Consider the following 144179-nt stretch of genomic DNA (forward strand, 5'->3'; position numbering starts at 1 on the left):
TCCCTGGGCATCTAAGGGAGGCTTGCTTAGTCTTCTATATAACTAAGGTGCCTTCAAAAATTTGCAGGAATTGTTTTTGCTCTGACGTGGTTTGAAAGTAAATGGAAATTCACTATACACTGATGTTAAACTAACAGAAAGGTAAGCAGCAACGTCCAGGGAAGGGGTGTTGTAAGTGTTTGCAAAAGTCTTCAGTGTATGTGCAGAACAGTCACTGGTAGACTAAGGGTTAAAACAGAAACTGGTGTATAAAAATCACAGAGCCAGATGAGGAAGCATTTGAAAAATAGACACAAAAATAAAGCTTGCACCAGAGCTCAGACTGAATTAAAGCAGACTCACAGAACATCTGGTCTGGAGATGGTGTGCTAGCAGCTGAGTGGCAGCATGTCTCACAGCCTGACAGGCAGTCAGGAGCAGATATGTTTCAGGCTGGCTTGGAGGCTCTCCTGCTCAGCCTGGCTAGCTGGGGATACCTGCTCTGCCTGCAGCCTGCAGTGGGGCCGTGCTGCATGCCCAGGATCTCAGACAAGGCTGCCCACAAACAGGAGGCAGGAAAGGCTGTGACAAAGGCTGCAGGGAGGTAGGGAGTCAGGTCTGCAGCAGCAGAGCACACAAAGGTGTAGGGTAGGGGACATGGGGCAGGGAGCAGCAGAGAAGGAGGTGGGTAACACAGGAAACACAGGAGGTGTGCAAAGGAGCGGAAAAGTGAGGTCCGAAGCTGGTATGCAAAGTTTCTCCTGCCACTGAGCTGGGCAGCCACAAGTAAACCAGAGCATTGTCCTAATTGCTTACACACCTCCAGGCCAAAAAAAGGAAGATGTGCCCACCCTTCACACTCAGGACAAGCTGCACCACATCCCAAGAGAGGACAGCAGCTGTTTGGAGAAAATGGTCAACAGAACGGATTGATGAACAAGAACACAGCCAGGGCCTGTGGCAAGGTTAATGGGGTGGTGAACTGCACAATGTGTTTGCCAGGGAGGATTAGATCCCCCCAAATGATGGAGTCATAGTCAGCCATGCAGACCTGATTCTTCAGTGCTGAAGGCAGCAGTAACTTCACCACTGAGGCAGGGACAGTCCCGGCACCCAGCTCCACTTTCCTCAAGCCCAAGGAGCTGAGACAGCCAGCCACCCTTTCTCAAACTTACCCCGGATCAACAGGAAGCAAATTACTATTATTTACTTGTTTTCCTTTTTTCAACTACCAAGATTGCTGAAAAGTCTTCCCTTTTGAAATGTCACAAATGTATAAGAAAGAAAAATGCATTTATTTCTTCTTTTTTTTTTTTTTCTCTGTTGCAGAGATCTGACTGTCCTGAATGTCAGTTCCAAAATCCTCAGTGGCTTATGAGAAATTGAGCTTGCTCTTCTCTGAGTGCCTTATAATGCTGAAAGGGGACAAGCTTACTTTGGACCATGGAAAAAAGGGAAAATAAACAGCAACATAAGTACAGACTGCATGAACTAATTTGTCAAATCACTTTATCCAATGTCCCAGCTTTATGCTGGACTTCTTCCATGTGGTCTTGCATTATTTCCCTTTCTTCTCACCTTGTAAAGGTTCCAGTCCTGCACAGATCTCCACGTATTTCTGTGAAATATGCAGCAACTGCTTTGGTCTGTCAATGTGATTTAAGTTGTAGTCTTCTTATGTTGGGGTTCTGCTGTTGCTAACGCTCCCATGCTTAACTACCTCACACTGCAGAGTTTAGCCATGTGCAAGAGTTGGCAAGACCAACTATTTGCTTGAGACACATTATATGAGAGCTATAAATATTTGAAACATGGCCAAGAACAAGTTTTGAAACTATAAAAGTAACATTGGGGGTGAAATGACAACTTTCATTGTCAAAAGGGAAGTGTTTTATTACAATTTACTGGATTTTTATTTCCTCCCTAAAAATTAGTGAAATATTGAAAGCAAAATATTGCAGAAAGTTTTCTTTAACATAGCTTCTACATTTTCCTGGAAACAATCATTGTCTTCTTTGTGTCAGACACTGAAAGAACCAAGATACAGCAGAACACTCAGAGAGTCTTAGCTGTGCTTGAACATAATCTGGAAGTATTATGCTCGTGGATTAAAAGAGCATTATTTTTAAATGCTTCTGTTTCAGCCAGTGTACAAAAATATCAGGAAAATCAGAATGATCCTGGCAAATCAGCTTTGTGATGCCTTCTCCATTAAGGTTACTGTCTCGGTTTTTGAGACAAAACTTCAGGAGGAAACACTCTGGAATGAGTGTTCCTCCCCTTTTCCTCCATCAATGAGACAAAGGGGTCACAATGAGTGAAAATGGGAAAAAGAAGCCAAACTATTTATTAACTCACAAACAAAACAGGGTAGAATAGGATAAAAAAAACCCTCAAAATACAACAAATTCCCGGAGAGGGAACAGACACATGGGCTTGGACCAGCCGGGGCCACCCTGTGGGCCCACCCCCGCAGGCTCCCCAGATGAGTGAGGAGGGAAGGGAGGCAGTGAGGCAAGGGAAGGGAAAAAGAACAAGAAAGACCACCAGAACCTTTTTCCCGCTAGCTGGAACACAAAGGAAACCCCAAAAAGCAGCAGAGCGCTCCCGGTGCAGCCCCTCCCGAGCCCCGCCGAGCCCCAGAGCCCCCGAGCCGTTGGGCTGAGCCGTTCAACCGCCCCGCACTCGGTCCTGTGGCTCCGGCCCCGCCCCCGGGTCCATCTTAAACTGACAGTGTCCTTGGGCATTGAGCGGATGGTTAAGGAATAAATAACATCATAGGCTTCATAACTTCAGCCCAGGACAGTTACTTATCCAAAATCATGCAAAAATTGATGCAACACAGAACATTCTCCGACTCATCCAACATCCCTGCTTGTCTAGATGCAGCAAATCACAGCTTCTGACAAAAAGGACATAATGGGACTCACAAAAGAGATTGTAGGAAGGAGTGATTCACAGAAAACATCATATGCAAATGACAGTAGAAGAGCAAACAAAGCGTCTAACACTATAGAAAGGGGAGGAAGGAAAATTATTGAAAGAAAGAAGCCCACAACTTAGCTGTAAATGCATGAAAGAAAACAAGAAGATGAGCCAGCAGCCAGTGAGGATTTGCTAGGGAGAAACCATACCAAACAACTCATTCATTTCAGGAAGACGATAGCATATTTTTCCTTTGTGTTTAGGGAAAAGTATACACATCATATAATTTAATTATAACGCATTTTTTTGTGGGGTATCACAGGAAGACCACATGAACAAGCTAGGGGAGTGCAGAATGGATGAATGTATCACAGGAGAGTAATAAAGCTGGTAGGAAAGCTGTATTTGGAGAGAAAAGATGAGTGTTTTTTGGACAAGTTACGCTGTGATTCTGGAGTTTTTCAAATGTTTGTCTCTGATGCAGTGATACTTAATATTTTCATCAATGACTACTAGGATGGAAAAAAAGAGGATGATTATTAAAAACTGGAGATGATAAAATCCAAACTAAGTGGGCCTGCAAGTGTGTCAGAAGACAGGATAAATCTGGAATGCCCTAGATGGGTGATGGAACTGGAGTTATAAAAAGAGACTGTAATTCAGTAGGGACAAGCAGAAAGTACATGGACAAGAATCATCACCATGAATAAACTCAGGCTCAAAAATAACGCTGTAGGTAGCATTTCTACCGAACAGGTCTGGGGATCTTAGTGCTCAACAAAAGTCAGTATTTTCATGCTATTTTGTAAAAGTATCAGAAGGTATAAATAGGAATAAGTGAAATAGACTTTGACCTCTATTCAGAATTCCATAAAGCTTCAGCTGAATATTAAAACATCTGTCCAGTTTTGGGCAGAACACCTCAAGAAACGCAGGGATCAATAAAAAGGAATGCAGTGGAGTTCATGAAAAAAATACAGAAAAGCACAGTCGCTGGCAGCAGATTGAATGAGTTCTGATCGTAGCAGAGAGCAAAGGCATGGCTGACTCTTCAAAGCCCCCAGCAAGGCAGAAAAGCAGCAACAGGCTTACATTATGACCAGAAATATTCAGGTTAGCTGTAATTTAGAAAACTTTTTAAAATTGAGAGTACTAAAATGACAGAATAGATTTCCTGGAGATGAGTTTTGTTGGAGGTCTTCAGGGACACATTAAAAAATACCTGTGATGAAGGAAAAAAAATACCACTGGTCTTTCATTCAGGACAAGAAGCGGAATTCTTAAGGGGATATAGAGGCAATGATATTAATTCATTCTCTAAAGTGCCTTTATAAAGCTTATATAAAGAATTGAGTTTGAAATTGTTACTGGTGTTTTACTCCTGGAAGAGTGTTCCAAATGTCCATTCAGGAACTGGATCCTCATTCTAACTGGGACAGTGAAGTGAAATATTCCCTCGTGTATCAGAAACTCCAGACAAAGTCATAGAGTCTGGATGAGCTTGCAAGATCAGGTCACAACTGGCTCTGCTAATACTTACCAGAAACTGCTGTCTTTGTAAGAGCTTTTGTTGGAATTGCATATAAACAGATCTGTTACCTTGCTCAGTCCAAAATTATGACCTTGGCTGAAGTGATGTTTGCTTGAATCCATTACTGGAAAAGTACATTACAAGAAAAATTGCATGCTGCAACGGCTTGAAAGCAGAGAAGGAGCCAATATCAGGATCACTTTCCTATTCTGGAAATTCTGCCCCCAAAATGAGAGCTTTCAATCATGCGGCTAAAGTATTGAAACCCAAGAAAGACTGAGACAAGATCAGCAGAGCTGTATCAGGAAGGGCTTATTATGGAACAAATTCAGTACCAGACTTGATGTATTATGATTTAGTGACATGCCCTCTATACTGAGCTGCGGCCAGGAGTGACTGTCCTGAAGGAGGAACCCAAGCACAGCATACTCAGCATTTCAATGGTGTGGGCCCAGAAGCTGGGCTAACCTCAAATAATCTAACTTGCAGAGGAGAGTGTGGATGGCAAGAGGTGGATCTGACTCTAGGCACTCTTCCCAGAGACTTGGTATAACTCTTCATGACCAAAGGAGTGCTGTGACAGATAACTGGCATGCAGATAGGCCATTTATATGTAGGAGATGTGAAGCCATTTGCTGAATAATGTGTGAAATCATTGTAACTATTGGCTGAGTGGCACGTGATAGTGCAAAAAAGAAAATGTCTGAAAAAGCAAAAGAAAAGGATAATTGCAACAGCAGAAAGGATGAACTGAGGTGCTGAGTCACTGAAATAAGAAAGAGAAAACATTATTAAATCTCTCTCGCTGATTTTGTAGGGCTTTTCCCTCATGGTACAGCCCCCAGTGTATTGCCAAAGCTTGTTTAAAATAATTCAGTAGCTTCTCATGGGATGCAATTCTGCTAACTAATCATTTGTATTTCTTTATTTCTTTCTGATTCTTCTACCCAAGACTTTACATCCTACTACCTTAGCCCTTGGATGACCTGCATACAAATTCCTTTCCATAAATGAAACCTGCACCTTTCAAAAACCCCATGTGTTGTTGTCACATCAGCCTCCCATTTCATTCCGGGTTGGTCAAAGCTTCAATATAATGTTCATTTTTATTTCTGGCAATTTCCTTCCATAAATCAGTCCCTCCAGTGCCTTAAACACATCTGTTACTTTTCTCTGAACATCTTCCAACCTATCAATATCTTTCTGGAATAGAAGGACCTGGGATTATATCCAGTATTTTAGAATTGTTACTTCAGAAGGATTTTGCATTAAGTCCTGTAAGTAATTGCAAAAAATTTAAAAAAGCTACATTCCAGTAACCCTGAGCCATAAGATGTTGGTGGTCTCTTCTCTATGGCGTACATAACAACACTGTGTGCCTCACATGGGATATAGCTAGGGAAAAAAACCCTGATGCTCAAAGCAAACTGGACCTGCTTCATGGTCATCTGCAGCCTTTTTGACCTGTGAAAATTATAAACACTTCATTGATATTTTCTAGTCCAGTTTTTAAACCAGGTACTGAATAGATATGATGGTGAGATTCACTTCTGTGCAGATAATCTGCATAATGCTTAAATTTAATTTTGAGATCTGTTTTGAGGTGGAAGATGTTATGAGAATGAATTGCATGCTTTACACTTGACAGTATGTTTACCCCTAATAGTTACAAAAGTTAGTCACCTCTGTGTGAGCATACCACAGCATATATTAAAGTTGATGTTTTAAGTTCAATTTTATGGTTCTTTTCTTTCCTACTTTGTAGCATGTTTCCTTTGGGGTATGGTTTACATCAGGCACCAGGAAGGAGCAAGACAGGATGTTGTAATGGGAAGAGTATAACACAAGCATCGCTCAAGGCCCCTTCTTTTCTATATCACCTTGAGCTCATCCTGACCTGATTCTGGGACCTGTGTTTGGCAGAGCACTTCTGTTTAGATGCTTCCTTTGGTTAGTCAGTTTCATCTGCCAGTGATTCTGCCTGAGGTTCTTATTGAACATAGGCAGATACAGAGCATCAGCATACAGAAGTTCTGCTTTTGGGTGCACAGACCATGCCATGACTTCAGCTAACACTGCTCCCTCCTTTCTCAACCTGACCAAGGATGAAGCAGTGCCCTACTCTGCACCCAATTCTAAAAGTAAGTGGCTGATACTCCAGGAACACTGCCAAGGGTGTTATCTCCTTGTAGGATTTTACTTTCAAGGAAGCTGTGATCAAGCTACTTTTATACAGCTGCTTTGCATGTTGCTATTCCTTCCCGAAAGTCAAATTTTGAATTCCTGGAGAGAGGGAACTCCACATACCACCACATGAACATACACTATCAAATAAATGGTAATTTTAAATGTGCCCATTCCCCTCTCTTGATGTTCTTTGTTCTTAGCATGCTGCTTGTAGTTTTTCCCTTTCTTCCTAGGAAAAAGAATTAGGGTAAGGCACAAGCCTAATAACTCTTTTATGATAAATGGCCGAGTCAAAACCAATGACAAAGCCTGGGGATGTGGAGAACTCTTGTATGGAACTGTAAGCACAGACCTTCTGCTGCCTAAGAATCTGCAAAGCAGATTTAGTTGCTTTAAGAAGACAGCTGGACTCTTATCACCTGCTGTGCTTGCGTTCTTCCCATCACTGTTGATATAACTTAGATTGGAATCTGAGTCTCTAATAAAACATTTGAGTGTTTTATTTTGCATTTTATTTTGCTGTGTTTTTTTAATGCACATCAAAGTCATTCATAATTCCCAGAATTTTCTACACTGGACTGTTTGGTTAAGCAAAGACTCTAGTGATGGTGTGAATTATTTATTTATACTGTCTACTTTTAAGTTAGGGCCAACATTAATTTGGTTGGGTCACTGGCATTGTGGATTTAATTGCCATGTAAATATCTATGGAGTCTATGTCTTTAATTAGTGTGCTAAATTCTACACAATTTATGAATAAAATATACTCATTTTGACATTTTAAAACAGTTATTTTATTAATGAAGAATTTATCAGTGTTATGCCAATTCCCTTGCCTTTTGTTAATTATATGCCTCTCTTGCATTTTCTGGTACGTTAATTTTGTTTGGTATAAATATTTGTCCTCATTAAGATGAATACATTGTCAATGTTGCCTCACTCTTTTCCTCCCAACAGATAACTTAAATGGGACTTCATTTTTTTCATCTTGTTACTCTTACTGATTTGTAAGAATCATCTAGCTTTGTTCCATAAAATCCTCTTCACCCAAGGAGTGGCCTAGCTTTCTCTATGTAGTATGTATTCCATGTTGAAAAGGATATTGGATAGGATTTAGCTAGCTATGTTTCTTACACGAGGGAATACGGAGAGAAGTTTTGTTAAGATACACTGTCCCTTCTGTGAACCTCTGCTGCTAGATTGATAATTCACACATGACGCGTGCTGAAAGGCTTGAAGTATGCAGATGTGGAACAAGGGACATGAACAGGAGAAGGCTGTGGTGCCAGAGTGCTTCTAGAGCAATGGCAAAGCCATAGACTATACAGGAATAGCTATGTCCCTCTGAAAAGCAAGTGCTTTTTTAACCTCGCATTCCTGGCTACAGTAATTCTGACTCCCTTTCCCCGTTAAAGAATAGGAAAGCAAACAACAAAATAAAATTGACATACAGCCATGAGTCTCTTCTGTCACACAGCTTGCTTATTTTCACTTGCCCATGAACTGATATTATGCCAAGACCACCAGGGAGATACAAGGGATGTACTGATGGGGGAAGGAGAGAGCAGGGGCGGCAGGTGTGAAATGTTCAGAGAAGGCAACAGCAAGTCTGCCTCTGAAAAACGGGAGGGGTGGGAATGGCACCTACAAAGAGTTGTTTTAAGAACCAGTTTCACTTCAAAAACATTAAGTCCCCTGGTTTTATCAGGCATCTACAGAGCTGTTTGAGATGAAAGCTGATAATGGAGGCTGGGCTGAATGCTAAAGATAAATGCTTGTTGATGAGAAGGAGACAAAACATTGACCCCTGGCATGATTTGGGATAAAAGTTCAAGAAAATAGACAGGGCATCATAGAATAGAATCATAGAATCATTAAGGTTTGAAAAGACCTCCAAGATCATTGAGTCCAGCTTTTGACTGAATACTGTGTTGTCAACAAAACTGTAGCACTTTTTGCTCTTTTTCAGTCATTTCTCGAATGCTTCCATGGATGGTGACTCCATCACTTCTCTAGACAGTCTGTTTCAATGCTTGCCTTTCAGTGAAGAAATTCTTCCTGAAAGAAAGAAGCAAAGTACTTTTGAAAGCAAATTTAAAAGAAATAATAACTATGTAATGATTTACTCAATTAATGTAGCAAAAAGATGAAAAAGAACCATGCACTTGCATAATTTTTACAGACAACAGAAAACCCTGAAATTGTGTGACTTTTAAGATGCTCGGAAACACCGACAGTTGGATGAGCACTTATAAAAAAATATTGCTTAAGTTCCAAATACTACATTGCAAAGGAGTCAGGCTCTTGTTGTATCAGGGGGTAGAAAAGCTGGCATGTGCATCAGCTCAATGCTGAACAAACAACAACTTAGAGGAGAACCTTTTTTCTATGAGCAAGTAACATATAAAACCCACATTAATAGTGACAATAAAAAGCAGATGTTCTGAGTTTATTACACTGCTCTGAATAGACTCTATCAAATATTAAGCCAAATTCAGCTGAGGTTACATGATCTTGTACCTCTTGGCCTCGTATAGCTGTTATGAAGGATTCAGTACTTCCACCACTCCTTGTCAGTACACGTAAGGTTTCTGTTTAATTATGCCTTTCCTGTTACAGCTTCTAACCTATGCTAGGTCACAGAAAAATGTCAGGAGAAGACAAATCAAAAGAAGCAGTCACAGCTGAGGGCCAGAACACAATAGCCACACTGCTAAGGATGCAAACAAGTCTGTGGATGCAAAACTTGACATGGTTCCAGGGACACCTATGAGAAAAGCCACTGGTGATTAGATCTACTGGGAGTTACAGGCAAACAGCATCAGGGTCAGGAAATCCCCTGAGGCAAACATATTTGGAGGCCTGTACAATGCTCAGGGAGTATTATGCTTACTTGTCCAGAAGCAGGGAAGGGAGGAAGGAGTGGCCTGAGTCTGGCTCATGGAGGCTCTGCTCAGGCCAGAAGTGGTGTGCAGGACATGTACCACAGGAGCTACCAAGCCAACAGCCCAGCAGTTGTCCTGTGGACTTCATGGCTCATGCACCACAGCACTTGCAGCAACTCTGTCACTTGGGTAAGTCAAGATAATGCACCCAGAAAATGGTAGCATCTCCCTGGAAGAGGGTGAGCCTCATCCTGAGGAAATGGTGTGGTGAAATGGAAATACATTGTGTTGGAAGAGAGGTATCACTTCTTGGAATGAGCTGTAAACTGTAAGGTACATCTGCCTGTGAGCAGTGTGGATGACGGTGTGGTTCAGATGGGAATGGCCCCCGGGCTGGAATGAGAGGCATCCCATAACACGGACTGGGCCTCCCATGTGTGATCACTGCCTATCCACAGCAGCAGCTCAACTTGGCAGGCTGGATGTGCATTCATTCCAGAGATGAGGAGCTCTTAATCCACAGTTGCACTGAAAGTCTGGAGACTGTGTAGCCATGGATATGTGTGCGTATGCATTCGCTTCGTGCTTCACTGATACAGTGGCCATTTTGACCTGGGGAAGTGCACATAAATATCACATCTTGGATCACCCTTTAAATCTGAAATTCAACATCCTCACAGACTCTGTACTACTGTCCAGATTATGCGAAAATATTTTTCAGCTCCTACATTTTTTTCCTCCCACGGATATGCTGTAAGTAAATAAAAATGGTCAGGTTTGCCTATCCACTGAGATGAGATGATATATCAAAAGACAGATGGAGAATCTGGGCCTGTACATGGATGTAGATTTTGACTGCTGTAAGTCACCTAGAAACATAAAGAACCTCTTCTGACTCTTGAAGTCTTTAGCACATGGATTACTTTCCACTGCAGACAAATTTCATGTCATCAGTTGCTTATTTCAGTTGCAGTAAAAATGAGGATTTGAAAATAGATTTAAAAGTAATCTGAGAATAATCCACTGAGCTCCTTGTTGAGCCATTTCCACCTGTTCATACTATTTGAATTTTGCCATTTTTGGACTGTGACTATTTGACTGTTCACATTTTCCTTTCCACTTTCATTGTATATTTTTATATTATGCTGCTAATTTAGCATGTTTTGTGGTGCTTGCAGGCTTCCTCTGAAATTATTTGATCACATACATTTGTGGAGTGCTTTAATGTCATCTGCTACTTACTTTTGTAGCATGCATTTTAGACAACACCGTGATTTGTTTGAACATTAATTTCTTTTGTGGATGGAAGCCAGCATACTGTTTTCACATAACAGATCTGCACTCAATTGTGTAACATTTGGATCAGGAACATTTAGGATTAAATATGTTTTCTAAATGTCTTGAGAAAGCTTAACTCAACATAAGCTCTGCCGCAGCGTTCACACTTTTCAGATAACTGATCTCAATGCTCTGAACAGCAGGACTTTGAAGACTTCAGGTGACATGATTAGTTAATCTTCCTTCTTTTCTGTCTTCCTTTTCATCTACTCTATTTTATTACATTTGAAAATTAAAACAAATTCTGCCAAGAGCAAGTTTGTTTGCGTGTTGCCCTGTGTTTGCACTGACATTTATATATTTGCATATGATTGCCGTTCCTTCTTACGCTGAAATCCACTCTGCTTTATTGTGACACTACAGTTTAAGTAAGGGATATCCTACTGTGACTTCGGCACAATAAAGACTGATTGAAGTGTCAACGATTTCAGCTGTGTTTTGTACTGCAGAGTTATACATGCTTTACTCCATTTAAGCAAAACAATCCCTAGAAACAGAGATGACAGGATAAAGGTCAATAGCCAACAATGTGAGCTCTTTAGTGAAGTTTATTGCAATAGAAAAAAGTTACTGATTATATTTCTGTGCGTCTCTTTCATTTGTTTATTTTTTTAAATGAAGTGAATGATATCCTGGTACAAAGAAATTTCTTTAAAACATTGTATTCTGTTTCCCAAATGTTTCTGCAGTTGGTCATGAGACTTGATTTATGAGGACAGAGATGAACCACACACAGGTATACGGAGAAGGATGCTCTAGGAAATTATAAAAACCCACATTATAGGAAGTCCATTAGCTTTCACTTCCTAAATAATTAAACAGTACACTCATTCACCTTACCTCAAGAAGTGAAAATGGATCTTTTGCAAAGGGCATCCCCTTTTGCTGGACAAAATATGTTGTTTCTCCACACAAAAACAGAATACAGTTTGAAATGTGCAGCAGAAATTCTAAAGAAGCTGTAGAAATCAATCAAATATCATTACAAATGCAGATTAATAACTAGAATTTTTCATTACACTGACAGTCAATATTTATGCAAGTCAACACAAAGTGATATCTCTATAGTTATTTATGGATCAACATCACTCATTAGACTTTATCAGATATTTTTCAATACAACATGTTTCCTTTAAAGAATAAAATGTCACTTGAAAGTAAAATGTTTGCAGAAATAGCTCAGATTCCCTGAGCTGATGAGTGATTAGAAAGCCAGTTATCTCAGGGCTATGCCAAATCACACCAAGCTACACCATTGCAAAGAAATGTCTTTGTACCAGGACATTTTACTTAGCTTAAAAAATAAATAAATGAAAGAGAAGCACAGAAATATAATCAGTAATTTTTCCAGTTGCAGTAAATTTCACTAAAGAGCTCACATCTTTGACCATTGACCTTTATCCTGTCATCTCAGTTTCTTGGGACTGTTTTCCTAAAATGGAACACAGCGTGTGTAACTTTGTAATACAAAACACAGCTGAAATCGTTGACACTTCAATCAGTCTTTACTCAGAAAGCTTTCAGGAACTCTGATTTTTTGACTTTGTGCAAGGAATTTGGGAAGCCTGAAAAACTGCAGTCATGTCTCAGATTTCCAGATCACTTTTCCACTTCACTTCCACTAAATTGTGGTGCTTTTCAGGCTGTTTTTTACTCTTTCAGCATGGCCAAGGTTACAACACAAGTAAAGAAGAGCTGATTATTCGTTTTCATAATTAACAATTCTGAGATGAGATATTTTGTGTTAGCTCTTCATTTAGCAGTTATAAATATTTTGATTTTCATTCCAAAATAAGAACAAACCTTTCACTCTTTCAGAACTTCCTACAGCATTGATTCAGAATTTTGAGCTGCTATAATCACAGTACTTTAGAGTTTCTAAGTCTCTAATATTTTTCTGGAAATGTTTGTAAAACATTTTAAATGTGCATAATTATGCTGATTAGCCTGAAAATTTAGACCAAACCCACAAAGTTTTATATATTTTTAGGTGTCCAATAAGGACGCAAAAAGAGTAGGATGTGATTTTGATGCCTGTACTGTGTAAAAAAATATTAGCAAGTAGTGAGTAATCAAAATCATATTGCACAGAATGATACTTCTTTGCATAAATTATTTTTAAATATGTATTATACTGGTGGAGTACGAGATATAAATTACAAGATATTGGGTCATTTCCTGCCTGGGTAACTGATAGAGACTACTAATCTGACCAGCTCTAGGAAGATCGATCAGCTACAAATTCTGATCTTTATGCATAGGACTACACATTCTGAGCATTTAAAGACACAAGGCAACTCAGCTTCAGAAAGGTCCGCCCCAAGCCGTAAAAGCACAGTGCTGAGTCAGCCTGAGTCAGGATACTTAATGGGTTTGTGTCCCTTTCTCAAGTATGAATGACTCCTGCCAGAGGATGTGTACAAAACTGAAGGGGCAATCATTTCCTCAGTCATTGCTAGAAAAAGGTTGATGGGAAGGGTATACAGCAAACAACATTGGTAATGTTTAGTTATAAGCAATTGTACAAACATTGGCTCTATTGGGTGTTCCTGACCACCTTTTGCTGACAACTGAGATCAGCAGAGTCCTCCTGCAGCACCATCTCAGCTGTTCAACACAAAGAATGAATTACAAAGCTCAGTACCAAACAATTCAATGTACCAAACAGTTCTCTCCCAAGAGTCAAGGTCTCCCTATCCTACCTGCTAACCTGCTTCACCACCACATCACTATTTTTGGTTGTTTTGCTTTCTTTTTCACTGCTCTCCTTGTGATTTAGCAGCTGCAAAAAAAACCCGAGTACTCAATGCCTACTAAACTTAGGACTGAAAAAAAGAGCTTCATGAAAGCATGGTGTCTCTTTTTGATCATTCCTGGTACATTTGTAAATGGCAATTTCTTTATTCAAGTGGTTTAATCCAGACAAAAAACGGTCTTAAAGGTTCTAGGACCAGGAAAATTTTAAGATGGCAAGGAAGTCTCTGAAGATAAATATAGCAGTAAATTGTTCTGTCTATAGGTGTCTCTCATCTGTTTCAATTTGTGGCTCTAGCTATAGTGGAAAAAGCCCTGATGCTTCACAGCGTCCGTTTGGAGACTCCCTAAAATCCCTACTGATGGAGCTCCAGTTTTGGAAAGTGTTAAGAAGCTACCAGCTGTCTGAAAATCAGTCTGCTCACAGATATCATTAGACTGACAAAACCTGTGTGACACAAACACATGACAAAACCAAAGCCACTTATCAGCTATCCACATTAATGGTGGCCTACAATCTTCAGACTGTTCCAATTGCAAATCATTGTGTTGCAAAGACTGAACAAATAGAGAAATCAGTTTATACTGTTACAGCTTTGTTTCTGCACTGAGATGTAGAGGGTGAAGAAACTGTCTATGCATTTACCATACTGTGACCATGAAACATTATCAATCCCCTTTAAAAATACATCTCAATACGATAATAATTTAGTTTTTGTTGTTGTTGTTTTTCTTAAATGGATGGTGGGGTTTTTTTGTTGTTTGTTTTTTTTTTGTTAACAGGGAAAGAAAAGTTTGATAATTAGCAGTCAGAATTTCACAGGTCAGATTTCACAGATTTCTGGGCCAGATTCTGTAATGAAATTCATCTCAATGCTTCATTTAAAGAATTCTGTACTTCCACTGAACTCAGTAAGACTGCTCATGTGCATAAAATCAAGCATGTCCTGAAAATGAGCTGGGACAAGGTTTCACTATCTTACTAGATTTTGTTCAAAATAGACACCCAGAGAGATTTGCAATGTGCACAAGCAGGGTTTGGTGATAATTTTTGTAAACCTGTCTCTTATTGAATTCTGGAGGGAAAAAAAAAGCGAGTAATGTACTCCAGATGAACATTGTGTGACACTAATACGCCTAGGTGTCATTAATACACCTTGCTTCCCCTGGAGCACAGAGGGAGAAGCACAGGACCTCTGGCATGGGTAGGCAGCCTTTACGACTTCTGGAAGTCAGGTGTTCCATTCTGCCACTTCTTGTAGGGCTGAACAAAACCCAGACCCCATCTCTGATGACAGCTGAAGGTGCCACTTTCTAAGCTGCTGCATCTGCAGCTGCCTGTTGCATCTCAGACTACACAGGCACTTTCCTTTATTACATTTTTATTGCACTTTCACCACCAGAGAAAAAAAACCCCTGTGATAGGCTGAGAAAGTTGAGGGTGTTCAGCCTGGCAAGGAGAAGGTTGCATGGAGACCTTGTAGCAACCTTTCAGTGTTTGAAGGGGGCCTACAAGGAAGATGGAGAGGGACTCCTATCACAACAGTGATAGGACAAGAAGTAATGTGTTCAAGCTAAAAGAGGGGAAATTTAGGTTTATATGGAAGAAATTCTTTACAGTGAGAGTGGTAAGGCACTGGAAGTAGTTGCCCAAAAAAAGTTGTGGATGTCCCATCCTTGGATGTTCAAGGCCAGATTGGATGGGGCTCTGAGCAACCTGGGGTAGTGAAAGGTGTCCCAGCCCATGGCAGGATATTGGAATTGATTTTTTAAGGTCCTTTCCAAATCAAACCATTCTATGATCCCATGACTCTATGAAACTAAAAAATGCTGCCTGTTTTACCTGGATCCCAGACCAGAACACTTCCAGGACAAAGTCAGCTAGATATCTTCAAACATAAGCCACTGTGACCTTTTTTGTGGCCTCTCAGGGAAACTGGTATGTAGAAAAGCTTTAGAGAGCAATTGTAGGAGGCCTATGAAGAACCACATACAATATGTGTAATTTTTTCCTTGTAAATGAGTGGGGCAGAGCCTTTTCAAGGACCACACCTTTCAATTTCTGCATCATTTCAAAGAAGAATGTTAGAGAACAAATTCTGAACAAGATTTGCAGACTCCCCTTTTTTAATACCAAAATTTCCTATAAAAGCTTTCTCTAGATAATACATCCAAAGGCAGACCTGAAAATCCCCTGCTACAGGAGTATATCAATAAGAACCAAAAACATGCCAGTTAAAAACCAGCCTCACAGTGGGAAAGCAATTCAAATACCTGTGCTTTTAAGTAATAATTACAAGACTCTATTTCTAGTAATAGGGTTATGTAGGCAAGACAAGTACTGATTGATGGTGCCAGCAGATCACTTTCATAACAAAGAGCAGAATGAAAATGCTGTGTGGAAAACAGTAATTGTTTCAGTACCCAGTTGGTCATGTGCATATTGATATCTAGGTTGCCTGAGTAACCTTAAGGCTAAGTACAACACAGAAGGTAATTCATTATCACAACTTCTTCAAATACATTGCCTCATTCACATATGTATTTTGAGACTCGACACTGAACTGTGATATCCAAAATGTCTATCAGGTCCTGAAACAAGCAACAGACTGGAGGCTCTAGGAGAGTCTGAGAGCTTAGCAGAGAGGGAATGTGTGTAGCATGCCTCCCTCCACTGCTCTCCCCTTCTTTTCAGTTCTCTTGGGACCTGGTGGCACGAGGGAGCTCCAGCATTATCTGAGGAGAGGCATCCGTTCTGACAGATGCAAGGACACACTGCATGGTGGGAAGCAATTTGTATGCAGTTGTATTTACTGACTACAGCTCTCAGGTTTGAGGTGGTGGCTGCTTTTTTGCTGGATTGCTTTCATGAGAAAGCTGTGGGTTAACTGAGAGCAACACAATGATGCCCCCTTGGAGATCAGTGAGGAAGTTGAGCCTAAGCCCTTGAAGCTGTGAGCTTCTGGAGAACAGGCTGAGATCGGAACCTCGTGCCTGCTTGGCAGGCAGTTGTTTCCCTGTATTCTGCCCCCATCCCGTTAAATTCCAAAAGACCCACACCAAAAGCCTGAAGTGATTTTGCAAGCCAAGTTCAGCTTGAGGTATATGATATATAATCTTCATAGCTCAAGATTACCCCTGATTTTTACCACATTTGTCCTGAAGAGAAAATGCAATTCCCAAGGCCTTCATTGTACAAAGCAGAAAGATGCTTACTCCAGTTTCAGGGTATAAATTGATTAGGAATCTCTTAAAATCAAGTGCTTGACCTGAAACAGCCAAACCTTCTTTATACTGTGCTCTCAAAAGCATTCTCCCATCTAATGCCTTCCACTGTAGCATTGCTGTTCACAGCAATCAGTATTCTGGGGCACAGACTCATTCCTTTCTTAATGCAAAGCCTTACTTACACTCCATTTAGTAGGCTGCATGCTAATGAGAACTGTTTGCAACCTTCACTGTCAGTGAGAAGTCCCAGGATAACTCTCCCTAATTCCTGGCTGGTTGGGTGCACTGCACATGGCACTCTTTAATTGGGGAAAAAACCCAAATGATGCTTTCCCGATGTGCAGTTAAACTGAGCTAAATTAGCACAATGGGTGTTTCATTTTTCACATGAAGTTGGCATTCCTCAGGGATCTTTTCTGCTGGTTTTTAAAAAAGATTCAATGTAGTCATCAACTCTGCTGTACTTCAGAATCTGGAGGTTGAAAAGCTGAAGCAGCACATACATGGGTACACAGCGCCCAGAGTTATACACGGCAGCAGTTTGATGTGTAGCAGTGCCATATGGCTCAACATGGTCTTTTAATTAAGAGATGTGGCTGCTGTTACTTAGATTATAGCATCACTGTGGTGTGACAGGGGAGATCAGAGTGCCCCTGAATTAGTCACAGTTTCTCCAAGGATTTAACCTCTGAGGAGATCAAAATGTCCAGTGCCCTCTGCAAAGTGACACAGAATGGCAAGAAAGAGTCGGGAACAGAAACTAACTGTTTTCAGGAACCTGTCTGATATGACCAAAGGAGTATACTCTGGTTTGTACATGATGCTCTGAGCATTTATACACAGCTGAGTACACATTCTTTGACAAAACTTGGTCAGGAAATAGTTAATATTTTCAAAGAATATTATGGAAATAAGTTAGTGTTCTTCCAGAACTTCACCTGTACATACATTTCCTCCTGAGAAATGCTGAAGCTTCAGGCTATGTGGATGTGAAACATAACTTAGTATGCACTAGGGAGAGAAATCCTGCATTAGGTTCAGCTCCTGTCTCAACTACATCTGATTATGTTCCCCAGTTTAAGGCTTGTTACTTGATTTGAAAGCCTGTTATGTCTCAGGAAACTTATACATATAACTTGTAGCAGCTTTCATAGTTTAAAAGCTGTCATTTCACCTTCTTTACAAAGAAATGCTTTTCCTGTCTATGTCAAAGCGATCCACACAGCTCTCCCACGGAGTTTTGAAAGCGTCTTTTGGTACAGCAACACAGCTTTTATTCTGTGAGAGCAATTTGCTCTGCCATTATATTGTCTGCAGGTATGTAGCTGTATTGTTTTACCTTGTTGATCTTGGAAGGAGCTGGAAAGCTCATAAACTGGAAAGCAATTGGTTTCCAGCTGAGGCTTTACTTCTTCCTAGCCCACTGTGCTCTCCAGGTGAATACTTGTGGGATTTTGTTAAAGAGGAGAAGGAAAATGCAGTTGTGTCCAGACAGGGGAAAGTCCAATATCACTCCAAATAAAGGGTTACATCCTTCTCTGTTTCTTACTTGTTCCTTCTTACTGGCTCACATGGTTTATAAGCACACCTCATCCTCTGTCCACATCAGCTGCCCACAACTCCCACCACCACATTTCTCTCGATTACCTGTGTTCCCAGAGATACTTCAAAGGCAAACATTGGCTACCCTTGAAACACGCATGATGAACACGTGCTGGACAGAAAAAACACCACCTGCAGAAGGCAGAGAGTCACATAAGTGATGCCAACTCACAGCTCCAACATCTGAAGCACTTCCTCTTAGAGGTACCACCATTGGTAATGTCACCTCAGTCTATACTCAAGGCTTCCCAGTAACATCCATAAATGGGAAGGAGCACAGGAGACCGAGGCCACAGGCTCCAAGAGAAAGGTGAGGGGAAAACTCCTTGCCCAAGACATGGTGCAGAGCTGCCCAGCAAACAGAGTTGGCACATCTGCGAGCTGCTCATAGCTTGCAAACACTGAATGAAATGTGTGGAGTTCTGAGGGAATTTCTATGGAGTTCCATGCAGTTACAGAGGCATTCCTCCTTAAATCTAAGGGAGTTAATTAGAATAATATATGTGCCACTTCAGCATGATATCTGATGATCATGCTGTGGAGAAAGGAAAGCTTGCGTGAGAGAAAATGCCATTATCTACCCAAAGCAAATACAAATGTGAACTTGGTGTATACTTTTTCAGAGATGCTACAATCATCAGTCACAAAGAGTGTGGATCTGATCCACAATACAGTGCACACAGGCAGCTGTTCAGCATGTTGCTCAGTTGCTAATTATGAAGTCAGAAAATAAGTAGGCAGGTCAGTTCCCCCCTCATTAACACAGTGGGAGGGGGAAAGTCTGAAAAATAAGATTGTAAAAACAGCCATGAAAGCTTGTTGGAAGCTAAACAATACCCAAGACCCAGCTATGAGTCCCTTCTTATTTCTTTTTGTCTCTTTCAATGGCTTTATTTTCAGTTGTTCCTAACTGCTGGTGATTTCTACTTCTCCTAACCTTTAAGAATCCCAAAGCACAGAAACAATTTTCTCATTTACTTGAGCTACAGGAGCTTTTTTTTTCATCCTCTTATGGAAAAGTAGGAATTATCTCAGGGTGACTACCTTTTGTATCACTGGAAAAACTTACCTGTGTGAAAGTGGGTGTGCTGCGGATTCAGGTGGGGCAGGAGGATGCAGTTGGAGCACTGCCAGCACTCAACCAAAGCTATTTTACTTTTATCACGCTGCAGAGATTTTCACCCTTGCAGCCACCATGTCTCTTGGGATTGATGTCTTAGGAGACATTCTTCAAGGATTTTCATAAAACCACCATCCTTCAGCCCCAATGAAGTGTGACTAAATGTGGTTATGTTAAGGTGGGGGTTTTTGTTGTTTTCTTTGCCTTTCTCTAATGCATTAATTTTTTTTAAACCTTCAGTAACAAAAGCTTTAAACAGAAGGCTAAATATGTGAAAGGAAGGGTAGTCAAAATGTTTGATAAAAGAGAGAAAAAAGAAAATGGCAATGAAAAATGAAAAAAGTCTCTGTTTCATTCAGAATTTGAGCAGAATTATTGTCTCCTAGAGATTCATCTATAGCTGGTTTTTGTTGTTGGGTTGGGGACAGAATTTAGTATGTGTTGCTTACATTTTTTTACTTTTCTAATTCAAAAGCAAAAGAAAAGGATTCTGCTCCTCCCTTATGCTCACACCATGACTTCTAAATGAAAAGTATTGTGTTGGAAGTCAAAGGCCTTTCAGGAGGACACCCCATTCACACTGCAAACCTTACATAACCTGCTATGCCATGGTTAACAATTGTACAACAACAAATGAGACAGCAGGTATAAGGTTGCTTGCCGGGGGATGCATCAAAAAACACACACTGCAAAGGTCTTGCAAAAAATCCACTTGTAAAATCCAGGTTCAACCATAAAAGGCAGGCCTGGGTTAGAAGACAGAGGTAGCCTGGTCTCACTCAAGTAGTCCCTTAAAATCTATGGAAACCTTCCTGAAGGGATGCTGACTGGTCTGACAGGCCTGCTTGATACGGCTTGAGCAGGTTTCCTTCCACCTGTTTCCAAATGAACCTTCTGAAATGACATATTTCAACTTCTCACTAGTATTTCAACTTGAAGTAAAGTTTTGCTCAGACAAAACACAATTTATATTTTTCGAGGGCACCGCCTATACAGCCACCTTTGTGCCACATGGCGTTGGCAAGGGGCTGGGGGCCAGTAAAGGACTGCAAGGGCAGAAGGGGTCTGTATGTCAGAGTATGAAAAAAGACAGACACAATTAGGTGTCACTCCACTGATCTTAAAAGGAAGGACAGGCTTTTAATTTATTAACAGAATTATGTTGATAGCTGAAAGAATTTAGTATTTGGGCTTGGAAGCTGTGCTGCATACATCTCCAGGAAATTAAATGCCAGTAAAGACATCTAAACATCTCTACAGGCAGAGTACTCTAAACAGTTCTGCCATGTTTCCCACAAAGACCTAGAGGGTTTCTTACAAATCACCCTGAAGATAAAAGAGCAGCTGTGTCTTCCTTGTACGTGCCTGGAAGGCTCAGCTGCACCACCACCCATCAAGGAGCCGGTTCTGCTGATACTGCTTTTTGTGTGCACAAGGGAGGGACCTTGACACCCACCCAAAGACAAACTGCTCTACCCAGCCCCGGGGTCCTGCCCCACTTGTGCCCAGCCTGGCCATTCTTTCCCTCCCTCTGGGGCAATGCTGGCAGCTGGATTTGCTGCCCTCCTTGCCCACGTGTCTGTGTGGGACCTTCACTTCGCCGCAGCGCGATGGCAGCCCACCACAAGGCTTGCAGCATGCGGCGAGGTAAAAATAGCTTTCCAGGAGGTGAACACAGCAAAGCCTCAGCCTTCCTGTGCTGTAGCCTCTTTTGATTATTCACCTTCCTCTCCTATAGAACTATATTATATATAGTTATAATGACAGCCTGTCACATGCCTTTTTTTTTGTTTGGTTTTGGCAGGGAGTGGTTTAAAGAAAGGTTTTTCACTGTAGTTTCAGGTGAGAAAAAATGCCATTTTTTCTCAATACTTTAATCACAACAAGCAGAACGATTCTGTAATAATTTCAAATCCCACTGTGATTAAAACAGTGATAAAATGGTACAAATGATGCTTTTTGCTTTTATTATTTTAAAACCTGAGACTGTTCTTTACAAAGGAAGATGGAAACAGCACCAAAAATTTCCTAAGAAAGGATATTCCCCTTCTTTAAACAGTGTTTATTTGCACCTGGTAGTGTAAAACTCATTTCAGACAAGCACTACCCTTCAACAGATGACCCTCTGAGGGGCTGGTACAGCATAGAGTGTAACAAGGCGCTGCTTTTCAGGTAGGAACTTTAGATTCCTACCTCTTGAAAGTAACTGTTAATAAACCTACTAATACCAATTTTGGCAATTTTCAGTCACCACCCACTTTTGCACATGGTGTACTAAACACTATGGCAAATTGTGTAATCTTATAAAACCTTTATCTCCAGTAATCAGCCCCCATGTTTTTGTCAGTGGGACCTGTCCGAGGGGTCTGAAAGGCTTTCTCTTTTCACCAAGGGAAAGAATTACAGCTGTTTGTGTAAATCAGTGGTGTTTGGTTGAAAAAAAAACCCACGTGTAACTCACCTGTTTGCTGAATATGAGACATTGTTAAGCTCTGTAAATTAACAGGGGCAAATTGCCTTTGCCTAAATTAATTCTCAGCTACACTAATAGGTTAAATAATTTAACAAGGTCCTAAGTCTGCATGACAGCTTTAATTTAGTGCGTAACTTTCCCTCTGTGCTGAAGTAGTTTCGAGGTCAGTTGTATTAAACAAATGCTAGCCTAAAGACAGAGTTAAGCTGTGCAAATAGTTCCCTGAACTGGGAAGCACGTAACCAGCAGATAACTCAGTTATGCTTAAACTTTTTATAGATGTTATTTCTTTCATCTTCTGGGCTTTGGAAATTATACTCCCCACTGTAGCATTCACAATGACACATGTGCAACCCCCATTAGGAGAAAATATTTTCTAAGCTGGGATCTGAGATTGAACTCGCATAAATCAAGGCTTAGACGTTTTTTATCACCGGCTAATACATGTGCAGGAACACTGCTTTTGAGATTTTTTCCCCCCCTTTTCTTCCAAATATATTATTTCTAAGGGAAAGTTGAATTAAGTTTCTTGTCTTTGACTTTTCTGTTTTCCCTTCATCTCTATATTGTCATACCTTGCCAGCTAATCTCACTTTCCTTGTGAATAGCATACCCTACCATTTAGGTAAAAATGGTTTTCAGAAAAAATATGTCCTATGAGGTGTTATGACATTTTGTGAAACAACATAATGCAATGTGACTGATGCAGATGGATATGCCCCATAAAGCTGAGAGATTTAGATATGTAGTTTCCCCCCCAAAAAATCACTTTGTAAAGCATTTTTATTTAAAACATCACTTTGAAATCCTATTTAAACTCCTTCAAATAGGTAGAAAATTTATTTAAACTTTTATATGAAAGGGTTTTTACCTGAATGCTTAGAGATGTTCTACGTTCAATGCTTTTTACACCTCAGTATGAAGGGAAAAATAATACATAACATATTAGAAAGCACCTAGTTAATGTTTCCTTCTTTACTCCCATCCCTGAAGGAAGAGAAATGCTTTAGTGGGATCAATAGTTATAAATCATTACAAGTTATTTGAGGTTTTATTTCATCTACTTTTATTATAATGTCCATGCCATCTGCTGTACATATTGAGCTTATTACACTAATTCATTTTGCAAGTGCCAGCCTCTGAGTGAGAGGTGTCAGAGGGCAATTGATTAAGGGATATTTGTTCTGTTACAGCTTTTTCTTTAATTTCTCTCCGTAAGGATTTCAGTTTGAGCAAGTGAGCTGACATGATAATGGGACCTTATGTCTGGGGATAAATGAGACATGTGACTTTGTGCATTCATAAATATCAGAACATCTTTTAACCTGGTGGTGCTGGGAGGGGCAGTGGGTGTCAGCTGTGGCTTAGTACAAGGCTAAATGCATGAAGTTGTTTCTCTTCTTAAAAGCTGAAAGAGAATGGATGCTTGGCATAAAGATGATAGCTCAATCTAGGAATCTACCTCCCATGCACCCTTATTACCTCTAGTTAAATGGATTTTGTTGATGGCCTAGGACAAAGAGGAAAAGTGGAGCAAAGAAAAATTCAAAAGTTTCTGTATTACAGCATGAGATACCAGTTCTGTAGCGAGCGAGCACTCGCACTGTGTGGAGTACGTGTACCTTTTCCTCTAATTAAGTGTTGTTTGGTTCCAAACATTTTAGCCCTAAAGTGTATGTCCTCAGGTTCTTGCTTTCCACGTTTGCAATATACCCATGTTAAGATACAAGGGTTATAGGTGCTTGGAAAAAATCCATGACATTTTCTCCATCAGTTCATCTCCACAGTGTCAAGAAGAAGTGAACAGACATGTCATCAATATTAGACTTGCTTTGTTACCTTAGAGCAATTAGCCCAAGTATGAGAGTAGTCTGAATATTTAAAAACTAATGCAAAATTTACAAATGCAACTTGAACTTCATCGTATTTTGATCTATTCATAATGAACTTGTCCATCATGTCTGAGGTCCTGACACTATACATACAGCTGTGTAGCATTTATGCACTTGAGCAGTTCCACTGAACACAATGGTAAACCATGAAAAATCTTATTTGGTGGATACTGGTGCTGTACCCTTTATGTGCAGACAGCCATGCATGAATATGTCAGAGATCCTCTCTAAAGGTCAGGACAGCATTTTAGCACAAGCTTCCTCATCCTCACCAAACTGGACAATGCAATACAGCTGAGTTCAATCACTTTGAGCTGTGGCCCTGCATTTTCTGCATGTGTTTTGGAAGGCTTGGATCTCTGCCACATGCTATTAGTAGCTCTCATGTACAACTTACATCTAGCTTGTGGCCCCTTTAGGTTTCAGCTATTGCAGGCTTCAAATGCAACCCTAGTCGCTGTCAAATTGCCCTCTCTGCATTCTCTCACATCGTTTCCTTTGTGCCAGCAAAGTGCCCAGACTGACATATTTCACTGGGAGAACATTTCCATTTATTTAGGTAAAAAAGTTCTTGGACAGTCTTTGTTTTATGCAAAGATTTTTTTTTAGCCAAAGACTACTTCAAACACCAATTCTACTGATTCTCAAGCACATTACACTGAAGTCAAAAGGCACACCCTGAAAAGTCTAATTTAAACTTACTATCAGTGGTACTTCCCAGCTTCTTACAGAATCTGAGGCTGAGACCTTTACTATTATAGTACCTCCAAATACCTTGAAGCTGCAATGAGTATATTCTGCTTTTGCTCATGAAGAAAATGCAACATGACACCACCCAGCTTGATTGTGCATCTAGCTTCCTCAGTTCACAGGCTCCTGTTTTCCCTGTTATTAGGCACTTTACAGCTCCAGTGCTAATTGCACAAATCGATTCATTTACAGCAGCACAACAGAAAACAGGGTGACAATGGAGACAATAAGATTGCAGTAAGGCATTGCAACTGGTGTACTGATGGATGCTGAATAGAAGTGCCAGCTGTGTCTTGTAAAGAGGTCACTGAAAAAGAAAATCCCAACAAGGACTTTGTGAGTTCAGCTACATTTTGGTGTCTGCAGGGAAGAAAACAGCTGAAAGGATTACTGAGAGCTTCCCACCTATTAGATCATGCCACCGTCCTGTGTAGAGATACGGGGTGCTGTTATTGCTACTGCAGTTTGTACAATGTGGGATTTACTACTGCATTAAGAACAAAAGACTTTCTTTCCTGTCTTCCACAGAGCCTCAGTTTGTCTTTCTGTACCCATATCTCTCCAGTGAGATTTCTCTGCAGCTTACTAAACTTGCAGCACCGAATCGGCAGCACTAAGAGAACAACTGAGTCAGGAGTCTTGACTGCTGTGTAACTCTTCTGCTGGAGAGTAAACAAACTCCTTTATAAAATGCAGTCTCAGGAGAGTTCTTCTCCCATTGGCACAAACTGTGAAACATATCCTTTTCTTGCAACACAGGGAGAAAAAGTAATACCCTTTTGCTCTAATCTCCCCTGCAGCAATATTAATATATTCTTACTGGCACAGGCAAGGCCACTGGCTACCAGTTGGATCCATGTTGAAGGTTCACAGAACTTGTGCAGAGATTATGAATGCAGGGCACATGGGAGACAAACCATTTCTACTCTGGCAGTCTCCACAAAGGAGGTCCCACAAAGAGTTTAAAGCCTTCTTCCTCTGGTTGGAGCTAGGGATGTGTGTAACTTTGTCACCACCATATTCCCTGCCACTTGTGCAGCTGCCCTCTGCAGAGCCCTTGTCTCTTGTGTAGCCTCCTGGACAGGCCTATGGTGTTCACCTTGACTGACACAGATAAATCTTTCTCAGTATCTAAAACTCTGATCTAAAGCTTCATCCCATGGGTCAGCTCCTAGAACTAAAGAGGATTGTGTAGGACAGAGGCAAATATTCAAAAGTCTCAGCACAGGGGTTTCAGTAATTTGATAAGGACAAATAAAGCATAGAAAAAATGATTATGAGGAGCATTTTAGCAGATTAGCACCTCACATATTGAAAGAATTACAGAGTCTAAATATTGCAGCATGAACATCTTGCTTGTCTATGAGCATGGGCGATACTGCAAACCACATAGGAGTTAGATTTTAGATGGCTGGGATGCACAGTTAGCTTAAAGAGCCACGGTCATTATTTTTAGACACGGCTGATTAATTTGCTTTACCAAGACTGAAATGTAACATAATGTATATAATGCAATTAGAAAGCTGTGTCTCTATTAATGCTGTTGGCAAAATGCAGAGATAAGCTTCTGAGAAGCAGTAGGAGTCTAATAATTATTTACACCTTTATGCTGTGCTGGGAGTTAGTGGACTACAACCTGGAAGTTTGAGCATTTGAGAGGCTTGTGCACTAATCATGGCGTTATTGATTTTTCCTCAAATTCCACACCTGAATGTCTTGCTCGGTTTACATGACAGCCTAGAGTGGAACAGGACACGACTGTATGCTAAGCAGCTCAAAAAAAGAGGAGAAACATCCAGCAATTGGGTGCCACATCTGGAAAGCAAATGAAAATTAGATTTTCTTCCATATGAGTTTATCTTCTCCCAGAGGAATGGCATGCAAGGCATCCAAGAAGCGCAATGCAAAGGAAGCCGTTTCTGCTCTGAGTTCATCCAAAACAGGATAATTATATCGTATGTAGCTCTTTCAGCACCCCTCTACCAAGACCACAAGGTTAACTTCTCATCTTGGCTATGGGCTCTAGCAACAGACACAATATTTATTTTTCTGCAGACTAATAGCTAGATGTTGTCAGTTCCACATTAGGGTTAAAATTTTGGCTTAATTCTAGTCCTGTACATTGCATAGAAGTAATGTTAAAAAATACAACAACAAAAAACCTCAACTCAACCTTCCCAAAAAGCCACCCCAACAAAAAAACTCCTCCAGACAGAGCTTGTTCATAGCTCTCTTTAATAAATTGCATGAGTCTTGTTTTCTTCCTTCAGCAGTTTAATTTTCCTTGCTTGTTTCTCATTCACCAAGGGGCAAGCATGAAGCAACCATATTGGGAGGTGGGATGTCAAAGCATGCCAGCTTGCCAATGGATATGTTAAACAGGAACTAAGAGTATAAGGATTAAAAAAGGTCAGATTTGGAAAACACCCTACAGACAAATGAAGTAAATCAGCTGAAGAGGCCTAACTATTGTCTAATTGCAGCAGCTATTTATAGAATTGAATATAAGGTTTTCTTTCCCATGCTTGGCAAATTACAACTAATGGGTCTCTAAAACTTAAGCTCTATTTTATTTTTTGGAACAGTGCTGGGGAACTGATTAGTGTGTGCCTACACAGAAATGCATAAAATAATCTCATTATAGTAATGCATGTGCTGTGACTGAGGGGTGATTTCTGCCCAGACTGTGTCCTGTGTTTCATTGTAACTGATCATTTAATAAACAAACAGGAAATAGTGCAAACAAGCAGCAGTGGAGCAGGCATTCATTCATCTACTAAGAACTTATAAATGGGTATGTGAACACTCTTATTCTAGAGGGATTTTCTAAAAGAGAAATAGAGAACCTCAGTCTCCATGATCCATGTTATCCTTGACTCCTTTCTGTATCAAAACCCAGAAATATCTGGTATCATGATAAAGTTTTCAATAATTGACACAGATGTGTTTGCATCCTGCACCATTTCAGTTAATGGAGAGCTCCAGGGAGCCAGGATTTTGCTTGTTGTGTATTCATTTATTATTCATTTAAAGAACATGGCCATTTGCCAGTAAGAACTGAAATGAAATCACCACCTTCACGCAGGCAATCCAACAACCCTCCAGTTGCAGTGACATTCAGTTACTAATGGGTTAGTTCAGTTTTAATCCGCTGCCTAGAGATGAATAACATTAATTATTGCAATTGGTAGTGACAGTAATGGGTGCAACATTTCCAGGGCTAATTTACTCTACTTTTGTATCATGCTAATGTGGCCATTCTGCTTCAGTACCCGAGATAACTAAAACCAGTCCAAATGCCTGTCTACTGTACAACGTGGTGTAGTGCCTGCACGTCCTGAGACTTGCAATGCGTGGGATGGCATAGAGCTGCTGTGCTTAGGCAATCGATGGGACAAAATGGTACTGCAGCATCATGAAATATTCCATGTGAACCTATCACACATTGGCAGGAAATGTTCGGTCTGGCAGCTGAGCTGAGAAAAAATTATTGGTTTGATTAAATAATAATTATAAAGAATCCATTTACAACACGTGAAAATAGGAACCAGATTAAAGTAGGTAATTTTATTATTATTTTGCACTTTACAGATTCAGAGCAATGATTTGACCCAAGGTTTCTTACCTCTCAAGTAAGTTTCTCAACTGCTCAGTTATTAGTGCACACTGAAGCTGCCCTCCCTCAGGCTGGTTTGCTCAGACTGCTCCACTTTGAATAGCATACTTAAATATTTGGTGGGGGAACACAAACGATTCTGCAGCCGCTGGTCAGAATGCTAAAATATAAGGGACCCAGTTATTTATCCAAAATGGAATAACACCAACAGGAAGGACCTGAGAACAGCTCTCCATCCCCAGCCTTTCAAACAGGGTGTAAATCTAAGCCTTGGGATACATTATTGGAAAAAGAGGTGCTGGGGCATTAAGACGACCTCAGGCAGAGAGTGACTTAATCTGTGCCTACACCCTACAAGGTAAATGTCCTAAACAGAGGGTTACTGAATAAAACTGGGACTTGATGATTTTAGGAAAGTGCTGAAATCTGAACTGGTTTTTGGTATCTTTTGCTGATAGTTGAAAATTTAAAACACATTGAGAACAAATTTGTGTCTCCTTGAAAGAGTTCAGAAAAAAACTAATGCATAAAATAAAATCTAACTAAATGTATGGACCCACATCTATGTACACATATGCAATTAGAAACTTGCAGGTATGAGTAGCAAAGACTATCAAAGAAGCAAAACAGAGTAAAAAATTCCCATCTATTTTGCCCAAGTAGTATATGCCATCTCAAATATTAGAAGATGCTTCCATACACAAAAATTGAATTTAAGTCTGTTCTCATGAGGTACATTAAATCAGATTATGTTTTTATATACTGACTGGAAAGAAAAAATGCAAGGTCATGAAACAAACAATCAAAAATATTTTTATAGTTAGTCTGACTGCTTCCAAAAAGGCTTTATGAAAACAAATCAGCGTAAGAATTACATCAAATTCTTCATCAGTTTTTCAAACTTCTGACTTTTTTTACCGCTTTTTTACTTCAATTTGAGGAAAATTGATATCATTTAAAAAGGCATCCTATTTGAAAATACATATATTCATTCACAGGGTAAGTTGAATTTCTGACTTACAGAGAATATATAAAAGACAGCACAGTTCCTACACAAACCAAGCATGCCTCACACCTGAAGACTATTGACGTTCCCAGTGAAAGAGCAGTGCATGGGACAGGAGTCTGAGCAGACAAAGTGGTTAAGCTGAGGGGCAGATGCCTCCACCTGCTGATGACTCAGAAGGGGCAGGCAGAGGATGGGAAGTGACGATTTGGGTTACCAGGCCCAGCTCACAGCTGGCACATGTCTCTGTGCCACATCAGTACGCTATCTCAAAAGGAGTTAAGCTCCAACTAGTCCCCTCTGGCTGCTCCAGAGTCTCCCTCTTCTCAAGCTCAGAAACTTTGCTCTCTTACACAAACAAAAATTATTCATTGCCTGTTTAGACCCATTTGTTCCTGTGCCAACATTGTCCTTTGGTTTAAATTGCTCTCCTCCCTCCCTGGTGTTTACCCTCGTAATGTATTTATAGACAGCAATCAGATCCCATCTCAGTTTTCATTTTGCTAGGCTAAGCACGCCAAGCTTTTCCCAGTTTGCTCCCATAAGACAGGGACTATTCCCCCTGTTCTCCTCACAGTCCCCCTCCCCACCTGTTCCTGTATCAGTTGTCTTACGGTAAGAAAAGACACCCACTTGATGGCTGAGGTCCCCTCTCCTTTAGGTACCATGCTTACAAGAGGTTGGGATGAAGGTCCTCATCCCAGGGAGTAGTGGGGGTCCTTGCTGGCTGGGAGAAAGGTGCAATCCAGGAGCTGTGCTCAGCAGGTTCAGGTGTTGCTACCTGCCCCAGACCTGCTGCCCATTGACCCACTTGTGCGTGTTTGTGGGTTAGCCTGTGGGTTAGCCTGCAGCTGCACTTCACAGGACACTCATTATGGGATGCGCCTGGGACATCCATCATGGGATAAAATGACCCGCACTACTTCAGCCCCAGGGCAATGAGATGTATGTTCCTTGGGAATAACTAAATTAAAAGGATGCATTAATAGGGCTACTGCTCACATTTTCTGACAACATATTTCCTTTGTACTATTTATAAATCTTACATGAAGAATTATTTTTCAGATTCTCATCTGGCATACATTGATGAAGCTTCATTAGCTACAATGAAGCCTATCACTGCACCAGCCAATCAGCAGACTATTTATTAATTAAGTTGTAGAACATGCCTTTGAAGGGGACTTTTTTTCCCCTCTATATAATCCATCCAACTATATTTCTTCCTTCACTTTCCTATGGAAAAAATATACTCTTCAGATTGTTGCCAAAATCTTCATGATTCACTATATTGAAATAAATCTAACTTCCTGGAATTTATAGGCAGGGATGCTAAGCTGAGTCTGATTAATCTAAGATTTGAAGGGCTGCAGCCCAGCTATAACTTTCAGTAAGGAGCTGTAATTACAGGTTAAGTATGGCAAATCCAGACTGCTCAACACTGCTGTATTGATTCCTTTAAACCATTAAATATGGAAGTTCAAATCCATGCACAAAGGCAACATTTTTGAAATCCCAGCAATTTAGAAGGATTATGTTTCTGAATGTGGCGTGGATGGGAGAACACTTGTCTAACTAATGGCTTCTTTCTCCTGGAGAAACTCAAGATCAGGATGCACAACCAGGACTTTAATTTTATTTTTAGAATGATAATGTTTTTTGAACTTCCTCCACTGTTTTTTAGTCATATTCTGACAAAGGCAGAGAAATGTGAGGGAAAGATAGGGTAAATACCCTCTCACCACAGTCATGAGCCTGGTGACATTCCCAGTTGCCATTCTGCTCATTATCATTGCACTGTCAAAAAATCAAGGACTCAAGTACTCAAAAAATCAATTCAATAGTTCTCCTTTCTGTGCTTCTCCAGGAGCAGGGAACCTCTGCTTCCTACCACAGAAGCTGAGTAACAGGTAGTTGAGGGATTGTGATGTGCTGCTGATTAGCTGGGATCCCAATCACATTGAAGTATGTAATACAAAAACCTGTTAGTGGTGAGACCTAGAAGTGCTGCTCCTCAAGCTAAATTAGACCACCCTCAGGATGCTTTCATCTGCTTTGGCTACTCCCTTCTGTCCCATCTCATGCTGGCAGGGCCACGGCTTGCATTAGCTGTACATGACCTCCCATCCTGAGGAGGAGGATGGCACAGTCTTGAGTTTTCTACCTTAAGGTATAAGGGGAGGCATGTTGGGGAAGGTGGGGTTGTTTTCTGTGCCCATCTGAGCAAAAATGTGACAAAAAATGTCCCAGAGAACTGGGTCAAAGGAGCTGATTTCAGACATTTTTTCTTCTTTAATTCAATGACAGTTTTGATGTTTGTTTAAAAAGATTCTCTAAGATCAGGGTTGTTGTCTCTTTGTGCCTGTAATTGTATTAAAAGTGCCATGCAGCCTTTTCTATAAGCTAGGATGTTGGTATTATGTGTCATCTGTGCAAAACACTTATGAGAGCTGGTCCATAATTACAGCTTTCTAACATCACAGGAGAGCATTTCTCAGACCTACTGTCTCGGTTTTCAGAGACAAAATTTTTGGAGGAAGCGCTCTGGGATGAGCGCCTCCTCCGAAGGCAAAAGGGCCTCCCCTTTTCCTCCACCAATAAGACAAATGGGTCACAAGAACTGAAAGTGGAAAAAACCCAAATTGTTTATTAACACAAAATTAAACAGGGTAGAACAGGAAAAAAAACCAAACCAAAACAAAACTTCAAAATCCAACAAATTCCCTGAGAGGGAACAGACACGCAGGCTTGGACCAGCCAGGGCCACCCCAAAGGGCCCCTGGACCAGCGAGGAAGGAAGGGAGGCAGTGAGGCAAGGCGAAGGGAAAGGAAAAGGAACAAAAAAACAAACAGAACATTTTTCCCACTAGCTGGAACAAAAAAAAAAAAAAAACCAAAAAGCAGCAGAGCGCTCCCGGTGCAGCCCCTCCCGAGCCCCGCCGAGCCCCAGAGCCCCCGAGCCGTTGGGCTGAGCCGTTCAACCGCCCCGCACTCGGTCCTGTGGCTCCGGCCCCGCCCCCGGGTCCATCTTAAACTGACAGTGTCCTTGGGCACTGAGCGGATGGTTAAGGAATAAAATGGCTTCATAACATCAGCCCAGGACACCTACTAATTGTGCTGCCCTTTATGGTCCATCTTATTGATTAAACATCTGTTAGTGTTTTGGTGAAATGAGAATTCACTTGCCATGCAATGTGTCTGGTATATTAAATTCTGTTTAAGTCAGCCCTCACTGCAAGTTTGAAACACATGTATTGTATCTCCTTAATTGTGTCTCAGTATTTCTTGCCTCTGTTTGTTGTTTGTACTGTTTGCCAGAGAACAGGAGAGTGTTCTAATGTTTTCTTTTCAGCAAAGTCAAATTATATTCCCTTAATTCTTTTGCCACTCTTGAATCATTTCAGGTGGACAATTGCTTGGGAACATTGTAAAATAATAAGTTAATATAGACCGTTACCTTTTTTTCCTATACCACAATCCAATTACACAGTAAATTTTATCTTTTGTGGCAATGTCAGAGAAACTGATGTATGAAGTGAATAAGGGAAAGAAAAAAACCACACACACAAAAAAAAACCCCACAAAAAAAAGGACTTTTTAATTAGACATTCTTAATTGTGAAGAATTTCCTTTTCAAGGAACAAAATAAAAGGATTTTTGAACAAGATCCCTCTGCTCCTACTCCTCATAATTCAAATTAAAATACTGAAAAAAACCTCATGCTAGTATGCTGGTAGCCTCTGGGAAATTAAAAGAGCAGCTCTTGAAAAGGGATTGCAAAGAAGCAATGCAGAGTCCTTCTCTCTTTCCATGTGCTTACTAAAATACTAAAATACTTCTTCACAAAAGAAATCCAAAAGCTGACACAAATTGAGAGGAGGAGAGAGTCTGTTTCACTGCTGTCCAATGCAATTTCATATTGACTTATCCTTTCTTTATCTCATTTGCTGACTGATAAAATCTTGACAGTATTAAAAAATAATCTGAGTCCTATTGCATGACTTGTTTTCCTTCTGCATATTTTATGTATATTGATTGGAGAAACGAAAAAATGCTAATACCCATATGTTGTCACATCTAGAAAATGTGGACCAATTATTTTCCCAAATCACATTATGTCTGGATGATTTTGCAAAGATCTGTGAGCTGAGCTTGTATTCAGTTTCAAGATGAAATGAACTGACCCAACAAAGAAGGAAAATTAAATTACTTCTACTCAAATTTTATCCCTTTGACATTTACTTTCAGTACCCCTCCTTCCATCATCTCCTTCAGTCTGACAGTTACAGTATCAACACTGAAATGCCACCTAGCAAGAAAAATACCCCCTTCATTTGTCTTTGATCCAGAGCTGGGTGAAGCCAAAGAGAGTCTTTCCGCTGAATTAAGGAGGCTTGGTCAGGTCCTTTGCTGTTTATGTATGAGAATAGAAACCCTACTGCAGTGTTTTAGAGTCTGACTTGGAGGGTAAGAACAGCATCTTCAGCTTCAGACAGAAACCCCATTTGGATCAAGGCACAAAAATGATCAGGGTCTTGAAACTTTATCTAAACCCAAACTCAAGAAAACTGCTGGGAAGATGTGCATAGCTGTTATTGACTGCCAAAAAGCAAAATGAACAAGGGAAGGGAAGACAATAAGAATAACGAGAACAAAAAGTCACTCTTGGATTCCTGTAACCAAAACAATTGAAAAATAAACGATAGAAAAATTAAGCTACCTGACCCTGACACTGAAAACCAAAGCCTTCTTAGACATGATACTGTTCACAGTATTTTCCATTCCCAAAAAAATAAAGAAAATTAATTCTTCCATTAACCCCTATGCCTTTATACCTATGCCCCTGCCATAACTTTACTACACAAAAAGTATTGGAGCAGCAAACCAGCTCTAGAAGTCGTTATTTTGACTCAATGGAGAGTAGATAGCACATTATTATCAACATTGGAAGCTTCATCTTTCTTCGGCTGCAAAGCCTTAATCTCACGGTCACTAAGTCAATGATTAAGCATCAGGGACTTCAAAACTGAAGGGTCAGAGTCATGTAGAGTCATTTCTACATCTAAAAATTAAATCAGACACTTAGATATCTTTAAAATTACGTTCTGCAAATGCCTTAAGCCCAGTCTATGAAGATCATCGCCCCAGGACAAGAAAGAAATTCTGTCTCAACTGAACTGATGACCATACTTCCATCAATGAGGATTTCATCCTAGGCCATTGATCATCACCTTCATTGCTTGAGAGTGCCAGCTTGGTGTTCCTCAGAGGTTTCTCTTGCCATTCAGGTTTGTGAAGACTCCCACTTCTGCCTTGTTTTGCTTTCAAACAGTACAATCCTCTGAGGAAAAAAAATGTGGTCTTCTAATTATCTGTTTCACTGGGTGTCTTATATTGCACCCAGTGAGGACTGAATGTAGAGGGTCTTCTCCAGGGGCAGAAACTGGCTCCTTGCTCAGGCAACAGTCAGAGGCAGCTCCCTGTAGCTTCTACTGTGTTATTGATCCCCTGCTTTATGCAATAATGCATCTAGGCACTGACCTGGGGATCTGGGCTGTATTCTGTAGAAATCTAAGGGAATGTTTCCAAATAGCTGGGAGCAAAGACTTAGAAAAGAACCCAACCACATATATATATGCATGTATATATACACACATGCATACATATAATGTAACATGATGAGCAGCAGGCAGAAAAGCATGGAAATACATAAGTGTAAACTCTTTTGAATCAATTGGATTAATCTAGAAAACAGATTTTTTCTATTTAAATCTGTATTCTTAATTACAGACAGTGTAAGAATTAGGAAGAACCTGATTTTAATATTGAGTCAGTTCTGACTCCAGAAATGTGGAATAGCAAGAAGGATGTGTGAGCATTTCGTATGCTTTGTGAAGTGCTCCAGCACAGAGTTATACTCAGAAACTATATTTGTTTCTAGTAGCCAGCTGATTTACTGTTGCTTTGATTCACCCTGCTGAAAAGTTTGTCAGATTTTCCCTCGTGATTCACCTGATGCACAAAGTGTCCAGGGGATGGCTTACAGCTTAAATGCAACCCAACTGAAAAACTTCCAACTGCTGTTATGATTAAGTGAACAGCTTTAGTTTTAAATATGAATGTCCCCAACTGCAGAAGGCATTTAAAGCTTGCTTCAGTGTAAGGAACTCAGGGACATCCTCACTCCAGCTTTAGGACAAAAAAAAACCAACCAGTTTTTGCACGAGCTAATGGAAAGGTTCCTGGGTCAAGCCTTGGGAAAAACTACCTTCTTAAGGAAATATCCTATCAAGACAGTATATGAGAGACAGGGAAAAAAGACAGAAACCAAGGGCTTCATTAAAGGTTTCTGCTGGTCTGGAGGGTAGGAAGCAGAAGAAATTGCGTAAGTGGCTACGATTGTGCTGTGCCTCACTCTATTAGCTTCCACTGGGTTGTAAAACGTCGGTGTGATTTTTTCTTATTGTTAGAAGAAATATCCTCCGCACTGTGAGTTAAGTAGGTCCTGCATTGCTGTCTGTTGGCCCCTGAGTACAAGAAAGCAGCAGCATGGGACACTTCCTAGTGGCTTGAGTGGCAGCTTTCATGCCCCTTCATGTGTCCCAGCTGCCCAGAGGAAAAGGTTGGGCATCTGCTGGGATTTGATTTCCTTCCCTCACAGTTCTGCAGAGCTCCTCCCAGAGTTGCACCAATATGTGCTGTTGTGAATCTCAGCTAAACGCAGCCTGTGGGTCCCTGGCCAGTTGTGGCTGGGCAAAGCCAGCTATCTCCTGCAACTCTGGGAAAGGGTCTTCACAAGGAAGGGTTGAATCTCTTTTCACGGTGAAAGACCTGACATGCCAGAAAAATCTTAAAATTCAGCTACAAAAAGTTGCATGCTTGTTTCATGGTTGTAGAGACAGATTTAACAGACTGAAGACTACAGCTCTAGACTGGAAATGTAACTCTGGCAGCAAAAATGCATTTTGTAATCCTTTTGTTTGCGAATTCTTTGCTTCTGCTTTTTTTGGGTAGCATGTGCTGGATACATGATGCACAATACTTAGGTTAAGTCATGCACAAATTTGTAGAAATTGGATACATTATCTGAAAGAGCAGTCACAAAAGAGAATTATCACAGTACAAGTGAGTTTGCATCTGCTGTAACAGGCAGCTCCTGCAGAAGCTGTATTCAAGAAACTTCCCTCCACTTCTGAAACAAATTTCAGTGTATTGGGTAGTGCTCAGCCCTCACCTTTGTACCAGTAGAGGTCTCAGAGTAAAACCCTGACTTTGCTGTCTTATGTTGAAGCCATGTATCGTTGCCTCAGCAAGCAGTTGAGTCTAATTTCACTTTACATCAAGCAGACCAAAAATTCCATTTGAAAGGTGACAGGCCAGTGCATTAAGCAATTGCACCAGTGGTGGGGATAAAGTGGATAAATTATATAAGACTAGAGCCTGACACTAAAAACTGCCAGCTGGATCAAGGACATTTCTATCCATTCTGGCTCATTAGACTTAGGACAACAAGGTCAGCTACGTTGAATTTAATCACAGGCCTTCCTAGAGGGTATGGTAAATGGGTTGGCTAATTTTTCATACCATATCCCAGATAATCTATCACCCACAGCTTGAGAGGTAGCTTGCTTGTGTTTAGAGTATCCACTCTACTTATGGCCAGTTAAGACAAATCTTTATTGTTTTTCAACCAGGATGAACCAAATTAATCTCAAGAATTTATCTCCTTCCTCCCCTATTAAAAACAGAGGGGTTGTAGTTCATGTATGTTAGCACTCAGCTTGGCATCATCTTTTTAATGGAAAAATAAACTGAGCTGTCTATTCTAAAGTGAACCAAGCAAAATAAATAAGCAAACAAGATTTTTCTTTGCTGTAGGTACACGGACCATGTCCAGAATGAAGAAGAATAATTAATTTGAAGTTCTTTGGGGAAAACACTCTCTCTTTGTACTCTGTTTTTAAGGTCCCTAACACAGTGGGGGTCTGTTCTATTACTACAACTTCCATGCCCTACAGTAAAAAAAATAATAATACTGTGAAAGTTATTTAATGTTAAGTCTTCTTGGGTCAACTGCATCTCTCTCCTCCGGAAGGTCCACTGTCCCTAACAGAACAGTGTCATACGTGAAGAGAAGAATGGCATGAGCAACTTGTGTGCTACTGATGCAGCTCTTGGGATGCATTTGATAATAATTAGGTATAAAAGCTAATGTGATAAGCTAATGTGATAAAGTGAAAGTAGTAACTTCTCTCCCTTCTGCTGCCAAACATTGTCCTGGATAAACCGGTGCAATGTCCCCTTAGAGTACCATTCTGATTTGCTACTGCCAGAACATCATAGCAGTCCAGGACTGCATTTGTGTATTTTCCATTTCTTGGAACCACCATTTTCCCATTCCTGCTTGTTTGAAAGTAGCCCTTGTGAGACAGTGCTGGTCCTAATCACCGAAGGCCATATAAAAGAGGTCCTACCATGGGAAGCATCCACTGCAGCTGTTGCTGCACATGCTGCCTTGATAACAGGGTTGGTGGTTTAAAGTGAGCCAACTCATTATCCTGAGAAGTGCTAAAATGGTATTACTTATCATTAATTTCACTGCAAATTGCTATCTAGAATCTAGAGGCAAACATCAGTCCTGGCTATCTTTATCTTACTGATTTAAATGGCTATGTCTGAACCTGCTGCCTTAGAAGCAGGGTCCCCATGGTTCCAACAAACCCAAGAGAAAAGGGAAAGTGTTTGTAGAATAAGAATACATAAACCTGTAACTTGTACATGCTTGTGGAAGCATCAGGTCCCTCGGTGCTGTGAAGCAGGTCTAAGGCAGGTTGTAGGTAATGCCTCTAAGTTGCTTATTCCCTTTGGAAGTGTTGGAAAGACTCTCTAGGGACATCTGCAAGGCAGAACATTCCAGATGACACCGCACTTTGCTGAAACCTCAGAAGGCTACACTTTTAATACTAAGTTATGGTTTAGTGCCAAATCGCATGCAAGTGGCTTTATCTTCAGATGGTTCTCAGTGGTGTAGTTGGGCATCACCTCCTCAGAGATGGACCAGCTATTGAAAAGTCAACCTCGGTTACCAAGAATAGTATCTGAGATACTGTCTATAATTACTACTCTGTAATTAACTGTACATCCTAGGTGCTCCAGCATAATATCCAGCACTCAGGTAGCTTCTTATGAGTGACAATTTTTCAGTAGCAGTAAGTGAGACTTGAAGCCTGACAATGCCTTGCTCTGCAATTTTCTGAATTATATACACCAGGATGACTGAGAATTACTGTCTCTGTTTCCCACATATTACAATGCCCAACCTTGTGATTTAGTAGAACTTGACATTCACTTCAGCCCTCTATTTCCCTGCTGGTGCATAAAGAAAAACAACTTTCTTTAAGATTGGGTGATTATGCCTTTGTCTTTGTATCACTTTTTTCCTGTTCAAGTTCCTACACCATGAAGAAAACTGGAGAGATAACTTGACCACAAGGAATAAGGGGATGTTTAAAAGACACGGTTCTCGAAATGCAGACACTGGAAGCTGCTTTCTGTTTTCAGTAGAGGAAGGGAGAAGAAATAACATATCCAATTAAAAGAACAAGGGACTGTTTAGGCAGCCAGGGCCAGGAAGCCTTTTGATGCAAATCTCTGCTGTATTACCAAAGCCATGGCAACAACACTGATTTATACCAACAGATGAATATCAGACATGAGTTAGATTTTTTTACCCAGACCATCTGTTACAAGGTCTTTATGCTTAAAGTTTCCTGGGGTTCTTTAATGACCAATAGTCAGTGTGTTCACGGGTTTTTTGCCTACTCCAAAGGACAACACACTGCAGGTTTTGTAGAATGTGAATACTCCTAATCTCATGCTGGGGTGTTGATTCATTACAGGTTTGGCAGAGTATTGAGGCATTTCACTGAATAAACAACAAATTTTCTTTAAGTACTAACATTTCCTGGGACATCTACTGTCCAAATACCTATTTTATTAAAAAATCTCTGGTCCACTTACGAGTTATGCAGATGAAAACAAGCCAATTTTAATTAATGAACAAAAACCCATCTATAAACAACTCAGTTCTGAACACTAAAATTGGATTAAAACTTTGCATATAGACCTATTGAAAAGTTGTTGAATGGATGCCATAATTTTATACTACTGAAGGCATTTTACCATTCAGGATATTTTCCATGTCAAGTTCTGCAACAGATTTGAGCTGATGCACAAGAAGAGTTTGAAGTACACTTAATTTCATATAAAGTGTCATTATGGCTCTGAAGTATCGTGTCTTCCACACAGCACAACCATAATATCCTGGTTAAGGCTCTTAAAAGTAGCTATGATTAAGTGGACAGATAATCTGTCTTTCTCTCTGGAATGTCTGTGTTAATTTGCAAATCTGAGGAACCAATAAATTACTATGGCATTACTTGCAGGTAATTAGCACACATACCCCTTGTTTATTTTGGACTGAGGGCACTGAGTTCATAACTATGCAAGTATTTGTTGCTTTACAAATTCTAGTGCTCCATATTAGTCATCAGCTGTTTGGAAATGGAGAGCAGGCCTTGTAAATGTTCTGTCAGCTGATTCAATTCCGTCCGTAACAAAACATCCCTGCAATCTGAAGACTTGTTCATGACTCACACAAAATGGATCTCTCTCCTTTTCATTTTCTCTCAAAATCAAACATATACTATAAATATTCTTAATGGAACAGGGCCAAATCTAGTCTAACAAGACTTTTTAATAAGGAGGCACCAGATAATATAATGGGAAGAATGCCCTTTCTCCCCTTTACCTCCCAGTTGTGGGATCTGACATGGAGGCTGAGGCAAGTGTGCCTTCCATCATTCTGTGCAACCCTCTGAAAATGCATGAATGCTTTTCATGGAAGCTTGGGAGAAAATAATTAAGAAGATAACTGTGTCCAAAAGAAAAACCCAGTACAAGGTTGTGGTCAAAGACTTCAGGACATTGGGACAAGCTGCGTTACTTGGGGATTGTCATGGCCAATCCAATTTTCTGGTCACTGACACAGTGTCTGAATTGGCAATGTCTGGTAAACTCATTGAAAAGCGAAGGTTGTGACCCAGCAAACAAAAAGGTGGTTCATTTTCTCACACACAGCAGGAGGTTTGAGGCATATCAGCAGAGTAGTAAGTCAGTATAACTCCCATTAATGCTCTGTCTACTTTTAGAGTAAGAATAACTTTCCAGGTCTATCGTTCCACAGCTTTGTGTTTAGGACACACGGATCCTCTGGCCTGTAAAGGAAAGAGCTATGTCCTCTTACTAATGAATTCTCACTGAGTTTAATGGGGCAGAGCCTCACTGGTGTTAAACCAACATGGCAAGATGATTCTTTACTAAAGAAAGTGCTCTGATGTGTAGGACAATGAGGATCAGTAGGGAGGAGGGAGAAGAAGACAGATAGGGTAACCTCGAGAGCATAGGAAAAAACCCCAAAAAACTAATATATATAATTTTTCAGAATATTGACTGATACACATTTCTCTCCCTAATGTTTTCTTAACTTTCTTGATGCCTTTCAGGAAGACAGAAGGGGAAATAGAAAACACTCCCACATCTTTTTCTGTATGCAAAGAACAGTTTTCTGGAAAGCCATTAGGATGGCCCATGGCAGTGTGAGCATCCTGTGTTAATTTAAAAGCTCAGTTGGTGATCTCAAGGCAAACTTGAGGCCACTCCAAATAAAGTGTGAGCATGTGTATTTGTACAGTGCAAAAAGTCAGGGGTTTCTGTCAACAGCATTTTGCTTGATAGATCCTGCACAACTGAAGTACTGTGGCCAGTTGCTATTATGCCTTAAATTTCCTTGCTTTCTGTTTTCTTAGGAGAATTTTTCCTTTATGGAGTATTATTTTTGAGTTCTAATTTTCAAAGGCCCTCACTGTGAGGAGCTTTTCTCTGCTAACAAACTTGTGGGGGGCCTTTGGATTTTATTTAACATTCCATCTGGATTTCTGGGGCATCACTTTAAGGGCAGAATCCCCCCAGGAATAATAAATAATCCATTTTGTTCCCTTTAACATTTGTTATATACTTCTTTACTTTCAACCAAGCAGTAACCATCACTGGCTACCTCTGTCAGCAGCTCCTCCACTCCCCCACTTCCAAACACAGAAAGTACAAAAAACAGACTTGACTTCAGAGGTGGCAGTGGTGGGGGAGAACAACACAAGGAATGAGGAACGGTCAAGACTGTTATTGCCAAAACACAAGAATTCAAACCAGTGCTCAATGAAAATAAACAGACTGTTGAAAAAGAAGGTGAAAAGTGAATCAAAGTTCTGCTGCCGCAGGGAAAATAATCTCACCATTTGCTTCATCATCTCAGCCTCTCCTCAGGACAGCACTGAGGCAGGTATGTTCATCCTTACTGAGAACATCTAAACATATGCTTAGAGGTCAGCAGGAGTGCAAGTTAACTAAAGGTATTTCTTTGAACTGTGTCCTATACATTGCATGTTGAGATAAACGTCTTTAAAATTCTTTTATTGCTTAGTCATTTGTTTCACTAGCCATCTTAGGACACAATGCCCTCTTTGACACTTAATCCCTCCTATTTGTCACTTATCCTGGTTACCTGTGGAAAACTCACCTGTGTGCCTGACTGTCATCCCCTGACCACACAAATATGCCTCAGATGTCTAACCTGCCGATGTAATTCCACTGTCTGACTGCGATTTTCCCTTCCTGTACATCAAGAGTGACCCAAGTGCATTTGCTGAAGGGTGAGGGACTATAAAAACAATAGAAAACCACATAAACCAAGTGCAAATACAAGCTCCAGCCTCTCTTTACCGCCTGCACCCTGCGTAATCACTCGCACCACCACCTCATTAAATGCACAGACTTAACACAGAAACACTGTTTCTGCGAGCTTTGCTCTGAATCACTTTGCAGACATGCAAGCGACAAAGCAAGCTATAAGGGTGTGAAAAAACAATAATCATGAAGCCTTGGTCTATTCCTGTTACCTGCTGCACATTAGTCTTCTTTGGCAGAACCACTCTGGTTTGCAGCTGGGCGAGGAAGATGCTGGTTGGAATAGCAGCAGGTATGACTGGCAGGCATGTGGGCACCCCTCTGCATCTGGCAGTGCAGCCCCCTCTCCAAACTGCTGCAGGACCAGAAATATGTGCTCCAAGGATGGGAGAATGCCCTTCATTACCTGGAGCTGAAGTAAGAGTTTCAGGTGAGTGGGTTAGCGACTCCCAACATATGCTTCAAGAGCACGGCATTTATTTGCAGAGTGGCAACAGATTCACTGGTGTTTTGCTACTCTGGTGTCTTTGGACACACAGTCACACCCTGGTTACAAGTGACACAACGCTGGCAAGTCTGATCAGAGGTTGCCTTTGTGTGATGTGGACAGTAGAAGGGTGCAGTAGGACAATTCTTTCACATTTCCCCTGATACGCCTTGTTTTCCACCTAGAAATTCTGAGGTAAAGCAGATGGGGCCCATTTTTCTGTGGTTTCTGGACACTCAGTGATGTTTGCTAAACATCTGGAAATGTGTCTCTCTTAACATGCATATAGGCAGATAATCTCAGCTCTAAAATCATATGTAGTCAGAACAACACACCCATGTCCAGTGAGCTGTACCCAGTCGACCCAGAAGTTCACTGGTGGTGTGGAAAGGAAGGAGAGCCTTTTAGTTCTCTTCAGGAAAGTCCAGAAAAACCAGAATATTTAGGCTGTGGTATTAAAAGGGCCACTGTGCTTGCAAAGCCTCTGCCAAAGCTGTACAGCAGGGCAGCCACTGCAGGCTGGGAATACTGTGGGAATACTGTTCCTCTTGCTTTGGTTCTGGAAGCTTTGCTTTCTGACAGTCTTTCTGCAGCACCCCTTAAAAAAAGGTTTCTGCTGCTTTCCCATCACACTATACACAAAAATGAGGTTTATTTGAGATCAGTTGAATTACAGTTTACATTGGCTGTATCAAAATCAGGTACACACTTAAAACATCCGTATGTTGTGGGTGCTTGACCTGAAAACAATGAAAAAAACCCAACCCAAACCAAAAAAACCCTACCTGCATTGTCAGGTTGGTGTACAAAAATGAAGCCAGCAGGTAAAAAACATTGCTCATTGAGGATGATCACAAAACATGCCAGCATCAAGCCCTGCATTGTGCTGACACCCCTATACCAAGCTTGCTCTCAGTGGACACAGCTGAAGGTCTGCAATTGCTTGGTTGTCCTTTCTTGGTAGTACAAGCCTGTTTGGCTTGTCCACCAAGAAAAAGTAAAATCTTCATTGAGTGTAGGGTATATTTGGGTCTGAGAATCCTGCCTTGTAGAACTGCCTCCAACTGAAGGAAAATCATAAATACTCTAATTCCGTTTCACCTCATGGAGCCTAAACACCTTCAAGGAACTATTTGATATTTGTGGCATTTAGCAGAGAAGTGGTGTAAACAAATGCTCAGGTGAAGATGAGGCAATTTTAAAAGAAATGTGTCACTGATTGCCACCCGCTGACAAAGTCATTAGAAGTGCAGCCCATTTTATAAAACTTTACCCAAAATTATTTGAAAATTTTACACACCCCTCCAAGGAGAGCTGCCCAGAAATTGTGATCAGGATACCCATCTTTGGGCAGGACCTTCACATCCTCTCCTCAACAAAAACACAGAATTTGAATAACTAGGATACAGGCAGTGATCTTACTTGGCATAAAATATCAGGTGAGCTGGTATTTGGAGGCTTTCTTAATTTTTTAAATCAGATTGTTTTTATTTCCCTGTTTTCCCCTTAAAACCTTGCTTTGTTGTTGTCTGAACTGGAAATCCATAAAGTTTTCTCATCAACACTACATTTCAGAAAGTAACTCTTTCTTCTTTTATGACATAAAGCCTTTAAGTTTTTCCCTGGGAACCATATTTGTAGCAGATACCTTGGCAACAGACAGTGTCTTGGTCTGATCCTTATAAGGCTTTAATCAGAATGATTTTTGAAAACACGGATTAAGCTCCATCTATGCTATAAAGAAACCATTTTTCATTAAGCCATTTTCAACCAAACTGCATTCACGCAGGACACTAAATCATGCAAACAGAATATAAATCACTTAGCAGTTCTATAAATCATGTTGGTCACTGATAAAAAAAAAAGAAAAAAAAAAGAAGAAGAAAAAGCTTAAACTATTCATTTAAAAATGAGCTAAAAAAAAAAAAAAAACCCCAGACTTTCTGCATGTCCACTGCCCGGTGCAGCCACATTTAAGTGGGCTGAAACCTATGTAAGGCAGAGGATTTTCAAAACTGAGGTAAAAATTGCTAGAAGTAGTCAGGAATTTTTGGATTAAAGTTTTCTTTTCCCTTCACATACTACGAAAAAAACCCATCTCTCGAAACTAAGGCTGATTGATAGCAATGGTTTGATCTCAACAAGTCTCTTGGCTTAAAAAAAAAATGCAAAAGGACAATTGAATGATGAAGGATGGCTGTTTTGACATTTTTAAAAGTGAAAAGTTTTATTTTCTAATTGAAGGAAACAAGCAAAAACCCCACGTTCCTTTTGTACTAAAAAGAGGCAACTGCTTAGAAAGGTCACAATCAAAATAAACTCTTTGACCATTATTAAAGTAAAATATTTAGTTTGGCCCCATCCTGATTTTATTTTGGAGATTTTAATCCAAGTCTTCAAAGGACCTTTCATCCCTGGTTGGACATAGGAAATATACTGGAATTCCTGAAAACCCTGACAGGCTGAGGAAGCTCATCCCCATCCAGGTTCAGTAGTTGTCTCTTGTGCAAATTTCACTGGAAGAGTGCTCAAGGCCATCTGTTTCTTGACTCTAAGATGGCTGAAAAGGAAGTTTTTGCAGGCTTTAATTCTCAAGAGACCAGAGACATGCAGGTAAGATCCCAATCAGAGAAGGTCATATCCTCAGCTTGGGTCAACCAGAGTAGCACATGGCTGGTCTAGGGGTCCGGCCTTATCTAGACCCTTGGTGTACTGGCATAAGCATCTCTCTGCTAACAAATCAGGTCGCGTCTAAATGCAAATGTGAACTCTGCTGACTGCAATGTTACCTGTGTTGGGCACTGCTTTGCTAAGCTGGCAGGGTTTTTTTCCCATTAATGTACCTTTCGAGTCCATTTTAAAGAAAAACTAACAAGTCAGCCACTGATTTACCATGGGACCCATTAGCAGCAGGCATTTAAAACTGCAGACCATTTACCTTACCTGTATCAACCAGCCCTGCTAATATCAATCACCAGAACATCACAGACATCAGCAGGACTGCACCGATTTATATGATCTGAGGATCTGCCTTCTTACCTCTACTGAGGTATTTGCAGTAATTCAGTCTTGATTCTGAGAGTGGTTACTTGCAGCTGGACCCCCTTGTACAGCCCCAGTGAAATAAAATGAGGTAAAGAAACTTCTGAGGCGATTTAAGGCCATTAACATGACAAAAAGTGATTAACATTGTTTGTGTGATTTACTGCCCTGGCAGAGCACTGTTTGGTTGAAAATGACTTAGTCAAAAATGCTTTTACAGACAGCTGGGAGAGGACTTAATCCATGCTTTCAAAAACACTGATTTTAGCCAAATATGGAGTCACTGTGCTCATTACCAAAGTAGTGGCACAAGGTATTCTGAGGAAGAAATATGTCTCTTTTCAGGTCTAGCCCTGGAACCACCCACAGGCTATGATGCATTGTCAGAGCACTCCTAAGAAACATGCTCCATTTCTGCAATGAAATTTCATTCTTATGGGAGGCTGTTTGCAATGTAGGAGCAGACCCACATCCAACAATTTGTGGAATCACTGTAACTTATCACAAACTTCCCCCTTCTCTGCCCCAGCTCTGCCTCCTCAGCCTTTCCAAAATGAGGAAACTTACTTTGAAGCATATCTACAGTAATGTATCCCTACCAAAGAGAGAGAAAATGCCTCAAGTGGCAGAGGCAATATTTGCAATACACTTATCCAAACACTGTTTTCTGACAGCATCCCTCTGCCACTGTCTCTTAAATAGCTTCAAGAGGAGTGTGCAGAAGAACCCTTGGAAAGCTGCTTCTAGTTGTTTAGGCTGTGTACCGAATTAAAAACCATCTCATTCAACAATTCTCTGGCTGAGATTTGTTTGCTCCCACTGCCAGATGCAACTTAGTGGCACCTGCTCACCTTCTGATTTGGAACTGAGCTGGCAACACCTGTTCTGATTTAATTTGATGGAGGTAAATCAGTGCAAGTCCCCCAGCATCAAGGTTCCATTATCAGTAACTACATTATCTGCTGCGCACTAAACATTTGTTCTCAACACATTTGCAGGAAGATAAGCAAAATAATAGGAAGCATCTCAGGAAGCAGTTGCCAACCTAAATTTTTCCCTCTCTATGAGCACCTAGCTGTGTGGGTAGGAGGGAGGAAAAGTGAGTTTACCATCAGGCTTCTGAAAGTTGTAGATGAATGCAGATAATAAAACTGAATTAATGGAGGAGGACGTACAGATCAACTCAAGAGGACGACTGCAGGAGGTGGAGGACTTATTTTGGGCTGCAGGAAAAGAAATATGCTTAACTGTTGCAGTTGTAAGAGAGAGCTGGTGTGGTTTACAAAGGGGGATACTCAGCCAGAGCTGCATAAGTGGGAGCAGGAAGTGGTTTCTTTGGGTTGTGGGCATTGTGGGGTGCACAGCCATGCAGCTCACTGCTTTTGCATTGGTGGGTTGCAGGACCATTGTGATCCCCTGGCTGCTGCTGGGATTCTTTCTGGGATTTAAGAAATTCATAAAACATAATGAGGGAAATAAACCCCCTTTTGGTAGAGTAGAAAAATAGATCCAAAAGGTCTGCTGAAAGGAAATGCAGATTGTGTGTGAGGAGCACAGGCACAGCTTTAGAAGAGATTTCCTTTTTGAGTTTCCCAAAGTCTGTAGCAGTGCACTGACAACACACTAGCAAGCAGAGTGGGGATTGCCTTCTCCTAACCAAGCATTTTCCAAGTAGTAAATACTCAGTGCATTGCTGCTTTTCCCTCTTCCTCACATCTCCCAGCCCAAGGAATGCTCAAGTCCCTTTCAGAGCAAGTACATTAGAATTCCCATCTTAACCTGTTCGCCAGCAAACCCTGCCTCATATTCTGCTTCAAACCCAACCCAAGATCAAACAACTGACCTCAAAAGTACAATGCACAGGTGCTGTCAGAGACATGTCTCTCTGGGAAGCTCAGAACAGCATCCACAGGCATGCTGCACTGCTGGCCCTCACCATAATCCCTAGGCATTAATTTCACTCTTGTTTCCACTGCAGCCTTCATCTGCATCTGGACATAATAGCAGACAGTGATGTTTTCCTTGCTGTTTACTACTTCCCATTTGACCCAGATACCACCCTCTTCTTTTTTTTTTTCCTTCTTTTTAGCTCAGTTTTGCAAAGCTCAACAGTGAAATTGCAGCTAAACATATTTGGCATAAGGGGAGAACTACCTCGGAGGCATTAAGAGAGAGCAAAAGCCTGCATCAGCTTTTGCACAGGCACAGCAGCTGACATATGGCACAATGCAACAAGCAACCAGACCCAGAGCTATCCAGCAGTGACCTACACATCTGCTGGTGTAGGAACCGAGGCCTTGGGGCACAGTTCAAACAGAGCTAGTGTGAATGAGAAAAAGCAGCTTCTCCCTTCCTTCTTATGGCACATCCATCTGTTGTGCAGCTTATTATTGGGGATGGCATCATAACTATCACAACACCCTATGTTATAAAACAGAACTCCAAAATTACATTGTGGGATTTTTCTAATGCTGGATTAAATTTAATTTGTGTTCAAATGAAAAAGTTTTTGGTTTTTTTATTGTATTTTATTAAAATTTCCTCCTAATTAGTAGTCTGAAGGTTCATTCTGGGGTTCCACAAAAGTCACACCCAAACACTTTGTTCTAAGTTTCTAGAAAAAAATGTTGCTTAAACAAAACTTACCCTGAGAAACACCAGACTGAAACAGTGGGTTTTGGAAGTAGCGTGGGGAGTGGGGAGTAGAAAGGCAAATTTTAGTTGTAAAAGAATGAGGATTAGGATTTAGCAGTGGCCTGAAGGTGTAGAGTTAAAAAGAGGGGAAAAATCAAGGTTGTGCATCCGGAGAGCATGGAAGAGGATTATGAATAAGGAACATGTTTTTTGCCACAATGAAATGACTGGCAACAGTAACTGGAAAGGCAGACACTAGGGAGGGAGGCAGAGGTGGAAAAGTAATTTGGAATACCTTGCCATAGAGGTCTGAGATGCACCGATGCTAGGATAACACAAAGTGGATGAGGGTGAAGGGCTGTTGAGATTCCAGTGGAGAGTACCAGGTAAGACCTGCCACAGAAGAGGAGCAATGGAGAGAAAGATAGGCATATTGGGGGAAAAGGCTGTAGGAGGACAAAGATTTGCGCAGAAAAATGTATCTGTCAGTAATGAAAGTGGTAAAGAAGTAAAGAACCTAAACATGTTGACCTCAGAGCACAAATACATAAAGGGAGCTGCTTGGTGCCTGGCTCGTATCACCAGGAGATATAATTCAGTCACGAGTTTTTCATCACAAAAGGGCTGATACTGCAACATATATTTTCCAGTTATCACTTATGATTGAATGACAAGAAACACTTCCCTCCCATGCTGAAAGAAGCTGCAACCAGTAGTCAGGGTGTTACTCCACCCTCCTCTGAAATTGTAGTTCTCTTTCTCACGCAATTCAGAGCTGACTGGCTCGTGGTTTCTCCATGGTGGCTTTGGTGGGTTTTTTCCCCGTTTTCTTCTGTATTTGGAAATAAAGGCCACTGACATCGGCAGCATGCCTTGAGCAGGTTCCTCTTTTCTCTGGAGGTCTTGCATTATTTCCCTGAGACACAAATCTGATTCACACTGGAAAGCACATACTAACTCAAAGCAAGATAACAGAGCAGCTGAGAATTTCCTTGTGACAGGACAACGCTGATGCAAGCGGAGGAAGCCACCAGGAATTTCACAGGGTAAGTCCTAGAAGCAGAGTGAAGTAAGGGGAGTTGCTCTTTCAAAAGCATGAAGTCACTTGAAAGATGCAGAAATTTCCAACACTGGGAACAATGGGTTCCCAGAGGTGAACAATTCATAGCAGAAAGGAAGAATTCAGGAAGAAGAGAATAATTTCCTCTGGGAGGTATTTTCAGTGAAATTGGTCCAACTTCATAAAATCCAGGAAGCTATGTTTTTTTCTGCAACAAATATCTGTCACACCAAAGTGGTCAGAGCTAAGATCATGTAAGAAGTTAAACTGCTAGGAGAAGTATCCTGTCCTGAGAAGCCAGCTTACTTTTAGGCCCCAAAGAACGGCAAAAAAATATACCTTAGTGGTGAACTCAGCCAATGCACTAGTTCTTTGGGCTAGTTCAGGAAGATCCAAGTCAGTTTTCAGGCAGTTTCTGGCTGTAAGCCCTGCTATTTTTAAGTAAATGGAAAGAAAAGAGAACAAAGAGTCTGCCATATAATGAAAAGAGGAAGGAAAACCCAGAGGACTAACAAGTAAAGGCCACTGACCACCATGTAAAACCCAACTCTGAAATGTGAAAGTTCACTGTCACTTCAGAAGACTGTGCAGAAAATCCCTAGAGTCATCCAAGGAAAAAGGGTGTGCTAATCATAATTTCTCTGTCCTACACACACACATATGCATGAATATGCACACTAATACAGGTTTTATACAGACAGATTTTTGCTTCTTGGCAGCAAAACAGGGATAAACGGTAGTAAACCCCTAATCCTTCGGTGCAGAAGGGTGTCCTTGTGCAGTGTTGAGCTACAGCACCCTTCAGGGCAGTGCTGGTCAGACAGAGACATTATGAACATCATCATCTACTGCACACAGCCTCAGGCAAGAACCCATCTCTCAGGAGTGCAGAGCCTCTGCTTTTATCAATAACACCAAACACTTGGAAAGGACAGAGTGTTTCCCTGTCCTCGGAGACGTATGAAGCTGAGAAACTATAGTATCAATTTAGAGATGTGTAATTACTCACAAATGTTGGCACATAGGAAATCATTGTTATATCTGGATAGGAGGCAAGTTCAATTCACTAGGTCATGAGTTTTACATATACATCAGGCTTTCACTCATGAGTTTGTAAAGACAAGCTGGTGCAGAGTCCCCAACACAAACCCAGTGTCCCCATTGATTACAAGAAGGGGTGCACATTTCCATTTAATTACAGTCTGTTTCCTTCAGTGATGCTGGGACCCTGGGTAAAAGACTATTGTGCTCACTACCTTCTCCAAACAAACACTTGAGAGTCTGGAAAACCTGTAATGGAAGTGTCTCATTGAAGGCTATGATTTCCCATATTATAAATACATAATTTCATAGTAATCATGTATATTACATAATACAAATCTCTTCTACATCAGGTAAAGAAAGTTATCCACATTATCAAGTGCTGAAGTCTGATTTGATTTTTTACAACACAATTCTCTCCAGGGTGAGCAAAATCAGTTTGGCTTTCTAGAGAATACAATTATAGGCTTCAAGCAAAAGAGCTTAGAGAAGGATTCAACAGTCTGTCTTTGCAAATTATACTCCAAGGTTTGCATTTTTCTCCCTATTTGATGGGGTGAGGGGGAAGAAGCAATTGCATAGAATAGGCCTCAAAGAAAACACTTCGGTAAAAAAAAGTGCAATCCAAGAAAATTTGCATGTGAGAGAGCAGGTACATGCAGACTTGAAAAGTGGCAAGCAAAAAAAATGGAGGAGATTTAGGGAACTGTGAGACAATGAGGGAATGATCCAGCTATTTTGGTGGGGTCCAGACAGTATGGCACAATGCACTCTGGAGATGAGAGTGCATGTGTCTGTTTCCTGATGACTGTATTTGATTCTGAAGCTGATAGAAAAGAAACAGATGCAGCTACCAAGAGGCTGGGCCACTGCAAGGCTGACACAATTTACAATATTAATATATCTATATAGAGAAGTCTGCTCATTCAGCATAATCATCCTTTTCTTCATTACTTCTATCTCTATCCAGGTTTTTCTTATAATTTTTGCTTCTTTTAATTGTGCTCACTCATCTATGACCCAGCCTGACCTGCTATATTTGAAGAATGAAGACCCCTAAATCTTTTTTGCATTTATACCGTAAAGCCTAACAGGCATCTTCATTAAAAATCTAAGACATCATTAAAGTACTGTTTCTCATATTGCCAGTTGTAATGGGGAAAACAAAATGTATATTGTATTACTTAGTTTCCATTTGATTTCTCTGCAGCAAGCAGGAGGGGATAGGGAAGCTAGCAAAGCAAGCAAAGTAATAAACAGGAGCTCTTTTTTTTTTCCATAGCTGGATGGTCTTCAGACACCTGCTTCACGTTTCTAGTGATGTGTTCCTTCCAGCTTTCTAATACCTGATAGTCTAGAAACAATATCCACATCAACCAAACAATCTATTTATTCTCTAACCATAAATTATTGTTCCATTGGATGTGAGCCTTAGATATGTCTCAACTTTACACTTCACATCCTCAGCCTTTATCAATGCTATTCTAAAGGGCAGGCATATTCGATTTAATAGTCTTTTTACTTTTCCCTTCATTTTTCTGTCTTTTGTGACTTAAACAATCAATCTTCTCTCTTTTCTCACATATTTTTACTTGAGAACTTCTATTTTTATTCTTGCTCTTGACTGTGTCTCCTTTGTCTCTAACAACCTGTCAGCAAATAGCATTTTCTGTGTTGACACAGCTCTTTCCCTTCTGATGGCAGACCAAAGGCATTAGTGTAACTTAGCTCTGCCCTGGAGTCAGAGGAAGGGGATTTTGCCTCTGGGGTTGTGACTGGGGAACAGATAAACTGCCCAGAGGAACTGTGACTGCTGCTCTTTCACTGGTGCTTCAGGATGCCTTGCTGAATCCCAGCTACCTCATTCCCAGAACAATCCCTGCGTTTGGGAACCGAGCATCTGGTTAGAATGACACTGCAGGATGGCAGGTTAAGATGGAGGTTAAGGTGACTTCTCCAGCACGGCAGTAACACCTCCCACTCTGATACTTGCTTGAACAAACACGAATTTAATTTCTTTCACGAATGCCTCTGTGAGTAGGGACTACTGCTGATCAAGGCAAGTGAGATCCCAAAGCTACTCCCCAATTTAAAACCCATCATGATACAACTGGTAGAGGCCAGCTGAGGTCTTTGCAGCTTGTTGGAAATAGGACTATGCTCACCTCTAACCCCACCTCCCCTTCCTCTCTGGCCTTACACAGAAAATGTCACTTAGAGAAACTCCTTGGGGCTCTGAAATGCTGAATGGCTCTTCCTGCACTGGTCAACTTCACTGTGTGTCATGGTGAGCCAGTGCAGCACTGAGTGATGGAGAGATTTTTCTTCCATAAGAATGTGCTGAAGACATTTCTCAGATGAAAAGTTGAGAAATATGGATTCACCTCCTCCCTCTTTTGTTTGTGCTTTCTTCCCCCCTCTCCCCCCTCAAAAAGGGTCATTTCTGCAGCTTCTGCAGTCAGCAGGGATTTTATTGTGGAGCTCATCAGTCACAGTACGGCTTATGAACACAAAATGCCAGCACAGATCTGTCAAGCCTCTTCCTTGCTGCATGACACTTACCTCTCTGTTCCCTCCCTGCCAGTCCCCTGCCTTTTCCACTCTCCTATGTCTCCAGGCCATCAAGTCACTCACTGCCAGTACTGTGCCAAAGCACTTCTCCAAGTGCAGCTTTCCTCTGCACTAGCTTCATCCAGTGTCATCCCGCCTCCCCTGCCATCTCCTGGGGAGGGGCATTAGCAGGGGGTCACATGCACTAGCACATGCTACTGGAGGCACTCAGGGGGAGAAAATCATCCCAGAGGACTCACCAGGCTGCACCCCACCCTCTGGGTAGCAAAAGATGTGTCAGGCTTACTGTGGCTTAAATCTACATAGAGTATTTCTGTACTCTGGAGGATGTCACATGTCAAGGACTGGTGTTTTAATAAAGCTGCCTCCTGCTCCCAGGGCATCAGTCTATAGGGAAAAAGAAGGGGGCTGTGTTACCCCACATGGGCAAGGCTGCCCCATGCATTCCATGCCAGGGAGTCATCATCACATAAGCAAAGCCTGTCAAGTGCCAGGTCTTCAAAAACACTCCTAGTTTGTGCTTCAGAGCTCTCCCACACAGCTTCATAATACATTATAGAACTTTAATTTTATTTGGAAAATGGTTGTTTTCATGAGTGGATTCAACATGGATGGGAATGTGGAAATGCCTCTGCTCTGCTGGGTGTCCCAGCCCATGGAGTGGGGTGCAGTGCCATGAAGACAGAGAATGCTGACCCCTTGCTTGGCTGTTGAGGGCTGTACATGTTTACCTGTCTGCCCACACCTCGCGTGAAGAAGCAGTGAGAAGCCTCTCCCCCATATTGCACAGGTGCTGTTGCAGGAGGCAGTGGGAAAACGCAGTGTCTGAAACTCTCACAGTTGACCCCTTTCTAGCATTTTCTCTTCTTCTCTTCCCTGGATAAACCTACACCAGATTTATGCAGAATTAGGAAAGCACAGGTAGGTTTTTCTCAGAGGACATTCATGATTCTTTGGAAACCTGAATTTACGTCAAAACCCCCACTTGCTCTCACTGTCCACAGATAAAATTTCACATAGTTTCATTTCCAAACTTTTTTTTTGTGTATGTAAGTCTGTCTTGCTGAATTCCTGTTGTACAGCCAGCACTTCTTTTAAATACCTCATCACAGCCACTCCAAGCCAATGTGGGATCCCCTGTCACATCCGGAAATGTGGAAAGGGTCCCCAGTTGCTACGTGTGATTCCCTGTGACCCATTCCTGTGCTCTGCCATTTTACTCAGGAAAGCTTTATGCCAAAGAGAGGGGATGTCAGGTATCACAGAAATGTTTATGCAGCAGGTTAAACAGGAAACCATGCTCCTGCTGATGAGGATATACACAACACAGAGATGTCATTCACTTCTGAAGGAAACAAATAAAGCTGGCTGAAAAATCACAGAGTACCTTGGGAAACTTCCCAGAAGTTTCACGGATCTTCCACTCATCTCAGACTCTCAGCAAATCTAACTTAAAAATGTTAAATACCTTAAAAAATAGGACTAAGCTACACCCAGAAATATATTTCTACCACAGTCTCCTTAAGGCAAGATATTTCTAACAGTAGATTTCACATGGAAAAAAATTAATTCCCACTTTTCTGTCCCACTCCCATTCAGTTCAGACTCCTCCACTTCCCAGGGAATGCAAACAGCTTCTCTTCCTCCAGGAATATCTGAACTGAAAAAGCTCTTCTGTCTCCCCACAAGCTTTGGGTAAGGATCCCACCCTCACCAACTTTATAAGCTTCTGCTTATGACTTCCAGAATGAGAAGCTTGTCTTCATGTTAGGTCTCACAAACCTCTATTTTTCTGCAAAAGTAAGGAAATGTAGCTACCATTTGGTAATGGCATGACTCTGCAAATAGATTCATGTAACTAAATCTGTCTGGATTCCCAAACCACGTATAAATGATGCAAAAACTGAATGCAAAAGTTGCCAAGATCAGAGAGAGCACATTTCTCTTATTCTTATTTGGACCTCCATGTATACATCAGTAGAAGAATAGCTTATACATCATACATCATGTTTCAGTTCATTTACAATAAAAAAAAAGCTGTTTAAATATTTTCTCAACTGTTAAGAGGAATTTCTTTTTATAGTGCAAATAATTAAGTATTGAAGATGTAGTGATCTATTTAATACAGACAGAATAAAAGATTTGAAGAATTTTAAATAAGAAAAATAAACCCTATATGAACTGACTGCTGTACACTTTTGAAATTTTTGAAATTTAAGGCTGATATTTTAGCCCTATCCCTAAAAAGTCTTCTAGTTAATAGCTATGAATATTTATGTAATTTAAATTAGTTTCTTTCATTGTCTCATATTGTTCAATGAATATAAGATAAACTTATGAACTAGGGAGATTAAAAATTATGGAAATAAGATTCAGAAACACAGAACTGTTAAGGCTGGATCTGGGGATCATCCAGTCCACCCCCCCTGCCAAGGCAGGGTCACCTAGAACAGGTAACACAGTAAGGCATCCAGGTAGGTTTGGAATGTCTCCAGAAAGGGAGACTACACGACCTCCCTGGGCAGCCTGTTCCAGTGCTCTGCCAACATAAAATTCTTCCTCAAGTTGAGGTGAAACTTCTTGTGTTTCAGTTATTGCTCCTTGTCCTGTCACTGGGCACCATTCAGAAGAGTCCGGCACCACCCTTCTGACACCTTTGAGATATTTGTATGTGTTATTGAGATCTCCTCTCAGTCTTCCCTTCTCTGGACTAAACAGCCCCAGCTCCCACAGTCTCTCCTCATAAGAGATGCTCCAGACCCCAGATCATCTTTGTGGCCTCCACTGGACCCTCTGCAGTGCTCCTTGTCTGTCTTGTATTTAGACTTGAAGTTTGTTCCCTAGTCTGTACAAAGAACTAAGGCACGTAATGTTTTGTCAGATTATAGTGCACTGTATTTCTTCCTACTTCAGTAACAATAAAATGATTTGATGAAAAAAGAGAATGTTCCCTACAGCTTCTCTGTAACTTTCTGTGTAGCCTAATCACATTTTTCTGATATGTAATATAAAGGGGATTTGGACTCTACAGAAACATAGTGAGACACAAAAAAGTAGAATTTGGTATCTGCAGGTACCTATTATAGCCATCAATTCAACCCATCACTTAAACGGGCCTATTTTAGCACTGGCTGAAGCCCTGCAGGGCTTAACCACATGTTTAACTTATGCATCTTGCTGCATTAAAACTTGGACTAAGTAGTAATGACTCTGTTTTACTTTGGTTTGCTGCTGTTAATATTGATAAATGTACTTGTCATTGCCTCTAGTAACAGTGTGCTGGACTATGGCCTTAAATATTACTCTAAAACCAGAAATCCCTCTGAAGTGCATTAGTATGTTCTTAAATGGAGCTACATAAATATCCTAATTCTTGCTAACTTCTTCAATGACATTGTCCATTTGCATATTTAGCTGCAGTTTTGCCAACTTCTTCTCATAACCCTCCACAGCAAATGCATCCTTGGGATGCTATGGAGGTACCAAAGCAGGCTAGGACATTACAGCAAGGCTGGAGCACCACAGTGGCCACCAAAGGAAAGGTGGGAGCATGACATCAAAGCCAAATGGTAGAGAAATCAGCTGGGAGGAGAGAAAAGGTCTAGGAAATGGCTGTATAAAGTCTTCAGAGAACCAGTAAAACAAGCTGAGCTTCCCAGGCCACCAAGTTCAAGAGAGTTTGACACATAAAATGCATAAAACCAGTCCCAAAAGGCAGGTCATCATGTGTAACAAGATGAAAGCTCTTCAGAGATATTTTATTTCCTAAAATCTTTCTCTCATCCATATATCCATACATCAGATTTTTTGTGAGAAATATATTTTCACAATAGGCTAATTTTTAGGCCTTCCTCTGTCCTAGCATTTTGCAAGATGCCAGGTCAAGGTGCTCACCCTCTGCTCTCCCCCTCCTTTTTCTCCCCACTCCCTGTTTAAGCTAGGGCTGCATCTGCTTCCGAAGGAAGGAGGCATATTTCAAATCTCCAGGAAACAGGAGACTATCACAGCTCTGGTTTTCTCCAAAATTCAGATAATTGATTAATGAACTTTTCCTCTCTGCTCATTTGCAGCAGCAGGAGGAGATGGAGGTAATTATGACACTTGTAACTGAAGGTTCAGTACAGTGTGGTTACAAAAGCCAAAGGCTAAGAAAAGACATGCACATTACATGACATTTTCAAGAGTTTGCCCAGCCACAGGAATGAAAGGGGTATCAGCAACAAGTCCCCACAAGATGTGCTGTTTGCGGTCTTCTGCTTTCACACACTGCAGTACAGAAACCACAGTAATAGAGTCCCCAGATAATTCCTGCCTTTGCATCCCAGCCTACCTGTGAGCTCAGGTTCAGACACAGCTGCCTATCTCAGTGTATCTGATCAAGTCCTCCCCAGCACACACTCAGTGTTTTTGTCCCCCACCTCTCAACAGAGGTTGGAAGCAGACTGAATGCTTTCAAATGCACTGTTTGCAATGTCAGGGTCACAGTGAGTTCCTTTGCATGAAAGCAAGCAGAGTTATCTTTGGGGAAGTGAGTTCAGAGGATAATTCAGCTATAATAGGATCTACATGTTTTTCCTGATGATCCCAAGTCACTGTTTTACATACATGTGAGTGCCTTTCATCAAACCAACCTACCTTCCTTCCTTCCTCCCTTCCTCCCTTCCTCATACAGAGTTGTATCCCCATAAGAACCTGCAATTTATAGATCTCTCATCTTCGAGGGCTTGCAAACAAGTACCTCACTCTCCTCTGACAGCCACAGAAATCCACTGACATGACAGGAACTGTGGTTTAGCTCTGTTCCCTCAAAGGGTACTTGAGCCCAAGTGGGGAACCCAGAGGCACAGCTCTCTGACACCCAGGAAAAACATCCATTGGCCTTTATTTCTGGAGGGTGCTATAATTTCAGCTTGTGTGCTCTGAGATCCCTGCACTAAGGGGATTAAATCAAGCCTCAGCTTGTGGGTGCACTTGATTCATTCAGTAATCAATCACCCTAAAACATTCCAAGCAAAAAGGATGGTGTAATTTGTGACTAAGACCAGAAGAAAGGGAAACAAAATCAATATTAGAATATAACCTAGTATGGACAAGAGTTTCTAGCACAGGATTACGAATGGGATGGATACAAACACTCAGAAAACAATTACACAGAACGTTAAATGATCCTGGGATGAACTCTGTCAAAAGAACTGCTGTACATGAAGGAAAAAGCCAAACATAAGCAACAAGAAAAAAACCAGGAGAGAATGGGAATGTTTGTGTTTTGCTTTAGAACTATCTTTCCAAAAGTTTAAAACACCTATAAAACCATGTAGAATGTCTATAAACCCACTAAAATGTACATAAACCCACTACATATTTGTCCAATTTATTTCAATGGCTTTAAAATTCTTCCTTGCAGCTGTAGAAGTGTGAGGGTTTCCAAAGGAAGTGGTTGCCAAACCCGATGCTTGAGACAAAGAAACACCTTGTTCAGTGGGATACTTACTTTCCTATCAGGTGAGTTCATCTTTGCAACTTTGTCTACGAAGAACAGCTGTAAATCTGTGATTTTTTTTTTTTTTTTGGTATGTGTTATTTTCCTAATTTCAATTAATTATCTAGAAGCACAATCAACTTAGCAGGGTGCCTTCAAAAATTCCTACACTGCAGTGCTATACCACTGAGCAGAGTTTAACTAGATGATTTTATTAGGGAGTCAATTAACACTCAGATCCCCCCAAAAGGCAACTAATCCATCTTTTTATTTCACCCCTCTGAGCAAACTCTACCCTGTGAGTCTGCAGTCAACACCCTGTTACACATCATGGATCCCTGGTCAGAAAAGACTTTTGAAGGCATGCAGTCCTGATTTTGAAGAAGTATTATTGGCCTGTTCATGGGTAAGAAGCCATCCGTTGTTCTTCTCCTTATCAATAGGTAGGGAACAAATGAGGGAAGATGAATTAGAGTGCAGCTTCAAATAAGTGACTGTGAGCAATGGCACTTCAAGTGAGTGTCTTGAAGTGAGACTGGGGATGGGTTTGCAGCCTATTAGGGGAGATGCAGTCTGAGCTACTCTGGACAAAAAACAGGATAGAAGAGATGAAGGAAAAGGAAGGTGTTTCAAAGGAAAATGCTGCATTTTGTTTTTCATAAAAAGCAACCAACACGGTGTACAAAATCAGAAGATGCTGTAGCATGCAATTTTTAGTAATAAGGCATCATTTACTGCCATGAGTTGGTGCTGGACTTCTTTTCTTTTTCCTTAAATCCACATTTTTGTCCACAACCAGCTAGAATGGAATTTTTTTGATACAGATTTTATGTCTGGCATCTGTATAATTCTGCTCTGACCTAATGTGTCTGTACAGGGATTGCACTAAAATGGTATTAGATGGCAGAAAATTAAGTTTCCAAGAAGCAGAAATAGAAAAAAAATTCAATTTGGTGGAAAGTGAAATGGAGAAATAGACGTAAGAAGGGGTGTGAAGACATTAATTTACCAGGAAGGCCCAACCAATATCAGCTTGACCTGGAGTAGTGTATGACCTTGGAATTTAGCCTCCCACCGGTTTGCAGAGGGGCTGGCTTTGTCTTCCCCTGCTTCTGTCTTCTACTCTGCAGCTTTGTAGCATCACCTATGTTCCAAGCCAGAGGTTGCCCATGCTCTGGTATTTGAATCCCATCTCTCCGGAAATGCTGTCTCTTCTCCACAATGACCTTCAACTTTTGTCCTGTAAGGACTTCTGTGCTGAACAGATATTTGCCAGTTGGCAAATTGCTGCTGTTGGGCTACAAAACCCAAAGTTCTGAAAGGAATTAGCCAGGGCAGGAAGGAAGCAAGAAATGGAAGAAGTGTATTTAAACAGAGAAGTGCATAGAAGAGTTGAGAAAAATAAGATGGGTTTTTAGCAGATATGGTATAGGAAAACAAATATGTCAATAAATTAAAAGTTAGGACAGACTCAATAATAGCTCTGAAAGGACAGATTTTCAATTTCTGCTTCAGGATACATACTGCAGAAAATAATCTTTCGGACACAAAAATATCTGAAAGGTCTGAAAAACACTTCCCAAACTCGCTGGCAATGTGATGAATTGATGATAAATGGTCTCCAGCTCTAAAATTATGTACTCCAAATTTGGAGTCCCCCAAATGCTAAGGAAGGGGATATGAAGATTCAAGCCCAGATTTCTTTCTTCACCTTTAGAACAAAAATCTCATGAAATCATGATTTGTCGTCAAAGAATAACCTCTTTATCAGCAACCACAAGATATATGCAACTAGCCCAGCTGGTTAGCTGGCACTTTGTGAAGCTAGCTATCCAGGATTGATTGTAAATAGAAAAAGATGGTCACTGCCAGAAGACACATTGCCCCACCTCAATAAAAACATCTGCAGGGAGAAACTCATCCCATGCTGCCTAATGCCTGTGGCCCAGGTGGTTAGCTTAGATAAGGCACATTTAGACATTTCATTTCTTCACCCTATAAAAGCTGTCCCATCTTTTCTTGGGATTTGGCCTTGTTTTTCTGCAGGTCTAAATTTTGTCTTTACGATGAAAGAAAAAGCAGTGGAGCTAAGTCCACTTTGGTTTTACTGGGAAAGATTCAGAGAGCTTGAAGCAGACACAAAGCAGGCAGCAGTATCGATGCCTGGCCAGAGGGATCAGAGCAATGCTTTTACTCCAGTTCTTGGTACAGAGCTGGTGCAGAGCAGAGAAAAACCAAAAAAACCCACAAACCCTAATGATCTTACTGAGAGGAGCTGAGATGAAGCAGCAGAGAACTGGGAAAACTAGGGCACAAGTTGGTTTAGGCACTGAGTTTACCAGGGTCCTGCTGCAAGGGCAAAGTGGGAGACAGGCACATCCCACTTCCTTAGTACCAGTAGGTCTCGGCCTCATGAAAAGTCAGCCTTTGGCAGCCCCCTCTTTTCTTTCCCCTCCTCTCACCTCATGATTTACTTCCTGACAGTATCATGAGAATTGCTGCAATCCCTTTACCTAGCTTGGGTTAGCTGTATTTGAATTTTGCATGTTATTTACTGATGACCTTCACTTCAGAAGATATCTGCTTTTTGTAGCCTTGCTGTGTAACAACTGACAGCAACCTTCATCAGAGGATAATTTCCAAATGAGGAAAGTATCCACGTGGGACTGTCAGAAGCACTGAATTGATTTGTGCCTGTACCACAGGTCAGATTTAAACCCATTCTTCTTGAAGACAAACTAGACTGATTTATCCTCAGAGGCCTTACCCACCACTCTTTACAAGCCTCCAAACCCAGAAAGAAATGATGTATGTGCAGTTAGTACACCCATATCATGTGAGGGCAATTGATTCAATTACATTATAGCTACTGGAAACAAAACAGCCATATGGTGAGCTTTCTACCCCAAAGTAATGGATGCTTCACAGCCACAGCTCTGAACCCAGATTTAGTTCCCTGCATGGATGCTGCCCCCTAAACAGGCTTCCCCAGGGAAAGATTTCCCTGAGCCATGGGAAAAATCCAAGTTCAGGCTGGATAAAATAAGTATCTAAACTTCAATATACCTTTCTGAAGCTTTATCTGAGCTATCCAGAACTCCTGAATCTGCAAAAAAGCATTGAAAATTGTATAAGAAAAGGATTTGGGTGTGTATGCATGTGCAGCCACATAGGTACTTGCTTTTCATTATCTCTTAATTCTGGAAGAGCAAGAAATAGATTGAGATGAGAAGTAGTAACTGTACTTTGCTTTGCTTCATGTGCTATGCACAGCGTTGGCTCTAAAGACATAAAAAATTCAATCATGAGCCAAATCTGGCCTTAAATCGATCAGGTTCTGCCGGCTTCAATGGAGCAATTGCAGAGATGTACTCCAGCCGCTGCTCTGAGCCCACCCATTTTCACACCCTCCCTGCTTTCCAGAAGGCTGTCTAGGCTGCCAGCCGGAGATGGGAAATGCAAAGGTTCAGAGATATCTACAGAATTTGCATATGAAGTAGCATGGGGAAATTCAGCATAGCTTTTGAAACAAAAGAAAAAAAGGAGGACAGAGCAAATGTGCTCCCCCTTTTCCCTGTAAAAGGAAGATTTAGTCAGAGAAAGACTGTTCTGAGCATTTCAGCATCAAGCCAGAACTGTCTCACCAGGCTCGGATTTTCTACATATGACCAAAACTCCCTGTGGTTCAGAAAAGCTCCACTATTAAAGGTAGCTCTGGGAATAGGTATGGGTTGTTCCTAATGAATTAAAAATGTGACAGCGGCTTTGGGATTTTTGTGGTTTTCCTGCTCTTCGGTCCTGACCATGAAAAGCCTCCTAAGCAGAGCAGTTAACCTCAGAACAGGCAATATTTACTTGTACTTCTCAATACTTAAAACAGGAAATGCCTTAAATGTTGCAAATACTGAGGTTATAAAACTGTAAATGTTTGCCTGTCAGAGGCACCTGACAAGTTTTTACAACCCTCAGTTGCACACAGGCAGAGTCACCCCAGCACTCAGATTTTCCCCATCCTCTCCTTTCCCCCCATTTTATAGAGGGATTCATGAAAACCAGATGTTTTTGTGCATTTTGGTTTCAAGGTTGCTGTCCTACCAGTACTTGGAGAATTGTGATCTGGATTTCACTGAATCCTTTATTTATCTTTTTTTTATTGATGGAAAGGGAAATATCTCAATTCCAGTTTTGTTTGCTAGATAAAGGCTCAAGACTGTTCTTCAAATATTTAAAGAGAGAAATTCATCAAGTAATTTTTGGGAAGATTGATTTAAATAATTTATTTTTACAGAATTATATAAATCCATGGAGTATGGAAAATGTCAGGACACAGTGAATACCACAGAAGCCTCTTAACACCATTTTTCCCCAGGATATTGCAAAAAAAAAGGCAGAGGAGTCTTCCTGCCCAGTTTCATTGTGAGCTTATTGGCCTGGGTATTTCCATGCCTGTTCTTGCACAGGCATCTCAGAAGTGAAATTCAAACCTGCAGTCTGGTTTCTCCGCTTGGCTGGCCCAGCCTGACGGCAGCCACGGCAGCCAGCCCCAGGGCAGTGGCACCGGGCACTGAGGGGAGCCCAGAGCACCCCTGCCCAAGTGCCACCACCCACGGGCAAGGCACCTCACCGGCCCCACACCAGCCAACAGATCCAAGGGGAGAAGCAGGACCCTGACAGTGATCAGAAACGGGGACAAAAGCCCCCACCTAGGAAACATAAGATAAAAGGTAATGCCTCACCACATGTAACTTTGAGTGGAAAGGAGGTCTTCTCCCAGCTTCTCAAGGCTGTACTGGCATTGAGAATATGTTCAGCTGGTATTACATGGCAACACATTGTCCACATGCCCTAAACATGACCATGGGCTTTCTTTACTCAGAGCGGGGCAAGGGACTGGCACAGGCTGCCCAGGGAAGCTGTGGATGCCCCATCCCTGGAAGTGTTCAAGGCCAGGCTGGAGGGGCCCCTAAGCAACCTGGTCTAGTGGGTGGCAACCCTGCCCATGGCAGGGGTGCTGTAACTAGATGATCCTTATTGTCCCTTCCAACCCCAAGCATTTTGTGGTCCTATGATATACTTACAGAGACCTTATTCTCATGTAGTTTACCCAGTAATGCTGTCCAGCTGCATGTGAGGAGAGAAGCCCACGTCCTGTGTTCAAGGAATGAAAAGACATCACTAGATCTCCCGATTTACCACTGTACAAAGGAGAGGAGAATCATATGTTGGGAGTTTGTTTGTATGATTTTGTCCTGTAGCATCTCTGTAACACGTCCTTGTGCCAGGGAGGAAATTCCCTTCAGGGATTTAAATCAGCACAGTCACCCCTAACTCAAACAAATCTGACAACCTTGGACATAGTTCCTGCCAAGAGGCCGCTGTAGAAGTGAAAAAGGAAGTTTCTAGACTTCTTTTTTAACTGTGAGGCGTTAGGAGTGTAGTCACGTACCACCTCTGTGTCTAGTGTTGCGCTGGTAAGAGGGCCTGGGGTGTCAAGACAGTCTCCCTCCTTCTCTCCCTCTGGATTTCATGTGGTTATTCCAGCAGCTGCCTGCTGCTGGAATGCTGCAGCAGGGACGTGTACTGGCTGGGCATCCTTTATTTTGCTTTCATCTTTGATTAATCCAATTGGACAAGCAATGAATTTAGTACAATTTCCTTGAATCCAAAATATTCCTAATTTTACCATTGTTTCTGTGATAGGGGTAGATTTTTAATAATGTTCCACCTGAAGCATAAAACTACATTTTTTTTAAATACATGTATCCAGCAAAATATCCTTCAAAATTTTAGAGGATTTTTGTCTTTTCCCAAGATCTGCAAGGGCATCAAAATTAAAATCCGTAGTATTATCAAATACATCAGTTTATAACATTTTTGGAGTTTAGGGAAAAAAAAAAGAAAAATAAACACAATCCTCCAAAGAAGTAAAAATAACCTGGTTGGAGGGAAAAGGAAGAATACTCTATTCTGACCCATTATCAGTTACATTACTCCACTGCTCAAAACTGTGTTACCTATGATTTATATACACATCACATCTTGTTATAGTTCAGGATTTTTAAAAATGGACATCCTCTTTAAGCTCTCAAAAACAATATATACAAGTATATAGCAGGCTTGCAACTTTTTCAAGACTTAACGAAATGTATAAAATATTGCGCATAACTGCATACATAAAAGAGTTTATTTTAGGCTTAAAAAAAAAAAAAATCAAAGTGGTTCCAAAACCTACTGTCATTGGAAACCAGACTGTAAACATTTTTTAATGAGTCGAGTTGAGATTAATTTAAATATTGATTTTGAATTTGTGAGTTTTGTCTCTTTTCCACAGGCTCTTGTTACTTAACATAGCAGGAGCTGCCAGCCTTGGGGTATCCTCTGTCTTACATGTGACTTTCCTTAGGATTCGCTCCCGGGTCTCCAGAAAGGTAAAAAGGAAGCAGCTTCAGGAAATGCCACGTGTGGCACTACTGAAACTGGAAAGGTGTAGCAGCCTCTAGCAACTATCCTGTGTGCTCAGCTCACCACACTCCCACTGGTGAGCTTTCATTACACACTATGATCCTTAAGTCTTCGAGGCAGCAGGACAGTTTCCTTAGCAGCCAAGGAATTTTCTACCCAAACAAACCAGGGACCCACATATCGTAGTATCTTTCTTTTTATACCAGTTAATGTTAAATACTTCAGAGGAAAGTGTAAACAATGATCTTGATTTAGCAAAATAACATCTGCTTTGCTTTAAATGTGTTTATGACCTCTGGCTTCTGCCTTCATTAAAAGAATATCATGACTTGAGTAAAACTTCAAACATACGTTACATACGTAAAATACATATATACATTAAAATATACATATCTTGACTCCAGGTTACTTGAATGTATTTTTACCTTGCATGCAAAAAGCTTCAGGAGGACTGAACCCTGTGCCTAAAGCTAGGTAGGAATTTGAGTGCTTCCTTGGCAAGGGATAAATAAGAGCACATAATTGAATGCACTGGTCAATCAGGTTATGTTGATATGACTAAATAAAAGCCAGCCAAGAACCGATCTTGGGCCCCAGGGGCAGAGAGCTGCCCTTTCTGTGGCAGACTTGTCTTGGAAACAAATATTTGGAATAGTTCGAAGGGGAGCCAGGGGATGAGCTGGCCCACAAAGCAGCAGGGACAACAAGAGTGCAAGCTCTCCCTGCGCACTTCTCCTTAGCGGTACAGACATACCCTCAGGTGCCTGTGCCCCAGTTCTCATAGCAATTTTCTGTTCAGGTAGCCCCACAGATTTTACTTCTGTTATTCCTGCCTACACCAGCACACTCCCGTCAGAGGCCTTAATAGTTTTCTTACTTATGTAATGCTAAATCCCAGGGAAAGATTTTTTTTTCAGGTCAGGATGCTAATGCCATGAGGCAAAAGTGTTTGCATATCCTGGGAATGTAAGGCTTTGCATTACTGATGACGTGCCTATTTCTGTTAATCCAGGTCTTCCATCAGTACCTGGGACTGGTCTGTTCTAATTTACTTATGTTCTGGAAATGTCTATTGCTGTATGATTTGATTTGTTGTCAGATGACAAAAACAGACTTTAACAGAATTTTCTTTGGGAACAAGAGTGAATCAGAGCTGTAACTAGGCCTTCAAAAAATATTGTCTTTAGAATCTTATGGTTCCTTCATCGATTTGATCAACTCAGTTTACCTCAAAGGGCAATTACCAGCTGAAATATCACAGACTTTGTGTACCATTTTGAATCTCTGAAAATAAAGATCCTTCTTATGGCACAGTGGGGCTGCTGGTGTAAAAAAACCTATAAATTGCTGGAATTTTAAACAAATATCAGTATTTTTGGAGCTAAGTTCCAGACCTCCAACTGTTGAATGTAACAGGTTTGTCTTTAAAATGTCTGTATTTGCTTTAAAATGTTTGACTGTTGCAATCAGTGGATAAAACAAGAAGACTAATATACAGAAAGAAGCAGTGGTGGAAGTTAATATCTAAGTACCCTGCTTATTTTCTCCCCACACATTTCTATTTTACAAGTTAAAGCATCTCTAATCAGTCATAGTAAGTTAAAGCATCTTTAATCAGTCATAGTTTGATTCTTTTTCATAAGATGATATGAGTACTTTATATGATGCAGCTACACCAAGTTCCTTTTACTTGATATTTCATAAAGAGATCAGATCTTAAAAGCAAGAGAAAAAAATGGAAACGTAATGGCAGATTATTCAAGACACAATTTGAAACAGAAGTTTTCATTGTTGTTTGTAGGTATAAATCAGAAAGTGGTCCCCTTCCCCACATTAAGGAACCTGAAGATCCTTATCACTAGCAGTAGACTAATCAGCATTTTTAATCAATATTTTTACTGCTTTTTGCTCAATGAGAAAAGAATAAGGCTGAGTTGTGGAATGAAGCATGCTTTACAATTTATCACTTAAACATGCAAGTGTCTATGGGAAAAGGACTGGAGCATGTCAGAGAAAGAAGACTTAATTATATATTACATTTCAGAGGTCCTTTCAGCCCATAGCTCAACAGTTCCTAGCTACTCAGTCAGTCACTTATTTTTAGATCTAAGTTTCTCTCCATCATACATGAAACTGTTATCTAATTTATAAGGTACTCCATCAAAACTTCTAGTTCTTAACCATGAGGTAACAGAAAGCATAAAATGTGTTAACTAAAAGGCGGTTTTGAGGTGCGTATTTTCTAGTATTCTGCCTCCTTTATTCAACTCCCTGTCTTTTCTCTGCAGCTTTACTATAATTTTGTATATAGGACAGAGCCTGAGCAAAAACTTGTGTTTAATAGAATCATGGAATTTCTTGGGTTGGAAAGGATCTCAGAGATCACCTAGTTCCAACCCCTGTCAGGGGCAAGGACACCTCCCACCACACCAGGTTGCTCAAAGGCTCATCCATCCTGGCCCTGAACACTTCCAGGGATGGGGCATTCACAGCTTCTCTGTGCTGTGGCCTGTTCCAGAGTCTCACCACCCTCACAGTAAAGAATTTCCTCCAAACATCTTACGTAAATCTCCCCTTTGAGTTTAAAACCATTCCCCTTTGTTCTATAATTATGTGGTCTGGTAAAAAGTCCCTCTCTTGCTCTCCTGTAAGCCCCTTCAGGTACTGGAAGGCTTCTTAAGGTCTCCCCAGAGTCTTCTCTTCTCCAGGAAGAACAGCTCCAGCTTTCTCAGCCTGTCATTGCAGGAGAGGTGCTCCACCCTTCTAGAGTATTTAAGGTTATAGAGGAGAAGAAAAATCCCCACAGCCCTGGGAGAGCACAGGAGTACCTCACACTGCACAGCAGTGGTCCCCTTGACCAGAGCTACTCAGGAGCACAGTGAGTCCTGCAAGAAAGGCAGCAGCTGCCTTGGATGCCTCAGTGCACATGGGAAAAGTGCAAAACCCACTATGCAGTGGCCTTGTACACACAGCGTTTGGCCAGGGACGGGTTGGAAAGCAGAACCGCTGCCTGTGTTCAGCATCATGGCCATCCCAGGAAGCTGCCAAACCCACAGGTTGCCTCTGCCCCAGGCACAGCTCCCACTTGCTGCTGCTTTCTCAGGGCAGCAGCTGGCTCCAGGAAGGGCTCTCACAAAGGGCCCTTGTCCCCTTCAGGCCACCACAGCCCCTTATCTGTTACAGCAGAACATTGCAAATATGGGGCTGTGGTGCAGTCTTTTCTCCGGATGAAAAATTAGCTGGAGACTTTACTTTCCTGTGTATTGCAGTCACCACCACCATGTTTCCAGATGCAAAACTTCTGTATAAACCGTGCCTCCCTTTCCCCTCTCTGATGCAGCCCCCTGGAGAAATCTAAAGCCCTTGGACTTGTGCCGATTCTCTGACAATCTCACCTTTGCTTTACATGGACTGGCACCAATACACTAGATGGTGTGATCAAGACCTGAAAATTATTGTCTTAAATCTAATGCTGTGGCCAGCAAACACGTAGAATATTTAATGCCTTTAACAAAAATTAAAAGGCAAATTCTTCTCTGCAAAGTTAAAGCATGTGTGTCCTATTTGGCAATTGCAATTTCTCTAGCAGATCAGCTTTCATCCTTTAAAGCTCTTTAAAATAACACAGGAATACCCATTATAATATTGTAAATAGTATTGCTCAGCTCTCTTTTCAGCAGAGGAAATAAAAGAGCCCATCTTGTAGAAATGGCTCCTTATCACTGTATTTCCTTTGTGACTTTCCACACATTACACTCATCTTTAAACAGGAAAAAAGGTATTCAGTCTTGTAAAATCAATTAAGCTTTTAAGCAATGGAGTAATCTTCTACTTCCTTTACATGTCCTTTAAAAATTATCCAAGCTTTCCTAACTCAGCTAGCCAACCCCAATGTGAATCTTCATGCCAGATGAGAATAACTTAGCTGGCTGCTGAATGGATTCATGAAACAGAATTTTGTGAAGAAATTCTCCCCCTTATGCAACAAAATAACTTTCAGGCTAGTCAGTAGCACTCATAGATCCAATGTAGGGAATATCTCATTTATTCATTCCCTTGGCAAAATGAAAAGTCCCTGCAAACTTCAGCTTTATCAGTTAAAGTAAAAAAAAAATATCAAGAGGAGGAAATATGACTTATACCTGGTGGAAACAAACAAAAATCCCCTGATTTTTTCCAGGTTATTTATACAACACCCTTCTTCCTGTAAAAATCTTCTCAGTTAATTTAAAGGGTGAGCATACTTCTAACATAGCTGTCAGTTCCTCTTAGTCATCCTTGTTAAGAGGAGACTCAGTGTCAGGAGGTGTGCTTCATATTAGCTGACATACTTTCTATCTGAGTTTACATCCTGCACTAAACAGTGGAAATGATCTCAGCGATCTTCTATGTCTTTCCTCTCTCCCTCGATTTTATTATAAGGCAGGGTGGAATAAATTTGTAACATCCTCCTCCCACCCTACTTCTAAGGTAGTAAGGTTGAATGTGTATCCGAGGAACGGGTGCTGACCCTGGCTGCAGAACCACGGAGGGAGGATGGGAATCCTGGGCTGCAGCTGATGGAAAGAAGGTGGCAGGGCAGGGTGCAGCCAGTGCCAGTCCTTCAGTCCTTCTGGTGGACTGCTTTGAAAAGGAGGAAGATGTCATCTGACAGCAGCAGGCAATCACACCTCGAGACAAGAAGGGGCCTCCCCAAGCCACAAGTCTGCCATGCACTTCTTCCTCAGGGCTCTTTGCCAAAGGGCAAATCCAGCATGCAGCAAATGCACTGTCCCTACTGCAAGCTGCCCAAATACACTGGCACACACTCCTTCTTCCTTCCAAAGGACTTGGCATGGGTGGAGGTGCACAGAGCAAGTTGCTCTTTCCCCCAGCATCAGAAGGGCTCTAATTTTCTAGGTAGCTAAAAAGGATTCCTGTAAATATTAGTGGTCTTGCTGTGTTTTACTTATGCACCACTTAAATTCTATTTAAATCTGCTGCTTGTTACTTTAGGCACAGAATCAGGCAGATAAGTCCATCAAGCAGATGCTACTGACATTTTCCATTTTGAGGGCTGGATGATAACAACAAGCAGAGGCGCCTATACTGCTGTGAGTAAACATTTTAAAAGCAGCTTCACAAATGCCACCATCTTTCAGCACCCAATAAACAGTTTAGGAGGCTGTTGTTGAAGCTGCCAAAAGGGGTTTTAAAACTGGAGTGTCTCACAGGAGTCAAGCACAGCTTGCACTTGAAATGCCTGTCTCACCTTGCAGATGGATAAGAGAGGCAGACCACCACTGCCAGACACACAGGGCTTGGCACAAGAGCACTGGGGATGCAGGGACAAAAAGAGATGGTACACAACAAACACAAAGCATGACTGGAAGAACTGCCAGTTCTGGGTGTTGCAAAATGGGCTATTTAGCAGGCTTGCCTGATCAAACCAGGCAAGGCAGAGGCTCTACAGCCTGGATTCCCTCTCCCCTCTCCTTAAATTAGCAACCCTCTGCCCTGCTGACTGGCCTATGGAAATCAGGTACCACTTCAGTAGGCAAACTACAGTCTCCTGGCGCTCTCTTGGAAGCATAGGCAACACAATGCTGTCTAATCAAGGGCAGAAACCTCCACCAGGTAGCAGGGCACTGGCAGGCTCCTCTGCCCATTTGAGGAATATCTTGGTTCCAAACTATCAGCTTCAGTGCATGGGAGAGTCCAGGATGTCCATGGGAAGCACAGAGAATGAAGGCCGCTTAGTCACAGGACTCCACCTAAAGAGCTGCATCCATCTCTGGGGTCCCCAGCAAAGGAAGGACATCGACGTCTTGGAGTGAGTCCAGAGGATGGCCATGATAATGATTAGAGGCATGAAATACCTCTCAAATGAGGAAGGGCTCAGAATCTCAAATGAGAATTGGGATTGCTCAGCCTGGAGAAGAGAAAGCTTCTGGGTGACCTTTAGGCCTCGTAGCACATGAAGGGAGTTTCTACAAGAAAGATGGAGAAAGACATTTGGGAAGAGCATGTAGTTATAGGCCCAGGGGTAATGGATGCAAATTGGAAGAGAGTAGGTTTAGATTAGAAATCAGGAAGAAATTATTTACTGTGAGGTTGGTGAGGCAATGGAACATGTTTCCCAGAGAAGCTGTGGATGCCCCATCCCTGGAAGTGTTCCAGGACAGTTTGGATGGGTCTCTGAGCAACCTGGTCTAGTGGAAGATGTCCCTGCCCAGGGCAGATGAGTTGGAACTCAATGATTTTTAAGGTCACTTTCAACCCAAGCCTTCTATGCATCTATGAGTACTCCCTTGGTTTAGCACTTGTGCATCAGTAGAGACCTGTTACCATGAAAAGAACTGTCTCATTGTAAGATGATTAATTTTATTGATGTGTGGGCTAGAAGGAATGAATTGGTGCCAAGTGCTTTGAGACAAAACACTACCATGTGTTTCCAAAGGAAACTTGGGAAAATAAACTTTACAGAACAACAGGCAAGGTTAATATGAGTTGGGAGTTTGAAGCTGAATATAACACTTGATACTCTGTTATTTGAATTGAGGCCATACTTTGATTATCACATCGATCAGTTGATTAAAACTAGTCACTTGAAACCTGGTGTTATGTGCTGTGCAGGACATCAGAAGATACTGTCTAAGCCAAGAAGCATAAAAGGTTATTGCACCTTGAATCCTCATTCCAGGTTTATGCTGTGGTGGTGCCATTTATAAAGGCAGCAGGAATGCCACATTTCAACTGTGAATGTTGTTGACTCATTCTGGGTCATTGGAGATTAACATTTTGGAAACTATGGACATGTAGAAGATATGGTATATGTTATAAGGAACAAGGCTGTGCTTGCAAGATTTCAAACTCAATTATGCAGACACAAGAGGTTTAGATAACTTTTCAGATTGTATCAAATGAACTTTTGGTTGCTTATCTGAACTGACCTCTGAAGGCATTCGGGATTATTCTTAATGTCATTGTTATTGCTGGAAATAACAGCAAGTTAAGAATTTAGTTTTAACTTTTGCATTTCTCAAGGATGGTTTGCCTGATTTTACTTCGCCAAGGTGAAGGACAGATTCCAAACTCTGCCCATTTTCATTGCTATTTCATTACATCTAGAAAACTGCAGTGAACAGTGTCTCTCCAGTGCAAAGAAATCACAATTTGAGACATAGAGCTACACTAGAACCTTTGTGATTTGAACTATGAAAGATTTTTCTTGCTTTTTCAAAGGAATATATTAAGAAAAATTCTTAAAACTTCTTCTACAAGACTTCATTTTCAGGGGCACAATACCCTGGTTCATGGTTTTGCTGGGTTTTATTCCTTACAGGTCAGAAACATCATATATCTCTGTGCTGTACAGGAAGAGCATCTTGTCAGTGCTGGAAAGCATTAAGTAGAGATTTTTTTGGTCTGCACACTCTACCTAACTTGGATCCACAGCTGTAAGGCCACTCTTCATTTATTGAACTGTGCCTAGAGGTGAGGCTTTTTATGAGTGGAGAAAGAACAGTGGTCTCTGGATTTTGTCTCTCCCAGGCACTTCCCCTTCTCTGCACTTTAAGTCCTGCAGGACTGCAAGGTCACAGCAGGGCTGGGACAGCAGTGACACCAGTCACCTCTCAGTGGGAAGGGCCTCTGATGTGAGCTGCAATCTCAGAGCCTCAAGGAGAAATGGGAGTGCCAAAGAGGAGGACTTAGGCAATGAGAAATGGGCAGGGGGAGAAAGATCTTATGTAGAAAGAAATGGGAAAGCTATTAAGAAAGATAGGTGTGCAGGTGAGTCTTCCTAGAAAGTAAAGGCTTGGTGACAGTAAGGCTGGGGGATGAATCAGCACAGGCCACCTTCCTGTTCAGCAGATGCTTTCTGATCAGGCTGCTGGGGGAAGGACCGGGTGTGCACATCTGTCAGGCACACATCCTCTTTTTCTGTTTTTTGAAATGTATGATCTCAGGACCAGAGCTGTGCTGCACTCAGGCACAGGACCTCAACATGGCACAGCCCTGCAATTTGCATAGAGCTTTGCATTCTTTCTGGAAACTTTCTTTCTGGAGAGTTCAAACCACACTTTACAGCTACTTCCTAATTGGTAAAAAAAAACAAAAAAACCAAAAAAAAACAATATCAGAAACTTGATCCTGAAGCTGCTCCTAGCATTGACAGAAACAGAGACTTACGGCCTTGGACCATCCAGGATCACCCTTCGACAAGATTGAGTACAGCCCTTTCTAACTGTGGTGGCTGGACTCTTTGCTCTCCTGCCAAGTGGTAAAAACCTAACCCCTCAGTTGTTCTGGTTTTCCAAAAGAGAGGAGCAAATACTGACTGCCACTGAAATTGCACTTAAGAAAAAAAACAACAACAAAAAAATCTCATTACCAAAGTAAGTTATGGAAAAAGTTATAAGACATGAAAAAGTAAATGACTGAATCCTACAGGTACTGTAAACTACAGACAGAGCAAGCATATGGACAGAGCATATGGCTGAATTTACCACATCAGTGTTAATATCCATTTTACAACAGTACAAGAGTTCTCCAACATTGGATTTTGAATAAGTAACCAAATTTCCCAAGGGTGACCTATATGTAATACACATACTAATATACATATATGTGGTGACCTTCCACAGGGTGTTAACTGACCACCAGCTTTATGGCCATTCATTTGGCTGTCTCAGCAATAGCAAACTACTCTGGGTTAGTTACTGTACTTGAAATATAATGTGGAAATGCAAATAAGCTCAGCCTTGGAAAGCTCTTGAGCACCTAAACCCTCCTATTCAACCACAAAAGCAATCTTTGGGCCTCCAGAAGCCAATGCACAGAGAAATCTACTTTAAATCCATGGGGGAAAAATACTTACACTTGAGCACATAAAAATTCAGAAATGCTTGTACTCTCAGCACTCTGCCATGTGCTAATGCCACCGTATTCATAGTGTTCACAGTTCACAGATCTAAGTGTCAGCAACTAAACATAAGGCTTACACGTGATGCTGCATTATTTACAGTAACCAGTGCTGCACAGAAAAATCATGGCCCACAGCTGCAATTATACCTGTCACTCTGGTTTGACTAAAAATGACATCTTGTTGCTACTACCTGTCAGACTTAAAAAAAAGTAAAACTTGTTTTTCTTAAGAGGAAGAGGAAAAAAATTAACCTCACAGCGGTTTAACAAGTTCTCACATGTTGGCTGCCGGTTTGCATGTGCCTGCACAGCCCATGCCAGCTGTTCCTCCTTCGGAAGAGGCAGCTTCCCAGCACAGCATGGCAGGGTTGGGCTTGCAGTGCTCCAGACAGCACTGGAGACTGTGGGAAGGAGGCTGCTGAGGAAGGGGATGTCTACAGGCAGCTGTCAGTCCTGTTTCTTCATTACCAATACGGGCAAGGTTTGGGCTTGGTTAACATCAGTACGTTTAAGAATGTAAATTCCCTCCCTGACTTGTGACAGTAATGAGAAATTCCCATCAGTAGCTCAGGCTGAGAATCATTCATTTTGAATCAGCCAGTAAGTCATTGCCCAGACAGCTAAAATAAATCAGAATATCTATTTCCCAGAAATCCAAAGTAACTCTATTTGTTTTGATGGCAAAATACACACAATAGAATTAATTTCAATTAATATTTTTGACCTTCTCTCTGGCAAAGGCTCAGAAGTGAAAGATATCAAGATTGTCATTTCCTTTGAGAGAAAAGAAATGAGTGCTGACAGAAGCTGAAAGGGAGTGGCCCTTTTCAGTGGTTCCCAGTGATAGGACAAGGAGCAATGGCCATAAACTAAAACACAAGAAGTTTCACCTCAACATGAGGAGAAACTTTTTTACATTGAGGGTGGCAGAGCACTGGAACAGGCTGGCCAGGGAGCTCATGGAGTCTCCCTCTCTGGGGACAATTCAAAACTCACCTGAATGCATTCCTGTGTCACCTGCTCCAGGTGACCTTGCCTTGGAAGGGGTCTTGGACTAGATGAGCTCCAGAGGTCCCTTCCAAACAGACAATTCTGTGATTCTGGTGGATGGCTCTCAACCCCACAGCTCAGACAGGTGCTTAGGATATCCTGATAGCAAGGAGAAGCTTCTCTTATTTGGTGAGACTCTGGCAGGTGCAAGGCCCATGTCATCACAAAATAGTGGAAAATCCAGAATAACCTTATAAACCATCCTCCTTCCACTTTTTCCTGTCTTTGTGATTACAGTAGAGACAAGGTATCTTGAAGAGACTGCTCCTTTCTGTCTTTCACTATTCCTGGATCATCCACAGAACATACCTCACTAAAACTGAGGGCCTGGCCATTACCAGGGAAACAAATGGCTGGAGATCACCAGGTGAACACAGTCCTGCTGCTCCTTCATTCTCTTGCCCCATCAACCCTTTGTCTTCTCCCGTGTTTCCTATGGCATGTCCTCCTTGGGCTCTTAATTTAGCCTTGCTGGTGCTAATGAGAAGCAGCCTTGGGCTAGGTCAGCTGGCCATTTACAGTTACTGGCTGCAGCACCACATGTCTTTGTGTGGGACAAAGGCTGTGGATCTTTCCTTCCAGAAAGGAACACCTGATGGCAGATGGTGGAACCCATTGTTTTCAGCCTCTGTAGAGTTGCAATGAAAATTCCATTTCCATCTCTTTGGGAAACCTTATAACCAAATATATTTTTTTCTGAAAGAAACCTCTTTCACTGACTTTTCCAAATCCTGAGTGAGGGCATCTCTCTCAATGAGCAGCTTTATTTTTGGGGAAATCCACCTGAAGCCCAGAAGAACCAGCTGGAGCTTTGCATGAGGGCTCCCGTTGTGCAGGATGCACACAGCAGCTATCTGACACCAAAGCTGGGATTTCAGGGCAGAAACTATAGGAAGATGCAGAGCACTCAGCTGGTTCTCAGACAGAAACCAGGAACTGCCAATACCTTGCAGACTCTGGAACCTCCTCCTTGTGGGCTAGCTCACTCTGGGGTGGTGTCTCAGCTCGCCAGCCATCTGAACTACCTCAACCACAGGCTCCTCAGGTTTGTGTGCCATACACTGCAGCTGCTGCTCCAAGCACTTTCAAACAGTACATAACCCACAAAAGCCCATCCAGAGCTGAAACAGCATGGAAATCTGCAAGTACCTGCTGACTTAAGAGACCTGCCAAAAGGAGGACTTCCAGGAAGCACCTTGATTTATGACAATAGCAGGTTCTGGAGCACTTACTGTTTTTAACAGTTTCCAATTAAGGCAGGTGTAACTGACAGTGAAACCTTAATGCAAGAATTTGAAGAATTTTGCCTGAAAGTGAACAAGGCATGGTTGAAAAAAAGCAGGTGCCAGAAGAGAGATAGAAGAGCTCAGAACTGTACTGAGGTGGAACTCAGGGTTGCCAGCACGATGTGCACTCTCACTGGGCACTGGTCTCTGCGTGCGGGGCCCAGGTGCCCCAAACCATCCTGTTGGGCCACACTGTAGGACTTTGAGAGAGCAGAGGTGTTGGTGAAGGAGGGCTGCCTTGGGAAGGACTCCTGCCCAAAGCTTCCCTCAGCACACATCTGGCAGATGCTGATACAGGCCAGCAGGCAAGGTCAAGCTCAGGTCACAGGGACATCTCGACCTTGATGGCACCTGCTATGAGCAGCAGTGTGGGCTGCTGTCCTGGGACTGCTTCACACTGTGCTGCAGACCTTGTATCTCTATGCAAAGTGCTGTGTCAGGAAATGACAGATTTCATTCTCCTCAAATCTGGTCACTGGCTATTTTGGTAGCTGACATGGCCTAAATGACCAGATGACTCAAAACACACAAAGCTGTGTTTTAGAATTTGGAACAACTTTCAAGATTTTCCTGTTCAGAAGGGCAACGTAATCCAGCTTGAGGCCAGCGAATGATACCCTGATGTTACAGAGGATTTCATACTACAAGCAAGGAGGGAAAAATATGCAAAATCAAAGGCAGACTCCACAATAAGCAGAAGATGAATTTGCAGACAACTACAGTGAAAATCAACAGCCAAATCTATGTCCAGTACTCAGGAAGAAAAGTAAGATTAAGATATAAACCCAAACAAGTGAAAAGGTTCTGTCTGGTGGCAAAGCAAGTTTCTTTTGGATCGAACTAGGCAGAGATGTACTTGTTTTGGTGGAAACATTTACCTCTTGTTGTTAAGAGAAAGCATTAGAAGAAGAACCTGATACAAAAATAGAGATTAATCTATTTTATCTAGATATCATATTCCTAACATAGTAACAGTTGTCAATGGGCTAGATTTATTAGATATTAATTTTTAGCAGTAAAAACAAAGATTAAGCAAGGAAACACTCATTATCAGCCACCTAGGTGTTTGGTAGAAAACAAGTGTCAAGCAACACAGAATACTGAGTCAGACTCATATCTGCATTTAATACTGCTGTGGAACAATAATGATGAAGGCAGCTTGTCACTTGTATATCTTCCATGAGAAGCAGACAGAAAACCTGCCTACACTGTTGAAAACTATGTCAGAATTACTGGGGGCATGCAGATGAATAGAGACAGGCAGAACAAAACTGATTAATGTGAGAGTCAGCACTCTGACCACACTGAATGAGGCAGTGTTTCTTGATAGTTGAAAACAAATATATATGAACAGCAAAAATATTACGAGATATTAGAGGAGGCTGCCCCACTCTATCAAACGTAAAGAACATCTTTTTCCCCCGAAGGTGGTTTTGTTTGGTTTTTTTTTCACCTAAAATATCTTGGACAGGTTAAACCATAGCAAATTTAGATAGCTGAGCCCTACAACATGATGATAGACTCAAATTCAGCAGGTATGAATTTGAGCAGTGAAATATAAGTTCAGATGCTCATATCCAGAACTAATCCGCTTATCTCTACCTGACCACAGGGACGGTGATACTCAGGAGGACTCAATAAACTACAGGCACTTCAGGGATTATTTGAGCATTGCTATTTATATGTATTTGAAGCAGAGTTTTAAGATATACTCAGGATGAGGAACTGTTCTTATTTCTGACTTTACCTTTAAAAAGCCCTCCCTTTGAACAGACTGACCCTGTTCATTGTATTACACACAAATTCATATTGCACTGACACAATTGGTTATAAAACAGGCACTGAAAGAAACCAGTCTCTTTTGGGATCCTTACCCCTGAACCACAGCTGAGCTGGACACTGACCTTAAAACCTGCATGCTAGTCCAGCAAGGAAAGGGGTCATGCAACCCTTGACCCTGCTCCCCATCTTAGCACCCTCTTTCTAAGCTGCATGGGGGCCCATTGCACCCCCTTCCTCACAGCAGCCCCAAGCCCGAAGCTGTGCCTGCCCCTGCCAACACAGCTGGTGTTTCTGCAGCTGCAGTTGAGTTCTGGGTGGAGAGTACAAAGAAAAGATAGCAAGGAATAATCTCAGTGATTATGTGAGATGGAGAAGGCATTCCCTCAAATAACCTCCTCTGCCTGCTGAAGTTATCAGAGCATGCCTTTCTAATGCTGGCTAATGCCAGGTTAAGTTCAGTAGGTTGCAGCTACATAGTTTGTTCGAGATTTGTCCTTAATTGAAAAGCAAGCCTGGGGAATGCAGCTACATGTAGTATCTGCTAGGAAAACACATCCATCTCAAAAGGCACTTTTCAAAGAGGCACATACAATCTTGTTAAAAGCAGGAACCCAAATGGCCATTTGCTCCATCATACACTAGCAGCAGGTATGGCAGGAAAGGGAACAGCTGCTTAGTTGCTTCTGTGATCTATTTTGTCTGGACGTTTGCATGCTTGGGAGTGTGCACTGGCCCTGTTGCAGGTCTTAGATGAATCACTCTGCTAATGGACTAGCAAGTGCATGGATAACATTATCAGTGATGCAGACCATGGCTTCTTTATTGTCTTAATACGCCTCCAAACCAATCTGGTAAATTACTTCCATTATAGGATTTAGATAGTATCCCATTACAGATCAAGATTTTGGTTTAAGTGTCATTTCTTTGAAAGACGTATTTGGTGTCAAGGTCTGCTTGGTGGTTTCAGAAGAAACTGAACAGAGCCCCAGACTTCCTTACCTATCCCACAAAATGTTCTCACTAACTTGCAATCCAAGGGCTGAACCACAAAAGCCAGGAGATTGACAAGAATAAAGTCCTCCATTAACAGAGGAGTGCTAGATAGACAGCTTTTCACCAAAATCTGCCCCTGGAGTCCTGTAGACATGCAAGTCTCTTGGTCATCTACTGAAAATTGTTTCTAGGCTGTGTTGGCTAACTCTAAAATTAAAGGCACCATCTACCATTAGACTCAGGCTAGAAAATTAATTCCATTTATAGCCTGCTATTAAAGAAACTGGTTTTTCAGTACCTTTCCAGCAGGTTTACTCCTTCAGATGCTTCAGTGATACTACAGAGCTCATCCTAGCTGTCAAAGTAGAGACAGTCTATGCTGCATTTATTATTACATAGTTCTCTTCCTTGCTCTGAAAGCAGGTCTAAATAACATAATTTTCCACTTGTACTTGGAAAAAAAAAATCCTGCTGCAAATCCAAGCCATTAAAATAATTCTATTTGTATTAGAAAGTAAAAAAGTTCTTTGTATTTTTGAAACAAAATTAAGACATTTGTGTCTAGTCTATGCTTTTTTTCCTGAGTTTCTATTAAACAGTTTTACTTTGTAGTAAATAAAAAGAGGCATTTCATTTTAGAAAAGTCCTGGCATATTAAAACTAAAGTGACATGGCATATTAGAGGGGCTTGCCAATATTAATGATCTTTACATGATAATTTACTCCATATTTAGTGTTCAGTGTTTGCAGAATTTAATACAGCTAAAGCATATGGTGCTATTTTAGTCAAACAATAAACTATGTGATCATTAAAAATATATGGAAATGTAAACATCTTGTCAGGGTTCAGTGTTTCAGAAAGGAGCTGTTAATCCTTGCAAACAGTTTCACTACAATAAGAAGCCAAATCAATTAATGCGTTTGTTTCCTTATGTATTTACTTGGTATTATGCTTCCATTTAGAGTAATTAATTTGGTTATACTTCAAATTTATATATATTTACATTTCTACATTATTATAAAGGAATGCGTCACTCTTATTTTGATTTGTTAAAGAAAAAAAAGATTGGCAAAATCTGTTTAACTACTAAGCTGGGAGCTCAGATCAATCTCCATTCCACTTGAGGATTGAAAACACAAAGCTTCTGGCTCTACAGCAGCTTTGTCAGCCTTGGCAATTTGCATTATGTTACCCATGATAGCATGCACAAGGATCCATTGCCACGAATGCAATTTAAGAAGACACTTTCAGTTATTTTTACTCCTTTTCAGGGTTTTCAGGCAGCTGGAATGCCTTTTTTCCCCTTTGCTAATGAGATTACTTATTATTTGTATTTAACTGAATAAATAGACATCTTGAAAAGTAATAAACAAGTTGAGTTTCTAAGAGAAACTTCTCAGGGTTTTTCATGCAAAGAGGGAAAGCAAGAGGGATTTTGCTGGAACATGGAAGGTGAACTGCTTTGGAACAAGAGTCTCTGTTGAACAGAGGAGAAGGGAAAGCCAAGGTAGGTGCTCTGGGAGTGCTTTTCACAGCCATCTGCCTGTTCCTATCAGTGAGGCACTAACTTGGACCACTCCTAAGTGTGAGCTGGCCACTGAGGATCCGTGCTCTATGCACTTAATGAGAGCACCCCCACCACTTCCTGCACCACATCTTGCAGGAAGATGAAGACACTTGAGGGTGATCGCTGTACTGATTAGTATGCAGGGCTGGACACCATTTACCATTAGGCAAACACAGCTCCATCTTTATTGAGGCCAAGATTTTATCCACAGAGCATGAACATTTAGAAGAAGCCAGACACAAGGATTAACCAATACCCACTCGTCTCCCCACTCATCAAACACTGATGTGCATGCAAGACCCTTTAACTATTTCATCAGGCTACCCGAGGGTTTAATGTTGTGGAGTTTGCTCTCTACAAATCTGATTTCTGGTTCCTTACTGACTGGGTTCTGGCAACTCAGCCTGACCAGCAGCAGAAGCAAAATGTTCCAAATACCTCTGCTGTTCAGACAGTGAGTAATCCCAGAAAACAGACAATCCTTATCTGTTGCCTTTGGGCAGAAGAATACTGATAATGGTACACTCAGGAGTTTGCTCCAAGGCACAAGGAGCACTAGGTATTAACTTGCAACTTAGCCAGGGCCTGCAAAGCCAGCTAACATTTCACCATCACTGTGGAAGCTCTCTGATTGCAGATGAGTCATGTTCCTCAAAAGAACAGATTTTATCACCAGGAAGATGGGGAAATCTCGGTGCCTTTCTAAGAAATGACACAGATTCTGTTTTGATCCAAATGGAAAACTCAGAATTGGGATGGCTAGGTGAAAGTTTAAAACTGAAAACTGAAGATGAATCAAAACTAACTTTAAACTCCATACTGGGTTAGCTGCATGAAAAGGTGAAAGTCTGTCTTCTGCAAGTCAGGCTCAATGATCTAACTTATTCTTCTTACTTTAAAGTCTCTGAGACTGGGGTTGTGATGCCCCATTTTGCTGTCAAATGTTTGCCCTCAACACTATGCAAATTCAGCATGAAAATTTATTTCTGACAGTCATTTAATTTATCCCAGCCATTACCCCTGACTGCATGACTGACATTTGTTGTCTGGTGAGCAGTGCTGGGGCTGGGAGCCAGGAGACCTGGTGTCTGTAGCTGATGTTACTATCTTGGGTAAGTCACTTCATCTCTTCTATTGCATTCACTTAATCATGGTCATCATCTTCAGCTGAGCTGATTGAAGGGGCTCTATTATTGCAGCTGTTACACCCAATACAACAATGCTTGAATTATTTTCAGAGAACACAGCAATAGAAGACTCTGAATTATTAGGTAGAATGTCTAACCTAAAGTATTTGGCAGCTAAAGTCACAGAGCTGAATGTCACACCACCCAGGTCTTTTTTCCACCCAGTCAGCAGTGTAGGTAAGCAAAACTTTTGCTGCCTATACAGAAAAAAATGTGCCTCACCCACGGTGCTGCAGAAATCGAGTGGAATGGGTGATTCATTCTGCAACTTCTTTGATCATTATAATTCTTTTCATGAGTCTTTATACAAAGTCTGTTGCTGATGCTTGTGGCTTGTAACTTCTATTGATTCCCTTTCTAAGTAGCAAAGTGCTCTCCTAGTTCTCCTAACTCAGTTACATTTCCCCCTGGAAACTGTTGGAAAACATGTGGCAAAGCTGAGAGAGGAAACCACAAATCTGGTTATTTGCACAAATTTACATCATGTAAATACCCTAGACCATCCTTTTTCCTCTTGATACCTCCAAATAGTGTCCAGTTTTACCTCTGATATTATTGAGAAAAATCAGGATGAATATCTAATAAGGATGAAGAAACTAATTTGGAAAAACATAAGAAGCATCCAATGCAATTCCTTTCACACAGAATCAAACTTTAGCCAGAGGTCTATTAGAAGTGTGACACGTTTAAATAGATGTTTTATTAGATGTCCTTCAGCTGTTAACACTAAAAGTCCCAGAAGGAACTACTGGCCATCTTGTGAGAATGCCTGTACCAAAGGCATCAGATAGTTTCCTAGCTCTTTTTTTACAGATCAAAGGTAGGAGCATCCTAACATTTGAAACTGAAATCATGTGGGGTTTCATGCATTTCTTGGGACTACTGCATTTATTTCACAGGGGCTGCAGAGAAAGAAAATACTCCAAGTCCTCTAAATCCTTGTGCTAATCCATTTCCATCCCTGGTGTAACAAAATGTTCAGACTTCCCCAAATGATCTAAATATTACAAGGACCATTTATTTTTTACTGAGCTCTAACCATGCCCTTGACACTTGGTGATACATGAAGACCTCTCTACTTAGAGGAGTCTCTGAGGCAGGAGCTGAGACCTGCTGGAAAATCATGGGCAGGAGGGGGCCAGCACCTCTCTGCTGCTGTTCCTGCATCCCCCTTAGCCTGGGTAGTGAATCCATTATTGAGCAAGTTGTCTCTAAAGTCTGTCCCACTGGTGTGAAGTTCCCTGCTCATAGCAGTTACTGTGGGGAGACACCAGGCTCTCCCCCTTCCCTGGCACCATGAGGCTGTTACCTCCCCTAGCTTTCATGAGTCCCAAAGAAAACACAGGATACAGTCTCTAAATTTCCCCTCAGTCCTCAAAAGTACCATGCATTTTTGGAGGACTTAGTGTTGCAGAGGTAGGTGTGTAAAGGCAGGTGTGCAGAGGTAGGTAGGTGTTCCACTGAAGAAGGTACCTCGAGTGTCAGCTCCTTTCCTGCATCTTAATGCTAAATTTAAAGGCGATTTTTGCCCTGCTGTAATTCTGTAGCGAGCATAACTTAATTATTTTGCCAATTATAATATCAGGGAGTATAACAACCACTACGCAAATGGGTGTTGAATCAGCACGTTTTCCACTCCACAGTAAGCAACAGGAAAGAGAGAGGAAAATGTATTAACAGAGAAAAATCTAATAAACATAATGCTACCTACAGATATGTGCTATTTAATCTCATGAAAGGATTTTATGCTTCTGTTCACATGGCAATATCAGATATCATCTCACTGAAGGAAGCAGAGACTCCAATGTGCAAGTCCCACATCAGGAAAATAATGTTTTTATTTTAATCTCTGCATGTAAACAAGATGTCTTTCTTGATAATTCTTAAATGCTTGGAGAAAATAATACTAAGGTTTTAACACATTTTAGGTTAGATTCAAGTGGAAAATGCTGTCATTGACTTCAGTCTGAGCTATGCAGACAAGTGTGTGAGCTTCACTAGGACACACAATATCTTCTGTTTGTCTGTATAGACCTTCCCCATTCGGCACTAGAGCTTGGATGGGGAGTTACCAGCTATTGCCATACAGAGAGTGAGGATTTCTCTTCATGAATTCATTTAAAACACACCTGCCATACTTTCTACTGCCATGGAAAGTCCAAGGGTTGACAAATTCCCTCCCAAAATCTAATGTTTCAGTCCCAGGAAGTATGAACAATGAATTGGTCAGAAGCTGTGCTGGAAAAGGAGAAGGGGTAAAAAAACCCCCATACCAGCTCTCTAACCTTCAGCCTGGGGGGGGAAGGGAGGCAGAAAAGTGGAGGGCTACGACCTTTAGAAAATAAGCTAACTAAAAAATGCCAACAAAATTCAAAATAAGTAGTGCTTTAGTTCAAGAGGCAAACGTTTGTACCGAATCTGCGGACACACACTGCTCCCCAAGTGCTAAATGTCCTTTCATTATAATCAGTTGTTACAGCTACATGTGATATTGATTATGTTAATAATTGGGATAATATTTTGAAGCAGAAGTGTGAGATTTTCTAACAGTGATTAGTACATTGATTGTGATTGGCTATACAATTACAGGGCTATTAAGGTGGTATTTGATTGTTTAACCCAGCATAAGTTGGCAACTATTAGGACATCAGTGAGTCCAAGCTGGAACTTTCACACTTGTAAAGTGCAAAACATTTTCTAAATATAAAATTATCAACATTCATTTACTATTCAAGTAGAAGTTCTTCCATTCTTTTTACTGGAACTGAAGCCCACAGCACACATCCATGTCTAAATCTATTTATGATCAACATCCATATTTATGGGGATGTCCTCTAGCACCTGAATATGTATTGAAGGTGAATATTCATTATTATTATTATTCTTTGACACAGGAAAAGATACCCTAAGAGCCATATATCATGGAGTTCTTATCTAGACACTACTGAAGTAAATGGGAAGGGTCCTTTTATTCAGGGATTTAATGCAAATCCCAGACTGGGAACTTTGAAATGTTGAATTTTTCATTATTTTAGGCTATGTTCTTATTTTCACTTCAGAGATTCAAAATAAGAGCTGACTAGAGTGTTCATCAGAAATTTTTACTGCAGCTGGAAATATCCACTTGTACAAGGTAACATTAGATATAAAAGGCTATAAATTCTGATTTTTTTAGGAACTACACCTGGATTGTACGTGTGTCTTTCTCATGAAAAATGGCTGATGCAATAAAGATTTTGAGATATATCAGAATCAGGAATTTACTTGTATTTATCACTGATAAACCAGTAGAACCTTATTTTTAGTGTTTACAAAAGGCAAGAAAAAGATCTGCTGTCACATTGCAAACACCACCTATTTCACATACCTGCAGCTAGCTCTGTTGGGGCAGGTAAAACCAGTTTTATCTTTTTTATACACAGACACATCAGGCATCCCTAAAAAGAAGAGGAAATCTTGATCAATCAGCCATATCTAACTATATTTTCAAAAGAATAAGTTCATAGTACTGTAACCCAGGGTGCCTCCTTATTATGAAATAAAAAATAGCTATGATAAATGAGTCTCACCTTTTTTCAGAATATACTATTATGCTTCTCTTATGGTTGCTCCTTCTTCTTGGCCAAATTTAACATAGTGACAACTGTTTCATAGCCCAGACTCACAATGCAAACTTTTAACAACTGCTGTACAGGTCCCAACAGACAAATTTCAGGAAACTGGCAAACCTCTTTCTCTTTTGAGCCTGATTACATCTCGTGCCCTGAAGAGCACAAGGTCTCAGAAAACACAGATGTTGCAAGGGGGACAGACACCAGCAGCAATGAGGGAGAGAAAGTTGGCCAGGCTCAGCCAGGGAAGCCTGTTCTAGCAAAGCAGAACCACAATCCACAAAATTTCTGGAAATCATCAAAAAACTGTCCCGATTTGGGAGCAATTCCTCCTTTTTGATGGTGTCTTCCTCTTCACCCTCAGCAGCACTTTGAATGGTGAATGGGATGAGAGAGTCTCTGGGGTATAGGAAAGGGCAAGGAGGTGACACTATCATGGGTCTCTGGCCTTTTGAAAATCACCAGGCTGACACCTGCCACCAAATGAGGACAAGGGAGGATGCTTATATAAAATTTTACACTTTTAACAACTTGTCCCCATGAACAGCACATAAGCCTGTCCTCTCTCATATCCTCTTTAAAAATGGCAGTTCTTTGTAGAGTTGAAAAATAAAGATCATGGAGAGCAGATATTTTATTTCAAAAACCTGTCCTATCTATGCAGCAAGAGACAGAGTGAGCCATCTGGTAGGGTTTCAACTGTTGCAAAACAAAAATACACCAGGAACACATTTCATAAATTAGTCAAAGTGTTCCTGGTCCCCAAACATAACAAAATAAGTGACATAAAGACATAAATGTGTATTTGCTGAAAAACTCAACAGTGAATTCAGCCTGAGGCCTTGGGGTTTTTTTTAAAGTGCCCATGCACTGAAAAACACGCAACTGTAACTTCATGACAAATTTCCCCACTCCAAACAGCCCAAGCTGTTGCAGAAGATGGCAAAGAGAATAATATTTAAAACTTATTTTAGGAAGAATTACTTATGCTGTTATGAAGCAAGAAGAGTCCTCTCTGCTTGTGCAGCATTTTGTGATGACTCAAACATCATTGCTTTTTAAGCTGGTCTCAGCAGCCTTTCCCAGGAGATACTAATCAGTCCTTAGCTGTTCCACTATATGCTGGTAGAAAACATAACCAAGACTAGATGAAAACAAACCTGCTCCACTGGCAGCTTCCACTCCTGTATGCTGCAAGGGCAGGAAACAGGCATCTCTTGCATCCACAGATTCTCTTTGCTCCAAATGAGAAATGTTTCTTTTTTAGAATTTTTGCATACACTAAAAATTTGTGATGAAGTTCAGTGTTAATACACGAGAACCAGTGGATATTTTATAGCACCTATTCTCTTCCTTTTGACAGGATCAACACCACTATAAATATTTGTTCTCTTTACATAAGAAAAGTACCCCAAAAAAGCAACAATTAAGCCCGTGTTAGACACAGTGGTAAAGTGAGGTTTTCCTAAGCTTCAGCACTCCTTTATGATTCTGCCTGGTGCTTTGCTGTGAAAAGCCATGAGAGGACTCCTTTTGTTTCCTTCTCCCAGTCACCACATCATCTTTGTTACGTCAAATACTCCTCAATGCACAGCAAGAGGCAATAGCATGAAAATTGCTTGCTTCAGAGAGATGCTCTGCTAAGAGCATCCTAAAATGTACCATGGCTTCAGGGTGGAGTAAGACAACCCAGTCCCTCTCAGAGGAGCCCTAGGCCTGTGTCGACGTGGCTGGCTCCAGTATCTGCTTTGGATGGTAAGCCCAGACACAGCCCATGCCAAGCCTGGCTGTCTGCACCCCGGCCTGGCCACAGGGGGCCTTGAGCTCCATCATAGCACGGTGTGATCATGTAGGAGCTGCTGATGGCACCTCCGAAACAACCACCAGGCTGAAACACCAGTGTCCACTTTGTACAACAGGCTATTTGTTTAAGAACAAGAAAGAAATTATGCCTCAAGACTACAGAAGCATCACAGGCCAGTGGCCTGCACTGGAGGGCTGGACAATCCTCTCCCCACTGCTGATCCTCTTGGATGCTGCTAGGTCTTCCCTGCTCCATCACCCCTGCTCCTGGCCAGGTGCTCACGTGCACCAGCTGCTTTCTCTTCTCTGAAGATTCCATCAGATCGGCCACAGCAGAATTTTTGTTAAAATTACATCAGATCCAGGTAAGTTGTCTAGTTTGGTTATACACAGACGTCAGTAGGAGCAAGACCCATGACCATGCATGGGAGAGGTAACTGCTGGGTGCTGGGGATTTAAAGTATAGAAGAGAAGAAAATATGGAAAGCCACTCTCACCCACCTATGATTTCCTTATCTCTCTTCTCTGCTGTTTTGTAAACCACAAAAAAGCACATCCTGCAGGAAGCAATGAGAGAGGGAGGTTTGGAGAGCATTTGTACTGTAGAACCACGGTGTACCAACCAGCCAGGAGACTGCACAAACTTTGTGCTCAAATAGCACAATTTGTTTTTTTCTGACCACATGTAAAAGCTGTTTCATGTTCCTAAAATTTCTAGCAGTAAGCTTCCTGGTGTAAACTCACTCACACTAAAGTCACTGGTCATACAGCCTGCTTCTGCTGGGGGTTAAAGCCATACTGCAAAGTGGGAAAACATAACAGAAGTCAGACAAAGTGCATGATGACTTACTAATAAAATGATAGAGGCATGAGAAACTCATAAGCATGGTAACCAATTTACTCCATATGGCTCAAACACTGTTAATATTTGGGATTATACCTCACAAAAATGTATGCAAGTCATATCAAGAATTTTCCACCCAGACCACTTCTTAGTAAACAAAGATTTTCAAAAGCATTTTCTGCTGGGCTAAGCTGCACTTCCATCCAAACCACTAGCACTCCAGTTTAACTGTGATGGGAGCCAAATCCCTCCCATCAATAAATCAAAGCTTTATTTACTAAATGCAGGGTGCTAACACTGATATCTTTGCAGCCACATGAAATCATGGCTCCTGTGGCATGATTGAATAAACTCAGAACTTTCCAAACTATACAGAGCCTCAAATAAGAGACAGTTCAATACAAATTATCTCCTCATATGAATGAGTTCTCATCAAACCCTGGTTACAAATACTTAGGTAAGGGTATCAGCTTGACACTAGTGCATTGGAGAACCAAAAATAAAGAAATCAGAGAAATCAAACACCAGAGAGGGAAGGAAAAAAAAAAAGAGAACAATAAACTCTGGGCATGCTTTGCATTCTTTTTCAAATCAGAAGCATTTGTTGTTCCTGCAGCAGCAGGTTCATTAGCTTGGACTGCAAGCCTTCTTTGCCATGGTAAGACAGGACTATCAGAGTTAAGGAGGAAAGATAACACATAAAAATGGAATTCATCAAGTAAACAAACAAACCCATACGAGGACTAAACTTATTTCAGTCCAGAGGACCCTACTAACAAGGTTCATCTTATCTCTACAGTCTTAATAAAAGCACAAAAAGACAACTTATCCTTTATCAGTAGACACTGAAATCACTCAAAATAAATGGTGGTTTGGTTGGAGATGGAGCTATTGTGGATCATAATTACATACAAAGAAAATGGATATGTCTACCGTGAAAGCTTTCTACACTGAGCTAAAATGCAATAGTGAGGATAATTACTTTGTTCCTCAAGTCTTTTCCACAAAGACAAAAATCTTGCTAAGCTGGAATTTGATTCTGCAATTTTTTATGTCTTTTAAGATAACTCATTTTCTCCTGCTACCCGCCACCAACAAATATGTCTCAGAATTTTTAAACAAATTATTTAGGAGGACATTGCCATTAAGAAATAAACCATTTTCTTTTTCTTTCTTCTTTTCTTCTCCCATCTCCCCTTTTCACTACTACTCATACTACAAGTAACACTAAAGACAGAATCATGGAATAGTATGGGTTGAAGAAAACTTTAAAGTCTATGTAGTTCACACCCCTTGCAATGAGCAAGGACTTTTTCAATTTGATCCAGGTACTCAGCTCCCCCCTCCAACCTGACCTTGAATGTTTTTAGGGGTGGGGCATCTGCCACCTCTCTGGGCAACCTGTTCCAGTGTTTCACCACCCTCATCATAAAAAAAATTATTCTTCATATCTGGTAGTAATCTACCCTCTTTTAGTTAAAAACCATTGCCCTATAGTAATAGGCCTTGCTAAATTAAGTTTTGAAAGACTGCAATGATGTCTCCCTGGATCTTTCTCTTCTCCAGGCTGAACTACCCCAACTCTGTGAGGCTTTTCACATAGGAGAGGTGTTCCACCCCTCTGGTCATTTTTGTGTGCCTCCTCTGGACCTGCTCCAACAGGTCTTTCTTGTACTGGGCTCTAACTGCAAAAATAATAAGGGGGAAAACTGAAAAATCACCTTAGGTGAGAAAGGGAGGAGGCTGGTGCGTGCCTCCTCTTATGTTTACTTTTGACAAAATCCTGTCCAATCCTGTCCAAAATCCTGTCCTGCCCTCCAATTGCAGAGGGTTTTTTTCTTTGCCATGAATGTATTAATGTGATTGAAGTTGAATACAGTAATAACAACAGTAACAGTCTTTTCCATTGCTCCCTATCCTGAAATCACTTAGTTACTTCCTCTGTTTGACATAGGAAGCTCTGCTGCCGCAGCGAGGAAAAGAAATTTTTCTTTAATCTTATGGTTAACAAGGGTTGACCTTGAATGGTGCACATGGGAGCAGCTGAGGTCAGGGACCCAAGGCATCTTTAGAGAGGCATCTGGCACAGACACTGCCCACCAGCTCTTCACTCACAGTAAGTTACGTAGTACACAATTAGAGGCATTTCCCAACACCCATTACTTGGACACTACAGACCAACGACTTGGAAAACTTTACCTCCAAGACAAAACACATCCAGGAACCTTCTGGTGATTTGTTGATGTGCTTTATTTCCAATTTGGAAAATTAAAATATGACTTGGTACACAATACTGCAAAGGACCTTTCCAGGCGTAAACCATACGACAACAAAGGCAAAAGGGTTTTGTAGCTGGATCTCACTATTTTAGCCAAGTATCCCAAGGAAGCAAGACCCACATGATTACAAGAAGGGCTGTATATGTGTATATATACATGCCTGAGGACTCCCAAACCTATGTGCATCTATTCCTTTCGTTCCTTCCCTTTAAATCATCCCTGTAATCTCTGAGACTTAATTTCTAACATATTTTGTGGAGGAATGAAGTTCATGGAGGTACTGATCCTGAAACCCTTAGAGATACTGATCCCTTAAAATGAAACGAAAAAAGGTTTTGGGTAATGAAAAAAATCTTATAGAACCTCTACCGAAGGAAAGGTGGTAGTGTGATGTCAGTGCATATTAAGTGCAGAACCACAAAATCATCAGGGTTTGAAGAGACCATCAAGACCATCTAGTCCAACTGTCAACCCAGCCATTATCACCCCTAAACCATATCCCCAAGTGCCACATCCAGACACCTCTCAAACACTTTCAGAGACAGTGACTCTACCACCTCCCTGGAAAACTTATTTCAATGCCTAACCACACTTTCAGTGAAAAAATATTTTCTAATGTCTAATCTAAACCTCCCCTGGTGCAATTTAAGGCCATTTCCCCTTGTCCTTTTACTTAATACATGGGAAAAAAATCCAACCCCCACCTTGCTATGCTTTCCTTTCAAGCAGATGTAGAGCATGATAATGGTCCCCCCCAAGCCTCCTCTTCTCCAGGCTAAACAACCCCAGCTCTCTCAGCAGCTCCTCATTGGACTTGTGCTCCAGACTCTTCACCACCTCTGTTTCTCCTCTCTGGACATGCTCCAGCACCCCAATGTCCTTTTCAGAGTGGCCCTAAGCTGAACACAGTACTTTGAGGCACAGTCTCCCCAGAGCTGAGTACAGCAGGATAATCACTTCTGTGATCCTGCTGGCCACACCGTTCTTGATACAGGCCAAGATGCCGTTGGCCACCTCGGAACACTCTGGCCCATATCCAGCTGGCTGTTGACAGCACCCCCAAGTCCCTTTCTGCCCAGCAGCTCTCAAGCCACTCTTCCCCCAGCCTGTAGTGCTGCATGTGATTGCTGCAGCCCAGGTGCAGGACCTGGTACTTCACCTGCTTGAATCTCATGCAGATGCCCACAGTCTGATGGTCCAGTGTGCCAAGATTGCTCTGCAATGCCTTCCTATCCTCAAGCAGATCAACACCTCCATCTAACCTGGTGTCATCTGTGAACTTACTAAGGATTCACTCTCCCCTCATCCAAATCTCACTTCAGGTGTTAAACAGTTCTGGTCCCAGTACTAGCCCTGCGGAATACCGCTAGTGGCCAGTTGCTAACTGGATTTAGTTCCATTCAACACCAGAGGCCTGTCTACCCAGCCAGTTCTGCACCCAGCAAAGACTGCACCTGTCCAAGCCATAAGCAGCCAGTTTCTCCACCCAATCTACACAGGATATCCTTCTTGAGGCAAAAATTTGAAGAAAAACAAGCCCCCACTGTTTGTGCAGCTGCCTTTTTTTTCTTCTAACTGCTTGTAGTCCTGATGAATGGCCACTCTTTAATTTTGGTGAACGTGCACCCACTGATGTATAAAATTGACCTCAACAGCACTAAGTACTTGAGTGGTGTGAATAAAATAACACAGCCTAGGATGCAGGTTAGTAGACTGAACAGTTCCCATGAACATGTTACCTGTTCAACAGCTGGCTAAAAACTGTCAGTTTACATGTTGCTGGTGCAGGAACAGTTTGCTCCACTGCTGCAGTGGATTTTGAAACAACAGTCTTGTCATGAGCCACAAATGGCAGCAGAATGTGGATTGACTTCTTTTAAAAGTGTTTTTGAAACAGGAGGCCAGGCTTTGTTTAGATACAGAACTGCCTTTCCTACCCCACCACTCTACTGGAACGCCACTGGACCACATTCCCACAGAGGGATGGTAATAACTGCACACCTCTGGCACGCCTGGCTATGTTGCCCAGTTGTAGGCACCCTTTTTTCCCTGTGCAGAGCATGTGGAGCAGAAAAGGTGGCTCATATGCTTGGTACTGATTCTCCCCTTCACTTTGTAGACTGTATAGCTAAACAAGCCACGGAATTAAGTCTGCAACTAATGACTGTCAGCCTGGGAGAAAAGGGGAATTGGAAAGCAATTCACGCTTGAGGACACAGACATAAATTACTCAAATTACTCCAGGTAAGCCACACACAGCATGTCAGCAGCTCCACAGGATCTCCCTTCATGTGTTTTCTACCCTGCCACAGCCTGTGGCAAAGGTTCATTTATCCCTTTGTCCCTGCAACTTTGTGAAGCACAAATATCTCCAAGGACTGTCTCCCTGGAATGATGCCACTTAAGCAACATCTGTAGCCCTGGAAGAAATCTTACCATGTGTATTTCCTTTTTTCCTTAAAGCTGGATCTATTATGGGCTTTTATACAGCATCTACTTTCCTTGCACTCACAAAATACAGGCTTTTACTGTCAGGAACTAATGCATTAGCAGGGAATAAGAGTAATTTCAGCTCTATATGTTTCTCTATTTACATCCATTTCTTTAGAGAGAATACAACATTCCCATTTGAAAGCAAAAAGATAAAGGGTTTTCAGGGAATGAGTGTTTCAAGTATTTCATTTCACCATTACTACAGAAGCCTCCCACGATTCTAAGGACAGATGTGCAATACCCTGGTTAACCTGTTTCAAATGTTTCCTTATTGAGCTGATACAGCATGATCATGAAAACAGGGGCTTCTGGCCCATTTTACAGACAAATAAACAAAGACAAAGAAAACAGGAGGTAGAACTTTGAGTTCAGGTTTAGACCTCAATGCTTGCAAACAACAGTGAAATGTGCTTTTCTAAAATAACGCACAGTACTAAAAAGTGGCGCTTAGTTACAGATGTGTTGTCCAAGTCCCACATATTTGTGACTGTTGTATATTATGTTATAATTAAACAACACAGCTTCAGGGGAATCAACTGTTGAATGGTTTTTGTGCCTAAAGAATACCTACAGAGAAAGAAGCCTTGAAAGCTTTGCTCTTCATATCAGAACCACAAGAAACTCAGTGTTTAACACATATTTTATAGTTTTAAACCACTGCTTCACACTTGTCATGTAAAACAAATTATTCCACTTTTTAGTGCTGCAGTTGACCTAAGAATCTGTTCTAGAAAACACATTTAAGCAGCTAATATGCAGTTACACTGAGAATCACTGGGAGCTGGCCAAACTTCTTCCAGTTTTTCCTTCCTACTTTTTTGTTGGGTTTTTTTTGTGTTGTTGTCGTTAGCGTGTTTGTGGTTTTTTGGTTTTGTTTGTTTGTTTATTTTTGTGGATTTGGTTTGGGTTTTGTGTGTGGTTTTTTGCTTGTTTTAGTTTTGGTTTTCTTTTTGTTGGGGTTTTTGTTGGGGTTTTTGTTTTTGTTGGGTTTTTTGGTTTTGTTTTTGTTGGGTTTTTTTGTTGTTGTTTGGTTTGGATTTTTATTTTTTGTTTAGGAAAGATGCAAGAGGGTTTTGGGTTTGGGGTTTTTTTTAGGAGCTTGGACAAGGTATTTTTTACCCAAAGAATCTGTTTTCATCAAACTTTATTCTCTGTCCTGTTAGAAACCTGGCCTTACTTGCAAGCATTGCAAACAGTTCCCCAGCTCAGGGACTATAGGTAGTGAGGCAGTCTCTGGCATGATGGAGTCCTGATGTCAGCTGGATGACACTTTAATAGAAACAGTAACAAACAGCACAGTGAAATCTCAGCCCATTTCTAAGTCTTTATTGCCTTTTTCTTCTCATTCCATTCATTTTATCCAGACTATGTAACTGACTTTGGTCTTAAATGATGAAGGCCTTTCAGAGGATTTTCGCTAAGCTTTCCCTTGCTGCTGGATTAACAGGACACTCAGATGCATTTTTTTTTCTTGTAACACTAAATAATCCTGTCACTTTTAATTCAAGCTGACCTACTGTAATAGCATTAGTACAAAAACAGTTTGGTGTGAGTGAACACTTTACATTGTCCTTGACAGACATTTCATTGTAAGTACAATGCAACATTCACCACTACAGAAACAAACAAATCACAATCTTTAGGTACCAAGGCTACTTCGTGTAACAGAAGGAACCTTCAGAAGGGCAAGAGGGTTTCATGAACTGGAAGTAACACTGTAGAAAGGGCATTAGCAGAGTGAGGAAAGTTTAATGGAAAATATGGCAGCTCAGGATTAAAGGGCAGGCAAAGGTGAAACTATTTTAATGCAAGCTACTGCTTTCTATTCAGCAGATTTTGACTAGGCAAGCCTGAACTCTTTGCAAATACCTGTTGTTCCCTGTGCAGAAAAAATTATTAACTTCACTTTCCAATAACATTTCCCCACACACAAATACATGTTTTTTTTCTTTATTCCTGAAGTAAATTGCCTCTGGACTGCTGCTTCTTTTCAGCTACATCTGAGGTTATTGCCAATGCTCTTTTTACTCTGAGAAAATTGCAATGATTCCAAAGTGAGTGATGCCCCCACAGAAGACATTAAGTAACTAATTAGTAATTAAGATTAAAGGAATATAAGCTAACCAGGAAAGAAAATTTATGAGTAGGGCTCTCACTAAATGGAAAATCTTAAAGCAGAAATTCCCCCGCGCTTCATTGTACATTTTGTGTAGTCATTCACGAATCCTCACTTCCACTCCTCTGCTGGCCAGTTCCTCTCTATTGACTGTCAATGCCTTTCTTCCTGTGGTGCTACAGAAACACTCTTTCTTACCTCCAGCTCTAGCCCTCTGAGCATGTCTCTCAAGTTTCCTTCCAAAATAAACCCTTCTCTTCATAATGTGAAGTTAGATAGGAGCTCTGGATGTGTTTCATCCTCTACAGACTGTTCTTATCCTTTCTGCTTGCTAGAAAAAAAGTTTCACCAGGGAATATTTGACACTACGCTACTTAACTGCCAGCTGTTACTGCAGCTCTTTAGTGGGCCCATGACTGAACCCATTTTTCACTCCCAGCACAATATCCCAGGCCGAGCCACCCGAGGAGAGGTGTGAGGCTGTGCCTGTGACTGCCTGCTGCTCCCTTCTCCCACGGGGAGGGAGAAGACTCCAGTCGCCAGGGATGTCAATCAAGTGTTAAATTTGCAATAGCAAAGCATTCTTTTAAGCCAGACATCTATTTAAAAACGCTTACTCCTAGCTCAGAATTGTAGACAAACCTGTCCATAATCAGATAACATGAAAAAGATGGTGACAGATGGCTGGTGACGTGTGTACCTGCCCCCTTCCCCCATCCTTGGCCAATTCCTTTGGTCTGCAAGTGTCTGTGCGAGGCAGCCTCCACAGACTTTGCACTCCAGGCAGGCTGTGTGTGTGTCAGGAGTGAGTGCAGCCTGCTGGATGAAGCACAAAAGCCATTATCAGAAGTTTGGGTGCTGTTCTTGGCCACATGGATCACTCACATGTGTTGAACAACTTGACAGGTGGCAGTTGCATAACTTTGGGGACAAGTTTTGGTAACACTACTGAAAATCTATGTTTTAACTTCTTTTCTGGATTGCTGAATAAAGGAGGTTCTGCAATGGAATTACCTTTGACAGCATTGTCCTAACTACACTAAAATTACCAAAATAAATAAAAATCTGCAAATCTTTCCTCACTTTCAAAAACCAGAAAACATATTGCTGTTTATAAGGTGTTCTCAAGGAACCATAACTCTTGCTGGTACACAAGAATAAAGCCTGATGCTTACAAGCTGTGACTGTCAGGGAGTCCATCTGATTTATTCAAGTAGCCATGTCGGACCAGCACTGCATCTGAGATGGTCAGGTTGTTAATTGACAATAAATAGAAACACATTATTTAACACACTTTTGATTAATGCAAGCCCAGAAATATCTGAGATGGCAGATTTATTAGCACCCAATATTATGCTGTGACCAAAGAATGATTAGCCAGGACACTAGACAGGCTGAAGACATATGATCTGATATGGCAGCCTTTTTCTACATCTAATCAATAGATGATTTTAGGTATATATGTGTTTAATAAGTGCTTGTGTAAATTTTTAGACTGATAGCCCTGAAATATGAAACTTTATCTTCAAAACTGGGGGCAGACTGAGTCTTTTTTATAATGCCGTACTACACCTTAAACTTTAAGGCTCGTGGGCTTATTAATAAGAGCAGGACAGGAGAGTGACTTGGTGCTTATTCACCAAGGAGACAGCTCCAAAGTCTGCTGAGATATTCCTTTGCAATATAGAAGGTATGACAATATCTGGGATGTGTTTTACATATTTGATGTGTTTACGCTGAGTACAGAAATTGTCATTTTACAATATCAGATACAAACTTCTCATGCTGCACTCCTGTATTTCCTTTATATTGTAATTCATCCAGAAGAATTAGGTATCCCTATTAGGATATTCTAGTGAAAACACTATGGAGAAAAAGCACAAAGCAAGTTCTCCAAAGACAGAGAACTTGAAAAACTTCTTCCCCCTACACTCCTGCCTTGTTTCTTTGCATAGGAAATCAGCATACCACATGCTTCAAATTGGCATAAGCTTTTCACATTTGGCCAATAGCCTGACCCAGAAAAGTGTAAATTAGCTGATAAACTATTCAGAGTATACTGAGGAAAGGGAAATTTGACTGTCTGCAGAAATGGAGAGCAAAGGAAAGGCAAGACTAAAAAGAAGCTGACAAAAGAGTCTTGAAATTTCCAGTGAGCATCTAAATTTTGTGAGCCATCCTCAAACCTAAGAAGTATGTGTTGCACAGCCATAAGTAACAGGACTGCTGCTGAGTTCTCAACAGAGCTGTAATAGAAAGTGAAACGTAGCAGGGACAGAGGGCACAATGGATATTTTCTTTTATTATTTCCTGCTTTCTCAGATTCTTATTAGGAAATTAATAAACACATATGGTTTGCAGAACAAATTTGGGCACTAGGAGCTTCCTGGAATACTTTTTTTTACTACTAATGGTAATTATGCCTACAGGTGAAGTAACAGCTGAGTGACTCAAGGCACCCTGCTGTTTAATTAAATCAAAGGAGTTGTTAATCCTTAACAAGACCTATAGACAAAGGACAAAGATCATTTCCCCTATGACTGGGTGATGAAGAATACAAGTACTTTATTTCCTGACACCAAATATATACTAAAAGTTTATGAGGAGAGAAATAGGAAAGAAGAGAAAATCAATAAGGACATTTGAAGGCATGTTGATTTCTTTTTTCCTGAAATTTTGTGTCATGTTCTTAAATCACTGCCATAATCTAGAGGGCTCATAGATGCTACAAATTAGTCAAGACACTTGCACACAGTAGAATACATAATACACATCAGGATGAGTCAAAACTCCATCTACTAACACTAAATCCTAGGAAGATGGGTTGAGAGTTTTTTTATTTCTGCTGTTCCAAAACCTGAAGCTTGCAGAATAAACTCTTGCAGAGCTTGAGAAACAGAAGCAGCAGGAAAGATTCCCTCATCTTTGCTGTATTCTGTCTTCACTGATGTGACAAGTACTGGAAATTTGGGACTAGACAATAATTTAAGAGGTTAGACCAAACGTGGAATTTAATAAAGGCCTGGTAGATTTCAAGCCCCTCTTGAGCACTGATGCTCCTGAAGATAATAGTGTGGAAACCCTGGCTTATTGATAAGACAACACAGCATTATGACTGGATTCTTCAATTCATGAAAATATTGAGAGTTAATGCACCGGCTCCACTGTCAGAACAAGAGTTGCAATCCCTCCTGCCCATAACATTCTCTTCACTGTTGAATTTCCACAGCTCTCAGCTTAAGGCTAACAAAGAAAATTAAAGCAATGAGACATACAAAACCAGTCTTCAGCCTGTCTTTTGCAGTGAGCAGCAAATCTCAGTATCCTCACATGCCGCAGAAATCTGAGATGACTCATACCTCTCTTGGCTATAGGGGAGCCGGGGGTACTCCCCGCTTTCTGGCAGCATGGGCCATCTCCCAGTTGGCATAACTCCTAACATGGGCTGTTTTAGCCATGGGGGAGAGGTTACACTGGCTATGTGTAGTCTGCAAAATAAGCCATCTGCCTCTGTGCTTGATTGCCCAACAGCTCAGGTGCCACAGGGCTCTATTTCCCTCACCAGAGAAACCTGAGCTCACCAGGGCTCCTTCCCCAACTCCATCCATGTCCTTGGGCAAGGCATGACACAAAGGGAAAGGCTATGATGTGCCTACAGTCACACAGCAGGTGAGTGGCAAACACAAGAGATCCCAAGGTGTAGGTTACGGGTGGGTTCGGTCGGGACGGAGACGGATGGAGATCTCTATAGGCAGGTCTTGGGACACAGTCGGTTTATTGTAAAGGGCGTGGGTATTGGGGCACTGCTCAGAGCTGCCAGACTCAGCTCTGAGCAGGCCCAAGAGAGTAAGCAGGTGAGAGAGAGAGAGAGGGTGTAAGAGCAAGAGTGGAAGTAAGAGTAGAAGTGGAAGAGAGGAATAGAGAAGTGGAGAGAGAATCAGAATGTCTGAAGTCCTGGTTACAATACAATAAATCATCTTCTGTACTGAATATTCTAATTGTCACTAACCAATCTAATACAAGATACAAATCCTATAGCATTTACATACAGCCTATAAGAGTTCTTATATTACCATAGAGTGTTACATCTTAACTTCTAAAAACTACTCTTTGGACCCCTTCTGCTGAGCTAGTAGGGTCTGCTCTGACCCTTGGACCTGTTTGCAAGCAGAGGGCATTGTTCCATCAAGAGGGGATTACTTCAGTGGCCATACCATTGTTTTCTAGTTGTTCAGTAACTAAGACCTGGTATTTCAAAAGTGGCTTTCATTTCGATGTTGCCTGTAGTTTTCATATTCCCAAAATCTTTTGTCAGGCAATCATATTTCCAAGGTTTTCCTGTTCCATCTTCCCCAACACCAAGGGATCCTTCTTTCAGAGTCCAGTCCAACCCAGAAAGTCAAAGAATTAACATGTGTGGCAAATTTCACTTTGAGAGCCTATCTGTAGAAATTTCTGTTATAATAAAAGCTAATTAAGGTCAAACATACCACACCCTGTGTAGGAAGACTTGTTAGGTCGTTCAGTCTCTGGACGAGCAGGATTGGTTTCCACAGGCCTCTGGCCAGTATTTTGCTTGTGACTTTCACAAGTCACAAGCACTAGGGGTTTTTAGTAGTTCCTTTGCAAGATATTTCAGTCGTCCTTTTAAAACTCTAACCTGACTTTTGGCTTAAATGTACCTCCACTTAAGTTTTACATCCCCATGCCTCTTAATCATGCTTGGATACATCAAGCTACTCTTCTTTCATTCCTGGATGTTTCTACACCCCAGTTATTCTTAGTCTGTTGTAACATCATTTCTCCTTAGTCATTACCTAGAAATACACTGGATAATTAAATCATGACCATATTTTGTCTGAGTTCTTTCATGTTACTCCCAGGATTTTCTGTTTCCTTCTGAACTCCCTCCAATTTTTTCCTCTTAAAAGACCCAAATGGATTCAGCAGGCAAGCACACTCAATGTACAATATGCTACTGATTTATCACATTTTCCTTTCTATACCCCTCCTGTTTTTACATCCTTCTGAAAATCAGATCCTTTTTTGATATTTCAGTGAAATAACCAGTTGTGTTTAGCATCCAGTCCAATCCTTTTCACAGAAAACATAGCTGAGCTCCCAAGAGATGTAAAGGAAAGTGCCCCTGCATTTACATGCCCAGAGACAAAACTGAGCTCTTTTGAAAAATCCGTGCCACCACAGCAGTATTTGAAACAATCTGAAACCTGCCACCCTCACTTTGCGAACAAAGATGGGAGATGATCTTTAAGTACCATGAGTAACCCATGAGTAAAGCCTGGAGCACAAAGGAAGCTTGGATATATCACTCTTTCCACTCTAGATGAGAATAAAACTGAACGTGATGGCCGGGATGGGCCTGGAGCTTTAGGAGCCTCGTCCCTTCTCCTTTCCCACGCAGTGAGAGCTCCCCCACCTGGGCCTCCCCCTGGGGTGGAGGGCTGCTCCCATCTCCTCCCAGAGAGGGAAAAGGGGGTATTTCAACTGGGGCACATCATTCCCTCCAGGCACAAAGTAAAACTTTGATGCCACAGAGGCTAAATGCACTGGGGAAAATGGTGTGTGCTGCATTTCTGCAGAGAGAAAATGTGTACTTTGGGAAAAGTGTTCAGCCAGCATTTATAAGCAAGCTGTTCCACATAAGGGGGGGGTTCCCTACTTCACCTTCTAACTTCTGCTAGATGAGTGACACTTGGAAAAGACTAAATGAGGAGAAAATAACTTTCATGGCATGTTCCCCACTTATGCCTTGCTTGTGGGGACAGACCAACTGTCCCAAGCAAGCCCTCAACCATGGCAGCAAGTGCCAGAAGTCACAGGATCACTGTCAGGAGATGTGGCAGGGGGACAAGTGATGGGGACCCACATATTGCCACCAGCCTTGGGCCCCAGGGACAGCCTGAGAGGAATCCTTCCTTAACCCTGGCCTGAGACAGGACAACAGTCCTATGAAACTCTCCAGAGTGTCACCACACACATAAAGGACACAGGTTTTTACTCTCTCGACCACCTTCAGGACAGGTCTGCCTGGGTCAGGTGCCTGCTGCTGCAGCAGCTGCATTTCAGCAGTGCCCAAAAGAAAGCGTTCCCTAAGTGCTTGCTGTGGCTTGAGTCTGCCTGTCCTTTTCCATGGTCCTTCTGAAATGCTGGTATTTTCCAAAGGAAAAGAAAACATCCTGTGCTAACTGGAATTTTCCATGGTTACAATTTGCCCAGAGGTGATTTGTCCCTCCAAGGAAACTTTCAGCATTATGTAATATTTTTTTTATTCTGTTGTTTGTATCTACAGAGGCAGGCAGATAAATGAAGAGACAAATAAATGAAAGAATAGCCTGAGATTTTTATCAGTGCAAGGATGACTCAATGATCAAGACAAGTGCTCTGGAAAGTTTTAGACTTTTGTTCATTGAAGATTGCTGAAATTCCAGAATAACCAGGGGGTCATCCTTCAATCTTTCTCACAGACAAAAATGTAATTTAAGAGAGGGGTGTGACTAGAAATACCTAAAGGAATGCCATGTTTAATTTTGACATCGTGTTAAACTGTGCTTTCATAAGAACTAAACATTCAAGTAACCATTCAAGGATGTTTTTTGTCAACATTTAGAAAAGTGCACAAATATTATTAGTTTAAAAAATTTGAATCCCACTGTTCATGTTTAAATATACTATTTAGCTGTAACCACTGTTATGTGGATTGCCACTTTTCTGAACTTTTGAATTCCTAAGGAGCATGTAACTTTTTAAAAAGTGGGTTGATTCATTCTAGGAGCAGTTCTAAACCCACTTTTCTTACTATTCTGTAATATAAATATTGGGGATCAAGTATATTTTGGTGTTATTGCAAAATTCTTGCACACAGAAGCTGTTAAACTTTAAACAATATGGTTACTCACACCGAACCTATGTGCACACAGTCTGAAGAAGAGCTGGGGGCCTGGTCCATCAAGATGAACAAGACCATCCTGTCATAAATGTATTTTTATTGTGAGGGGATTTCTGTGTGAACAATTTAATTACTTGCTTGAGCAATAAAATTCCCACAACAGTAAAACCTGTCCAACTTACCCATTTCTCACTTGATTAACCTGATGAAACTCAAGACACCTGTTTCAAACTAACCAATATTTATAGAGTGATTATCAGAGAACTTGGCACTTTGCCACCATCTTAGCATCAAGATATAAGACAACCCCCTCCCAAAATGCCTTTCATTCTGTGTGACAGATATATCTGCCTGGAGCTACTATCAGGAGAATGAACAACACCTTGTCAAAAGGCAGAATAATTTTTTTTTTTTTAAAAAGGGTATGATCTCATGATGGGGGGCAGGGGGGAAGAGAACAAAAGTATACTGATCATCTGTATCCAGGGTCTAAGAGGCTAAATGCTTTTGTTATTTATCCACTTGGGTTAGGAATTCAGGAAACACATATAAGCCTTTGCACATTTGTGCTATGCAGATCTATACTGTGCTTCTTGGACGCAGATGAAAAATTAAGTTCAAGGGTCTATCCTAAATTAGTCTTTTATTTTTAATATTGCATATGCCCATGAGCTGTAATACCCGAGGTGCCAGAGGTCTGTAAGCACCTTCCAAAGCATTGCATTAGACCCTAACGAGGGAAAAGTTGCTCAAAATAGGAAAGAGCTGTTGTTTCATCTTTGTTTCTTGAAAAAGAGTACAAGCCTTGTGGCATGGGATTTAGAGCATCAACCCATCTGCTCTGGTGGTTCAATTCACTCACCTATTGAGACCAAATTCTTAGTTAAGGGAATTTCAAATAAAATTAACCTCCTGCTTCTCTGGTATGCCATCTGGGGATCACTCTTCTCCTCTTCAGTGTGGGAAACTCATTATGTGAGTTATCCTTCAGGGCTTGCTCTGTCGCATCTATGAAGTAGCAGTGGAGTGGCAGGGAGACTTTTGCACAAGCCCTTCAGTGGTGCTGTCCCAGCAGCAGATTTGTTGCAAGTAGGAGGCTTTCTGAATTACAAAGGAGTAGCAGTTTAGGCCATTATATTAAGAATTCCAATAAAAAAAATTCCTTATTTATACTCCAGCTGTTGATTATCTCCAAGCCTGGTAGCAGAAGGTACAATTTACCAGAAATCCTGAAGAATTCATGCCAAAAGAGAACATAACAAGACAACCAGGCCCAAAATAAGACCGTTTGCACTTCACTCCTCCACAGGCAGATATCCTGACACAACCTGTTGATTCCCTACTTCTGGTATGCAGAGGTTGCATCTGACTCTTCTCAAAACAAACTCAGCTTCCATGACAGACTAGTGATAGGTGGGGAGATTAAATTCCTCTGTTTACCATGCAGAGGTGCACCATGAACAACCCCACACACAGTTATGTACATCATCTCTCACCACAGGAAGTGCCAACTGGGCAGGAAAGATAACTCTGCCTTCAGCACTCAGGCCTTCACCCACCTCTAAGTGTCGGGTAAAACTTCACTGAAGCCAGTCCTGTAGTGTGAAAGGGAGAGCCTGGTAACACCATTAGTGTTGGTACAGCTTAACCTGTAAACTGGTTCAGCCAAAATAAGGCTTACCACCAAAATCATATTTTCACAAAGTCTTATCCTTGGGCTTTCTCAGGTGTAGAAATGCTATCACAAATCATAACTCCCATCTGACACTACTACACAACTCACATTTTCAAGAACAGGTTTGGCCCTCAGTCACAAACCCTCTTTAAGCAAAGCCAACACTGGTGCAATCACCAGCTGGTCTCAGTGGAAACTAAACTAACCCAGTATCCAAGATGGAAAAATGTTCTGTTGTCCATCACAAGTATGCTGAAGCACCAGTCCTTCATGTCAAACACAATTAACACTGTGTGGGAGTGAGTCACTGAATGATTTCAGCTCTCAGGAGGAAACACCATTGCCCACTTTTTCCTTCAGATGTTTCACCTTCCCAAAAGACACCTCAGATTATACTATGTATTAAGTCTCATTCCTAAGGGTCAGTATAGCACATCAGCAGAAGAAACACAGCTTGTTGCCAACTTTTTGCATGCATCTTTTGCAATTTTGTTCCATGGGAACTTGCCAACTGAAGCAATCTCAATAATAAAGGCGAAAATATATATTCCTAGAAGACTATTATATGGAATGACATAGAATGCAATACCCTATAGCCAGAGAGAAATGATGATTTTAAATGAATGAAAGCAGTGCTGCTTATGTGGTGACAGGAGGATACTGCCTTTTAAAAAAAAAATATATCTGTAATGAAACCTAAGCTGTTATTATGTGTAAAGCAGCTGCAGAGAAAGTGATAGCATTAAAGGCATTAGAACAAAGATTATCTGTTCTCTGTAATTAAATCCTTTTCCCTACTTTATACCAGATGTCTCCTAAGGTCACATGAGCCCAATTCAAGCATCATGCTTGAAACTAGCCTAAGAGGTTGTAGACATTCACTGGAAAGCCCTCAACCTACAGGGATTTAATTATTCAGTAGTTTCTATCCTGCCTTTTCTCTGTGTGAATGGAGAGCTGTAACATCGATCCAACATATCTGGGAACAGTCTGGTCTTTGATCAGCTTCTGCTTCCTTCACACCTTTTACCAGTGACCTCTCATACATTTGAGATGACAACACATAAATATCATTTCCTTGCCAGAGTGGGCAGATATTCCTATCCTAGTTCAAATAGCTGCATCATATAAAAATACAAAATGCTGGGTTTCAGTTTCTGAAGAGGGAATATCCATCTCATAGAGAGTGAGTGCAGTGTCAGGCTGTTTATTCATGAGTCAAGGGGACAAAGGAGTGTGTCGGCAGATCCATGGCAATCAGATATTCTTCAAAGGCCTTTTATCAGTCGGGCATCAGTCACTTCATGTTCCCCCAGTTAGCCTTACTCCTTGTGTAGCACCACCTCACCTACTGCTTACCTCATACCTTCCCGTTAGAAGTAGCCACACAGGTTTACAAACAAATAAAGGTTTTGTATGATCCATGAGGAGAGTAGGAGGGACTTCAAGGCATCATTGCTAGTTCAAACTCTGAGACACATCAGTGGTGATTAAAGAAAGAAAAAAAAAAAAGAAAAAAAAATCACTGGTGTTCCTTTGTTTATGAGACCTGGTGGTCTCAGCCTAGTGAGAAGGGAAAAAATCCATTCACATGGTTGTCCTCAGCCTGCTAAGAGGGTCTCAACACTTGGAAGGCAGGAAGGCTGAACTTACCTTTCCTCTACCTAGGGTCTCTTTGGGTTAGAGATGGCGGTGAAAAGAAGATAATGATGGAGTCAGACCTGAATTGTACCACATCCCTTTATGATTAGAAAAATCAAAGGCTGACCCAAGCCACAGTCCTTCCACTCCAACAATTCTCCTGCTAGACAAAGTAGCCTCCTTCTAGTATGGCTTTAAAGAAAGCAAGCTCTGACATTTATAATCTGTTTTAATTTGTAATCACACACATTCTTTGGCCTGCAAGGCAAGCTTGTCCCTTCTTAGTACTAAGAACTGAAAGAAGAAAGAAAAAATAGAGGAAAATTGACTTAGGCCAAACAATAGTTTGAAGAAATTCAGATATGAAATGCCTCTCTTTTCTCTTATGCAGAGAAAATAGGAGTGTAAATGAATCTGCTCTGCTGAAGGCAAGACTGAAAGAAAGATTGGAGCCTCTGTAATTCATCGGGGAGCCATAGTAGTATTAGTGGTGAGAGGGCACAGAAAATGGAAGAACCCCAGTTGTTGACTGAAACTCACTGCTATCCATGGCCAGAAGCCAGACAAGACTGGAAGCAGGCAGGAGTGCACCAGCCTTTGTATTACATCTGAAGTTCAAATTCTGCCCCTTGGCCTCATTTTGTTTTACTTGGCCTCCTAGCTTGCTCCTTCCACTACCGCTCTCCATGTATTCTGAGGGATGCAGCAAACTCCCCAAGTGATCATCACCTCCATGAGCTTTCAGGACTGCCCAGACCTTTGTTCTGCTTTCCAATGAGTGCAATTTACAGTATGTATCAACAGCCCTACACTTCAGTAGGAGATGCACACATGGAAGTGAAGCCAACAGCAACACATAAGTCTGTGAGGTTACTGAAACCACCCTCACTGGAGATAGCTCTGATGAAGCGGAGAGAGTCAGAGCCAGAGTAAATAGTGAAGTTCTGGAGAGCCCAGGACCCTTACTTCAGTCGGTGACCCATACGACAAACATGAGAAATGCTTCTTCTTAAACTGAACTTTTCTACTGAAGCTTACAAACACTCCGGCATTTTACAAAACTTGGTAGTATTTACTTTCAGAGCTTTATTAGTCTCCTTTTTGCTGAGCAGTTAAAGGATATTCTGAGAAGCGTCCAAATATGTAAATCAACAAGAGGATAAAGAAAGCACTGCAAGGGCACATAGTGATAAGACCGGGGGTAATGGCTTCAAACTGAAAGAGGATAGGTTTAGATTGGATATTAGGAGAAAATTCTTTACTGTGAAGATGGTGCGGCACTGGCACAGCTGGCTGAGGTTGGGCAGAGCAGCTGCGGATACCCCATCCCTGGAATTGTTCAAGGCAAGGTCAGATGGGGCTGTGAGCAACCTGGCCTAGTGGAAGGTGTCCCTGCCCATGGCAGGGGGTTGAAACTAGATGTCAGAATTTAAAGGTCCTTTCCAACCCAAACCATTCCACGAATCTATGAAACAAAGTTTTACATACCAAGTTGTGGGTGCTGTACAAGTACAGCTTTCCTGTACTACTGTTCATACTTCACAGAGGGGTCAGCCCCTCTGTGTTGAATATCATGGTAACATGGGGCCAAGTCTACAAATCTCTTACAGCTGTAGTGTAAGCAAACACTTACTTACAGCCCCCCCATAAATTCTGTTTTGTCTCTGAGGGGGTTTAGCTGCAAATATTTTAGAGGGATTCTTTTATTTTTTTTTTTTCCCCTTTTTTTTTGAGGGGTACATTCAAAAGCAGACAACAAAGTATGTTCTTTATTACAGAGGCTTATGACTCACTGCAGGTATTGAAAGCTGAGGCAAACTGGGGTGGCTAAGACTGCTTTCTTGTACTCTTTTTACAAGGGCATGGTAAAATCAGGCATTCAAACTATTTAATCCACTAGCATGTGTCTGACACTTCAGCACAGTGTATGAGTAAATGATATACTGACAAAATATGGATTTAACAAGGGTTTATTTCTTAACCAATTGAATTAAAGGTCGATTTATGCCCCAGAGAATGAAGGTACATTTGTGCATTTTTATCCTACTTAAAGTAATAGACTATTTTTTTATCTAACGCAAATTGCTTGTGGGATCCTATATTTCACTCTTCTTTATACTATCTAGCAGCATATACTACACGTTACAAACATGTCATATTAAAAAAAAACAACCAAACAGAAAACTCCCCACAAGCCAAACTTTTCTGATCAGTTACTTTTTAAATAACTGTTTGCATTTTAGCATTAGTAGATTTTTTTTAGTACCAGAATCCTTTAGGAGGAGTAAGGAGCACATGATGCACAAAGGCTGAGAAAAGTAGGTTTCTTTAGTTCTAAGAAGAAATGGCAAAATCAGATACTATTTATTTCAACAATTTAACAGATTCATACAGAGAAGGCAGAGCCAGATTCTTCTCAAAGCATTTCTAAGATGGGAAGTAACAGTGCCAAGTTGCAATGAAGGCAATTTCAATTAGGTGAGGGGCAGTCACACTGAGAATGCTTTAAGACTGGAGGACGTACCTGTGAGCTTGTGGAAATGCCAGTCTCAGAGACATTTCATCCCAGCTGGAGGAGGCCATGATCTAATTTGCCCCTTCTTTGAGCAAGCTGACCTCCAGCAGTCCCTTCCCACCCAAATTATCCTATGACCCTGCTGTTCTGCCTTACTTTATTTCACATTAGAGTAGGTTCTTATGTGGATTCTTGTAGTGGACTTGGATCAGTATTAAGTCTCTCAAAAGATTAGAAACTGTATGTGGAGTAAGCAGCATGTGCACAAGCGTTCTGCTACAGTTTACTCCATGACATGCACCTCAAAGAGTTGCAAGTCCATTCAAAATTATAGATATTAAGTTTCTGTCACCAAAAAAACAAACAAAAAAATCACTCTAGATGTCATATTGCACAGCTCCCCCAACACACGCACTCCTCCCTCGCATTCTTCAAGTGTATGGGATTCATTCAAAGCTATCCTGAGAGCTATCCCAGGCAAAACAATCATCACAGACATCAGCTGAAGTGCTTCAGCTAACAGTTCTTTGCAAAAGAAGGATATTTCTGGGAAAGCCTGAACCCCTCTATCTTCAGATCACGACTTCCAAGGTTATACACCGCAAGGGGCCAACTGGACCCTGAGCAGTATCGGCGCCGGAGTGGCGGCTGCGCTGGGGAAAAGCCCCAGCCCCGGTTCCAGACTGGACCTGTGGGGCGAGGCCAGCCCGGGGACCGTGTGACCCAGCCTGTTCCGAGGGTATTGGCAGCTCCGCGTGGCGCACGGCAGAGAAACAGCAGCTGCATCCCCCTTCCCTGTTCGCCACGCCACCTGGACCGAAAGCCGCAAGCAGCAACCGAAAAGATGCCATCCCAGCAGCCCCAGCAGAAGAAGCTACAAAAGCAGCTGTTGTGTGAGAACTCAGCTGGCACCGATCTCCAAAGCCAACAGCAACCAGCCACCTCATCATTTTAATTTAATTATTTTGCACTGTTTTACCATTTTTTCTGTTGTATAAAACTTAAGCCCTTCCCTTTTCAACTTAAAATGAAAGGGGGAGATGTGGCAATCTGTTCACCCCCTGCTTTTCCTATCCCACATTGTTTCCCACCCTGTTCCTTCCCCCTAGCCCTGGCCACTCCTTTGGGTTCTCCCTATTGGTTCCTATACCCAACCCTGCCTATGTACCGCCCCTGAGCCCCTGAGAAAATCCCCCTGCACCCAGATCACAAGTTCTCGCTGCGTCTGGGGATTGTGGGGACAAGATGTGATTAAAAGTCTTCTTAACCCCTCATGGAGAGACCCTTCTCACCTCCTTCACCATCACTGGTTGTAGCGCTGCTAGCTGCTGGAGCAAAACCACAGAGCCATTTGAAATGGACTGCGGGAGGGTGAAAATAGTCACACTGCCCTAAACATCCCCGCTGAGCTCTCAGGGAAAGCTGCAGCCTGCTAAGCTAAATCTAGCATTACAACAATACACGAATCCAAAGCCTTGCCTGCAGTAGCGAAGTGGGGTAGTGTCAGATTGATGACAATGCTTTGGTGCATAGGTGGCCTTTCAAATATTTTTTAGGAGGCATTAAAAGGTTGAAGGTGAGAAAGGTTTAATATAGGCAAGTTTGAAAGCACTGGAGAAGTATTTTTATCAATATAAGTAAATGTATTTCTTTACAGATACAGTCCATTTAACTTCATGTTAAAATAGACATTTACATGTTATTTTGGTCACAAATGCAGTAGAAGTTATTTTATATTTTCTACAGCCAAACCACATCCCATGATCATGAAGTGTTTAGTTTCCTACCCTGCTAAGTTTCTAGTGACAAACATTTTCCTCTGCCCCCCTTGCCAGCTCATTCACTACCCGCCAATCCCTGATCTACACCTTCTGATTTTCCATGGGATAGATGTTTATAGCAGATGACACACTTCTACAGTTTCTCTCTGCCCACTCACACCATTATACTCTGGCTTCATTAGTATCCTACCCCATCTCCCTGTTTTTCCTCTTCATTTGTCATTGATGTTTTCCTTTTCGTTTGTGTGATTTAGGGTCCTTTTTTTTCCCCACCCTCCGCACGTGTTTTCATTTTCCTTCTATTGTGATTAAGATTTCATTTTAATGCAAATTTCAAAGCAAATATTGTTATTCCCAAATGCTACATGCACACTTATATTTGAACAAGACAAAAACACTTCTCATCCCTTACCTTTTGTTCTAGGTTTTCCCACCTTGCTATGATGGTTTCTTTCTTCCTGTGGATTAAACTCTCATTTATTTCTTTGATGGTCTTTTATTTAACAGCACAATTGTTTTTCTTTGATAATACATTAAACTTATTTTCTTTATCAGCATTTAAAGCTTGATTGATTTTTTGACTTCTTTTGTCACTAGTTTCTCTGAGTACCTTATTTATTCCTTCCCATTCTCAGTCTGCTATTTTATTCTATCACTATTTTTAGGAATATGCCTCAAAGATAACGCTAAAGGAAACAACTTTTTCTCAGAGGGCCAAACACAATTATGTCCTTCATATGTGCTAACATTAAAATTAGTGCACACCTGCAAGGTAGAGTACATAAACTTTTTTTTACTCAAGTCACTTTTAGAGTCTGGGATGCCACTAATTTGAACTTTGAATATGCAAACAAAGAGAAGGTGTTAAAGATTGCAATTTAGAGCCACTTAGCAGTGTGAAGGTAGAAGCCCTACTTCCCTTTTCCCTTAGCCAGACCATAATTGAAATTCAGTAGAACAGTACAGGTCTTCTTTCTAATGGAGTCTTTAGGTCTGTAGTCAATTCATTGAAAAATTATGTTTGTGACCTTTCATTCTGGCATGAACAGCCACTAAACTCCTTTTTCCATGAAATACTGTCAAACACGGATGTTTTATCAACTTAACTCTGAAAATTGGAACCAGAAGCTCTGGAATTTAAATATCACCTGATAAATATTGAGATCGGTAAAAATATAGTTTTGCTTATTCAACCTGTGCTTATTCAACACAACCTATGACTTAGTTTTGCATTTCCTGAAGTATATGATTACCTCTAAGAAGCAAGTGAAGTTACAAGATCTACAAAAAGTGGTTTCTAAAGAAGGAAGAAGGTATGGAAGATTTAAAGTAATAGTTCAGCTCTTGATAGTAATTGCTCCAGGCCTAGCAATTCCTCACAGACAATTCAATTAAATGCTGACAGAAACACAAATAGAGCTCACACAGTCTTCTAGTTCTTGCAGTGTTGCACTGATGTCATCTTGTCTGGAAGTTACTGTGAAAGGGCGTTCTTACTGAACACATAACTACTAAATAACACAGGGGTGTCCAAAGCAATTAGAACAACAATAACCCTGTGTTCCAAAGCTTGAGTTTCCCTGTCTCCAGAAGTGACCTTGTTGTAGCTGGCAATCTCATACTGGATAATATATATCTTTGCATTCCAAACATTTGATGGGTTTTGCATTTCTCCCTTTTGGGTTTATGCTTGCATTCCTGAAGAGTCTCTGATGGCAACTGAAATAGAATACATTTCTTGTTATGCTGAAATTAGCAGCAATGAATCACCTGAACTGAATTTTTTCAGTGCATAATTAGTTTATTTGTTCTAATCTCCTGTTATTACACAGATATTTGCCTTTCTGAATCTAATCTTGTCAACGAATATCGTTCAGTTACCACTTGTCTTTCCTGACTTAATGATAGGGTGTAGTGTTACATATATATACACGTATAAAATATCAAGCATGGTTTTGAGATGCCAGTGTTTTTAATGCTGACAATTGTTTGCGAAGCAAGACAAAACAACACTGTAGAGGCACACAAAAAATTATGTTTAGAGAGTGAGTATTATAATTTATAATAAATTGACACAGCATGAAATTTGGGCTAGTTTGAAGTTTCTGGTAAAAAATTCCAAAGCAACAATACCTATAATTATAATAAGACAGACTGAAAACTTACAAACTGCACTAGGATGCAGGAAAATTTGAAAATATTTCTTCAAATATAATAGACAGCAAATCAAAGAAAGACTTCAATCATCTCAAAACAGAGCCTTATAAAATGAGGTTAAGCTCAAAAAAAATCAAAAGCTGTTACCATATGGAAGTGTCCACTTAAGCCTCTCGAACAGCTTTAACTCGGGCTGTCAGTGATATTGTTGCAGAGCAGTATTCAATAACCTGCTGATGGAATTAATGCATGTTTGTGTTTATCATCTCAAACTAGGGAAATGTGCCTTTCAGATGCTCGTTAAAAGTACAGGCAGGTGCAGAGCATCCTCATACTGCAAAACCTGTGTGTGAGCACAGGAGCCGTTCATGGCCCCATTGCACCGGGTGAGTGCTGTGTAAAACACCCGGCAGCACTTTCTGGGGCGGGTTAAGCACTTGTACTCAGAGTACTTAAAATGTTTTAAAACGCAAGAAGTCCATGTCTCTATCTTATTAAGTTCTGGTGCCAAACTGGTTACTGCCCATGGTCTATGTGTGACTGATTCCAAATGTACAGAAATAAAGAAACTCTTGCCTATCAAAACTGTTTTGTTGTTTTCTGCTGGTGCCATAAATTTTCATATGAATATGCCTGTCAAAGCATTACCACAAGATCCTGCAGTATCACAAGGATATTTAATGAAACAAATTCCGGCAAGTGCTGGCCATAAAAACAACTCGCACAATATCCCACAATTCAAGCAAGCAAAAATAGCGATATCATAATGGTTTAATTTGAGTCTAAGCATCACTAAAATTTCTTGATGTGCTTTGCAGTCCAACCATTTCTTGGATGACTTTGATGAGAAATCTGTCCTTGCATCAACCCTTTCTCATTACCTGAAGCTTTTTTTACGGTCTTTCATAACTAAGACTGTGTCTGGATATGTTTACCCTTCCCAATGTTTCACTTGCTTTAAAAAAAAAAAAAAAGTACTAGCAATCCAAGCTGGTTTTATTTTTGTATCTCTCAGCAAGTTCTAATAAAGTAAATTGAGCAATATTCTCAGTTTATTGTATTGATAAACAGACTGTAAAGTGTTTTATGATATGGTACTTCTCGTATGAAAGACACTAGACTAACATAAATTGCAATTGTAACTGTAAAGTACTAAAATATATTTTCCCTCCAGGGCTCTCTAGTATATTTGGCTGAAAAAAATAAAATAAAATAAAATAGACTTGTTTATTGTGTATATTTTTTGTAGTGTAATTAAATGTCTCTATGGTTTCCACTCAGAAACAAAGTCCTATTTCCCTGCTCAAAGCAGTCTAAAGGCCTACAAATAACTTTACAGAGCTGCCTTCTTTCAAATTGGAGGCGAAAAAGCACTTTCTTTTACACTCTTTCCAAACTGTCTCCAGAGGAGTGGATCTCTCAGCACTTGCAGCCCTGCCAATTCCAGGCCATGCTAATAGTCATTATTTAAAAAAAGCATCCAATTCCTGAGACCATCTTTCCTACTCTCCCAGTGATAAAGTCACTGTAATCTGATAACTCTCTGTAATCTGGACTGATGGAAAAATTTCCATTCTCCACCTAAACTGCACCAAATTCCACCTTTGGTTGTGATTACTTTGGATCTCATCCAAAGTGAGTATCAAGCAAGAAGGTATCTTCCCCCCGCCAGGATTAGATTTGTCAGTGTGGCAACTCCTGTACCCTAAGGGATGAAAAGCAACCACCACGACTTCACCCCCTCATCAGTGATGGCCAAAGGTGGCTGTCCAGACTGTTAAAGCACAGAGGTTCTCCACCTCTCCAGCCAAGGCACAGGTCCTGTGATCCCAGATCACTGCAGCTCTGCAACATCCACAATGAAACTGAGGACAAACCATCCTCAGTGGCTTTATTGGAGAAACAAAGAAATTTGCAGGGATGTGATAATGGAGCTACAGACTCCAGACAGGTCTCACTTTGCACAAAGCAGATATATTTTTGAAGCCCAGATCTTCAAAGACACCGGGACCTACTCTGATCCTTCTTGCAGTGTTCACCAGCAGTGAAATTACTGAAGTGCCTGGAACTGCTGAAGGGTGGTGAGAACAAAGAGCATGGATCAGAGCAGTATCCTGAACCATGGGTAGTAGTCTTTGTTCAGTAAATACAACCCCTCCAGTATGTCCTTGCTTTAACACCACTTCTCACCCAAACCTCCCATTAAGAAGCAAGTGCTAATGCAGGTATTGTAATCCTTCTTCAGACAAAAGGCAGCAGTTGAAATAATGGATAACTTAGGAAAACACTCACAGAAAAGTCAGAGGACAGGTAATGGATTTTTGAAATAAAGGTGGAGGTGAGATACTTAAAAAAAATAACCTACTCCTCTCATTTGGTCTTCCTTTAATAAAATGCTGATAAATCCATTACCTGTTTTAAGGTTCAGAGCAGCTGCAGAATGAATCTGCCTTACATACATAAATACACAAGAAAGTGCAAATTCGACATTACACTTCAGCAGCTTGTGCTCCACTCCAAATGAGATGGAGAATTATACAGGCACAAAAACACTCCCTAGAGTAGCTGAATGGAGCTGGTGGAATAAAGCCTGAAACAGTTACAGTTAACTCCTGATACATGTTTAAGCACACAATGTTAAGCCCTTCTCCTGACATAACTTTCCTAAACTTTGATTGTCCTTACAGAAAATTTCAGATGGGATTTCTCTCCGTCTCAACTCAACAGCTTGCCAAAAAAAGGGGAAGAGCACCTCCCTAGTCACATATGACAGAGCAGCTTGCTTCAATGTGGCTCTTTCTAGATCATAAAATTCTCTATTATAATTCAGGACTAATTTAGATGTTTGGAACAGTAGTATTCCTAAATGTCTCTTGAGATTGAATGGTCTGTCTTGGATCTGACCATGCCTTTCTAATTTGAAAACACTATTGTATCATGTACATTCTCCAGTTCTGACTCTTGCCTAAGCCTTTCCTAATGTTCTTCAAAGATTCATTTTTCTTTTTCCATGAGCATCTCAACACATGAAAACCTCATTGCTGAATATAGCATATGATGAATATTTGGCATTGTCTCATTGAGTCATTTTTCAACCAGAGAACCATCTTGTTCACCCATGAGGTAGAATTTGTTCCACATCTGTATCTCTTTGTACTCATCATTACACTATATCGGCTCAAAACATCCAACCTCTTCTATCCTGGACTTTCTGGAAAGACCATGTCTTATGATAAAACAAAGCTGGTAAGAACACAGAATTTAAGGCTTGCACAGCTGATACTACACCTCTGTGATGAAGCTGGAATAGCAGCAGTAATATTAGCAGTACAGAATGTTTTTCTCACCCAAACTCTGGGGAATGTTTGAAGAGGAAGAAAAGAACCAAAACACAGCAAACAGAAGAAAGCACATATCACAAAAGTGTGCAAAATCACAAGGATAGAATTCAGTCTTAAATCATGTGTAACTGGTCCAAGCTGTAAGTTGGGCCAGGGTGAGTGTGCCAACTGTTCTGTTGCCTTCGAGTAACAATCCAGCATTTGACAAGTAGCACCTCTCACCACTAGCCTGAAGGATGGAGGGACAGGTACCTGAGGTGACACACTTCATCAGCATTCTAGCAGTGTGTGCACCTGGTTTTGCACTCTGCAGAACCCTGGTGAAGAAGAAAAGAAGGCAGATCCCCAGAGAAACCCTTCTCTTTTCCTCCGTGTGCACACACTGGTAGGGAAGACTCAAAGGAGGAGAGATACCCTGTCACAGTGGTTTTATGATAACCCTGCCACGATCAGAATTCATCCATGTTCTTACTAAACTAAGATGGTACTATATTGCACTGACCTCCCCAAAGAACATTTCTTTTAGAATGTTTCCTTTTAAGACTTCTTGATAAATCTGTTGGTTATCTGTTTGTATATCTGTAGGTATACAAAATCAATCTGATCCCTGAAGTCTCCAGACTGCAGACCACTGCCTTAATAATGCACATCATTCCTCTTGTGTGTGTTCCTTTGTCTCTGGGATTTGTACTGAGTGGTTTTGATGTTTCTTCTCTGGAGTCATGACAGAGGGTGCATTAAACTTTAATTTAAGCATCTTGCATGCTGGAAACAGACACACACCCTCAATGAAGACCTTATGTACACTTTATGAGATGTGAAGACCTGTCTCTTGTCACCATTTCATCAGCTGAAACACGACACAGTCCAAAAACAAGCAGATATGTAGCCTACACCAAATTGAAGGACCATTTGGCTCCTCTGTACACAGCAGAACAAAAGAGACCTGGTCTGCCCTCTGTGTAGATTTCCAGGGGTTAAACAAAGGATGCATCTTTTTTAATTGGCCCTTTAGAAAGAGACCCTAACAGGATCTCTCTTCTTTTCCTGGACCCTATTTGCATAGAACTTAGAAAATGCTCTAAGGTCTTTCCTCAGCTGTGAAACTGAATTGAATTGTCCCACTGGTTTTGCTGGTTGATTGGAGAGGAAAAGGAGAAGACAAAAGTACAACTGAGTATGCTCAACCCCTTACAAGATCAGGCTAAAAATCCTGAAAGCTGGGGAGAGGTGGAGGGAAAGTGACACCCATGAGGGGTGAGAAACATCAGAAAACATCAGAAAACAGCAGCAGGACTAAGCAAAGAGGAAGCAAGAGGCCAGTAAACTACACAAGGACCAAATCATTCTTGAGAAGTTTTTTTAGTCCCTTATGTCCAAATTCCACTTGACAATACAAACTTGAGTAAACAATGTTTCTTGAGGCTGGCACAAAAATACAAACATAGCCTTTTTTCCTCTGAATATAAATAATATACTCATGTCTGAGGAAACAAAGAATTATGTATCAGAAAATAAGGGATTACATGCCTTCTTTTAGTGACCTAATTGGTAAGTATTGCCAGTAGGAATAATTCTAAATAATAATAATATAGGAATAATTCTAAATTTATCCCCAATGCATATAATTGTATGACAATTCTTCCACACCTTACCAAAATCTAGGTATTGAATCCGGCCTGTTGGTGTCTTCTCTTTCCACCCTTTCCTATTGGAAGTAAAACAGCTGTTCAGTCAGGAAACATTTCAGCAAGAGGCATGGAGTATTTTTCTGACATTTGCTCACAGCCCAACACAGGCTGCATGTTGCATGGTTGCTGTAGATTCTAGGGAAAAGGTGTGGAAAACAGAGGGTGATCATCTGCAGAAGGAAGTTGAGAAGTTCCAAACAAAGACTCTGTTACAGATCACAGCTGATGGCTTCTCCTTTCTTGCCTTGGCCTGGCCTTGCAAGAAGAAAAGGTTATGCTTTAGCTGAGGTTAGTGAACAGCTGCTGAGAGAAGTGGCCTGAGGGTCATGAGTAAAAATTCTCACAGGAAAATTCTCCAGTAAGTCTTTAGATCCAACAACAGTACCCTGTATCCATAGTATCTGGACTCCAGATTGGCAAATTCTTTGTACGTGCTGCTGTTCTGGTGCCTTCAGTGGGAAACTACTGAAAGATGAAGTTAGGAAAGTGTTTCAGTGTTTGCATCCATAAAGACCGACATAGCTGGTGTTGGGGATGGATTAAGTCAATATAAAGAGCTCTACTCAGCAAGGCTTTCCTTTGTTTTACAAATTAAGATATCTGTTAGAGATGATCAGAATGCAAACACCACAAACACAATGGGACCCTTAACTTGAGATTTCAGACACAAAGACTACTTATGGCAGAAAGATGGGGGTATTTTCAATGTAACTCGTTGACAGAGGAATTAAGCTTTTGACCTGGTGCTCTAAGCCCATGTTGTAGGCATTGTGTATCATGACATTTTACGAGCATGGCTAAGCAGAAGATTTGTCTGTTTTCCTTGGCTTTTTTCTTGCCCTCTAGGTCAAACAGTCTCCCTGGAAAAAGAGGGAGAGAGACTATATGGTCCTTGAAGAGCAACCACAGCTCCAGCTGTAAAGTGAGGAAGGATGACTTCAGGAAGAGACAAAGAGTTCCACAGTTCCAAAACTATATATCTGTACAGCTATTTTTGCAATTAAGCTCTATGAAAAGAATGGGGCTTGCATGTAGACTGGAAAAATAAAACCCTTTATCCAGGTTCAGGGCAACCCTGGAAGAGGTTGTGAATCAGAGACAAACTATTTACAGGAATGTTGCCTATCCCTGGAAAGAGAAGAAACTTGTGTTGTACATTTGATGGGAGAAGAGGCAGGGAATCTAAATCCTGTTTGAAATATAATGCGTTTTTATTCTTTGCAATGAAAATACTTTTAATGGCTCTATTTTTCCATTTCATGCTAATATTACAACAGTTTCTGGTTGTCTAAAGACCAGTTTTAGTCTCTACAACAGAGAAACTGGAAAATGGTCTTGAGTTTGCTGTCCCACCTGTTCATTACAGTGAAATGCTGTTGGCCAGTATGAAATGAGATTATTATTATTTTTAAAGAACACAATCAACAGGATTCAGTGGGGTTATTTCCATGTTAGCTACTGGAAAGACAAGATCAGATGCAACTGAACAGCTTCTGAAATAGATACTTCCATGCAATTACAGGCTTTATGTTCAGTCACTGGTTTTAATACTATTGTACAAATTTGAGTAGGATTCAAGTTCTGAAGGTGCCCCATATTTACTCCCTGCCTGTGTCTTGGTGCCTTGAGGATAAAGTATGCTGCCTGGCACAGATATAATTGGGGGAAGTCTAACAGAAATCAAAAGAGGAGAAACAGTTGTAGGGGAGAAAAAGTTGTAGGAGACACACTGTTGTATCCAGCCAGTTCCTCTCTTGCTCTGTTTCTCAAAGGTCTCTGTGTTGGCTTCCTGCTGAGCAGTGGAAAGGATAAACTGGGTTAAGGTAAATGTCCTCTTGGAAGGACACTGGTAATTCTCTTCATTTAGACCAAACTGAACCTTCACCCCTCTTGCCAGTCCTCTGCCTCTGAGTCAGTACCTGACTCTTAAAATCTCCCTGCAGTTGCTAACCAAAGACATCTTCACTTTCTCAGAGAGAAAATATAAATGAGGAGACAAATTTTCCCTTCAGCAGTTCCAAGTCATTAGACTTTTCACATTACTTACCTGTCTAATCATCCAACCCTTCATCTCTGGGGAGTTTAAAATAATGCCCAAATCACAATTAAAGAAAATTGAGTTTCCTTCCTAATCTCACACCTTGCCAGCAATCCCTCAAAACAGATGATGCTGCCCTTATGATCCTGATAAAAAATAAAAGCAGGTTCACCCAAACTTATCCTCCTTCCTTTGATCATGTCCACATCAAGCTGAGGAGACAGAATTAAGGATTGTACAAAGGTAGAGTTAATGGGGATAAAACTACGTTCAGCTGAAGCGTGTTATCATTCTCTATACCTTTAAGCATATAAGTTATCATGTAATGTAAAAATAAATAATGCATATTGAGGGTATTGACGTGAATCCTAATCACATTTCAGAACAATATTAAGACTAGTGATGAAGCATAAAGCCCACGATTACAAACCAGATCTAAACTGCTTTCTGTGAGTCACATTTTTATAAGCAGTGTAATAACACCTTTGACTATACAAACTGAGAAGAGGCACTTGGTAACAAAGAAAGTCCTCACAAAGTCCATTCTCATTTCAGAAATAAGATGAAGGTCGTACATCTACAAAATCTATCTTGAGTTTTCAAAATTCAAAACTTAACTAAGCAGGCAACTATCACTTTATACAATATCATTGGAAAAATTTACTCTTAATTTTTTTAATGATTGACTGGCCCACACATTGTAATCTCTTTCTTTCAGTATAACAGAAGTTTATCAGATGATAAATGTTTTCAGCTCAGCAGAAAACTATATATATGGTATTATTAGTTCTTTAGTGCTACAAAATATTATGGAGCTTAGAGGTCTGGACTTTGATTTACTGTTCTAAACATGACAGGGTCAGTAACGTTAATTTTTTTGTCAAAATTTCATACTTGGAAATCTCGGTTCGTCTAGCTCACAACTGCAAATTTTTCAGTCTTGTTCTCCATCTGCCTATTTCCAAAAAGGTTCTGTTCACACAAAACTTTTTGCATGAAAGGACAGGAGGAATGAAGAGAAGGAAAAATGCCAGCAGAGTATTATCTCCTTCTACATATACTTGTGCTTTCTGACTGCCAATAAGAAGCCCTATTATACCTTGCTTTTGTCTCCTGTGTTATGCCTACCATTCCAAGGCAATAAGAATGGAGAAGGATAGATTTGCTTGTTGCCTTTTCATAATTACAAAGTCTTTAAAGTCACTCCTTTCAGATAAATAGAGGTAGACAATGGCTAGCATTCAGTGAAACTGATGAATACTACACTGAATGCAAAATGTATATAAAGCAACAAAGAGAAAAATGTGGTGCTCCACACTGAAGCCTTCACATGTCTTCAGGGCTTTTGTGTGACTTTCTGTCTTCCTCGCTGAATATACATAACTTCACAAAGATCTTTTCAAAGAGCTGCCAAAAAGGTAATTCACATTTTTACAGTGGGAGAGAACAAAATGTTTAATTCTAGTGTTAAATGTATTCACCCCTGGCCCTGGCAGCCACTCTCTTCTTTAAATGCATTATTTTTTTGGTGAATATATGTTTTGATTTGAACTGCCACACTTTGCTTTATTTGAGTCAAAACTGATTATTGAGGTTGCTAGCCACACATGAAAACAGAGAGGGGGAAAACATCCCATCCTACACCTCTTAAGCTTTTGTCTTACTGGATTTGGCAGGAAAGGTCTTTGTAGTTACTATCATTATTTTTCTTATCCAGGACCAGAGCTTTACTTGCACCCATAATTTCTCTTATCAACACATCTGTATCCAACTGTGCTAACACTTTGCTCACCTTCAACTTTTTTTTTGTTTGTTTGTTTTGGGAACATTTCTTTGTGGTTCTAAACAACATAAATTTGGTTTCCTCATCAAGAAGCTCATTTAGTTGCAGCTTGATTGCAAGTAATTTGCTGTAACTGTCTCAGTCTTTTAATTGTTTGTGCCTTTTTCTAATCTATAAACTGTAACTTCAGGCAGGTCATTTCTGTCTCACCATTTCCTCTTTGGAAAGGCATATCTAATAACTCACCTCATATCCTGTGGCTTTAGGCATCTGAAATCATATGAACAGAAGGGATAGACCATTGATTCAGCTCCAAGATCATTTGGAAAAAACCCTCCATAAAATCTCCTTTTTAAGAAATAGGAAAATAAAACTTCATCCATGAAATTTAGCTTGGTGGAAAATAAATATGCATCAGCATTGGTACAGAACTGACTCCCTGTTCTGTTTCCACAGGGTTTCCTTTTGACCTCCAAGAGACATGAAATTCTAAGTGCTAGTTTGGGTACTGCTACAATCCTTGAGTTAATCAGAGTCCAATGAATTTTATTATCACCGCTCTGCATTGGCACCATTTCCCCTGCTGGAGACAGAATTCATGATCTCATTAGAGTCTCTGGACTAAGTCAAGCCAGTGCATAAGGCAGCTATTTTTTTTTTTTTTTAAGTAATCTCATTACAAGTTCTACCAAATATGGTATCCATATCAAATCTCTTTAATTCCTCCCACCTAATCCCCTTTACCCCCAAAGTGTAACATAAATGTATTAGTCAGATTAGCAGCACATTCAGGAATAATCCCTTCCAAAACAAGAGACCTATATGTATTTTTCCTGATCCCCAAACTTTTGTTTGTATTAATTGTTCTAAAGCTGACTGACAGTGTGAATAATACCCTTTCCCCCTCTGGTCTGAATAGCAATTAAGGAATTTACATTTTTTGCATCTTTTTCTAACAAAATATTTTCTATGCATTTTCTGTTTTGAGCAAGTGCCTGCTCTGACTCCTGCTGAAGTCTGTGGACAAGTTCCCAAATGTTTTCATCACCATCTTAACTTTACAGCATTGCATAAAGCACAAAACACACGTAGGAGTACGGCAGCCTTGGGACAGGGAAAGAATGCCAAGCACAGTAGGTTTCTTTCTCTAAAAGTTCCTTAGATGTATTTTCCCACATGCACTCAAGACCATAGTTAGCTATTGCACTTGCCTGGTGGGGACCATGGATTCCACCCAGAGGAGTGCTGTTAGCAAAAAGAATGAGAAGCATTTTCTTATTGTGGTAAAAATTTAGAAAGCTTTATCAGTGCCTTGGAAAAATTTCCTTTCCATTGTTTAAACCACTGAAAATACTGAGACTACATTATGAAGATCACATTCATGCAGCCAAACTCACACAAATGCCAACAAAAAGCTTTTAACCAGTCTGTGACAGCTTTCTTTGGGAGACTCAGCAGATGTGTGCACATATACTCAGAGGAAAGTTAGTCACATGTGTGTATGTATTGTCCTTTCTGAGATCTCTTGTCTATTTAACATGTTTTCTTGATAAATAAATAAAGGGAAGCAATGTGACTAGACAGGCTGCACATTTTATTGGCATTGCCAGTACTCAGCTATTTTGAGAAGATGTATTGGCTGAGAAGTACTGTTTCATAAGCTAAGTGGTTGATGGCTTCTTGAATGACTCTGAAAATTATCGAAGTGCTCCTGAAGCTCTTCCATTTTTCTTCAAAACCTTTTCAGTCCATACTGGAAGCCTCACGAGTTGATTATACTTCAGTCTCTCACGTGTCAACTATGTGGAGACTTCTCTCTGGTAAAGCCAAACTGGCATGTCAAGGTCCCTCAAACCCAACATATTCAAGTACTTTTTTATGCCATTGAAAGAATAAAAATAAAAAGTTTTAAATCTGAGAAAGAAGTGGATTTTGTGTTTAAGCTCTTACTTTCCCACATATACATGCATACACACACAGCTGGAACGAGGAAACGATTTCCAATTGCCTGATTCCAGTAAGGAAAAGAAACAGACAGCTTCTGCCTAAAAGACTCAGAATGCCAAGTCCCATTTTCAAATGTGATCTAACTCTTGGGAACCTAAAGGACACAGGAGTTAACAGGACTGATCTGCTAAAACACTTCTAAATAAGTACCACTAGCGTAACGTTTCTGAATGTCCCTTGAGGACAGAACAGTGCAAGTGCCATTTGGAGACTTTATCATAGGCTCCCAGATCTCATTTGCAGGGGGATGCATGATCTTCCATCAAGTGAAAATTCTGTATCACTTAAAAAAATCCTTTGGGCTCCTTTATTCCTTATTTCCATTGCAGCTACTGAAATGCTGGGCTGGCTCAGAATGCAGAATAAGATATTTAGGACACTAAAAATATTAATTCTATGAGTAAAGCATCAAGTCTTTGGGTTGACAAAAAAGATATGGTTAATAACAGGAAAGACACCAACAAAATGCCACTGGCCTGCTGAGTGGGAATGGTATAATACACCATGGCCACATGGACTCAAGTGAGTAATTACATATGAGCAGCCCATCTGATCTTTCATGTAGCCAGGCTTTTATCTCAGATAGTCCTTTTTCTCTGCTATTACCAGCTTTTTGTTCCAATGAAGAACATCCTCCCCTTTCACCACCCTTATTATGTCTAAGTAATCATTATACACAGATACAGAAGAGGGTGAATTCCTCAAAGCAGAGACATGTAGGGAAACTGTAAAAACTCCTTTCTGCAAAGCCAGAACAACCTGTACAGGGTCATTGGTTACCAGCAGATAATTCAAATTCGTCTGGTTTTACTGGGAACTCCCACAAATTTTGTCACAATGCACATAGTGAAGAGAGTGACGGAATGCATTAAAAAAAAAACCAACAAAAATAACAAAGAAAATTCACTTTTACTTCTTTTAGAATGACATATTTCATTAAAAAGTACAGAAAGGAAAAAAGAGACATGTATTTGATCATTATATTGATTGACTCACTGGTCAGCTCAAGGGAAGGGGAAGGATACTGGACCATATAGGAACCTTGTATTTTGAAAATACAGAGTTTATATCCCATAGTGGAGTCATAATATCTCAGGTCTCCCTACCAGCATGAATTTCCCTCTTGTCTTTATATCTGTACTGAAAACTCAGAAACAGCTTTAAATATGAAATGACTGTTTAGCTCTCAAACAGGTTTTACACAAGAGGCAGAGGCAAGAAGAACAGAATAGCAGAGCTGTGATCTGGAAAACCTAATTGTGACTGGGAAATAAGAAGGTAGATTGTGTTTTCCAGGAGAAAGTGACAAAATTCTACTCTTGTTACTCTTGTGGAACTTCATAAGAAATACAGAAAGGCTTGCTAATGTTGACTTCAGGCATTCCTACATCAATTGCTTTGCTTAAAAAGAGACAAAAGAGAAATGGCCAGGTCAGGGTAGGGGGACATTTAAACAAGTGAACAGATGCATTTGTTAATCTCAAGTGGGGAAAAAACTGGTACAATTCCAGGCTGACCTGAGTCAGAGGAAATTTCTCTAATATGAAAAGGAGATTGAAAACAGGCATTACTACTGTCAGTAATAGCTTCCTTGTCGTTAATCTTTTAATATTCACGGGAGCTATTCCAGTGCACCACTTCCTAGAGGGTGCTACAGAAATATGAGGGAGTACAGTTTCATACCACATTTGATATCAAACCCTAGCCTCCTGGGAGACTTTACAATGTGTAAGAAGCTCAAACTGTGTGCAGTGAAGAACCTGACACACCTCAGAGTAGCATTTGCTTCTGGCTGCAGACACGGAACATACAAGCTTGCAGGAGTGTCTGTTGTATCCATTTATAAACTGATTACACCATGCTGACACCAAAATATTTAAGATCATTTGCTTGATTCCTGTAAGGGAGTAATTTTACTCGTTTGCTCATGTCTGATGTCGAAGGTTTTCTTAACCCACATGCAGGAATCAGTTGGACACAGCAAATCTGACTGAAAGAAAATTTTCCTAAAATACTGGCTAGGGAGTTCCAGCCACAACAACAGATCTCTCACAAACTCCTCTCTGTGGCTCTGAAAAGAGATATTTTCTTAGGCTGAAGGCAAAGATGGGTGAAATTCTACTCTGTGGTCCAGAACATAATTTTTCATGAATTTGCATGAGATGAAAGTTTGCTGTGCTTTTAGGGAAAGAAAAATGTCAACCATTTGACTAAAAGAATGAGCCCTTCTCAGCCAACACTCGTTGTTTTCCTTTTCTGTACACAGAAAAAATCATCTCCTTTATACACAAGAAAGGGCATTAAGAAAATTTATTTTTTCATTTCTCTGAAGGTGTAAGTTCCCCACTGAATATGGTTTTTCCCATGTAGCTGTAAGTTTTTGAAATCTTGGAACCTTTTTTTTTCTCAGTTGGTAGCTTGTAGTCATATTAACCCCATTAAAATCTCTTGTTCTGCTCCAGATTGACACTGGAGTATCTCTGACAGACAAAGACTAGTACCTGCACCTGAGGATTAGTTCCATTTACCCTGTCCAGCAACAAAAGCTCTTGTTTCTTGGGAAGGTAGGAGACAGTCTTCTGATTTGCTATGAAGTTATTAATGTTGCTTGATATTTGCTTTGACAGCTACTCTGTACCCTCTTTAATCATCTTCATCATGGTTCACAGCTCTTTTTTCCCTTCATTTCACTTTTGCCTATGCTTCTTAGGGAAAATTGCAACATATAACTTAAAAAATTTTTCAGCCCTCCATGTATTTTGCCCCTTTGTCTTAACTTTCAAAGTTTTTCTGTTTGGCATTTTTTTCCTAGTCTTCAATAAGAGAACAAAGAAATATTCCAGATGAAATACTACTGGAAGATAGTATTTTTAAGTATTCTTACTCTCATGGGAGAAAATTAGTGCGCAGCCCACATCCATTCAACAAGTAATTTGGCTGTGCATTAAAAGAGATCCTTCAGTACTTGAGAAAACTTTTAAAAATTGTATTATGAACATTAGTTGTCTGTCTTTATTGTATTTCGCTGCCTTTCCTTTGAAGTTGCTGATAATACTTATAGGACCAACCTCTGTTACACAAGAGCTATTTCCTCTCATGATACTTTTTTGAACCATTTCCCACTTTGTCACCTGTATTCCATTTCCCAGGACACACTGTTCCCTGTGAAGCTGTAGCTATGTCTGCCTTGTTCACTGTCAGGCTCCCATTTCTGCCTGCCAGGATGCAGTGCAGGAGTACAGATTCTCTAAGGAATGCCACTGCTGTTCAGAGTTCCCCCAACAGTCCTGTTCCCTCAGGTGCTGCCAGAGCAGGGCTGCAGCCTGGTTTGGAACTCGACAGTCCAGTTTGGAGATTGAAGAAACCTGTACCAGTTTGGGCGATTCATGAAAAACATCAACCAAAGAACACCCCACCCTAAAAATAATTTTTTTTAAAAAGCAGGAAAAGAGAAAAATACTCCAATTATCTGTCAGGCATGTGGAAAATATTGTTGTACTTAAGGTTTTACAAACATGAGGCCCTGACTTGGGATCAAAATTCTGTTTCTCTCAATCACGTTAAATGCATTCTTTTCATGTCAGTAGATTGCATATATCACAGAAAAGAAATGGCTCTTGATATCTGTCGGTTTCAAAGTCAGATGACTATGATCAAAGTTTAGCATCTCAGTGCCTTACAGGGAAAACCCATTTAGAAATATAAAGGGGGAAGCAAGAGCAGAGCTACTCCACTATGATTTCCAGCCAGGGTGTATCTAGGAACTGAAAACATGCAGGTATGGTCTTTTCCTTGTTTTTCATGGACTGTAATATTCATGGGAGAATCTCAAGGTGGCTGCTTGCCCCACATGCATACTCTTTATGTCTCTGCTCAGAGAAAAACAACCTTTAGCATTTAGGGTGGAAATGCAGAGCTTTTATAAGGTGACTTTCTCTCTTTCAGTAAAATCTCCCTGTCCAGCTTTACCCTGCTGCACACGACAACAGCCTCCAGTTCAGCCGCTGCAACATCAAAACCCACTGGAGACACTGCAATCTCCCAAACACCACTCTGTATCACAGCATCTGACTCTTCCTAATTAATTTCCTTTGTTGTATGGAGAGCATCGAGGAGCTAATTGTTCTGGTGAGACAGATAAAACATCAAAGGATGTTTCAAAATGAGTTTTAAAATGTGGCACATTGACAGTACTGCAGCCTGAAGCCCACCAGGATTCAACCAGCCTCTAGCCTGTGCCAGGAAAAGCTGGTCCTTGGGGCCTTGCCAGGTGTTTGAGCACTGCTTCAACAGCTCATCTTTGCAGGGCAGTAAGAACCTGGTGTACACTTTGGTCTCCACAGTTTTGTCTCCTTAGCTGAGGCTGCTGACAAGAATGCAAGTTCTCTAAGTGGAAGGAAAAGGGGTCATATGTGAAGTCATAGAAGATGATCCCCTGCTCTTTTACCTTCCCCCTCCAAATTCCATTCCTCTATCCCTTGCTCACTCTCCACTAATTTCAAATAAGTCCAAAGTGGCCATCAGACAGTAATGAGTTTTAGCAAACGGCAAGGTGGATGGATTTGAACTCCTGACCCAAGAATTAAAAAGGTTGATATGTGGTTATGTGTGCATTCAGAATTTGTCTGTCTCACTAAGAGCACAGCAGATAGCTCTGATTTCTGATCAGATCCTTTCATTTCACAAAAATAACTACCTCATCCAGAAACAGGAGACACTCAAGCCCCCACTACCTGATGTTTTTTTTCTCTCTAGCCTAACAGAACAAGAAAGTAATGTAAGAATCCATAAGCCCAATTCAAGTCACTATATTTTTTTTTCCCTTAGAAAGATTGCTCAAAAGATGAAAAATGGAAAATGTAAAAAAATGAAAAGCCAAGGAGAGTGAGAGATTCAGGCAGTACATAGGCACATATTCACTGGGCTTCAAGTGACTTCTACAGATGCACAAGCGCTGTCATGAACAGGACTGGACTCCTCTTTGAAATGAGGTCTTGGAAAAGAGAAAAGAGGACAGAAAACAAAGAAAACGTGAGAGCCTTTTAAACTCTCTGAAAAGGAATTGGAGGCAGAGAAGAAAAATGTCTGAAAGAAACACAGGAAACAGGTAAGAAATAAACCGTGCTCAGGATGTTAGAAAACAATAAAACAAGGTCACAGTGGCATGTGTAGAGATGCAAAGAGAAGGTGAAGCTCTGTGGGGAAAGCTGCTGGAAACCACAACACAGACAATACAGAGCAGCCTGGCAGAAAACAGGAGCCCTCATGCTCTACAAAACAGCATATTCCTTCCCCATCTCCTGTGCTCCCAACACTGAGGGAGTAGTCTCAGTTCCTAACTTTTGCAGGAAAGAGAGGCAGAAAACTGTATGCAAAATGACTTTGTGCCTGGTAGAATTAACAGCAAACATCAAGACAAAATTTTCTCTTGTCCCTGACTGTCAGCATTTTTCTGGGATGGAGGTCTGTGGTACTGTTTTGATAACAAAGCTTGTTGATAGGGGTACAAAGCAGGCCCTTGGAGGTCAAACACCACCCTTGGAAATGGAGCGACAAGTTTACCAGACTAACAATGTTGTTTTCGGTGTTTGACCTTAAACAGAACATGAAGCTTGCAGGATAAATGAAAAGCAGTGTTGTAAACATGAATTGAAACAAGTTTTTCAAAGTTCTATTTAAAATGCAAACATGAAAAAGAAACAGAAAATAATCACATATGAACAGAAAAAACCCAACCAAACCAAAAAGCTGCTATTAGACCTACAATGGGGGAAGTATTCAGAGGAGATATATCACCTGTTACTTAGTATTTGTATAATTCAGGCCAAGTAACTGAAATGATCAGCCAGTCCAACCTGGCTGGAAAAGCCATTTTTCTGTGTTGGAGCTCAGATTTTATGTTATTTTCAGTGGTGTTGATGGAATGAGATGAAGAGATTAGGTTTCACCTATACTGCAGTAAAGATCTGTGGACAGAATTTATCTCCAGATCAGAGCTCAGGCCCAGACTTGGAGGCACGATGTACAGTCAGTGAGTACAGTGACTTTGGTGGCCATTGCTGCAAATGCCAGCAGCACACCCAGCACCTCTCAGAATTTGGCCTTATGCACAGAGGTCTGAATCAACTTTTGGCCAGATGATTCTCTCCAAGGATAGATGGAGTTTCACTGAAAACATTGTCACATGCTGTGTGGCATTATATTCTTAACATATTCTGTTATCCTGGTGTGTTAGAGTCCTTTACAGTGAGGCAAACACCACATCCCTGAAACAAAAATACCTAAGAGATACAGAGAGAACCAATATGGGAGAAAATGGATATTTTTAAGGAGTTCTTAAAAACAAGATTTTCTGTTCTGTGTTTTGATTCTATTTTTTCCCTTCCAAATGGGCACAAAATGTTAGCATTTTCCTCATTTTTTCCCTTCAGCTGCAATTTTCAAAACCTTTCAGTTCAATGTTGACTCAATGGCATAATTTTCAACATACATTTCAAAGCACATTTCAAAAAATGGAAGGTCATTGCAAAGTAAAACTTCAAAAAACTTTGCGAAAACATCTTCAAAGCTTCTTGTTAGAAATAACAACATTTCAGCATAATTGACATGGCACTAGATTTCCTGAAGTCAAAATGGAAAGATGTTCTTGAAGTGAGTTTGGCAGTTGACTGTAATATTCTCTGTAAATTTGAAATAACTAAGAACACACTGATCTTTTGACCACACGACCCAGTTAGCCTAGTAACAACATGGGCCATTCCTTAGGATTTTCCTTCCAGAAAGAAGAGTTTGCTGCTAAAAGCTGAGCTCAGGATTATCATCTGCATGTCACTGTGAGGTGAGGGGACTTGCCCAAGGCCATGGTGAAAGTCAGAGGTGAACATAAGTAAGACCTAGGTAGGTAAGATGCTAATCTTGCAATCAGACCATGATTTTACTCTATGGGAAGCAGTGAAAAAGAAAAAGAACTAGTGGTCCACATAGTTTAGAAGCAACCTGAAAATCTCATTATGACGACAGCAATTTCTTCTGGGAATACTGCATGACACTGGCAACGCATCCTCTCATGATGTGGATAATGTCCCTGTTTTGGAGACTTTTGCAGCTCGAATTCAGGTGTGCTAAATGGAGGAATTTGCCTTATGACCATGGGACTGACCAAAGGAGAGAGAAAGGTGGGCAGGATTAGCTGCTGGCCTGGTTTAGTTGTTTACCCACTGTCACAAATTTACTTATATCACCACACTGTTGGTTAAAAAGGCTGCAAGTACTGTTTTGTTCTTCCCTTTTCAAACCTGGAAATGTATTCCTCATCTATGTCCTCCCAGCCCTACTCCGTAGCGCTCTGTTTGTATGATAATGGTGAGATACCGCTTTCTTTTCACAAACCAGAAGCCAGGTTTCTTCTCCATTCATCCATTATAGAGCGAGAACAAGAAAATGAATACTCTTATATCCATTATAGATATCAAGAGACTGAATCTACCTTTTTATTCCAAGAGCTAGAGATGACTACATAGCTCATGAATTACAAAGCAATTTTGGGACACAACAGCAGCAGAAACAGTACTAGTGTTTGGCACAATGTACTGCACAGATGTGGTATCCAGAGATTGAAAAGGAAAGAGAATTTCTATCTATTTACCCATCCATCCCATTACTCTGTGGCTTTTACTTCCAATGTGGGAAAATAAAATCTTTTACATGCTATTTTTTCCGTGCATACTCTAGTTAAATGCTGTTGATTTATGAAGCCTATATCAGTGGCATAAAATATAAGTATGCCACAGAATTTGAAGAGGTATGTTCAGACAAATATGCTGGAATACCTGAATCTGTGAATTAAGATGCATAGTAAAAAAATAATAAATATGTTGTTACCATAAATTAGAGCTGTAAAGATTTTTTTTCTTACTTGTTGGCAAAGGGAGCTATCTCTCCAGTGTCAAGATTGAACTGCAGGGCACTAATAAAACATGACACAAATAACAAATAAATTTCCTCTATATTGAATGGTTTGAGATTTATTGAGGTCTCTTATACCAAGCTCTATTGGGAGTTGTATAATAAAACATATAAAATTTATGGCTAGGAGATAAAATGTGGATAAAATAACCATTGCCTTACAATATTATTTCAACTCTTGCATCTAATTTGAATATTTTTTAAGACAAAACATGCAGCTTTGGTGGAAAAAGGCATTTCCACTGAGTGAAAGTCATGACAGTACTTTGAAACTGAATTGCGAAGAGAGAGTACATCAAGTTTTCCTGACATTTTACAAATACATAGATTTACATATAAACTAGTGATTAACTCTCTTTAAGCTACATGAGGGTTTTAGTCATTTGTACACGTGTATTTTTTTTCCAGTTTTCAACAGATTTCTACTTCCTTTAGCACATAGTTTAGGTACCCTCACTTGGCTAATTTAAACTGTATGGAACAGATCCTCAGCTGGAGACACAGAACAGTGTTGCACTGATTTATGCCATCTTAAAATCTGGCCAAGTTCAGCTCTGAAAATAAATTCCAACTAACCTGACTGCATGGATACAAGTGTAAGTGAGTACAGACTGCTGCTATGACTCGGTTTTCATTCATGGTAGTGTCAGTTCAGAGATGAAGCAATGGCTTTCATGTTGACTTGAATGTAAGCCAGCAGGAGGAAAAAACAATTCATTTTTTGGACCTGATCTTACTGCTGCTTGATTCTGTGTTGGTGAAACTGCACTGACATAAAGCTGTGATCACTCCCCACTTATACACAGAAACAGAAATGACTTCACATTTTATTCTACTGCTCCATTTTACAGAACTTGCCACAGCAGATGTCACATTTTTCAAAACTTCATTATCCTTGATACTGTCAATTTAACTGAAAAATAAACCCCTTTTTCAATAAGTGTAACATAATTTTTCAAGAAAATTCCCATATGGAAAATTTGGATATGGGAGATTGTTACCAGCAAACCTGAGCCTTTTACTAGGAAACCTTTTCAGGAAAGAAGAAAGGAAAGATCCTTCTTTTCTGTAAATTTATAGCAGGTCTCTCTATTCTCTGTTTTTCAACTATTCCCATTTAAAGAGGTCCTGAAAAACACTGTCACCCACTGAAAAGACCAATCTTCCTTCCCCTGCAACATAAACATTTTTTTGAAAGGGTTCTGCATTAAGGTAAGGTGCACTGGAAATCCAAACCTTCCCTGGAATCCCAAAGAATTTGGACGGTTGCAGTGGTGGTGCATCCTCCCTCTATGCTATTAGACCACCATTCAAACACAGTTTTCAGTGTCATTTTCCAGATGGTGAGAAGCAGAGACAACAGCTTCAAGTTGTGACAGGGGAGGTGTAGATTGGCTATCAGGAAAAATTTCATCATGGAAAGGGTTGTCTAGCCCTGGAACAAGTTGCCCTGGGAAGTAGAGGAATCACCATCTCTGGAGGCATTTAAAAGACGTGTAGATGTGGCACTTAGGGACATAGTTTAGTGGTGGACTTGGCAGTGCTGGGTTAACGGTTGGACATGTTGATTTTAGGGGTCTTTCCAACCTAAACAATTCTATGATTCTCTTCTGCCCAGATGGGTTAACTACATTAAATAGCTGTTTACCTAGATACTTATTTTTCAGAAAGTTGACACCTACTCTAGGTTATTTAGCAAAGAACTACCAGCAGCTGTCAGAGGTAATGGTGTGTTTAGTGTGTACTTTGAAACCAGATGTTATCATTGACCTTGAGGTGAAAGGCTCAGTAACCGCTTCGTAAGTCTTCTGAGCACTTTCAGTTACACAGTTAAGGTAAGAAGTATCTTAGTGAGCTTCTTTACAGAAACTGTCCCAAAGATTTAATGGCTAATGCTCTTTCTGACCATTTTTACTACTCTAACCTTTCTCCTCTTACAGGCTTAGGGAGCCTGCCCTTCTGAGTGCTATAAATTAGTATAAAAATCTCCTTTCTGCACGTATTTTCAGGCACTTTTTTTTAGTTTGTGAGGTCGTGTGTTGCTTAGCAGAGACATGATTCCATACCTGTTAAAACAATAGATTGAAGAGTTCCTTCTGTTTTTCTTCCCCAAAAAGCATGTGTGGAACGCAGGGGATTCTAGCCCAGCCATGCACATCAAACAATCCCCAAAGTCATGTCCTCTGGTGAGGTCAGAGGTGCATAGGCCTTTTTTACCTTTTAGGTCTTTGGTAACGATCTAGTGTAATATGGTACTGTTCATCTTTCTGCCAAAGGTAGCTATTTATCTTATCCGTTTAATATTTACCTCATGTGCAGAACAGTGCAAGGATAATTTGGCAAATAATCTGCCACAAAATCAACCCTCCACTTCTGGATGAAATGCACACAGTACGGGGGAGCGGTTTGCCCACAGTATTCCCTGGGAATGGTCCAAATAGTGTCAGCCATGTGTTAGAAGTAAGCTTTTCTACCTCAAGGGCAATAATTTGGGCTAGGCAAAAGGGCAGACCACGATGGTTAATAGAAGTGGATGGTTTTGGCAACCGGGATGCCTCCTGCCACTATGAGAGGGAGTACATTTTGCTGCTTCTATTTTGTTTTGCCTTTTAATTTATCTGTCTGTAAAGTGGGTTTGGTACTTATACTTACCTGACCATAAGGAGTGGTGTTTAAACCTAATGAATATGGGCTTTTTGAACTCCCTGGATGAAAGAAACTATGTAAGTGCAAATTATCCCCTTGTCTATCCTCTCTGAAGTCTAACCTACTTTGATGTGATTGTGATCTATGTCACTTGTAGTGTGTATTATAGGAGGGGTTTTCACAGCAATGAATGTAAGTAAAGCTTTGAATAACACGAAGTAACTCATGAATGTCTAAGTTCAAACACAGGATGGAAATTATTATTTTAGGCATAGTTCCAGGCTTTGGTTAACATATCTTTAATTCTTAAATTACTTGCTCTCCATTTACAGCTTTCATATCATCCTTGACTCATTAGAGGCCAGACCCTCATGCTGGAATAGATCATCGGTACTTTGCTGACACCAGTAGAACCTTTGTGATTTGTACTTCACTGAGTGCCTAGGCCAATGAGGGGTATTCAAAAAACACAGCCCGGGGCTGTACTCCATCGAGCTGGTTAGGAAAAGTGATGTGAACAAAAGCTGCCAAATATGAAAGCAGAAATTCTTAAATGTTATACTCTTGCACTTACAGGGTAACTGTATAGGTTAAATAAACCACCTCTTGATTTGTACCACCATTCACTTTTGACCTTTGGACTAGGAATGCTTTGAGGAAATCTTAGCAATTCCTTATAAATATATTAATATAAATATTATATATCTAAATATTTGAAAAATAATTCCAATGGTTTTTCCTCTCCAGCTGACCCAGTTTAAGTCAGTCATGCAAGCAGGTGAGCAGGTTTGTTCACATATGGCTATCTCAATTCCCTTGCTGCACTCTGCTCAGTTAGCCCTGGAACATCATAGTGCTGTGGGCTCCTCTCAGCAGGAATAATATTGATATCTGTTGAAGACTTTCTACTAGGAGAAAAAAACCCCAAAAACTTCCATTTTTCTAGTCCTATGGTGAAGTTTGATGGGGAACAGAGTTTACAGCAAGAGAAAAGGAAGGAAAAAAGAAGGAAGAAGAGAGGAGGAAGCTAAAAAATTCAGAAAATTTTCAGGATGTACAAGGAGAAGGATGGATATCAGAAAGATCTATCAGAAAGGTGGTTTTTCAGTTTCGACTCTCCTAGAAGTTCATTGGCTTGGAAGAACTGAGGTCCCAGCAAACTACTACCATAGACTTTTCACAGGAAATATGGAGGAATTGTTATTTTTTAAAATCCCTAAAACCCTGATACAAACTCCCAAAATTCCTTCCTATGTACCTAGTATCCCTACAGACCATATACTGCATGCACCTTCCTACAGGGTGAATACTACATGTGGGAATGCAGGAAGCAAGAAGTGGAGAATAGCAGCTGGAACCAGAAGACCAAACCCAATTCAGCAGCTGAGCTGGGTGTTCCCTCTCACTCCTGTTTTCCAAGCAGTAGTTGATTCACTAAAACCATTCTGCCCAATGTTCTGTCTTGTAATTATTTTTCAAGACAGGTTCTTGGAAAATTCTTCCCTTGATGGAAATTATGGGAAGGCAAAATATACCTACAGATTCATGCATTTGCACTATTTGCTGCTTTTCATTTCCAACTAACCTCCTTCCACCTTCATTTTAAACAAGAGGGACTTGTGCTTCATCTCTGTAAAGTCAACGGCAAAACCATAACTGATTTCAGGGGAACAAATGCTTTCAGTTTTAACAGAATACTGATAATACTTACCATTGTATTGAACTGTTGCATTTCTTCCACCTTATGAAGCATTCCCTCCCTACCTTTTTGTTGCAGTGAAAGTCTAATTTAAACTGTTTAATATATAATTAAACACATTGTGAAACATGTAAATTCTTTCCCTCGATATTCCTGCATTTGAGACTGCTTTTTTTCACTGCCAAAATATTTTTATGCCATTGAATTTTTTTTTTGCATTATCATCACATTTAGCCTTAGCTTGTGCAGAAAGCACAGTACACCTGATTTTAAGAAAAATAAGACTCAGCCAATGATAAGAACAATTTTTTTTCCAGGGTAGTTCATGAGGGGATGGGGGATAATTTTCCAGCATTCTCTCAATTCTGATTGCCATAAGAGGCATTTCAAGCGTTCAGCTCTTTGGTTTCAATGTGTGCTCTAATGATTGCACCTTGGTGGAAACCCTGAAATACCAATTTTCTTAAATAAATAAATAAAAAAGTTCCTTAGTTTGGAAGTAGTCCAGATTAAGAGTAAAGGAGTCAGAAGCCCAGACAACACTCTTTCCACCTTCACTGATACCCATTCTCAGGATCTGTAAGCAGAGGGTGGTTGGGTCACAATAGGTAACAGACACTGTGGGGTATGCCCAGCCCCTGCTCTGGAGGGATCTCTGCTGAGATTTCATAATCGCCCAGCAGGACTCCTGGAAAGGCAACCACTTCTTTGGTCACGGCGAGAAAAGACAGACCCACAATCCTTTAGGAGACCCTATGCAGATCCTTTGTAACCCATTGGCTTTCACCCATCCCCTGTATCCCTATGAAAGCTAGCCCACTGCCCCTGTGACACAGAGAGAGCTCTCATCCCTGGCTTTCCCCTTCACCAGAGTACGGACCGACAATAAAGCTCCCTTCGTGTAGAACCAGCCACACGAGCCTCTCGTCTCTCTCTCTGGTCTGGCTTGGCCTGGAGGCTGCCCTGCAGAGCTGAGCTGGAACCACGAGCTGGTATCACTAAAGAGCTGACAGCCTCTGCAAGGGCCCTCCTGCCCAGCAGCTGAGGGAAGACACCGGGCCTTGGGAAGGCGATTCCTTTCGGGACCATCTCCCCAGACCTCTTCCTGGGTCAGAGCCACTGACCCCATCACCAGTTGTAATAAGACACAAGGCTTTTCTGCAAGAAGAATAATTGAGTGAGTGGTTTTTTTCATATACTCCTCTATTCCTGGCCACTTTTAGGGACAGGATCCAGCTAGACTACCAGAATATTTAGTCTAATGTGTATATTCTTAAGAGCCATCCCACCACAAGCAGCAATACAAAGAGCCTTGAACAGTGCCCGTTCTGCAGGGAACTGGGAGCGTTTGGTGCTTCTGAAAATCAGACCACTTGTTCTGATACCTAGGGAGACCAAAGGAGGAGTTCAAGTCTGAACATGTAAGACCTTTCCTGTGACTCATTGTTCATCACCTTCTGCAATGCCACTACAGGGATGCAGTTAAAGCCCAGCAGTGTTGGCTTTTTTTTTTCAAAGAAAAATGACTACTTGATAAGCCTGAACCCCATCTAGATACAGTGATATCACTTGCTTCATTAGACAGGGGTGCTAGGCTTGTGTTGCTCTGCATGAGCATGTTTTGCATCTCTGCTAGCTGGCTATTAATTGTGCTAACCATTTTGTTTAATATTAGGGCAAAAAGGCACTCCTCCTGATATGCCATTTAGGTTAAATGCATTCTCCTTCTGTTCAACTTGTCTGATACTGTAATGCTAAGCCAAGAACTTATCTTAGTAAAAAGATTAAATGTATCTCTGAGGAATGCACAAGATCATTACAGTTGAATCATGAGGTTAAAGTGTTGCACTGAGGTTGCAAAATATCAGATAAAGAAGAGATTGAAAGGATAAATCCTGACTCATTTAGCATAGTTGCCCTATTCCACCTGCTAATGAAATTGGTATGTAAAGTGCATCAAAAAAGGGCTCTACATGTTAGATATTTCAGTACAAGTTACATTGCGTTCTGCTATGGAAAGTGATGGCTGATTGTAATCATTCTTTAGGCTTGTTTTTCACTTGGGATCAGAGGAATGTAATTCAAACATAAAGAGGGTTGCCAATAATTTATTCTCAAAGAGCCCTATAAAGATATGTGGCCAATACTGTGGCCTCTTTCAGGAAAAATAATGGTCAGACATTTTGCATGAAATTATCATTTCATTAATGTACCAATCGTTCCAAATGCTTTCAGACTTAAGTATGAATTAAACAGTATCATATTCATCTTAGAGCTGGAGATACAAGCCTCATCACCTGCCATGCCATTACACTTTATTCGACTCTGGAAACAGACTCGTGCTTATAATATTTGAGCCAGTGAAGAAAAGCACTTCATCAGTGGAGCAGGTCTAGGGTGGGTGACCACTAACCCTCTTCACTGGTGAGTATTTCAAAAGCAAGCAGACCAATTTTAAAACAATTAAGAAGACATTGTTAGGTGAGACTGCATCAAAGAGTAATTATACTGCACTGTTACTGGATAATATTAGGGAAAAAAGGATGTTTTCCAGCCTTTCCCAGCAAGTTTGCATGCATAAGGTAAATGTGATATCGCTTTAAGGCAATGCATTCTACACATGGGGAATATAGCCTGACATTACCTTAAAATTTAGGATGGTATTTTTATAATCAGTCAGAAATGAGGGTTCTCTGCCACATTTTGCATTATATAAGTCGTATATGACAATACTTATGTCTTAAAGTGCCATAGGCATCCAAAGGTAGGGTTTTAAATAGATGTCAGGCTGAAGGTGTATTGAAAAATGATCACCAAAATAATATCATTTAGACTTTAAGTATGTGCCTTAAGTGTTATCCAAGTTAAATTCTCATGACCTCATGGCTGTGACCTTTGAATATCTCAGAAGGGGATGAAGATTTCAGTGAACTGTTGATAGCTATGTTAGAATTGTCTGTAAGCTCATGTGAAAAACGTGTTTTGTATGAAGGCTGAGCTTCTGATCTCGTCATGCAGCTCTGCTGAGTCTGTGGTTTCCAAGCATATCTGCCATAACAGGTTCTAACCACAGCCAAGGTGGGCAGGAGCCTAAATTCTACACCCTCTTCTGCCACAGCTTAGTCCTTATAGTGCTAAACACTGAAAATCAAGTAGTTCCCTAGACAGAAAGACTAATGAGCCTCATTTCCTGTAAATTTATGGCTCATGGCTAATTGGATTTGGCTGTAGGGAAAATGAAAGAGCCACCTGAAGTTTTCCTTCCAGCTGTAGCTTCTCTACAGGCTTTTTCCTGAGTGAATGGATTTTCAGATGCCTAGTAAGGATTGAACACTTTCTGGTTCTTCTTTCTCGCTTGTTGAAGGCACATTATTTCCTATGCTCACGCACCTATTTTCATATAACTAATTGTTGGAATTATGTTCCTATATTCTACCCACATCAAATTTGATTAGAATTGGACTGTAGGTCAGAATATCCTAAAGCAGAGTTGATCCAAGAACAAAAGCCCTGCTTCTATAAAAAAGATAATCAGCTTTTGGAGGCCAATCTAGGTCTACAGAGCAAACTCATTGTCTCGTGCAGAACCAAGGAGTCACAAGCTCAGAAAAAATGCAAGTGAAAGTCAGGCAAGTAGCACTAGAATCACAGCATCTAAGAATCAGGACACAAATTTGCAGCATGCAACAGAACTGAAGAGATTGGAGTAGAGATTTTTGCTTGAAAATTTGACAGTTTCTCAATATTCATAACCAGCAGTGTCCACGTGGGCTTAGGTTCCGTCTTATTGTTCTGTTTATTTCCTAAGGAATATTTTCATGAAATAGAAATCACCATTACTTCCTGGCAACTGGAAGAGAGACAAGAGGCCATTGCCTTCACCTCATACCAATCAGGAACTAGGAGACTGCTGCTGCCGTGGCTTTTCAGAGAGGGTACACAGAAGGCAATGAGTGAAAAGATCTTCCTTTCTCTTCTCCTTCTCTAGCTCTCCAAAACTTACACTTCTCAAGCTGACTCCTGAGCCACCTCCTCCTCTCTGCTCCCTCCCTCAGTGAATTAATTACCTTTCCCATGTCTTAGGTTCTTCTTCTGCTCACTAAAGTCAGTGTTAGCCTAACCCAAACAACACCTGCCGCTATCCTGATGAGTACTAGAAATCTGCAGGGTGTGTTATTAGCTGTATGTTATATGTGGGAAAATTAAGATAGAGAGAATTTAAGTGACTTGGTCTGACAGAAAACATGGTTCAATGACTTCATATGAGCCTTACATGAGAGCACACAGCAGAATATGAGGGTTTGTGCAACTCAGTTATAGAAAGGCAACATCAACTTCTGTTGGCAGGGCTGTCACTTGCTTAAGAGGTTTCTCTAACTCTGACTCAACCTCCCTATTCAAAGTCCTTTAGCAACCTCGATTCTCTGTGATCTGGGAAGTCCAGCACAACTTACAGCTAGCTGGCAGAATGCTTTGTTAGGAAGTCTTAAGCTTTGAGATTGCTGAAAAATCTTCTAAGGGCTTTCATATCTGTTTATGGATGAGGAAAAGGCAGCAGAGAGAGAGAAAAGAGATGGGAAGAACATGAGAACCTTCAAAAAGTGTCTTTGACTGGAGATTTCAGAGTACAGGAAGAAAGAAAAGGTTTGGTTATTTCTGGAGGGTTTTTTCCCCAGAAAATTAGAGGTGAATCAAACAAGTACTTTCAGTCATTTTTATGAATGAGAACTCCCAACCAAAAATATCCATGAAAAGGAAAAAACTAATAAATGCAAGCAAAAAATTCCTAAGCCAGCAAAACTGCTGAAACATCAGTTTAATATGCTCCACATGTGAAATATTTATATGTGTTTAAAACCAGATGAAATTTCACAGTGGTTGTCTTATGTAACCACAAGGTTGCATTAACAAGTCTGAAGGTGACAAAAGCATGCATGAATGTGGTAAGCTCTTTATGCATGAAAGAAACAAGGCCAACAAAGACCTAAGAAAAAAAAACAACAACTTCAGTTTATGTTGCTTTTCAGGCACTCAAGGCTGTGGACTACCTGAATGCATATTTTTTGCAGTGCTGGGTTTGCATTAAATTCTGAAAATGAAACAGGGATTTGCCTCTTTGGATGTCATAGCCATAATTCAAGAAGTAGATAAAGAATGTTTTAACAGAGAAAATGAAAATATTATTTTATTAGCAGTATAGCTACAAGGCAACATGGGAAACGAAGCAATTAAAGTAGGAACTATGGATAGTTTTGTAGAAAATAAAACACATCTAGCACGATAAAAGTCACAGCAACTTAATGTGGGCCCATCTAGTTGTTTAATGCCTTAAATATGCCTGTGTATAAACGTACACAAACTGGAGAGACACAAGTATACACAGACAGGCTGATTTAGAGGTACAGGCTTCTTTGGTTTTGCTGTTACTGTTGTCATTGGGTCTTTAGAGAGAACCCTGTCCAAGATGCTTTCCTGCGTCTGCTCTTTACAATGATAAGAAACTGAGCTGACCTCAGCCAAATGTGATAATATTTTTCATGGCAATTACAGTTAGTAAGTGTTTGCAAACAGATCTAGAGTATCCCTGGTGCCTCTTCCTGAGGCCAGCCTCCTCTCCCCTGCAGTCAGCCAGATCACATCCCATTCATGACACTTACTGACATCTCACATACATGCATTCAGTATGTGCATTCAATACTTCCAGTATTCTATTTCTTGCACTGGATAGAAATCTGATTCTAAGCCTAAACCATGATTCACAGCCAAATGATGGCATCATGTCCTCTTTCTACATTTTCTTTTTCCTTTGGTGGTTTGCACTTTGCTTCATGATGATAAAGAGCAACCGCATCCTTCTTAGACTTTATTCTGTTAGCCTTTTCACTCTTGTAAGACAATTCTTCAGCCTTTATGTGATCTAAACACTTTTCTTTTTCTGTTTTATGTGCCCAGCTTCTGTTCATCTTCTTGAGTAAGAAACTTACTCCATAACAGGCATCGCTCTGTCAGTGCCTTGAACAGTGGCTCCAAAACATAGCTTGCCTTCCCTGCAAACATCCTCCCAACACACTTCTGCAACACAGCTGCCTTCCTTGCATTTGAAAAGCACTAGTCATCATCTTCACCTGTGAATTAATAACTGCATGCAGATTTTCCCTAAACTCCAGGTGCAAATACCAGGGTGACAACAAGTACATATATACAACCCAAACACCCGTAATATCACTTACGACAAAATGTTATCTCAGACCATGATGCTCTGATACAGTGGAAAATAGGGATCATTAATCAGTACTATCTAGACCTATGGTATGATATATTCAACCCATAATACCCATGTGTTACTAAAGAGAGTACTGTTAGGCTGCTTTGGATACCAAATTGGTCTCCAATTAGCATTTTCCCTTCTATTTTTTTCACATCAGGGACCAGCAGGAAACCAATGAATGGCAGCTAAGCAATGAGAGGAATAAAAGCTCTTGAAAGCAAAAATCATCAAGTCAATAATAATTCTGTTCCTACTACCAAGGGAAAACATAAGTGATGTATAAATGAGCCTTATGCCTTTGTATGCCAGTCCATAAATATGTAGTTCTGAAGAGAGAAATCAATATTAAGTAATTCACTGCAACAGATATAATTAGAGAACAATTCCTGCAATATTCCTCTCTCCCTCCTTGACAAAAATATTCTTTTCTTCCTTACATATATGATTCTTGTCACACCAAAGAATTTTCAGTGGAACAAATACAAATCCTTAGAATTATAACAATGAAATATGCAAAAGAGAGAAGAAAGGAAGGTTCCTTTGCAATGTTGATCATACTAATTGCTTTTGTAGCTAAAATCTTGGTTGGGAATAATTCAAGGTATAATTATCAAGTTAGAAATTGATGAGCATCCTGTAGGAGCTTGAAAAAACAGGGAAGTAGAAATCAAAGGATCCTAAAGATATAACCTAACGCATAAGAATATTGTAAATTTAAATATGAAAATGGATCAGCTTCCCTTTCATTAAAAATGGGGAAATGTCTCCTGAATATATCTTTAAAAAAGAAATAAAACCAACCATTGCCAGCAGAACACTAATATTCACTAATGAATATTCGATGTTAAGGAGAAAAATAATACCTAATGTATGGTAAAGGTCTAAGACATACATATGCCTTGCTCTAAAGTCCACCAAAATTGTTATGGGGATGCCCTGTATCAACTTGGAAAGACTTTGGATTAGTTCCAATTTGTACTGAAGCAAAGGCAGACTCACAGAAAATATCAAGAGTTCAAGTGTCTGTATCTTTCCAATAATGTTAGCTAAGAAGGGGATTCAAATGCTAGAGATGCAGGAAATTCCATCCTGCAGTCATCCTTTTTCAAAAGGCACTGAAGACCTTTACCCCTTTTTCTGGCAAGACTGAAAATATGTTATATTTTCAACCCACAACAAAATGATCAGCATCCCCACTGGCCTAAGGCATGATTGAAGTTCTGGGGAAGTACTTGTACTTTCTTCCTCTGCTACAGTTCATCAGATGGGTAATTCTCACTACCACAAGTCAGAGCCACAGGACGTCCTCTCAACACAGGTAGGAAGGATGAAATCTTCACTACACGTAGGAAGGTTAGTGGCCTCCACATTTATTTTGGGCTGTTCAGTGGATTGCCACTGAGCCCCTGTTACCTAAAAATTGTCCACCAGCTTTCAGGTTTTATGTAGCTTTTTCCCCCCATTCCTCCATTTTATAAAAATAGTCTCTATAGCAACTGTTTTGCATCCTGCTGCATCTGAAGGACAGGGACAAAAGGGACACGGTTTATTTCAAGGGATGTTTTAATTTCCAAAAGTCTTTTCTTAAACAGCACATGTGCAATATATGCATATACTTCGTATGTACTAAAGTTTCTGGTATTCACACAGATTCCTGTGACCTCCCACAAAATGCCTTATCTGAGATTCCTGACAGCAAGGATTCCTGGCCCAGCAAGCACAGTGCACTGCGCTCCCATCGTCTGTAAAGTTAAACCCCAGAGTTTGGTCCCAAAATAATCTGAGTGAATAGTCACGTTTACCCTTCAAACTGCACTCTATCCAGGATTATGCTGGAAACATGCACGACGTTTTAGGCCAAGATGTCTCAGAGGTAAAGCATTATTTCTTTTCCATGTGGTGGCAGCGGACTGAAGTGTTTACCATTCATTGCCCACAATGAGAAGCAAAGATAATGAACAATGACTTTGAAATTAATATGCAGTAACAATAAATCAGTTATTTAAAGTAATTGAAAATTATTATGATTCTAGTTTATAGTGAAAAAACATTCACATTCAAGATTTCTCCTTTGCAAAAGCCCTGTTCCCCAAAACTGCCATTTTGCTTTTACCTTGGCAATGTTTACTTTTTAGCTGCAGCTCTTGAAAATTAGCCAGTACATGCTTTTGCCTTTTAGGCTAATTTAAATGAAAGTGATACTAGATTGTATTATACCTCTTTAAAATACTATTGTAAGAGACAGCCTGGGGAACCACTCCCCAGCTGCTTTAGAACAATGCACAATTCTGTTTAACTTCCCAAGCAGCGAATGCTGGTTTATCATAACTGCTTGGAAGGTTGCCATGCTACAATCCAACTCTTTTCTTTATTATTGTAATTTCTTACTTCTTAAACTCAGAGGATGGATACCCAGTGGACTGGGGAGAATATTTTGTGTGATTCTGACACCTTTGAGAAAATCAAGCTATGCCGTTTGCTTATCGAACTCATTGAACATGGAAACGCTCAGGCAATGCATACACACTGATAATTGTGCAGTGCCTATGGATGTAAGCACTTGTGATATATAGCTGTATAATGGGTGCTGAGAAGGTGCTTGGAGCAGAGAAAGTATGGTGTATGAAGTTAAAACAACGTGTTGTTGGTCTGCAAGAGTATATGCTCTCCAAAAACACACATACCATTTTGTTCAGTTTAACACTCATAATCACATACTTTAGAAGTAGTTCCACTTACAAATTACATGCAGAGTTTATCTGCAGAAGTAACTGAAAAAGAGCATAAATTTCAGGATGAATAGGCACTGGTCAATTTTTACAATTAGGCAGATTTCTGGTGCCTGAAATGTTTATTTGAATATCAAAGATAAGAGAAAAGAAGTTGCTCTAGATGAAACCAGTGATAAACTACCTTGTAATCTTAATTTCCTGAAAAGGCAGGTTATGTATTTCATGGAAATACAGGCTATGCAATTTTGCTTTCATTCTGTTGAGGAACACTGCAAGTATTTGGTTCCTGATGGAGAAAAACACCGTAATTTCTTTGGACATACAGTATTGTAGGGAACATCTCGGCAATGTCAAGACTGATTTCCACAGCCAGACAGAAGAGCAATGACACAGAGGCTGGCCAGCATCACACTTGACCCACAGGCTAAGGTGGTTTTATTTCATCACAAGCAGAAGGGAATAAGTTCACTGGGAACCCGTGGGAGTGGGGAAATGTGCTTAATGCAACTTCTTGCCTGACTAGGAAACCATGGGCACCCAAACCCTCTCAGAAC

Source organism: Corvus kubaryi, unplaced genomic scaffold (genome assembly GCF_017639235.1).
Source record: "Corvus kubaryi isolate FWS band 111438036 unplaced genomic scaffold, C.kubaryi_AGA036_p1.0 37341, whole genome shotgun sequence".
NCBI lineage: Eukaryota > Metazoa > Chordata > Aves > Passeriformes > Corvidae > Corvus > Corvus kubaryi.